The 144,179-nt window shown below is 38.6% G+C and overlaps 6 protein-coding genes and 1 long non-coding RNA gene across 12 annotated transcripts; 3 read left to right on the top strand and 4 right to left on the bottom strand.

The window, feature by feature from the left end:
* Positions 1-11,040: 11,040 nt before the first annotated feature.
* On the bottom strand, positions 11,041-12,219 carry LOC140855277 (uncharacterized). Its single transcript, XM_073251147.1, has 2 exons — positions 11,940-12,219; positions 11,041-11,297 (listed from the first exon to the last, which is right to left on the bottom strand). Exons 1-2 carry the CDS (start codon positions 12,217-12,219, stop codon positions 11,041-11,043), a joined length of 537 nt encoding a protein of 178 aa, XP_073107248.1.
* A 528-nt stretch (positions 12,220-12,747) lies between these two features.
* On the bottom strand, positions 12,748-14,812 carry LOC140855648 (uncharacterized). The gene is made up of 3 exons (XR_012138602.1): positions 14,708-14,812; positions 12,969-13,745; positions 12,748-12,861 (listed from the first exon to the last, which is right to left on the bottom strand). It is a non-coding gene; the product is annotated as an uncharacterized lncRNA (long non-coding RNA).
* Positions 14,813-15,208: 396 nt separating this feature from the next.
* Positions 15,209-30,505, top strand: LOC109504743 (putative disease resistance protein RGA3). Its single transcript, XM_073251898.1, is given in 4 exon segments — positions 15,209-18,594; positions 18,596-19,227; positions 30,020-30,067; positions 30,155-30,505. Coding segments are annotated over 2 exon segments (3,240 nt in total). The 5' UTR covers positions 15,209-15,936; the 3' UTR covers positions 19,178-19,227; positions 30,020-30,067; positions 30,155-30,505.
* A 32,859-nt stretch (positions 30,506-63,364) lies between these two features.
* LOC105058173 (microtubule-destabilizing protein 60) lies at positions 63,365-69,782 on the bottom strand. Its single transcript, XM_019850453.3, has 9 exons — positions 68,730-69,782; positions 68,568-68,619; positions 68,329-68,406; positions 66,625-66,744; positions 65,239-65,337; positions 65,089-65,148; positions 64,869-64,963; positions 64,664-64,726; positions 63,365-64,328 (listed from the first exon to the last, which is right to left on the bottom strand). The coding sequence occupies exons 1-9, from the start codon at positions 69,629-69,631 to the stop codon at positions 64,316-64,318; spliced, it is 1,482 nt and encodes a 493-aa protein (XP_019706012.1). The 5' UTR covers positions 69,632-69,782; the 3' UTR covers positions 63,365-64,315.
* Positions 69,783-84,521: 14,739 nt separating this feature from the next.
* Positions 84,522-97,103, top strand: LOC105058160 (diacylglycerol kinase 1). 4 transcript variants are annotated; one of them, XM_073251896.1, is made up of 8 exons: positions 84,522-84,786; positions 87,214-88,401; positions 89,700-90,066; positions 90,146-90,222; positions 95,586-95,705; positions 96,077-96,241; positions 96,416-96,553; positions 96,696-97,103. In XM_073251896.1, exons 2-8 carry the CDS (start codon positions 87,244-87,246, stop codon positions 96,843-96,845), a joined length of 2,175 nt encoding a protein of 724 aa, XP_073107997.1. In that variant the 5' UTR covers positions 84,522-84,786; positions 87,214-87,243; the 3' UTR covers positions 96,846-97,103. The 4 variants fall into 4 exon arrangements, with proteins under 4 accessions (XP_073107997.1, XP_010939300.1, XP_010939307.1 ...); XM_010940998.4 differs by having other exon boundaries at positions 84,561-84,786; positions 87,162-88,401; XM_010941005.4 differs by having other exon boundaries at positions 84,583-84,786; positions 87,162-88,401; positions 96,084-96,241.
* Positions 97,104-103,777: 6,674 nt separating this feature from the next.
* On the top strand, positions 103,778-106,937 carry LOC105058153 (UDP-glucose 6-dehydrogenase 5). Its single transcript, XM_010940985.3, has 2 exons — positions 103,778-103,932; positions 105,205-106,937. The coding sequence occupies exon 2, from the start codon at positions 105,226-105,228 to the stop codon at positions 106,666-106,668; it is 1,443 nt and encodes a 480-aa protein (XP_010939287.1). The 5' UTR covers positions 103,778-103,932; positions 105,205-105,225; the 3' UTR covers positions 106,669-106,937.
* A 1,498-nt stretch (positions 106,938-108,435) lies between these two features.
* LOC105058147 (pre-mRNA-splicing factor ATP-dependent RNA helicase DEAH1) lies at positions 108,436-126,747 on the bottom strand. 3 transcript variants are annotated; one of them, XM_010940973.4, is made up of 28 exons: positions 126,609-126,747; positions 125,585-125,713; positions 125,357-125,487; positions 124,274-124,468; positions 124,089-124,166; positions 121,123-121,209; positions 120,488-120,521; positions 120,352-120,406; positions 119,567-119,626; positions 119,353-119,424; positions 117,862-117,925; positions 115,607-115,686; positions 115,405-115,472; positions 115,203-115,260; positions 114,843-114,900; positions 114,669-114,737; positions 114,356-114,424; positions 113,903-113,992; positions 112,190-112,276; positions 111,902-112,017; positions 111,738-111,804; positions 110,554-111,594; positions 110,360-110,422; positions 109,642-109,765; positions 109,460-109,560; positions 109,099-109,161; positions 108,935-109,007; positions 108,436-108,855 (listed from the first exon to the last, which is right to left on the bottom strand). In XM_010940973.4, exons 2-28 carry the CDS (start codon positions 125,682-125,684, stop codon positions 108,806-108,808), a joined length of 3,153 nt encoding a protein of 1,050 aa, XP_010939275.1. In that variant the 5' UTR covers positions 125,685-125,713; positions 126,609-126,747; the 3' UTR covers positions 108,436-108,805. The 3 variants fall into 3 exon arrangements, with proteins under 3 accessions (XP_010939275.1, XP_019710845.1, XP_019710847.1); XM_019855286.3 differs by having other exon boundaries at positions 108,612-108,855; positions 125,585-125,709; positions 126,609-126,737; XM_019855288.2 differs by lacking the exons at positions 125,357-125,487; positions 125,585-125,713; positions 126,609-126,747 and having other exon boundaries at positions 108,612-108,855; positions 124,235-124,386.
* Between the last annotated feature and the right edge of the window lie 17,432 nt (positions 126,748-144,179).

Raw genomic sequence — 144,179 nt, 5'->3', positions numbered from 1 at the left:
TCCCCCAGGTTGGGAGCCCGACGGACGGAATCCCTCAGAGAACCCTAAGGGGGCAGGCCCAGTTCCAAGGTCGGGCAGTAGACGAAGAGGTATTTCTCCTTCCAATTGTGAATCGAAGAAGGGGCGCCTTTCAGCAACCCCTTCTTACCAAACTGGAGGGAGAAGTACCACTAGTCCTTCGCCGAAGGATGACGTTTGAAGGTATAAAAATGCCTAAACAAGGAGAGAGACGGCTGAACCTCGACTATGTGGCAGAGGGAGAGAAACCCTATCAAAAACCTAAAGGAATTCGGGGCCACGGAAGTGAGAGAGATGTCCAAGAAGCGGAAGAAGGCAGCGACAAAGGCAGGAAGCGAAAACCGGAGTCCGGCACGGAACGCTTCCTGATACAAACAAAAGCGACCGGGAGGAGGAGTGCTGGCCCGGTCAGAGGGGCCAGGTAGCTCCAGGTCATATTCCGGAGGAACCCCATACTGAACCCTTTTCAGAAGGAGTTTTTTCGAAGTCGAGGAACATGGAATAACGCCCGGTGCGAAAATCGGGCGAGGCCCAGCCCCGGATGCGGGTTCGTCCACAGAGACAGGGACCTGGGGGTTTGAAGCAGAAGAACTCTCGGAACTGCCGGAAGCAGAAGAGCCAGAGGACATTTTGAGTAGTTTCGAAGGGAGGATCTAAAGGACCCTAAAAAGACGGACCGAAAGGGGAACGAGAGGCCGAAGGCTAACTCGGAGGGACGCACAAAAGTAATGATGAGAGGAGAAGCCCCTAGGCGGTGAGAGGAAGGTTGGCACCAACCTATATTACTCTGAGGGACCTGGGGGACGAAAAATGGGAGGCGCCTACGGCTCGAGAAGACGCTCACTAAAGCAGGGCTCTCGAAGAGAAGACAGACACCAGCGAAAATTCAGGAATGAAGTAGGACGCCTAAAGGAGGGAGGACGGGTTTAAATAGACCCTGGGATCCGGCGCCATAATGATCGCGAATCCCCCAGGCCAGTCTGCATCCGACACGTGTCCCACTCTCCCTGGCAGACGGCTAAAAGCGGCTGACGGTTGGCAGGATCATAATTGCACCGTACCTAGGCCAGAGTACCTGCGGGAATTTCGAAGCGTCCCCTCGTACCGCTCCAATTCGAAAAGACTCCGGCACGCGCACATTTAATGCCAAAATATCCGGAGGCGGTAGTGCGCAGGATTCGAAGGGATGGTTTCGGCTGTGCCCATCTCTCTCTCTGTACTTCCTTCGTTTGAAATTCAAACTCGGAAGTAGGGGGACTGGTGTTGGGTATAAAATACCCACAGCCGAAGTCCTCAGTGGAATCGACTACACAACAACTTCACCCGGACTCCTACGGGAGCCGGGCTCCGTCACCAAGAACTCCAACAGCTTCAGCCGCAAGCAGACTCCGCCCGGACTCCTACGGGAGCCGGGCTCCACCGCCGACATCGACTACACGACAACTTCACCCGGACTCCTACGGGAGCCGGGCTCCGTCACCAAGAACTCCAACAGCTTCAGCCGCAAGCAGACTCCGCCCGGACTCCTACGGGAGCCGGGCTCCGCCGCCGACATCGACTACACGACAACTTCACCCGGACTCCTACGGGAGCCGGGCTCCATCACCAAGAACTCTAACAGCTTCAGCCGCAAGCAGACTCCGCCCGGACTCCTACGGGAGCCGGGCTCCGCCGCCGACATCGACTACACGACAACTTCACCTGGACTCCTACGGGAGCCGGGCTCCGTCACCAAGAACTCCAACAGCTTCAGCCGCAAGCAGACTCCGCCCGGACTCCTACGGGAGCCGGGCTCCGCCGCCGACATCGACTACACCACAACTTCACCCGGACTCCTACGGGAGCCGGGCTCCATCACCAAGAACTCCAACAGCTTCAGCCGCAAGCAGACTCCGCCCGGACTCCTACGGGAGCCGGGCTCCGCCGCCGACATCGACTACACGACAACTTCGCCCGGACTCCCACGGGAGCCGGGTTCCGTCCTCAACGTTAATTGCTGGTAAGCCCCGTCCGGACTCCTACGGGAGCCGGACTTCGCCTTTAACCTTGACTGCAGGAAAATTTCGCCCGGACTCCTACGGGAGCCGGGCTCCGTCCTCGACTCCAACGGCTGCAAGGCAGACTGCGACCGGACTCCTACGGGAGCCGGACGGACTCCTACGGGAGTCGGACTCCACCGATAACTTCAGCTGCGAGCAGACTCCGCCCGGGCTCCCACGGGAGCCGGGTTCCGTCCTCAACGTTAATTGCTGGTAAGCCCCGTCCGGACTCCTACGGGAGCCGGACTTCGCTTTTAACCTTGACTGCAGGAAAACTTCGCCCGGACTCCTACGGGAGCCGGGCTTCGTCCTCGATTCCAACGGCTGCAGACAGTCTTCATCCGGACCTCTACGGTGGCCGGACTATGACCACTGCCGAACTTCAGCCGACAGATCAGTATCAGCACTCCCAGGCCACGATCGCGGCCACGATTCTGCTACATTTCCTGCGGCGGATTCCGTGCAGCTCCACCACTCCCTGACAGGCCGCAGTAACGATCGCAGCACTGCTCCACTCCCCATAACGGATCCCGCGCGGCTCCATTACTACCTGACCAGCCACGATAAACGGCCACGATCCTGCTCCACCTCCTGCAATGGATACTGCGCGATTCTCTCATCCACTGGCAAGTCACGACGGCAAAACGCCGCCCCACTTCATGCGGCAGACTCCACGTGGCACGCCCCAGCGATAGCCACGGGTCCGTTCTACTACGCTTCGCAGCAAACTCCACCTGACCCTGGGCAGTCCACTGCCAGACGGTTACAAACGTCGCCATCAATTCGTTGCTTCCTCCGTCTATAAAAGGGGGACCCAGATACGCTATTCTCTAAGCTCATTTCTTATCTCAAAACTCTGCTAAATTCTCCGTTCGAGCACTCCATTCTTGTTGAGGCAGAGAACTGACTTGAGCGTCGGAGGGTCTTGTCGGAGCAACCCCACCTCCGGTTTAGACTTCCTTTGCAGGTCCCGGTGGCGACCGCGGCTTCCCCGACTCCAGCTTCTCCGGCGCAAGCAGATTTTTGCACCAACAAATAGGAAGTCACATAAACCATCAGAAAGTCATATATATTATTATAACCAATAGGAAGTCATATAAGGCATCAGAAAATCATATATATTATTCAGAATATCATATATATTAATAAAAAATTATATATATTATTCAGAATATCATATATATTGATAGGAAGACATATAAAGTATTAGGAAGCTATACATGTTGTTTAGGATATCATATATATTCACAGAAAGTCATATATATTGTTCAGGATGTCATATATATTCACAAAAAATCATACAAGGTATTAGAAAGCTATATATATTATTTAAAATATCATATATATTCATAATAATTATATATATTATTCAAGATGTCATATATATTTATAGAAAATCATACAAGGCATCAGAAAGCTATATATATTGTTCAGGATATCATAAATACATAGAAAGGAGGAAAGAATATTTTCGTCACTGAAAATTAGAGAAAGAAAAAACTGAATGATATTAGATGTCTGTCCTATCATTAAATATGCTACGTGCTCCAATGTGATTGGATGGTATGCTCATATTTCATTGCATGCGGTGCACAAAAAATTACTTTGAAATAGTATTTGGGAAAGTTGCTTGGATGTGGATCAACAAGTTCATCAGTCTACTCCTAAGGTGAGATCTTATCTTCTTGACTGTCCTATTTATATATATATATATATAGATAGATAATTAGAAATCTATGTATGTTTGTGCCCTGCTCGTAGATTGTCCTTTTCTAAAGCTATTTTTCCATTTGATTTTTTAATTCTATTTTATGCGGATTGTGGAAATTGTACCACGTCAAGATCTGATTCATCCAATTACATGTATCTCATATCTTGTAGAACTCGAAACTAATCCACTGGCGATGGATTCAAAGTTTGGCCCATTATCTGCCCATGAACATGGAGGAAAAGTAAGGAAATCTAATAAGCCACGTCGCCTATATAAATTTTTTCCCCACCATGGCACAATATATACAATGGCATAATACATATGTACTAACGGCATCTTTGCATGCATCCTTCTGTCTTTGAAGGCTGTTTGAGGGATGGCCTCCAGATGTCATATAAATTTGTCCAATCCATTGCAAGCAACCAGTGTACAATATCAAGAAATGTGAGAGGAAAATATGATGGAAATCCCATAGCATTCATCAGGACAAGACTATCTTGAATATACAGGCTTATTTGAGGAAATCATGTTTCAAGGAACAAGTTTATGCACTCGATAGTGTAGAAATTTGAATCTGGTGGCTGGAACAGTTAGCTTTCTTCTGTATCTGAATATCATGCATATGATAGATTGTAATTCAATCAAAATTTTTGTTGAAAAGTATTTCTTCTTTTTGCAGACATTACATGGAAATTCTTGCATCTCTTCCAGTTACTTGCCCAGATGAGCCTCTTTACCTGATTTATGATATCAATTAGGTAATACAAGTTAGGGCTGGATCTCTTGAGGTGAATATGAAAACCCTTGAGTTCTATCTCATAGCAGTGGGATTCTTTAAAGCTCCATAGCGAAAAAAAAAAAGTGGATGCTGAATCTGGTTTGCATCATTTATTTGAGGACCTACGTATAAAAGTTTCAGATGATAATATTTTCTATTTCTTTTCGGTTAGATAACAGTTTCAATGGTTTTGGCAGATGCTAAGCATGCAAATTTTCTGTTTTATTCTGTAACCTTTGTGTGATTGCCTATAAAAAGATGAGAATCAACTGCACAATTCACTATTGTCTCTATTTCCATCAATGGGCTATTTATGTTGAAACTTCCATTCTTATGTTGCTTTCATATTTTTCCTGTATATGATTTAATGTGTTTTTTTTTAATTTTCTTTTTTATTGAAGTCATGGATTTTCTATTTTGCCATAATAGTAGTGCTATGGTAATCATGTTATCTTAGTCTCATTTACAAATTATTTTCTACTAGTAGTTGATATTTTGTTTGCTTTTCAGGCTAACTCTCATGATGCAATGGCTCTGCAACTCCTAAAGCTACAAAGATATTTAAAATTGTGTCTGGTTTAATAATGCTCGGTACCAAGTTTGTTCTTTTCTTAACTCAGCTGTAAAGCATATACATTTAATTATCTCAAGCCAGTTAATGAAATCTCTGTTTCTTTCTAAATTAGGCACTTTCTCTGAAGGAACATCCAAAGCTTGGAGTGACGCTATCTAAGCAAAATATTCCCTTCAACATCCGAAGTTTGGAGAGTGGCTATCTAAGCAAAATATTCCCTTGAACATCCACGACGCTCCGACTAGTTTGCCTACTTTTTATGAAGATATGGTTCACAAATACCAAGTTTGCTACTGAAACTTTAGATTTCTTAATTTACACCCTGTATTTCTGCATTGCTAATATAATCTCATATTTTTCCTTTTTTTTTCTTTTTTTATGGAAGCGAGAGGTGAAACCACCCAGATTTTATTCAGAGATGATGTTTACAAAAAGCTGGTGATGGATTTGGTTGACCTAGACTAACAACAGCAACAAGGGGGGTTTTCTTTAGGAGAGTTGTGCAGTCATTACAGAGAATGACAGCAGAGTTCTAAAGAAAAATTACATTAGCTGTTTAATGATTTTTTTAATCCTTGTTTTTGACTTACCCTCCATAGTTGACGTCCCGCCTTGAATTGTTTGACAGATTTGCCAGAACAGGATAGTTACTATGAGTGCCTTGAATTGGAATAGTCTTCTGTTTCTTTCCTTCCAGATTAACCAGCAGGTGATTGACGCAATGACATCCCAGTCTTTCTTAATAATTTCTGAAGGGAGTTGTTCTCACCAGCTATCCCATAGATCTTCTATTGATGGGGGTGTACCTGTGATGTGAAGTTTAGAGGTGATTGTCTGCCAAATAAATGAAGCATAAGAGCAAGAAATGAATAGGTGATTTGTTGATTCAAGAGCAGCATAGCACATTGGGCAATCAAACATTTGCCGGACTTTTCTTCACTGGAGATTTTCAGCAGTTAAAATTCTGTTATGATATAGAAGCTAAGTGAAGACCTTCGTTTTCTCTAGAATGGGAACATACCAGATTTTTTGGCGAATGCTGACCAAATACCTCGTTGCTAAAAAAATGATAGCAATCTCTGATTGAGAACCACCCATTAACAGTCCATTTCTATTTTACTTTATCAGGTTCCTCTGTAAGAATTATATTTTTAGTACAGCATCTGAAACTTTGGATTTTGTCTTCCAAGATCATGATAGTCTCGTCACTAAAGATGCTTTTGATGTTCAGTTGATTTTTGAATTGTTGCACTGAAAGTTTTGGAAGAGATGTCAGGTGAAATAAAACGAGATAATTTTCTTTGAGAGACCTATCATCAATCCATTAGTCATGCTAAAGAGAGACTTCACACCCGTTTCCCAGCTCAAACTGAACACTTTGGTGAAAGAGCTTTCCCACTTTCACCATGCTTTTCCAGACTGCTGATGCGAATTTCAGGTGCTTTCCTTTCATTCAGCTTGGAATCTCATGATGATGGTACAGTTTTTTATTAGAATCCTCCACACCCTGTTTTGATCCTTATAGAAATTCCACTAGCATTTCTGAAGCAGGCATCTAGTTAGGACAAAAAAATTAAATTAATAATTCTTAATCCTCCCACTATTTTTGGGATACAAATCTGTTTTCAATTAACTAAACAGTGAATTCTTTTGCATTGTTTATCCCCCTTCCACAAAAAACTCCTATGTCTCTCGTCAATTCTATCTAAAACTTGTTGGGTATCAACAGTGAGAACATACGATAGATGGGTATCGAACTAAGCATCGAGTTTACAAGAGTTAGACAGCCACCAAGTGAGAGGATCTTACCTTTCCAACCTGACAGCTTCCTCTCTATCTTCTCCTTTAGAAATCTCCAATCATTCGCTATTGGTTTGTATGGTGTAGTACGAATCCTTGATAAGTTGTTGGCAATTTTGAAAGAGTGCAACCAATTATTTGTGCCAGAATTTTGCTCTCACTCTCTAAATTTCAAGAGTAAGAAGATTGCTTTTTTGATAGTTGATATTTAATCCTGAAGCCAGCTGGAATGCATGGAGGATGAACTTCAGAACTGAGGCATGGTGCCTGCTTGCATTGCTCATTAAAAGGGTGTCATCTGCATATTGAATGCTTAGAATTTTTCCTGTTGAATCCGAGGGCCCGATTTCTAAGATTAGGTGGTTTGAGGCAACTATTTTGAGCACTCGGGTAAGAGCATCTACTACTAACACCAATCTACTATGAACACAAAAAGCAATGGGGAGATAGGATACCTTATTTCAGTCCCCTCCTGTTTCAGATCCAATTTGAAGGTTTACCATTGATGAGGAGAGCCATCTTACTAGTAATCAGAATATCCTGAATCCAGGTCCTCTATTTTTAGCAAAGCCTCTGGTTTCTAGTAATCTCACATTTTTCACCATAAGGTGTTGGGAACTTCTGGACATTTGGTTGTCATTTTTGTATCTTATGTTGAAAATCTATTTTGTCGAACATAAATCTATCAACAATTTGGTCAGTCTTCAGCTTCACATTAAAGTACATATGCTTCCATTTTATTGACTAATTAGTCATATAATGTATGCTTCCATTTTATTCACTAATTAGCCACATAACTATAGAGCCACACTTGGCTGAAAACATTTCATGTTTTATTCCCTTTCGTTCACAACGATAGCCCTATAATTGACTGTTTTAGTGGTTTATATCAATTAGTGTTAGTGTTAAGCATTTCTCTTGTGCCCCTGACAATATAAAGTTTCTTGATTGCACTAATTCATAACATGATATGGTAATGCAGGAGTTCAAGAGGTTACTTGGGGAAGATAATATAGATTATGCTACATACATAGCTAATGTCAAGAGGAAACACTCCGCTCCAAGAAGTTTGAGAGGTGGGCAATCTCAGTTAGACAAAGGTGAAGTTGATGAGGATGGAGAAGATGATCATGATGGTTGGATAGGAGGGCCATGAAGGCTCGACTCTAGCAACCAAAAGAGCAATGGTGGCAGGTTACCAGACAACAGTTTAATTATAACTGCTGCAATATTGTACATTATGGGATTATATTGAACGGGAGGTGTTGGGGTTTTTAACCATAAAAAAAAAAAAGAGGAGGAGGATTGGGGTGGGGAATCGTTTAATAGCATCAATAGCAGTGACAAGAAAGCTTGATTGTAGTTAGGATCTCATTTAACCAAGGCACTTGTCAGTCATTGTTCCTTTTTTTTTTTTCCATGCGGTAGCAGGACTTTTCAAATTGCGCTCTAGTTTCAAAGTAATGGAAATCAATTTTTTTCCCACTATTTTCATGTGGTCCTCTGATCCCACTTGGTATGTTTGCAGCTCTTTTTTTAAATTGAATCCGGTGTACCGAATAACATGATGGTCACGAATTCTAAAGCCCTTATTTTGAGTGAATTTCTGCTTTTGCCTAACCGAGTAGTTTGGGATTCGGATGCTGTATACTGGCTGTTGAATAATTGATCAGCTAGTTTGTCTGGTTCTCTGAAGTATCAGAACATTTCAGCTCTTTGGTTTACATGCTGTCTATGTTGCTTTGCAAGTATATTAGCTTCAGCATGGTATGGCCATTGATGCATGTTTGGAAGAAGCAGTCTAGCCCAGTTTTATCAATCTCGTGTCAGTTGCCAAGTGAAACGTGTCAATTGCGCCTTGGGGATGTCATGATTGATTCTGTGATGAACAATAATTCTTTCATGGTAGGTTGTAATTTTTCACTTCCTACTTTCAGTGTTCCACAGCTGATCAGGCCTCTAGAATGTTCTGATGTGATAACCGCTAGCAAACAAGCAGATTCTGAAAGATCATTTGAACAGTAAATGTAGCTATGGAATGAAATAGAATATATGGAACTCTCTTCTAGCAACATCCAATGATGTAAAAGAAGTATAAAATACCAAAACATAATTGGATTATAAATACCTCCCATCATTGATAGCTGCAAATTGATATGGCTTGTGAAATACTGTTGCAATGTGTATCTTTTCTGCTTAATCCCAGTTACGTACCAAACGTCAGAACCTTAAATTACAAGAAAATAGTTTTATTTTGTATAAGAGTACTTCCAAGCTTTGAGATCTCTCACTAGATGGTGTGTGACCAGATAAAAATCTAAGCTTGGGGACCCTCCATTTTATACTTGAAGAACCACGTCTCCATCAAACTTGTTAACGTTATGGGTGATGGCCAATAACAACTTGGAGCAGAAACGAACCACTTAAGCCAAACGTGGATAACATGGGTAACTGCTCCGGATCGTGGATGATTCCACGTTTGAATTCCAACATTCTCCCACTTGGTTCGTATACTAATTTACATCAATGTCCAAATCCTCAAATTTGTTCTTAAAAGAAACAAAAAATGTATGAATTATGGCGACAAGTCCTCTAAGAACGAGTGTTATCTTCCATGCATCACGATGCACTTTATTTCTTTATCATCATCCCAAAATAACTTAATGAACAAACCTTATGTTTATTCTAGATCCAATATTCTCAAACCGAATGTATACAATAAAAATGAGAAAAAATTATTCTGAATAAGAGTTTCATTACAAAAATTATACAGACATTATATGATGGAACCAATTCCCATACTATCTACATGATCCTTATAACTCTTTAATGGCATGCCTTTTGTCAAAGGATCAGCAATCATCAATTCAGTACTAACGTGTTCAATGACCACTTTATTTTCCTTAATACGTTTCCTTATGGCTAAAAATTTGATATCGATGTGTTTGCTTCAACTGCTACTTCTATTATTTTTAGCCAAGAAAACAGTAGCTGAGTTGTCACAAAATATCCTCAATGGTCTAGCAATCGAATCCACAATCTTAAGGTCAGAAATGAAACTCTTCAACCACACACCGTGCGAGGTAGCCTCAAAACAAACGATGAACTCTGCCTCCATAGTAGATGTGGCAATCAATGTCTGCTTGGCACTCTTCCAAGAAATAGCTCCGCTGGCAAATATGAAAATATATCCTGAAGTCGATTTTTGTGAATCGATACATCCAGCGAAGTCTGAATCAGAGTAGCCAACTACTTCCAGTTCATCTGATCTCCTGTACATGAGCATGTAGTTTTTAGTCCCCTTAAGGTACCTCATCACCTTTTTCGTAGCACTCCAGTGGCCCATACCTAGATTACTCTGATATCTTCCTAACATTCCAACAGCAAATGCAATATCAGGCCTTGTACAAATATGAGCGTATATAAGGCTTCCAACAGCTGATGAATATGGAATATTTTGCATTTGTTCCCTTTCCAGATCATTCCTCGGGCACTGATTCAGACTAAACTTGTCACCCTTCACAATGGGTGCCACACTTGGTGAACAATCCTTCATATGAAATCTCTCCAATACTTTATTGATATAGGTTTCTTGAGATAGACCTAAAATACCACGAGGTCTGTCCCTATAAATTTTAATACCAATGACATAAGATGCCTCACCCATATCCTTCATATCAAAACTCTTAGAGAGAAATTGTTTCACCTCATATAGCAACCTCTTATCATTAATTGCAAGTAGAATATCATCCACATACAAAATGAGGAAACAAATTTTACTCCCACGGACCTTGTGGTATATATACTGATCCATGATGTTCTCTTCAAAATCGAATAAAGAGATAACATCATGAAATTTTAAATACCACTGACGGGAGGCTTGTTTCAATTCGTATATGGACTTCCTGAGCCTACAAACTAAATGCTCACCATCATTAGAGGAGAACCCTTCTGGTTGTTTCATGTAAACCTCCTCCTCTAATTCTCCATTAAGGAACGCTATTTTCACATCCATTTGATGCAATTCCAAGTCAAAATGGGCAGCCAATGCCATAATGATACGGAAAGAATCTTTCTTGGATACAGGAGAAAAAGTCTCCGAATTATCGATTCCCTCCTTCTAAGTAAATCCTTTGGCTACGAGTCTTGCCTTATATCTTTCGATGTTGCCTAGTGAATCCTTCTTAGTTTTAAAGACCCATTTGCATCCAATGGCCTTTACACCTTTAGGCAACTCAACAAGATCCCAAACTCTATTTGATGCCATTGAATTCATCTCATCCTTCATGGCATTGTACCACAGTACTGATTCACTGCAACTCATGGCTTGTGAAAATGTTTCTGGATCATTTTCGGCCCCCACATTGTAGTCAGACTCTTGTAGATACACAATATAGTCACTAGGAATTGCCGATTTCCTTATTCTAGTAGACCTCCTTAATGTTGTGTCATCATCCTCGGAGTAGTATTGTCCGTAATTGGATGTTCAATATTTTTTGATAATTGTTGAATAATTGGATCTACTTGATTATTATCGACAACTCGTGGAATCTCAATAATTGGTTGTACTACACCTGGCTGAGGTGCATTATGAACGACAACCAATCTTTCACTTGAAATAGGAGTTTGAACATTCGAATAATCATTCTCAGAAAATGAATCCTGAATTCGATCACTCCAACTAATCAAGTCATTCTCAAGAAATTTCGCATTTCTTGATTCCACAAACCTAGTGGATGAGATGGACAATAGAATCTGTACCCTTTGGACCTTTCAGCATATCCAACAAAATATCACTTATAGTTCTTGGATCTAGTTTCTTCTCTTGCGGATTATAAATTCTTATTTCAGACAGACATCCCCATACGCGCATATGTCGCAAACTTGGTTTCCAACCTTTCAATAACTCAAATGGTGTTTTAGGAACAGCCTAGGTTGGAATCCGATTTAATATATATGCTGCCGTCTTAAGAGCTTCAGTCTACAAAGATCTAAGAAGCTTGGAGCTGCTCAGCATACTCCGCATCATATCCAATAATGTTCGGTTTCTTCTTTCTGCAACACCATTCTGATCTGGAGATCCTGGCATGGTGTATTGAGCAACTATGCTATGCTCCTTAAGAAACCTCACAAATGGATCAGGTGCTTGTCCATCCTCAATGTATCTACCATAAAATTCACCTCCTCTATCTGATCTCACGATCTTTATTTGCTTTCCGTATTGTTTCTCTACTTCTTCCTTAAAAATCTTAAAAGCATCTAATGCTTCATTCTTATTATGAAGTAAGTAAAGATACATGTATCGTGAATAATTGTCTATGAAAGAGATGAAATATTTCTAACCACACGAGTCCATATCTGGACTACAAATATCTGTATGTATGATCTCTAATATTTTTGAACTCCTCTTAGCACCTTTCTTTGATATGTTAGTCTGCTTTCCCTTTATGCAGTCTACACATATTTCAAAATCAGCAAAATCCAAAGTACCAAGTACTCCTTCATTTACCAATCTTTTAATTCTGTCAAGAGATATATGTCTCAACCTTCGATGCCACAAATTAGAGGAATTTTCATCTATAACACTTCTTTTAATACCTACTTTATTTTGAACATGCAGTGCATTATAGTTGGAATTATCTTGCAAATCATTTCTGAAAAGACCATTAGATATTGTACCATTCCCAACAAGATTAGATTTGTAAAATATACTGCATAACAAATCTAAAAAATTAAAGAAATATCCAAAAGGTACAACCCTAGATACCGAAATTAAATTCCTAGAAAAGTTTGGAATATAAAAAGTCTTTTCTAAATACAAGATAAAATCAAAATTCCAAATAAGCTTGCACGTCCCAACGGCCTCCACAGGTGAGCATATTCTATTTTCCGTATAGATGTAGTGCTCATTGCCCACTAGCTTCCTGTGGTTTAGAAAGTCCTACAAGGTATTTGAAACATGGATTGTAGAACCAGAATCAATCCACCAAGTATTATAACAAACATCAGCCATATTAGATTCATAACAAACTAGAGATGTTGATTTACCTTTCTTATCCAGCCAAAGCTTGTACTTGAAACAATCCTTCTTCATGTGCCCTTTCTTTTTACAGAAGAAGCATTTGGACTCTTTCTTAATGACAGCATGAATGGGTGCTTTACCCTTTCCTTTATGCTTGGCTTGAATCTTCTTCATTCCTTGAGTGGCTAGATGTGCACTCTTACCCATCTCAGCAAGCAGCCTTGCTTCCTCTTGCATACATATGGTCAGGAGCTCATTGATTGACCATTTCTCTTTATGTGTATTGTAAGAGATTTTGAAGGCACTGTATTGCTGAGATAGGGAGTTTAGGATGAAATGCACAAGGATTCAGACATATCCACCTCTAGCTTCTTAAGTTGGGCCGCAATATCCCTCATGTGCATGATATGCTCACGAACACCTTTGATTCCGATGAGCCTCATGGATGATAACCTCATCATGAGAGTGCTGGCAAGGGCCTTATCTGAAGAATTGCTCATCTATGGCCTTCAGTAAATCCTTTATATTGTCACGCTCTCCTATGGAACCACAAATACTAGCAGATATGTGCGTCTTTATGAACATCATACTGAGGCGATTGGATCGCTCCCATTGTTCATAAAGAGCAACTTCAGCCGGAGTGCTAGTATCTGTAGGAGCATGTGGTTCCTCCTTCCTTATGGCGTAGTCAATGTCCATGCACCCCAATTGAAGGAGAATTCTCTCCCTCCATGTCTTATAGTTATCACCGCTCAATTCAGGAATATCAATCTTATAATCAGAGTAAGTCACAGATAGTATAGCTGCAAATTGAATAAAACATGTCAACATAAAATATAAATCAATACAATAAAAACTGCCTGTGGGCTAAGCTTTTTATTTTAGGATTCATATTTAACTTTATTTGATGAAACTAATAAATTGTATAACTTTCTCAATCCCTGTGGGCAAATTAAGAAATAAATTATTATTTCATCCTGATTAATCATATGACTATAATAAAAATTCCTATGGGATAAAATTTATTACATTAATTATGATTAACCACAATTTGATGTTATTTTTCTAGATGTGATCTAATAAAACTTAATGTACAATTTGATAAAATTAGAGAAGCTGTAGCTAATTTCTAATTAATCAACTTGTAATGATCACAAAACATCAAATCAAATATATATATATATATATATATATATATATATATATATATATATTTATACATATTTATATGTGCTTATAATAATCACACTGTTATATATTCAAGTTTGTAGGAGCATAAGTAGAAATTTATATGACATTTCATTTATCAGAATAAGTTACATAGACATGTTAGAACAGATCACCAAAAGATATTTCAATTTATCAAACAGTCTCAAAATTGGCTACCATCATGTTCAACGAAACGTGTGACATGCCAAACATAATGGCTTGCACATGTTACTTAAAATAGAGTGTGGTTGAAAAATGCAACCATCTATTAATGAAGAAAAGCAATACAGTAGTATTTTAAATATACTGAAACAGAGACCACATTCTATATGTAACTCAACAGTATTCTTAATATTTTCTTTTTTTTTAGTCCAAGCCGATATGGAATACAACTCAAATCAAGAGAGAGGTAATCTAACCATGGCTCTGATACCAAAATAAAAGATCATTTGAACAGTAAATGTAGCTATGGAATGAAACAGAATATATGGAACTCTCTTCTAACAACATCCAATGATGTAAAAGAAGTATCGGAACATAATTGGATTATAAATACCTCCCATCATTGATAGTTGCAAATTGATATGGCTTGTGAAATACTATTGCAATGTGTATCTTTTCTGCTTAATCCCAGTTACGTACCAAACGTTAGGACCTTAAATTACCAGAAAATAGCTTTATTTTGTATGGGAGTACTTCCAAGCTTTGAGATCTCTCACTAGATGGTGTGTGCCCAGATAAAAATCTAAGCTTGGGGACCCTCCATTTTATACTTGAAGAACCACGTCTCCATCAAACGTGATTAACATTGTGGGTGATGGCCAATAACAACTTGGAGCAGGAACGAACCACTTAAGCCAAACGTGGGTAACATGGGTAACTGCTCCGGATCGTGGATGATTCCACGTTTGAATTCCAAAAGATTCATCTTTGTAAGCTTCGCAAGAACAACAGGATGGGGAACATCGGCTGGTGGAGCTGGAATGATTCAAATTTCAAATCAGCACAAAATCGTTTAAGGTCCTCAACCCTGAAGATGATGAAATGCAAACAAAAGCTGATATTGTAATTTTCGTGCAATTTTTTTATCGTTTGCTGTGGTGATGAGCTGCAACCAGCTGAGATAAGTTAGCTTATTTCTCGTTAACGTATTATATGGATGGTCCCATGTAGCGGTCATGTGCTTGCGGCTTTAATAATGGAAGTGACGACAGCTTGCGAGATTCCTTCAAAGGTCGGTCATGGCCACTAGTTCTTGTCTTCCCCTTTTTTTTTTTATCATAAAAACAACGGACAACAGCTAGTTGGCGTGATAGTTGCTGCGTTCCTTTGTCCATCTGCCCTCACTTCCTATAATTTTTTGCGAGCTGGTGAGCTCAAATTAAGTTGGTGCTGTGTCTCTTCCCAACGACGTTGTGCCCACGGGGCTTTACTGAATGGTGGGAAAGGGTGGCCGGAAATTTCTTTTGGGATATCGAGTCGAGTTTGGATCCAGCCGTACGTTTTTTGGCACCGTCCAACCCTCCATCGCGAAGTTGCCGTTACATCAATTATCTGTCTCTGTGATGGATGATGTGGCGGTCATCGAGTGCTGAATAGCTCTGTGGTGCGAACATGCACCGTAGAGGATCCCGATTGGAGTCAATGTCATGGGTCAAGGCCTTTGCTCCCATCTTGCATTAGATTCCTGCACTGACCATGGTGCTGGTCACTGATAGCTTGTGAGAGAAATCAGATCTAGCTCTCTCTTCCTTTGCTCGCAGCCCCAACCATTCCAGGAAGAAGATGGCAATGATATTGGATGCCTTCGTCTCCAGATTTGCTGAACTACTGGTCGAGTTGGTGGAGAAAGAGGTTGACATGCTCTTGGGTGTGCCTGGCGAGATCAAAAAGCTTCAGAACAAGCTTCGTATGATCAGCAAAGTCCTTGCCGACGCCGAGAGGAGAAGGATCAATGATGGGGCCATTGATGACTGGCTCAAGCAGCTCAAGGATGTTATGTACGATGCCGATGACATCCTCGACCTCTGTCACATTGAGGCCAACAAGTGTAGTGAAGGTTCTTCATCCACTTCTTCGGCATGCTTCCCCTTCTCCCTTCTCTATTGCTTCCGAAAGCCTCTACTTGCTCATGAGATTGGCACAAAGATTAGAGAACTCAATCTAAAGCTTGAGGAGATCTCTATGGGGAGGTCTGAATTCAATCTCCAAATCAGTTCCCCTGACAAGCAGGAAGTGACATCTCAAAAAAGTCGCAAAACATCTCCTGTAGTTGAGATTGATATTGTAGGATCTGAAATTGAAGAGCACACTCGGAGCTTGGTTGATTCGCTAATTAAGGATGACGGACGGAGAAACGTTCTTATTTTCGCAATTGTGGGTGCAGGGGGGATTGGTAAGAGTACACTTGCTAAAAGGATATATAATGACCGGAGGATTGAGGAGGGGTTCTCAGTGAAGAAGTGGGTGTGTGTATCGCAAGACTTTGATGACATAAACTTGCTGAAAGATATCTACGACGGCACCAAGGATGATCTTGCCGGGGATCAGAGCAAGTCCTCGCTTGAGCCCAAAGTCGAGAGCAGTCTTGGGGGTAAGAAGTTGTTTCTTGTTCTTGACGACGTTTGGACTGCAAAAGTCTGGTGTGACTTGTTATGCAACACATTAAAAAGTTGTGCTGCTGGCAGTAGGATCCTTGTCACAACAAGAAATGAACAGATCGCGAAGCAGATGATGGCAGTGAACACCCATCACGTCAACAAACTGTCTTTAGAGGATAGTTGGTTATTGCTTTGCAAGAAGATGGTCTTGACAGGAGAGGAGGGAGAGATCCAGCATCTCAAGGACATAGGGATGGAGATTGTTAAGAAATGTGATGGCCTTCCTCTAGCCATTAAAGCGGTTGCAGGGGTGCTATGCACCAAGGAGAGGACCGGGAGAGCTTGGAATGGAGTTCTTGAAAGCACCGCATGGACCACATCTGGGCTCCCTGAGGAGGTCAAGGGAGCATTATATCTGAGTTATGAAGATCTACCGAGCTATCTGAAGCAATGTTTTATATATTGCTCATTATTTCCTGAAGACCATCGAATTTTGATGGGTACTATTACTGAACTTTGGATTGCTGAGGGATTCGTGAAAGCTGAGGGGAGTTCAACCATGGAAGAGACCGCAAATGAGTACTACAGAGAGTTGATTATGCGAAATCTTCTGCAGCCATATGATCAGTATATATGCCAGATGCGTGACCTCCTGCACTGTCTTGCTCGGTATCTGGCACAAGATGAGAGCTCGGTTGTCAGTAAGGTGCCCGAAGTAGGCAGCAGCAATGGGCCGATGAAGCTGCCTCGTGTATTTGTCAGCAACGTGCACGAAGTTGGCACTAATGGGCCAATGATGGAAATCGCTGATGCCTTGGTAAAAAAGGACACATTGAGGACTCTAATATGGAACATGAGGCTCATGTCTGAGACTCAGATGGATGTTGTTTGTGATAAACTTTCTCATTTAAGAGTGCTGGATATGTCTTCCTCAGGAATTCAAAGATTGCCAGATTCTTTAGGCAACCTCATGCACCTGAGGTACCTAAATATCTCATTTACCAAGATAAGTGTGATTCCGGAAACCATAGGGAATATCAGAAATCTACAGTTCTTGGATATCTATCAGTGTTGCTACCTTTCTCGCCTTCCTGATAGCATCGTGAATTTACACAACCTAAGAAGCCTCAGAGTTGATTTTACGGAGGTGGCTGGGATGCCGGTAGGGCTAGGAAGGCTTCAAAATCTTCATACAGAAAGAGGATTTACGCTGCAGAGGAACAGGTCAGAGAGATGGTGCACGGTGGAAGAATTGAGATCCCTCTCGTGTCTCATGGATCTTTCAATCGAAAAATTGGACTGCATATCCAGCAGCTCCGAGGCAAGAGTAGCCGAACTCAGAAACAAGCCCAAGCTTAGTATACTCGAGCTACGTTGCACGCCAGAACTTCAACCCAGTGAGGAGGAGATGAGGAGAATCGAGGAAGTGTTTGAAGAGCTCCACCCTCCACCTTCCCTGGAACGACTGCACATCTGCAATTACTTCGGTCGTGAATTCCCAAAATGGATGGCAGAGACATCTTCATCAACATCAATTCTTTTTCCAAGTTTGAGGCGGTTGGTTCTATATGGTACCAAGTACTGTGAGCGGCTTCCACCTTGCGGGCTGCTCCCTAATCTAGAGTATCTTGAGATCTGGAATGCTGATTCAGTCATAGACATTGGACCTGAATTTTCGGTTGGTACTAGTAGCACTAGTAGTCGCGGCGGCAGAGCAGCAGTAGATACCTCCAAGCATGTATTCCCCGAGCTGAAGACACTAGAGTTTCGTTTTTTGCCTAATTGGCAGGAATGGCATTGGGATAAAGGAACACAAGCAATGCCACGTCTGAAGTCCCCCGTGTCTTTGTGACTGCCCTAAGTTGATGTCTCTTCCCGAGGGTCTCCTGCTCCATGCAACCTCCCTGACAAAATTGGAGATCCGGCGTGCCGGCAGCCTAACAACGATCGAGAACCTCCTTTCGCTCAAAGAATTGCATATGGAGTACAATCCCAACCTGGAGAAAATTTCAGACCTCCCCGCACTCACAACCCTCGAGGTTGATAACTGCCCGAAATTGCAAGTGGTGGAGAATCTTCAATCCTGGAAAAGAATGAAACTGGTCGATTATAAAATGGGATCGCTCCCGCTACACTTAGTGAAAGGAGTAAATAGGCCTACAGGAGGAGGGACAGAAGTACACACAACTTACCTGGAGAAGCTGGAGATCCGGTGCAGCATGGAACTGATAAGAAATATTTGCCAAAGGAACAGCCGGGAGTGGGAAATAATCGAAGGCATCCAGCAGGTGCATGTATACTCAGAGGATGCATCAGTGCACGCCTTCTATAACAAGTCCCCCTTCAGCTTCACTACAAATCTCAACACCACCACCTGCAACAGCAGTTCCAAAATGCCCTCAAGTAGCAGTGGCGTTGCTCTCTGATCCATGCCTCCTCCATACTCCCTTTGAACCATGGTTTCGGTTCTTTCCAGGTATATACCTTGCCTTGACCTGTCTTCATTTTTATGTTTCTTTTCTTTCTTTCCTTCCGAGATGGGATATTCATCAATCCTAGCAACACCTTATGAGATCTTTGCATTGCAGTAGCAGCCAGCTGAACCCTATTTTCCCTTGATACATGTTTTAAAGTTCATTTCGATTGATTCTAAGAATGGAAAAAGTTTGCTAGAATTATTTTTCTAAGGAAAACTTTGATACAATTGTTTAGCAGAGCACCTAAATGATCCAGAAGAACAGAGACTCTATGTTGGGCTCCCGTGATGCAACGGAATATAATTTTAATTTTTTTTTTATATATTTAATAATTAAAAATAAATTTAACATTTAAACTATACTACCGTAACACAAAAATCCTAAAAACACCTTGATGATTACAATCAAATAATAAAAGTATGCATAACAAGAGAAGATCAGAAGTCATATACCAACACGAAGATTACGAATTGGTAATCTTGAGATCTCCATGATACTCTAAAGTAGAAGCTCTCCAACGGTGATCCACACAAGATTGATCAGGGCCCTTCCCAATTCGATGTGGTGCTGCAGCCTTCTTCCTAAGTGCGCTATCGATCGTCCTTCGTAAGAACGGATTGTACCATCATTTGTATGCCTTCATGACCTCCACTAAGACCTCTTTAGAAACTCTTTCCCAAAAAATCGTATCACACAAAAATCAAATCAGATGTTCAATACTTGAACAATATGATTTTAGGACAAGCATTTCATGCTTTCCTTTTTCTCCTCTCTTCCTTTCCATTTTTCTCTCCCTCTTTTTCTTGTCTTTATCTAGATTTTTTTCATCATTTTCCTCTCTATTTCCATTACTATTCTCATCCCAAATTGGGTGTAGAATTAGGTTAAAGTGCCCCCTATTTATAGAACATAAGAGGCGATACCATGGGACGCCAACTCTTGGCATCTCTTAACTCTTACACGCACCAATTTAATTTTTGCATGGAAACTGAGATGTATGGCATGGAATATAAAGTAGTTTACTAGCAGAAGGACTCTTCCTCTACCTAGAAAAAATATAACGCCAACTCTTGGTGAGTAGAAAAGGAATTAGCATGAGAAAACAAAGAGTCCATGCCATTAAGGATTCTTCCATAAACTCAATGCATATATGAAAGGGTGTCCCAATTTATTTGGCGTTCAAACTCCTTGCCAGAGAAGGACTCTTCCTTCTCTTCTACATCCCACATCCCATGAATCATCACATGACACAAGGAAATAAGAAACGCGTGGAAGAAATGGTAGGAATTTAAAAGAAGTAAAAGAGAATGACTTCTCTTCTCCAATGCCAAAATAAATGTGGTGTCCCAAAAAATATGGCGTATGGCTTGGCGTGAAGGAGGTTAATCTGACATAAAACTCTTTCATAAAAAATAGAGCAGCCACCTATTTAAATATAGGTTCAAACTCAATCACATTAAATTAAGGCAACAAGCTTAGGTTAGCACAAATACCTTTGCATTGAACTCAATTGGGACCTTGGATTAATTCATGTGTTAGCAATTCAATTAACCCATTGGATTTACAATAAATCCAAATAAATTAGATCAAGATCAAATTTCTATTGTGTGTGACCCATTGGATTTCAAATCTAGCTAGTAGTAGATCAAGACTCATGACATAATCCTAATCCGATTAGATTAGGTCAGCCCAAGAGTTCCAATCAACTATGACTCTTCCTAATTGATTTTCGAATTAAACTCTTTTAATTTTGATGAGTCCACAAGTCAAAATTGATGTCTAGCAATATGTCATGACTACCCAGAAGATTTAAAATTTGATGAAAATATCAAAATTATCCTTCCATGATGAGTTATCGTGTAATTCAATCTTTCGATCACACAACATTCTGGAAAGATCATGGGCATGAAAATATGTCAAACCCAAATATCTATCTACATGTATCTCGATCCGATAATGATGACTTGATTAATGAACCAGTAGAAATTATTTCTACTGTTCATCCCTACTCTGACTAGAGACTCTCAGAATCATCATCCTATGAGATCATATAGGATATTCTCTCCTCCTACAAGGAGTGACCAATTTCTTATTGACCACTCACTACCTCTATGCATACTTCACCATATCCAGAATATTTCACACACATCTTAAAGTGGTGTGTTAGGAAATAAACTAAAGTAAAGATCCATATATACAAGATACCATAGTGATCTCAGATCAAAGGATCACAAGCACCACTCTCACTGGAGAACCATCTGTCGACATGCTGTAAGGCTCTATCAGATATTCTTTCTATAGGTCAGTTCAGTGAACTCATTCTCTAATGAGCACCTACATCTTTGTATTAGTGTCATCACACAAGTGATTGTGAGATCAACCATCCTCTTCATCGAGCATACATAGGATGTATCAGTCTTACCGGTGTCATCGATCTCCGGCTCGATGATCCAATGACTGAAAATATTTTAGATTGGGGCTATCCATATTTTAGATCTCACTAGCATGATCTCATCATGACCCTAAAATCATTGTCCTAATCTATGGAGTTTATCATAATCATAAAAAAATGATGCAGCGAATGATAAAACACAATATCTCATGAATAAAATAACTAATGTCATGCAAATGAGTAGGAAGATATTATAGAAAAAAAATTTTGCATCTCCATGCGATTGGTTTGTAGGATACTATTCTTTCAATCTCTCACTTGCACTAAACCCAATCACCCCTGTACCTGATGCCCATACAATCAGGATGGTGAATACACTACTGCTGTGTTAAGGCTTAGTGAACTACTCCATTATGATGTTCTCATTTTATGATCAAATCATAAATAAGGTAAAAGTGTCTAGGACGTGCGTGGGTTCCTAGTGAGACCACACCCAACTCAGTGATGAACCTTTTATCAGGCAACTTTTCTTAGCAACTTGCACTAATAACATTTAACTGAAATAAACACATTTTGCTATTTGAAACTCTTTTAATTCACTACTCCTCTAGTACTTCTCAAGTACTGTGAGAATACTTTTCTCAATTTTTATAAGATTCTATCATGGATCTAACTGAAATCAATGATTATGCACAAGGTATAAATCACATTAGGCTTGGTACATTGAATATATGGGTAAGTAAACTCTTTTACACCCATTCATGTTGAACCCCTTCAACATAAAATCTATGTATCTAGACGGGATAAGCCAAACATCCACTTACATCTATCACTATAGATGCCAAGTATATTGGATGCTAAACCCAAATCTTTTTCATGAAAATTTTTATGATAAGCATATTATTGATCGAGTACAATATCGAAACTACTTTCTCAATATGCTGTATATTATCCACATACATCATCAAGAAGTTAGTGGTACTTGTACTTATCTTCTTGCTCACACACATGGTTCATCTATATTTTGATAAAGTCAAATATTTTGACTATCTCATCAAAAATAGAAGTACCTTCTCCTCAATACCTGCTTGAATCCATAAATACATTTGCTCTCCCACTAAAGACAAACTCTCTAGATGGTGTGTGGCAATAGTAAAAATTGGGATTGACATTCCTGATAGCAACCTGTTGGATCACACCCATAGGTACTTCAACCATAGTCCATACTTGATTGATGTACAGAAAGTTCATTTCGGATGTCATGATTTCAAGCCATTTGTCAGAGTCTCTACTCATGACAATCTCCAAATAGATTAAGAAAATATTATTCACAATAATATATAATGTATAGTCATTCTCAATGACAAACCCATATTTAAGTGGTACATTACTCACTCAGATTGACCTTCGGTGAGGAGATATGTTTCATAATTATGCCTCATCAATGAGCACATCTGGTTGAGAATCAACTTGTGGACACTCCATAGGTTATTATGGTATTATGGTATAGTTCATAGGTCTTGAGCTTCTCAAGTTCAATTATCCTCCCACTAATCTCTGTTTAGAAAAAAAAAATTTTCTAAAAGGTGGCATATATACCGACAAAATATTTTATCCAATAAGGTAGTAGAAATAGTATCACATACTACTATTTAGGATAACCTATAAATATATATATAAATCTATTTTAGTACAAACTTATGTGCATCAACTCTTTTCACATAAGCTGTGCAACATGTCTCTGGCCTTTTCCATATCTTATATAAATTGCTAGTAACAGATTTTGATGGTATCTGATTCAAAACACATATATCAATTTCTAGGACATATCCTCAGAATAAGACAATAAGATTTGTGAAGCAGATTAAGAAACATACTATATCTCATATGTGGTATCCATCTCTGGGTCAAGATATTATTAGTCTTCGAACATCTATATGTTCAAGACCTAATACTTTGCTCGTCTTTTTTCATGTCTAATAAATGGGATCTTGATCATTTTATTTATGAGACAAGATTTACAAGTTTTATATGATTCAAAATCATATTGACAAAGAACTCTTCTTTGTATTACTTATTTTCTTTGGCTCACAAAAATGACTAAGTTGGTAATACCAAAGATATGTGACCATCACATATTCATTTCTTATTCTCATCAATATGAAGAACAACATCATTGAGTGACAGAAACATAAGATTATAGCCTTAAAATTTATCAGAAGGAGAGTAACTTTTACTTTTTACATTAATTTCAAAACCATACTTTAATAGCAAAAGATTTAAAATAATATTTCTGATAAATTCAGACATATAACAATGGTCTACTAATTTCTAAATAAGTAGATTTCTACAATCTTAGCATGAATGGACCATCCATCAGTGCCAAACAGGTAAGTAGTCACATCACTTTAATCACCTTACTTCAGTTTTATAGGTCTAGCAATACTTTGTATAAGTAAAATCTATATAAGATTTTACATACCCAAATTTTGAAACTGAAACATTCAATGATAATTAGTTTGTATCATATATAAATCATTAGCAGGTGCAACTTTTGTATCCTGCTACTGCTTCACACTTACAAGACAACTTTTGTAATTTATCTCTAATGCTCATAATTACTGTAATGATAATAGACACCTATGGTGAAGACAATCTTCACCTTTCTTCTCCTAGGAGATACTAAAAAAAAAAAATTCAAGAGAGTTAGAAGGATTAAATCTTAAATTAACTCACTATTCATGATATCGACTTAATCACATGATTAAGTTAATCAGGATATATTTGACAGTCATACTGTCATCCCATCATATCTTATATGCGGTATTTCTTTCAATATAATATCAACTCCGATCAAATTGGAATAAGGAGAATATGAGACTATCTCTTATATGAGAACTATTCTCAAGTTTCTCAACCATTTTGTGATGTTTGATCAATTTTTAAAAATATACCAAGTAGTGAAAGTAAAGATGCAGATATATATAAGAACATAAAAGGACTACTCATGATAACATGCATAATTTAGATGAGATTTTTTTCTAATTGTGTCTCTCACTATTTTAACGAATTTCATAACCCTCAAATATGAAAATGAAAAATCTATCATGAAGTTTCTTAGTGGGGTTGAGATCCCAATTCCTCATAAAAAGCTTTGTGGATAGCACAACAAGCTCCTATGAGTTCAAGGATAGGTAACTCTTTATCAATTGCATCTCATGCAACTCTCAACATAATTTTTACCTCTAAAATACTTATAGCCTTATCAATAGCATAACAAACTATAGTATTTTAGTTAAGTCAAACTCTTATATGGTCATATCTGAATAATACTATCTTTGTAGATAGTACAAGACAGTACTACCAGAATATGCCATAAGCATTATTAAGTCAACATCATACCAATCACTATAGCAAGCCTTGTGGATAGCACAACAAACTCACTACAGTTTATGATACACTCCATTGATTTAGTATGAGCTAAATATCATTAGCTTCATTATGCACTAAGATAGTACCAAGTCAGTCCCTACAGTAAGCCTTATAGATAGCACAATAAGTCTACTATAGTTCTTGACATAATACAAGCTTAGCAAGAAGGAAGGCATGAGTAGTGTTCTTAATACTTTACTATTATGACTTAATATAATTTATATGAGGGACTTAGGTCTTATACACATCCTCAACATATATTCATGCATTATATGCAATCTAAACTTTAATTTAAACTACCAGCATATAAGAGGAAATAAAGGAAAACTAATGGTTATGAACTTCAAAAAAATCATCCGAGCCACAAGATGATCTATGGCTTAAATCCTAGGTGTATCATAGATTGAACCATCTTATTGTCAATCTTAATGTGCCTCTGTTCTCCAATTGCTTAGTAGTCTAGTCTTCATCTCTATGAAGTCTATCATGAATACTTGATCTATATTTAAAAATAGAGAGAAATAATTTTTATCTAGTCTCAAATAATTTTTTTCTGTTATTTTACATCAATATGTAAAAATTTCAATCAATAGTTGGGAACATACAAAAGAAAGGTATAGCTGATAATACAATGCATCAGGGACATCCAGCCCCTATTGTAACTCTTATAGAAGCATTTATATAATCAGCCGATAGAGAAGCATTCAAGCATACATCCATCATATGGATGTACTATAGTCCATAACCAATCAATATGCATTTTATAACAAGTATAAAACATGATAACTAACTACTCATATTATTTAAATTGCGACATCATTCATAAGCATGTCAATGAAGATGTTTAAATATATGGACATAGAACTCATTTAGGATTTTTTATTCGAGTTCAACACTTGACCCAATTTTAATTTTAAGTCAATTATTTATCATCCTTTTGAGTTGAGTTGACCAATTCTAGGTTAACACTAATCCAGTTAGGTTAGCATAGATTCAGTCAACCATGACTCAAATCCTAATCGAATTAGGTAAATGATAATTTGATCAACCTAAATTAAATATGATTTTTAATCAAATTAGAACTATAAATTTGATTTAATCTATAATCATTAATTTTAATTACATTAGAATAATGAATTATAGTTAAACAAATCTATCGGCAAAAATTCTAATCTATATCTAAAGCTTCCTTTTCATGATCAAATCTTTTCAGCTCCACAAATACCTCGAGCAACAACTAAGATGGTTGACCCATAAAGGTGAGTAACCAATAACATGGTGGTTGGCCCTTGGATCTTAGGTAGATGCATCAAATGCAAGAACCCTATATCTTGGTAATGTACATCGATATGCATCATTCCAAGGCCCCGTGCATCACATGCACTGGATTTAAAATTCCATTAAAAATTAGATCACAAGATCTAATCTTAAACTTGTCTTACAGGTATAAAATTATGGAATTTACATATCTAAGGTTCGAACATGGAATGATAACATTTATCACTAACATAATATGCATCATAAACATCAATAAAACATCAATCAGAAAATCTAATTTTAACATAGTTTGAACTGGATCTAATCCATATCACAAAAATAACATGAAATTTGATTGAATCAATCAAGAGTGGCTCTGGTACCACTGTTGGACTCTGGTGATGCAGCAAAATATAATTTAAAAAAAATTATATATTCAATAATTAAAAATAAGTTTAACATTTAAACTAGACTACCGAAACACAAAAGTCCTAAGAACATCTTGATGATTGCAATCAAATAACAAAAGCATGTATAATAAGAGAAGATCAAAAATCATATACCAACACGAAGACCACAAACTAGTAATCTTGAGATTTCCATGAGACTCTAAAGTAGAACCCTCCAATAGTGATCCACATAGAATTGATCAGGGCCCTTTTCAATTTAATATGGTGCTGCAGCCTTCTTTTTAAGTGCACTGCTGATCGTCCTTCACAAGAATGGGTTGTACCATCACTTATATGTCTTCATAACCTCGACTAGTACCTCTTTAGGGACCCTTTTTCAAAAGATCTGACCACACAAAAATCAAATCAGATGTTTAACACTTGAACAATCTGATTTTAGGACAAGCATCTCATGCTTTCCTTTTTCTCCTCTCTTTCTTTCCATTTTTCTCTCCCTCTTTTTCTTGTGTTTATCTAGATTTTTTTTATCATTTTTCCCTCCATTTCCATGCCTATTCTCATCCCAAATTGGGCATAGAACCCGGTTGTAGCGCCCCTATTTATAGGAAATAAGGGGCGATACCATGGGACGCCAACTCTTGGCGTCCCTTAACTCTTACACGCACCAATTTAATTTTTGCATGGAAACTAAGATGTATGGCATGGATTATGAAGTAGTTTACCAGCAGAAGAAATCTTCCCCTGCCTAGAAAAAATATAATGCCAACTCTTGGTGTGTGGAAAAGGAATTAGCATGAGAAAATAAAGAGTCCGTACCATTAAGGACTCTTTCATAAACTCAACGCATATATAAAAAGGTGTCTGAATTTATTTGACGTTCAAACTCCTTGCCATAGAAGGACTCTTCCTTCTCTTCTGTGTCTCACATCCCAAGTATCATCACATGACACAAGGAAATAAGAAACACGTGGAATAAATAGTAAGGAATTTAAGAGAAGTAAAAGAGAAGGACTTCTCTTCTCCAACGCCAAAATAAATGTGGCATCCCAAAAAATATGGCACGTGGCTAAGCGTGGAGGAGGTTAATCTGACATGAAACTCTTTCATAAAACTTAGATCAGCCACCTATTTAAATATAGGTTCAAACCCAATCACATTAGATCAAGACAACAAGCTTAGGTTAGCACAAACATCTTTGCACTGAACCCAATTGAAAACTTAGGTTAATTCATGTACTAGCAATTCAATTAACGCATTGGATTTACAATAAATCCAAATAGATTGGATCAAGACCAAATTTTTATTATGTGTGATCCATTGGGTTCCAAATCTAGCTAGCAGTGGATTAAGACTCATGACATAATCCTAATCAAATTAGATTAGGTCAGCCGAAGAATCCCAATCAACTAGGATTCTTCCTAATTGATTCTCAAATTAAACTCTTTTAATTTTGATGAGTTCATAAGTCAAGATTGAAGTCTAACAACGTGTCATGACTATCTAAAAGATTTAGAATTTAGTATAAATACCAAAATTATCCTTCCACGATGAGTTACTGTGCAATTCAATCCTTCGATCACACAACATCTCAGAAAGACCATAGGTATGGAAATATATCAAACCCAAAAACCTATCCATATGTATCTCAATTCGATGATGATGACTCGGTTGATGAACTAGTAGAAATTATTTCTACTGTTCATCCCTGCTCTGATCAGAGACTCTCAGAGTCATCATCCTATGAGATCACATAGGATGTTCTTTCTTTCTACAAGAAGTGATCGATTCTTTATTGACTACTTACTACCTCCATGCATATTTTATCATACTCAGAATATTCCACACACATCTGAAAGTGATGTGTTAGGGAATAAACCGAAGTAAGGATCCATATACACAAGGTACTATGGTGATCTCAGGTCAAAAGATCACAAACACCACTCCCACTAGAGAATCATCTATCGACATGCTGTAAGGCTCCATCAGATGTTCTTCCTTCAGGTCAGTTCAGTGAACTCATTTTCTAATGAGCACCTACATCCTTATATTAGTGTCACCTCATAAGTGATTGTGAGATCAACCACCCTCTCCATCGAGCATACATAGGATGTACTAGTCTTATCGATATCATCGATCCCCAACTCAATGATCCAATGACTGAAAATATTTTAAATTAGGGCTATCAAGATTTTAGGTCTCACTGGTATGATCTCATTATGGCCCTAAAATCATTGCCCTAATCTATGAGGTTTATCATAATTATAAAAATATGATGCAGCGAATGATAAAACACAATATCTCATGAATAAAATAACTAATATCATACAAATGAGTAGGAAGATATCATAGAAAGATTCCTTTGCATCCCCATGTGATTGGCTTATAAGATACTATTCTTTCACTCTAAGCTTCTTTTTAGCCAATGATCTTAGCAGTTGGATCTTTAATTTTCTTTAGCTACTAATGACAACAGCTATTCTTGTGGATTTGGTTTCTAATGACAAGCGGCACGTGGAAACTGCAAATTCTTATCAATATCAGATAACCTATAATCAGTTAAAGAAGAATTCCATGTGGCAGACATTAAAGACCTCAAACACTTGGCAGCTATTTTGTGGATTTGTTTCTAGCTTTAGAGATCATCATACTAAAACCCCAACTTGTCACAACGAAGATATAAATGTAGCGAGAATCCATCACTTGCATCCAGAAGCACAATATTCTATCCTAAGGTGTGATCAATGACTTTAATGGGCATGGATTCGACAAACTAGAGCTGCCAAATCATCTACTTTATCCACATTATAGGTTTTAAGTTTCTAAGAATAAGATTTCTAAATCGATCTAAAAGGCATGTTGCTTGACCAAAGAAAAGAGGTGCAAGCATTTTAAATCAACATCAAATTCTCAATCTTTAAAATTTATGCTTACCGAACGATAAGTTATAATTTTCAGCAATATCTAGGATTTGAAGCCTACACCTCCGACAGGGAAAGCATTTAGGGTAAGGCCAACCAACTGCATCAACAACTTCTGGCCAAAAAAATAATAAAAATTTATAAAAAATAATATAATAACTAAATAAACAAAAATGGTCTTCTTATTCCTGTTTCAGCTAAAATGTTTCATTTTAATAATTGCCATGTATGATTGACATTTTTGTTCCACATCTTAACTTTGCAGCATTTGCCACCATTCCTGTTGGATTCACTTGCAACATGCACCTTTGTTTCAGATATAGCGAATACTTAATTTCATTTGATCCACTTATCTCTGTATATCTCTTGCCCAATGTTGCAGAACCTTAGAAGAACGATGGCCGTTTATGTTGCTATCAACAAGTCCAGAGTAATAAAGAACTATCACTTATTGTGCCATTTTGATGCTTAATCCTGAAGCTTATATATATGATCTTGTTTCTTTGCCTGTGACCAGGTTCTGGAAAATGAAAAGCAGGAATGGCATCTCGTTAAAGCTATATAGGAATTCAACTTTCTAAAGAAGTTTATGGGATGCACAGAATGGGAATTGGGAAGCGATGAACCATGACTTACTCGAAAGCTTAAATTGTCATAGCTCGTTTTTCTTAGGACTAAATAGTATTCATGGAATAACATTTTGTGAGCTCTTATATTTTATGGTCTGCAATGCCTTTGTTGCTCTTCTAATGTATGTATTGACAATAGATGACAGTTCTAAAATTTTGACTATGTCTTAATTGATTGATAGACGATTGATATTTAATCTTATCTAAATGTACTAATTTGCTGCAATGAGAAACAGTGGAATTCATCAAAGCTGGGGATGACCAGTACATGGTTTTGAAAATGGCTGCCATGGATGGACTCTCCAAACTTCGAGGGACTCTAGAGAAGTTCTCTACTTTTTGGGCAAAACAGTTATCTATACTTACTCTTTCCTCAAGCAGCACAAGTATTAAAAATTGTCTTCCTTATGCAATGCGTACCATTTTGGAATTATGAGAAGAAATGCAGCCATAAGCCTGTGGAGGCCTTATTCTGTGTAGAGAGTTAGAGAAACCTAAACTGAAATATTTTATTTTGGATTACAAAACTAGAGTTAGAGATAGAATTGTGATTTTGGAAGTTCAGATTTTTCTTTTTTTCAAAAAAAAAAAAAATTCCAACATGTGCCCCAACAATTGCAAAATCTGCCTGTTTGTGGCAGATTGGAAAGAGACAGTCTAGGAAGTGTTCCAAAAATCAAGTACAATAATCCATCAGAGAATTAGTTTCTGATACTAATACATCATTTTAGACTCATCAAGTCTTGCTGCAACTTCGTAATACTCAGATGTACAAATGTTAGATACAGATTCTCAACAAGTGCAATTTAACAAGAACAGGTCAGTAGTAGATACTTCCATCATAAGATGTAAATTATTATGCTTATTATCTTTCCCTCACTAGACATATAGGGTTGCTCTTGAGCTCTGATGGCCTTGTGGTGTACTCTGATGGTGAGACATGTACTGTCCTGTATTTGATGCATTGAGGTACTATAATATGGATTATCTCAGGTCTTACCTATCAAAACAGTAATATGCAAAGAAAATATATGTGAACTACTTCATTCATTTTGTTTTCTTTTTGTTCCAAATTTTGCAATGCATCATGAGACTACCTCAGATGAGGTTTCAGAGAGAGAAAGGTCAGTGTAGAGTCAACTTAAGATGCTTGACCTGTATCCAAACTAATCAGTGAGCGAACTGATGCTTTCCCCCGAGGCAATCCTTTGGGAAATTGGAAAGTGATAACAATAATAACTTTTGTTTCGTTTTTTTTCTGAATGGAAGATGTAGATTATCTATGGTAACTAAGAGGAAAAAAGAAGTTTTTCATCTGTTGTTCTATTTTCCGTAAAAATGCTCCACTAGCAAGTTCCCATCAATGGCTGAAAACATCACCTGTCTCTAGCAAATCATATGTATCCAAAGATAGTGTTAATGCAAGTAATGGGTAGGACATATCTATTTGTTGTTGCTACTTCAGATTTAGCATAGTAGGTGTACTGGTTGGCTGGTTTTCCAGCCAACCTAATCCCTTAAAAAAATAGCATAGCAGGTGTTTTTTTTTTTTTTTTTTGAACCACTAGGAGGTGTTTCTCCTCTCTCCGATTTGTTTATTTCAGTCAACATCATTGTTGAAACAAGTTGCCTCTGTTGAAGTAATCGAAAACATTGGTGACAATCCTTCAGTTGGTAGGATCAAGAGCCTTCACTTTGCCACTCCTTTTTTGTGCCAGAAACAAGAGAATTGTTGTTAAAGTAGTGTTCCTAGCTTTTAAAAGTGTTTCAAGTTAAGGATTAATTTATATAAGTTAAAGTTTGATTATGTCTCTTAAATTAATTAAGATTGAAGCTTCTAAGATGGAAGCAATGCCAAATTGTAAAAGAGATGCATTCTGCGATCTATTACATTGCTTAATGGCCTCTACAAGATCATCATAAAAACTCTGGCTACTCAATGGCAAAGTTTCTTCTCATGATGGTGGGCAGATCACACTCTACATTCATAAAAAGTCACTCAATTATAGAAAATTTTTTGAGTGCAAATGAGATTTTGGCTTGTTACAATAGAATTACAAGCAAAGGAGTTTTCTGCGAGCTTGACTTTAAAAAGGCATTTCATAAGGCTAATTGCTAATTCCTTTTTTTGGTGATGCAAGCTAGAGGCTTTCCAAAAAACAAAAAGATCTCTTGATTAATGATCTCCCATCTTCAAAATTGATGGCAATTCTCATTAGTGGCTCATTTGGGAAATAGTTAAAATATAAGCAAGGTTTGAGATAAGTAGACCCACTATCACTAGCTCTTTTCATTATGATAACAAATGTGTTGGGTAGACTTCTTAAGCTAGTTGGGGCCATTGGGCTTGTTGAAAGGCTTCGCGATAATCAAACTTTGGCCAATCTTACATGTCCCTGCTATATGGATGACACTCTCCTTTATTATGTGGGGAAAAGGGATACTACTTTGGCGATCAAAATAGTCCTTCTTGACATTGTATCTGGTTTGAAGATTAATTTCAACAAAAATTCAGTAATTTGCATCAACACGAAGGAGAAGCTGATTATATGGCTACTATGACGAACTACAATAAAGACAAACTCTTTGGGCCTTGCACTATGTGACATGAAAATTTCCGATCCATCTTAGGTGCCTCCTCTACAAAAATTTGCTTCAAGGCTTGCATCATGGATAGGAAGGCTTCTTTTTATTAGAGGTAGATTTACACTGATTAATGCAGTCTATTTTCACTGATTGCATCATAGATTTACATTGATTTACACTCAACCCCTACATCATATCATATGTCTATTTACAGATTGCCTAAATATGTGACTAATAGAATGACTAAATAAGGCAAGCACTCCTTTGGAATGCGATAGAGTCAATCAGTGGATTCTATTGTTAAGTGGAATAATATTTGCGGAAAGAAGGAAGGAGGTTTGGGCCTAAAGAGTATCAAGAGTATCGATCTTTCTCTACTTGCCTAGTGGGCTTGGAAACAAATCAAAGGGTTGTATGCACCATCGTGGAAAAAAATAAAAACTTCTTATTACACAAAAAAGAAGCTTGGGATGCATGTCTGGAGGTCTTCTTCTAAAATTTTACAATCATAGAGGGATATTTCTAAGGAGCTTGATGCATTTTAGAACTATATAGCTTTCAAATTAGGCAATGACAAAAATATCAAGTTTTGATAGGATATCTGGATTGGATCCACATAATTTGTTGTTACTATTTGAGGGATTGTACTGATAAGCTGTCCGGAGGAACACTATACATGCATCGTAATGGAGCTGGTGCCATTTGAAATGGAAGATTAAACTCAAGAGTCCTCTTTCTCTAGTTGAGAAGAGATAGTTGGAGCTATTGATTGACCTCTTATCACCCATTAGACTTTCTGAAATTGCTGATGTGTGACCAAAAGTGGTGTCTTCATTGTTGAGTCATGCTATAAATTCACCAACAATGGTGAAACCCTCTACCCATTCTACAATTCAAATTGCAAAGTAGCAATGCTAGAGAAGGCAAAGGTCTTTATTTGGTTGCCTTTGAAGAATAGACTTCGTATTCTTGCAAAAAAAAAAAAATAATAAGTTGGGTAGTTAGTATTGAATGCACTTTGTGAGGTGCAAAAATGGCCTCCAAATCTTTAGATCCTTTCAACCAATTGGACAGGAAAGAAAATTTATACATCTACCAAACGAGTGCGGAATAGGGGTGAAAGTGGATAGAATAAAATTCATCGAGATCTATTTTTGTATCCAAATTTATCCAGATACAAATAAAAATTTGAGCATCTGACTAATATCCGTATCCATATCCATATCTGTTAAAATAAATAAATAAATATAGATATGGATAGACAACTATCCGATCTGTATCTAAATATCCTATTCCATTGTGATTCTATTTAATTTTATATAGCATTTAACTTTTTATAAAAAATAAATGGCCACATTAACTTCATTTATCGCCCACTTAATAATATCTTTGATTCTATGGTCATAAAATTTTATTATCCAACTTATATTCATATTTATATCTATATTTTTGGTATCTGATTTATATAACCTTGTCCATTTAAATAAATATGGGCATAAATTCTTCATTCGATTAATATCCGTATCCATATTTGTATTAGATAAATAAAATAAATATGGATATGGATATGGATATATTAGTATCTGATCTATTTTCGGCCCTAATGTGGAATCAATAGGTGATTGCATTTTGTTGGCAAAGTGGCACCAAAAAAGCTCTTGTATTTTCCTTAAAAGAAAATATCCATGCATATAATGCTATGTAAAACTCTTCACACCTTCAAACTCTTGGAAAATCTATGCTTAGGAAAACACTAGAAAGCCATAGGAAACTCATAAATACAATTTTCCCCTTCATACTCTCTTCTCATTCATTCTACCTATACCTTCTCTCTTTATCGATGTAACTACTGAAAGAATAGTGCTTTACAAGTCAATCGCATATACGATGTGATGAAATATTTTCTATATTTTATTTTTCTAACTCATATATTTGATATTAATTATTAATAAAATTAGATTTTTTTTCATTATTTGCTATATTTTAATGCTTGTTTAAGATTATAATAAACTTCATAGATTAGAACAAATATTTTAAAGCCATGATGGGATCATGTCAGTGAGATCTAAATCTTTGATAGTCCTAATCTAAAATATTTTTAGTCATAGGATCATTGAGTTGGAGATCAATGATACTAATAAGACTGGCACATCCTATCTATGTTCGATGAAGAGGATGATTGATCTCACAATCATTTGTGTAGTGACGTTAATACAAGAATGTGAGTACTCATTTGAGAATAAGTTCACTGAATTGACCAAATAAGAGAACATCTGATGGAGCCTTATATGCATATTAACTGATTGTTCTCTAATGAGAACAGTGCAAATGTCAGCTTTTGCCATCGCTAATAATCACATTTCGTTGCTAATAATATATATTAGAAACGGTAAAAATTCTGTCGCTAAAAGCCATCACTAATAACTTTAATATTTTAAAAAATTATTAATTTTAAAATTTAAAGCTCATATTTATTATTCATTATCTAAATAATTATTGTTAGAATATTGTCACAAAAGACCATCTCGATCTGATAGCCCTGGATATATCGATCATTAAAATTCAATTTCGATAGCCATGAATGACCGCATAATAATCTAATAGATAAGGAATACTGATGGATTTAAAAATTTACAATAATGATCTTCATAATATTTATAGTATACTATCAAAATTTTACTTCAATCAGACATCATTATCATGATCAATTTAATACGGGATGATTTGAGCCGTTAAATAAAAAATGAGTGATCAAAAAGTCAAACGATATCCAATTATAAGATAATTTTTTAGATAAATGATCTTTGCTACTACTTTCATCATTTATTCAGCGGTGATTGTAAAATTTAAATCGCATGTATATGAACGATGCAAAACTATATGTCTCTTGATACTCATTCTTAAAGTCCTTAAATAATTATACTTATGCTTTTATAAGATTTACTTAATGTGGATGGCTCATGTACGTGCAGTTTAAATTATACAATCATTATTTTATAAATGATTAAGATAGTAACAAAGATCATTATCTAAAAAATCATCTTAATCGGATATCGTTTGACCTTTTGATCGCACATTTTTCATTTAATGATAGAAATCATTCTGTGCTAAATTAACCATGATAATAATGTCTGATTGAAGTAAAATTTTGATAGTATACTATAAATATCATCGAAATTATCATTACAAATTTTTAGATCCATCGATGGTCTCTATCTATCAGATCATCATGCGATCGTTCGTGATCATCAAAATCGAATTTTATTGATTGACATAGCTAGAGCTACCAGATCGAGATGATTTTTTATGATGATACTCTAATGATAATTATTTAGATAATAAATGATGAAGATAATTATTTACCATCATTAATAAGTTTAATAAATAATTTTTTTAAATTTTTTATGATGATAATTTATCTCTAATAGTGTCATCGCTAATGATTATTAGCGACGACTCTTTTTGTCACTAATACTCTTTTTGTCATGGCTAATAAGTTTAATAAATAAATTTTTTTTCTTTTTTTTCAGATAGCTAAATCCATCACTAATAGTGCTGTCTCTAATATAGTTTCCACCATCGCTAATAAGTTTAATAAATAATTTTTTTATGATGGCTTATTTTTTATCATTATTTGTTGTTGATAAAACTGTTATTAGAGACGGTAAAAATATCATCGCTAATAGCCATCAATAAAAAATTTATTAGCGATAAAATTATTACCATCGATAATGCCGTCGCTAATATCCTTTATTAGTGACAGCTAAAACATCGTCGCCAATGGTCGTCGCTAATATCTTAATTTTTTATAGTGATAAAAATTCAAATAAAAAAAAGATGAATACTAAGGTCGTCGCAAATATTTTAATTTTTTATAATGATAAAGATTCAAATTAAAAAAAAAAAAGATGAACCCTAAGGCTAGCATCTCTAAGAAGAAAGTAAAGAATGTCTCTACCAAAGGCACCTATTTTCACTACGGGAAGGATGGGTACTGAAAAAAAATTGCAAGTATTATCTGACAAGTTTGAAGCAAAAGAAAGCAAACGTTGCTAAAGATTTGTATATAATATAAATAAATTTATCATTAGATACTTCAACTTCAGATTCTTGGATATTAGATACCACATGTAGTTCACACCTATGCAAATAGTTGCAGGATCTATAGGAAATAAAAAATTTGAATGAAGATGATTTTGTACTGTTTGGTGCTAGTGATGAGTCCATCAAGACTGAAACTGTAGGAACCTTATTGTTAAAGTCATCTTTGGATAAATTTTTTGAATTAAAAGACTGTTATTACATGCTTAATGTTGTTAGAAATATTGTTTCAGTTCCTTTGTTACTAGAACATGGTTTTAAAATAAGAGAAAAGGACAAGAGTTACTCTATTTATCATTATAACAAATTTTATGGCAATACATTTGTTGATAACGATCGTTTATTCTTGTCACTTAAAGATAATATTTTTATATTGATCAAATAAAAAAAAAGAGAGAAGATGTGAATGTTACATACCTTTGGTACTGCCGACTTGATTATATAAATTAATCAATGATTAGCAAGTTATATAAAAAAAAATTATTTGAACCTTATAATTTTGAATCATATGAAACTTGTAAATCTTGTCTCATAGATAAGATGATCAAGACTCCATTTATTGGATATGGAGAAAGGATGAGTGACTTATTGGATGTAGTATATGTGGATGTTTATGATCCATGACAACTCAGGCCAGAGGTGATTACTCATGCTCATTATATTTACTGATGATTTATCAAAGTTTAGATATATGTATTTAATGATATATAAATTCGAAGTATTTGATAAGTTTAAGAAGTATCAAAAAATGATTGAGAAACAAACTGACAAAAATATTAAGCCTCTTCAATAAGATCGAGGAGGAGAATACTTAACTAGCAAGTTTCTTGATCATCTTAAAAATAATATAATTCTCTCTAAATAAACTTCTCTTTGCACTCCACAATTAAATGGTATTGCAAAAAAGAAGAATCGTACCTTATTAGATATAGTACGGTCCATGATGTACTTCACAAATCTTCTAATCTTTTTTTAGGATATGCTTTTGAGACCGCAACATATATTTTAAATAAAGTACCAACTAAATCTGTTACTAGTATTCCATATGAGATATAAAAAGGAAAGTAGCCTAGCCTTAAACATCTGAAGATATGGGTTGGCCAGCTTATATCAAGAATATTGAAGGATATAAGCTCAGTATTAGATCAGATAAGTGTAGTTTTGTAGGTTATCTTAAGGAGAGTAGAGGATACTACTTCTACCATCCTACTCAATAAAAGATGTTTATCGGTGGGCATGTCATCTTCTTGAAAAAAAAATTTATCCAAGAAGAGAGCAGTGGGAGGACAATTGAACTTAAGAAAGTTCATGATCTACAATCTATCCAGAAGCAATATGTGGATAGTCCATAAGTTGATCCTCAACATGAAGTACCCATTGATGAGGCACAACCACTGCGCATATCTCCTCTTCAAAGGTCAACTAGAGTGTGTAATATACCACTTAGGTATAGGTTTGTCATTAAAAATGAGAATATACCATATATCATTGAGAATGATGATTTTAGGATCTATTCGGAAGCAGTCATGAGTAGTAACTCTGATAAAAAGCTTGAAGCTATAAAATCCAAAATGAACTCCATGCATACTGTTAGTATTTGATACCTCAAGATTCGATCCATATTGAGCCCACAGAGTCCAACGAGATCAAGATCACCTCAAACGGAGTTTGGATGGCCGAGATATGTACGAGAGAAGTCAGCATGGAACTTAAAGCGGCGGAGGACGGCCGTCGGTCGACGGTGGGCTGGCAGAGCGGCGGCAGCACAGCCGCGCATGGTGGGACACGGCCCAGGCGTGGCTGCACGTGGCTCAGGTGCGTAGGGCATGGCCCAGGCGCATGAGCGTGCTGCCCAGACCCAGGCGCACGAGCATGCAGGCCGGCCCAGGCCCAGGCGCGCGGGCGTGTGGGCTGGCCTAGGCTCAAGCACTCGGGTTGCGGCCCAAGCCTAGGCACGCAGGTGCGAGCACAGCCCAGGCCCACACGCACCCGCTGGGAGCCCGCAGCCCAATCCACAATGGACCAGGCGGTGCACAGGGATGTCCGTGGACCGCATAGGTATTTCTCACATGTCTCTTATGGTCCGCGGCACTGTTTCGTGGACCAACATGCGATCAGAAGATGTAGGTTGATTCCGATCATGATCCAATGGTTTGAGGAGTTGTTTGGACTTGATTATGAGTCCTAATCAACATCTAACATGGATTTAAGGCCTATAAAAGGCCCTGATCATGGACAGTGGCTTGTGTGATGGCCTGGTGGTCTCGCGATGTGGTTTCTTCAGTGGGAACAGAGAACTCGTGAAGAGAGAGACATGCACAGAGCTAAAAAGAGAAGGAGCATGACTCCTGAACAACTGACAGCGGTTACTTTAGGGGTTCAGGAGATTTTTTTAGAGAGAGAGCTCTTGTAAGGGAGAACTTTCTGTGAGGAAGAAATTGGATGTACGAAGGTTGAGGGTGAGATCTCCTCTTGTAATATTTTTTTTTCTCATAGTGAAGTTTGCATGCCCTGTGGAGGTGAGCTCTTTTTTAACTGATCCACGTATTTGATTATTTTCTGTTTATTTCTTCTTCTTGCTGCATCGTGCAGAATCGAAAAGATCCTAAGAGGTGCTATCCTGACCAGACATCTACCAACAAGTAGTATCAGAGTGAGGCGGTACGAAGATGCAGATTGCAGTAGTGGTGAGCAAGACTGAAGATGGAGAAGACAGGATCAATCAAGATGGAGATCAACAAGTTTGATGGAAAGAGTAATTTCTCCTTATGGCAGGCAAGGGTGAAGGATGTACTCATCCAGCAAGAGTTGATCGATGCTCTCTTGTGTGAGGAGAAGCTGACCACCATGGAGGTGCCGGATTAGAGACAATTATAGATGTAGATGGTGAATACCATCCGCATGTACCAAGTAGATGAGGTGGTGATCTATGTGCTTAACGAGACTTTTCCGACGATGCTGTGGTCAAAGCTCGAGGAGTTGTACATGGTGAAATCTCTCACCAACACTCTTTTTTTCTTGAGACAGTTTTATCAGCTGCAGATGACTGAGAGATAGAGCGTGCAGGAGCATCTAAGCCACTTTCAGAAGATCTTCACCGACCTCCTCAGTGTTGGCGAGAATGCTGAGGAGAAGACCAGGATGTTGGTCTTGCTAGTGTCACTTCTCCCTTCGTATGAGTTCTTGGTAATTGCTCTTCTAGTGGGGAAGAGCACCATCAAGATGGACAAGGTTACCACGGCAATACTCCAGAATAAGATTCTCAAAAGGAAGAATCTGGCTTCGAGCTCAGATGACAGTAGCTTAGCTTTAGTGGTTTCTGAAGGAGCAAGAAGCAGTAAACAAAGCGACAGGAGATCACGACGAGGACAGTCCAAGTTCAGAAGGGATTTAAGCAAGATCAGGTATTACCGATGTGATGAGTTGGGATATCTAGCCAGAGATTGCTCTCAACTCAAAGATTGGACGATGGCTGCTGTGGCGACGACCAATAGTGATCCAGAGAGAGATATCCTGAAGATATCTGATGAAGTATCTACTTCTTTCCAGTAGTAGATTTTAGATTCTGCATGTACCTATCATGTATGTTGTAAAGAGGAGTAGTTTGACTTTCTAAAGAATAGTAAGAGCACTGTTTATCTACCGAATGGATCATGCTGTGCGATCAGAGGTATCGAGACAGTCAGTTGGAGGACACATGATGGTGCAGTGAGGAGATTGGGGGAGGTCTGATACATATCCGATCTCAGACGAAATCTTATCTCACTGAGCAGACTAGATTCGAGAGGCTATAGGATGGTAGCTGATGGAGAAATCTTGAAGTACTTTGCGGTGATAGGAATATTCTGAAGGAGAAGAAAAGAAGGAGAGGATATTACTATCTGATGGAGAGCCCAGTGCGAGGTAGAGCTTCAAGAGCCAGATGGAGCCCAGAGTGAGGTGGAGCTCCAGATGGAGGTGGATCGGGCACGAGATAGGAGACTCGAAAGTATGATAAGCGACGTCACAAGATAAGATTCCTATTGCCGTAGGATAATAATCCGAGTAGATCTCAGGTTACCAAAAGTGGTATCATTAGACTTTCTGAAATTGCTGATGTGTCACCAAAAGTGGTATCTTCATTGTTGAGTCATGCTATAAATTCACCAAAAATGGTGAAACCCTCTACCCATTCTACAATTCAAATTGCAAAGTAGCAATACTAGGGAAGGCAAAGGTGTTTATTTGGTTGCCTCTGAAGAATAGACTTCATATTCTTGCAAAAAAATAAAAGTTGGGTAGTTAGTATTAAATGCACTTTGTGAGGTGCAAAAATTAAAACATCATCCAGTGTTGCTTCACAAGAGCCATTTGGTTCTCTACCTCCAGCTGAAAAGGTGGCCTCCAAATCTTTAGATCCTTTCAACCAATTGGACAGGAAAGAAAATTTATACATCTACCAAACGAGTGTGGAATAGGGGTGAAAGTGGATAGGATAATTTTCGTCCGGATCTATTTTCATATCCAAATTTATCCAGATATAGATAGAAATTTGAGCATCTGACTAATATCCATATCCATATCCGTATCCATATCTGTTAATATATATATATATATGGATACACAACTATCTGATCTATATCTAAATATCCTATTCCATTGTGATTCTATTTAATTTTATATAGCACATAAATTTTTAAGAAAAATAAATGGCCACATTAACTTCATTTATCATCCACTTAAGAATATCTTTGATTCTATGATCATAAAATTTTATTATCCGACTTATATTCATATTTATATCCATATTTTTGGTATCCAATCTGTATATCCGTGTCCATTTTAAATAAATATGGGCATGAATTCTTCATTTGCTTAATATCTGTATCCATATTTGTATTTGATAAATAAAATAAATATGGATACGGATATGGATATGGATATATTAATATCTGATCCATTTTTAGCCCTAATGTGGAATCAATAGGTGATTGCATTTTGTTGGCAAAGTGGCACCAAAGTAGCTCTTGTATTTTCCTTTAAAGAAAATATCCATGCATACAATGCCATGTAAAACTCTTCGCACCTTCAAACTCTTGGAAAATCTACGCTTAGGAAAAGACTAAAAAGTCATAGGAAACTCATAAATACAACTTTTCCCTTCATATTCTCTTCTAATTCATTCTACTTAAACATTCTCTCTTTACTGATATAACTACTGAAAGAATAGTGCCCTACAAGTCAATCGTATATGCAATGTAATGGAATATTTTCTGTATTCTATCTTCCTGACTCATATATTTGATATTAATTATTGATAAAATTAGATATTTTTTTATTATTTACTGTATCTTAATGTTTGTTTAAGATTATAATGAACTCTATAGAATAAGATAAATATTTTAGAGCCATGATGAGATCATATCAGTGAGACATAAATCTTTGATAGTCCTAATTAAAAATATTCTCAGTCGTAGAATCATTGAGTCGGAGATCAATGATATTGATAAGACTGGCACATCCTACGTATACTCGACGAAGAGGATGATTGATCTCACAATCATTTGTGTAGTAACATTAATACGAGAATGTGGGTATTCATTTGAGAATAAGTTTACTGAATTGATCAAATGAGAGAACATCTGATGGAGCTTTATATGCATGTCAGCTGATTGTTCTCTAGTGGGAGCAGTGCAAGTGTTAGCTTTTGCCATCGCTAATAATCACATTCCGTCGCTAATAATATATATTAAAGATGACAGAAATGTTGTCGCTAAAAGCCATCACTATTAACTTTAACATTTTAAAAAATTATTAATTTTGAAATTTAAAGCTCATATTCACTGTTCATTATCTAAATAATTATTGTTAGAATATCATTATAAAAGATCACCTCGATCTGGTAGTTTTAGATATATCGATCATTAAAATTCGATTTCGATAGCCATGAACGACCACGTAATGATCAGATAGATAAAGATTACTGATAGATCTAAAAATTTATAATAATAATTTTGATGATATTTATAATACACTATCAAAATTTTACTTCAATTAGACATCATTATCATGGTCAATTTAGTACAGGATGATTTGAGCCGTTAAATAAAAAATGAGTGGTCAAAAGATCAAACGGCATCTGATTATGAGATAATTTTTTAGATAAATAATCTTTGCTACTACTTCGATCATTTATTTGATAGTGATTGTAAAATTTAAATCATACATATATGAATAATCCAAAACTATATGTCTCTGAATAGTCATTTTTAAAGTCCTTAAATAATTATACTTGTACTTTTATAAGATCTGCTTAATATGGATGATTCATGTACATGCAGTTTGAATTTTACGATCATCACTATATAAATAGTTAAGATGGTAACAAAGATCATTATCTAAAAAATTATCTTAATCAGATGCCATTTGGCCTTTTGATCGTTCATTTTTCATTTAATAGTCAAAATTATTTCATGCTAAATTAACCATGATAATAATATTTAATTGAAGTAAAATTTTAAAAGTATGCTATAAATATCACCATGATCATCGTTATAAAATTTTAGATCCATCGATGGTTTCTATCTATCAGATCATTATACGATCATTTGTGATCATCGAAATCGAATTTTATTAATCGACATAACTAGAGCTACTAGATCGAGACGGTCTTTTGTGATGATACTCTAACGATAATTATTTAGATAATAAATGATGAAGATAATTATTCACCATCATTAATGAGTTTAATAAATAATTTTTTTAAAATTTTTTGCATTGATGATTTTCGTCTGTAATAGTGCCGTCGCTAATGATTATTAGCGATGTCTCTTTTTGTCACTAATACTCTTTTCATCGTGGCTAATAAGTTTAATAAATAAAAACTTTTTTTTCAGATAGCTCAATCCATCACTAATAGTGCCATCTCTAATACAGTTTCCACCATCGCTAATAAGTTTAATAAATAATATTTTTTGCGATGGCTTATTTTTTATCATTATTTGTTATTGATAAAAATTATTATTAGAGACGGCAAAAATACCATCGCTAATAGCCATCGATAAAAAATTTATTAGTGACAGAATTATTACCACCGGTAATGCCATCGCTAATACCCTTTATTAGTGACAGCTAAAATACCGTCACTAATGGCCATCGCTAATATCTTAATTTTTTATAGTGATAAAGATTTAAATAAAAAAAAAAGATAAACCCTAAGGCTAGCATCTCCAAGAAGAAAATGAAGAATATCTCTACCAAAGGCATCTATTTTCACTACGGGAAGGATGGTTACTAGAAGAGAAACTACAAGCATTACCTGACAAGTTTGAAGCAAAAGGAAGCAAATCTTGCTAAAAATTTATATATGATGCAAACAAATTTATCATTAAGTACTTCAACTTTAGATTCTTAGATATTAGATACCGCATGTCGTTCATACCTATGCAAATCGTTACAAGATTTATAAGGAATAAGAAAACTAAATGAAGATGATTTTGTGATGTTCGGTGCTAGTAAAGAGTCCATCAGACTGAAGTTGTAGGAACTTTATTGTTAAAATTATCTTCGGATAAATTTTTTGAATTAAAAGATTGTTATTACATGCCTAATATTGTTAGAAATATTATTTCAGTTCTTTTGTTACCAGAATATGATTTTAAAATAAGAGAAAAGGACAAGAGTTACTTTATTTATCATTATAACGAATTTTATGGTAATACATTTGTTGATAATGATCTTTTATTCTTATCACTTAAAGATAATATTTTTTATATTAATCAAATAATGAAAAAGAAGAGAGAAGATGTGAATGTTATATACCTCTGGCACTGCCAACTTGGTCATATTAATGAGTCAATGATTAGCAAGTTATACAAAGAAAAAATTTTTGAACCTTATGATTTTGAATCATATAAAACTTGTAAATCTTGTCTCATGAAGAAGATGATCAAGACTCCATTTATTGGATATGAAGAAAGGATGAGTGACTTATTGGACGTAGTATATATGAATGTTTGTGGTCCAATGACAACTCAGGCCAGAGGTGATTACTCATGCTTCATCATATTTATTGATGATTTATCAAAGTTTAGATATATGTATTTAATAATATACAAATCTGAAGCTTTTGATAAGTTTAAGAAGTATCAAAAATGGTTAAGAAACAAACTGACAAAAATATTAAGGCTCTTTGATTAGATCAAGGAAGGAAATACTTAACTAATGAGTTTTTTGATTATCTTAAAAATAATATAATTCTCTCTAAATAAACTCCTCTTTATACTCCATAATTAAATGATATTGCAAAAAGAAGGAATCGCATCTTATTAGATAAGGTGCGGTCTATTATATGCTTCACAGATCTTTTGATCTTCTTTTAGGATATACTCTTGAGATTGCAGCATATATTTTAAACAAAGTATCAACTAAATCTGTTACAAGTATTTCATATGAGATATGAAAAGAAAAATAGCCTAGCCTTAAACATCTGAAGATATGGGGTTGGCCAGCTTATGTCAAGAATATTGAAGGATATAAGCTCAGTATTAGATCAAATAAGTGTAGTTTTATAGGTTATCCTAAGGAGAATATAAGATACTACTTCTATCACCCTACTTAATCAAAGATGTTTATCGATAGATATATCATCTTCTTGAAAAAATGATTTATCCAAGAAGAGAGCAGTGGGAGGACTATTAAACTTGAGAAAGTTCATGATCTACAATCTATCTAGAAGCAACATGTGGATGGTCCACAAGTTGATCCTCAACATGAAGTATCCATTGATGAGGTACAACCACTACACAAATCTCCTCTTCGAAGGTCAACTAGAGTGCGTAATATGCCACTTAGGTATGGATTTGTCATTGAGAATGAAAATATACCATATATCATTGAGAATGATAATCCTAGGATCTATTCAGAAGTAGTCATGAGTAACAACTCTGATAAATAGCTTGAAGCCATGAAATTCGAAATGAACTCCATGCATACCAATCAAATTTGGACTTTGGTTGATGCGCTTGAGGGTGTGACTCCAATAGGCTACAAATGGATCTTCAAAAAAAAAAATTGGAGTAGATAGCTAGCTAGAGACCTATAAGATCAGGCTAGTGAAAAAAGTTTCAGACAAAGGTAAAGTGTTGACTATAAAAAAATTTTTTCATCTGTCGTCATGCTCAAGTCTATTCAGATTATGCTTGCTATAACTACATATCATGACTATGAGATCGGACAGATGGATGTCAAGACTATTTTTGTCAATAAAAATCTAAAGGAAGAAGTCTATATGTCTCAGCCAGAGAGATATATTTCTGATGGCAGGACAAATCAAGTATACAAGCTAAAAAAATTCATATATGGATTAAAACAAGCATCGAGGAGTTGGAACATCTATTTTGATGAGACAGTCAAATCGTTTGGCTTTATGAAAAATATGGATAAACCATATATGTATAAGAAGACTAGTGGAAGTGCCATTATCTTCTTAGTATTGTATGTGGATAACATACTGCTCATTGAGAAGATATCCTAAGGTCTCATCACAAATCCAAGCACATCCTAAGGCAGTTCTACCTCATTTTGGAGATTGTCAAAAGATAAGATGTGATCGTAGAGTGAGTTGACACCAAGAATAATATAGTAGATCCATTCACTAAGACCTTATCACAGTAGCTGTTTGACCACCACTTTGATTACATAAGCATTTAGTATAGGGGCAATTGGTATTAGTGTAAGTGAAAGATTGAAAGAATAGTATCTTATAAGCCAATTGCACATGATGCGATGGGATGTTTTCTATATTCTATGTTTCTAACTCATATATTTGATATTAATTATTAATAAAATTAGATATTTTATTTCATTATTTACTATATCTTAATACTTATTTAAGATTATAATGAATCTCATAGATTAGAGCAATGATTTTAAGACCATGATAAGATCATACCAATGAGACCTAAATTTTTGATAGCCCTAATATAAAATATTTTCAATCATAGGATCATTGTATTGAGGATCAATGATACCGGTAAGACTGACACATCTTATATATGCTTGACAGAGAGGATGATTGATCTTACAATCACTTGTGTAGTGACACTAATATGAGGATGAGGGTACTCATTAGAGAATGAGTTTATTAAATTGATCAAAGAAGAGAATATCTGATGGAGCCTTATATACGTGTCAGCTGATTGTTCTCTAGTAAGAGTAGTGCAAGTGATCCTTAAACCTGAGATCACCATGATACCTTGTATATATGAATCTATATTTTGGTTCATTCCCTAGCTTAACTCTCTGAGCCTTGTGTGGGATGTTTTGGATATGGTGAAGTATGCATAGAGATTGTGAGTGGTCAACAAAGAATCAATCACTCCTTATAAGGAGAGAGAATATTTTATGTGATCTCATAGATTAATAATTTAAGAAGTCTTTAGCCAAAGCAGAATAACAATTAGAAGAGTTTCTAATGTATCATCTACTGAGTCATCATCTTCTAATCAAGATGCATATAGATAAGTATTTGAGCTTGACATGATTCTATGTCCATAGGTCATCTGGAATATTATATGATCGAAAGATTCAATTGCATAGTAACTCACCACTAAAGGATATTTTTGATATTTTATCAAATTTCATATCTTTTGCATAGTCATGACATGTTGCTAGACATCAATCTTGACTTGTAGACTCGTAAAGAATTAAAAAATTTAATTCAGCAGTTAATTAGAAAGAGTTCTGATTAATTAGTATATTTGGGCTGATATATTCTAATTAGATTAGTTTGGTCATCATAAGCCCGAGTCTACTGCTGGCTAAATATAGAATCTAGTGGATCACATACTTAGGGATTTGATCATAGTCTAATCTAATTAGATTTATTGAAAATTCTATAGGTTTAATTGATATACTAGCATATGAATTAACCTAAGTATCCAATCAGATTTAGTCTAAAGTTGTTTGAGCTAATCCTAACCCTAATGCCTTGACCTAATCAGATTATATTCAAACCTATTGGTTTTCTAGGTGGCTTAACCTATTAACATGAAAGTGTTTCATGTTAATCCAAACTCTCCCATGCCAAAAGTCACGCCATTTATAAATCACTCGCCCCATATTAATTAGCACCCAGAAGGAAGAGTCCTTCTAGGCTACTTCTCTTAAAATCCCATGCCTACACTTCATTTCTCATGCCATCAGATGGTGCCTAAGTTCTTGTGCATAGAAGAGGAAGACTTGTCTTCTGCTTAAAGGCTCTTCCATGCCCATTAAGAGTCACATGGTCCATTTATTTCACATCGAAACTAAGGTGTTGGTCTCGCGTAAGAAACTCTAGCGCCAAGAAGTATTTTAGCGCCTCTTGGTTTGTTATAAAAAGGGGGAGCTATATTGGATGTGTGTGCCAAAAAATTGGTAAGTCTTAGGCATGGGTTTGAAGGGAGAAAAAAAAAGAGGCAAAGAAAAAGAGAGAAAAATAGAAAGAAAATCAAGAAAGGAAGAAGAAGCAAATTGTTTGCTTATCGTAGGGTTTAGATTATCCAAGAGTTGGATATCTAAATCAGATCAGAGTATACAAATCTTTTGAGAAAAGAATTTTGGTATGGTTCTTGTGGAGTTTTGAAGGCAATCAGGTTGTTATGTGATTTGTCCTTGAGAAGAAAGATTGACAGGATACTTGTCAAGCTATCTTCAGCACTACATCAAGTTGGAAAAGACCATGATTGATCCTATGTAGATCATCATTGGAGGACATCCACATGGGTATCCTGTGGAGACCATCTTAGCATCGGATCATCATCTTCTAGAAGGTATAATTTCTACCTTATATATAATTTCTACCATCTTAGCATCGGATCATCATCACTTCCTCTTTGGTCCTTCCAAAAAAAAATAAAGAAAAATCTTGGATTGCCTTAGTGACAAGAAGATCCCCAAAAACTTTGGATTCCATTATTCAAAAAAATTGAAGCCAAATTTGCAGCTTGGAAAGATTAACTATTATCCTTGGGAGGAAGATTGACTCTTATCAAAGAGGCTTTAACTACCTTACCTTTATACTTAATGTCAATTCTATGTACCAACTTGGGTGGCTAAGAGAATTGACAAATTGAGGACTTTTTTGTTGGTATAATGTCATCTGTTAGCTCTGGGTTCATGTGGTGGTGGCATCCAAGTTAAAACAAGTGAAGAGTAAGACATCAAAGGTGAGGGGAAGAGGGGAACAATTGTTGATGAAGCCCCATGACTAAAATTAGCTGAGAGTACTAATTTCTTAATTGATAACATTGCACTACACTTGCCAAGCTTGCTATAGCACAAAATGGTGTTTGTTGGTCAAAGTTTCTCTCCATTAGCATCATCTCAATCCGAGTTTGGATCCTCTATGATGCGTATTTTACATAGTAGAGCATTATACAACATTGCCACATCATTTGCCTCAAGGATGATAGTTGTTGCGACTCTCAAGTACATAGAGGGCTATGTTGAAAGCCATACATGGTATGTTAGATAGATATTTGCCTCTGAGAAGGATGATGTGGCATCTAGGGTTGCATATTCCTCTATAGTGCAAAGTATGCATCACAGAGGATCCCAACTCCATCTGAATGACCAACACTTGCACCACCCAAAAATATTATACAAACCCTAAGAAGAATAGGTGCTGTTGCTACTCGATTTGGTTGAGGTTGGAGAGAAGATGACCAAGCCTTATGCAAAGATGCTGACGCTGGAGTGATTTGCAAAATAAATCTAAATCGAAGATTTTCGCTCCGATGAGGATCCTCCGATGCTCAAGTCAGATTCAGAGAACAACAGAAATAGCAACGAGTTCTCTGAGAGGGATTGATTGACATACTTTGATCCTTGGGGCTTTGGTTGCTTATATAGAAGGCTGTCGAACAGTTGGTCGAACAGCTGTGAGGTCATGCGATCCTGAGATTGTAGGGCCGTTGAATATGTCATTGCAGATGAGATAATTTAGCCCTCAATCGCTCTCACGAGATCAAAAAAGTTGATTATACCTGAGTCCATCTACTCAGGGTGGACAGCTGTCATGCACATCATGAAGTGAGTCAGCTGTGAAAACAAAGATATCCCACACGCTAAGGCATTGGCCTGTCGATGCAACGGAATGTGCTGAGCAAACCATATGACAGACCAGACGCAAGCTCCTCTGCGCTGATATGGCCCTGCTCTTAAGTCAATGATCTCGATAATAGCTTTAAGACTCGAGACATCCCATGGTTGGCACGCCAATCCGAGGTACTCACGGTAATCATTGTAATACTATCCTCCTACTCCTGAGTCTGATAATCAGGTGAAAAGAGTATTCTAGAAGTCGCACCTTAGATCTGAGGATGCGTGCTTTCATGCCTTCACGAATGTTCGACATTTAAAGCTGCTAACATCATTTTGGCATGATCGTTACAAATGATCGTAATTGATGGACCCCACAATTAGCAGTCTTCTCAAAAATTTAATTTCTTAGATGGTGATTTTTTGTCTTCATTTTCATTCTCCTTTTAAATCAGGCTTCTGGGTATTTAGTCAGAGAAAAATAATTGTGAAACCTTCCTGCTCCAAACCCTTGTTGTGACCCTCGGAGGCAAGATGAGCTCAGAACTCGTGAAGAAGCTTAAACTGACGTTGGCCCGAAAGAAACAGGCCAAGGCCCTATCCGTCAGTCTTTTAGCTCTAGTGGGTGATTATGCCCAAGCTCCGACCATCGGATTGACTCCAGTGGTAGTGGGGGATGCAAATCCCCCCCAGTGGTTGAACCGATGATTACTCCATCGAAGGATGTGATGAAAAGGCCACTGAAAGGAGTTTTGGTAAGAGAGAAGACGCGGACCGAGAGGGCGCAGGCAGCGGGAATAGCTAGTAGCCCTGCAAAAGTTTCGACTGTGGTGATACAAGCGAAGGACACAACTATTCATCCTGAGGGGGCTCCGACAATAGTGACAGAAATCGAGGAGCCCTCGAAGCTGGTGCCTCTTGTTCCTTTCATGACAGAAGACCCTCAAGCCGCGGCCAGACTTCTGAAGGATTTTCTTCCTCCATTCGAGGGGCAGCTTTTGGATGAACAAGGAGCACAGCAGTAGATGTTGGGTGCCCTCAAATCTCTCATCCAGGTGGGATGTCCTTGGGCATCTTCTATTAATCTTCTACAACCCGCAATATTTTGATGTTTACTTACAATATTTTGCACATGTGGAGCATTACCTAGCTAGCTTCATCAGTCCCCCCTTGGTGCTTTGGCATTGGAGCTTATGGATACGAGGAGAGAAATAGACTTGCTGAGGTATCAGTTGGAGTAGGAGGAGAGCAAGAATGGCGAGCTGGCGAAGGAGCTCAGCTCTTCTGAAGAAGCCCTCCAAGAAGTCCGAAAGATGATCAATCGTCGGGATGACAAGCTGAGGAGGGATGAAAGGAGGATTGAGGACCTAAAGAGACAAAGGTTTGAAGCTGAAAGAGATGGACGTCATGCCTGATGACCTGGAGTGCTTGAGGAGGACACTTGGAGGGAAGAAAAGTCGGGATCATACTCCCTCCGAGGCCCATGATTCTCCTAGAAGCTCCCGTAGAGGTTCACTTAAGAGAGTTAGGACTTCAAGCGGAGCAAGCCGTAGTAGAGAGAGGATGCCTCGGAGGAGTGAGGGCTCTGCCTCTAAGGGAATTCAAGTAACTTCAAAGCCGATCATGCCTCAAGCTAGCCCTCAGGAGGCTTTATCAATAGTGAAGTGCTTGAAGGAGAGATTGAAGGAGGAGGAAAAGAACAATCGCCACCTCCGATGCGGGCTCATGGATCAGGAACTCTTAACCAAGAATGCTGAGAGAAGGAAAGGGCATCTGGCAAAGAAAGGGATTGGAGTTATAAACCAAACCTACAAGATGGCATTTTTTGCAGGCTTTGAAAGATGTAAAGCAATGGTTCGAATGTATCTTCCTGCGGACATTATCGAGCTCTTTCAGATCGATTGTGTAGACGAGAGATTGTTAACCATAATGGTAGATAGCGTGGAGAAATTTTCAAGGGCAGCCCACTACTCCACTGAACCAAACAAGGTCTATGCTGCCGTCCAGACTGAAGAAGCTGCCAACACTGAGGAAGATTGTTTCAGAGCAAACCATCCTGGTGCTGCTTGGATGAAAATTTATTTTTTAAGCGATGTAATCGAATTCTGCATAGAAATTAATAAAATTCATCCCTCACTGTTAAAATTTGACTTGACGCGAACAATGTTGATTGAATCACAAGTTAAGCCGAATATGATCCGAGCCACAATTTAGGTTGCGATCTGAGGTAAATGGCATACCAAAAGTCTTCATCACCTGCTGCGAGGGTTTTTTGAAAAGATTGAAATTTTAATCACCCATGAATAGTAAATACCATCGCACATCTCCCACATCTCTCCGATAGTGGTGCAGTGCATGATTTGCCTGCCTCTGGTATTAACTATCAAATCGATGGTAGGAGTTGTAGTCGCCATGTGTCAGATATCTGATCAAACTTCGGCAATCCACACTTCGAGTAATTAATGCTCTGAAAAGAAATATCATTTGGAGATCTCCTTGATCTCGGGTCTATTTAATGTCCAGACAGCACAGGCCCTTAAAGTTTTTGACTATCCATTTTTTGTTGCTACAAATTCTCTCCCTCTCCCCTTTGTTTAACACTTTTGCAACTTTCTTTTCGAGTGAGAGGAATGGCTTCCAGAGACCCTAGCTTTGCGTCGCTAGGATTCCGATCAAAGCAGATAGAGAGGGATATAGTACTACTCCATGAGCAATTTCAAATCCTTCCAGCATTTCAGTTGGAGGTTTCGAGGCTGAATGATCAGGTCTATCAACCATCTCCAGGTCGGATGAGTCTCTATGATGAGTGCTTCTGGGCCAGATTGCGGCTTCCTCTTCATCCTTTCTTCATAGCTCTCTTCTAATACTTCAGGATGTCACCATGTGTGGTGGTCCCGAACTCATGACGGTATATCTATGGCTTCACTATAGTATGCATGCTGGTGGGGGTCGATCTTAGCATCGTGCTCTTTTATTTTCTCCTCAGTCTCAAAAGGCATTCGGAGTCCCGCGGCTGGTGGTATGTGATGCTGTGGAGGAAGAAGGACGTCCACCCACTATCTGTTTCGGGGATCCCCACCATCGTTCATGGCTTAAAACCATGATTCCTCTTTATCTCCCAGATGTCCGACGAGGATTGAGGGTTCATTGCTTGGGAGAACCTCAAGAGGCTTTACTAAAAGAGCCTTCTATAAATGAATGTTTGAGAGAGAAGTTGGCAACCATGCGCATCTTTAAGATCCCTGAGCTGAAGAAGCTGCTATCAGTCCAGACACCATTTCATGTCGACATCAACCGGATTGCCCCTTGAGGTGCATATCTCCCGCCCCTAGGGTTTTATATTCTTTGATTCCCATCGTGCTTTTGTCGATGACTTACTTGCCCTAGTTGTAGAGATGGTCGCAGAGAAGGATGCTAGCTCACTAGATAAACTAGATAAGAAGGCCCATCAAAAAAGAGCAGTTGAGCCTGTGGATGGTCGGAGCATCCACATCAGAATCGAAAGTCTCCCAGCACCACCAGCTTCTGGATTAGGAGGTCTGAACTTTTCCATGCCAGTGACCTCAGAATGGTAATGGTCGGCTCGACTTCTTCAGTCTCCGATGGAGATCGAAGGAGCCAAACAAGTTGGACCTTTGAGAACATAGTTTTGAGCTTGCTGGCTCCTCCTGTTATTGCATTCTCCCTAGAAGATGAGCCAGCCAAGGAGGTTGGGACTTCTGGGGTGGCACTTGGGGTTTTTGAAGCTGCATCGATCGATTTGAGGCTCGAGGCCTTGACCTTGAGGGACTATAAGCTAGCATGCAAGCTTTTCTCTAGGATGCTCCTTCTGATCGATGCAAACGAATTATTGAGTATACCATGGAAGGTGGTGAGGAAAGCAGTCGTAGAGTGCATCATCCAGGTAAGGGCCCCTGCAATTTTATTTATCTTGCATATATATTTATGGCACTTACTGATAAGAACTACCTCTTACCATCTTTTTCATTATTTAAATAGATATATTGAGAGCTGTCGCGACCTCTCGACTAAGGCAAAAAGATACCAACTCGAGGTCGAGATGCTCAAGAATGCCCAGGACAAGGTGGTAAGAGAGGCTGGAAAGGCCTTTCTGAGAGTCGACGCCATCGAGAGAAGAGTCGAAGATGCTGAGGTGGTGTTGAGAGGGGTCGTTGAGGGAACTCCCAGTTGTTAGGGAGAATTGAGGGGCTTGAGGCTCAGCTCAAAAGGACCACAACCGTAGTCGAAGAGAACTCTTGACTGTAAAAATTAATAAAGAAGCTCGAAGCTCAATCAAAGACAGCTGAAAAGAAGGCGACGAAAGCCATTTTTAAGACTATTGCAGACTTTCAAGCATCAGCAGAGTATCAAGACGAGAAGGTCGAATTTGCTATTGATGCTTATGACCTTGGGAGGTAGTCGATCCGGGATAGGGTCGTCATCAAATATCCGAAACTAAATCTAGAGTTTTTAGATGAAGTCTGGGACCCTACTACAGCCGACGAACCTACGACAAGTGCCTCAACTCTAGATGCAATCTTTTAGATTTTTTTTTCTTTTTGTACCTTGGATCCCTTGGGGTTATTGTAAAAGCTTTTGAAGGAATGAATAAAATTTATTTTCTTTCATACCTTATCTTTACTTGCGGTGTGCAAATTGATCCGAGATAACTTTCTATGCCTGCCGATTTGGGATAATTATTTGAGTGCACCAATCTTAAGTGAATATCCAGCGGCACTTTCATTCTACCCCTTTTTAATGCTAGCAGTCACGAGAATGACAGTTGTTGACTCTTCCACTAGGATAACGCCTAGGGAAAGATGTGGGGCCAGTAGGCATATGCCACATGGCTGTGTTCTAATTCTCAAAGCATCGTCGGAATTTATTTCTGACAGTGAAAAGATATGCCATTTATTAGCTGGTGGACAGCTATATCCCCTCAAGCCATCGATTGGCAGTTAGGCTCTAGTGCTTATAAATGGAGGCCAATGGGTGGAGAAACTCGATCTCCTATCTTTTTCCTTCACAGAAACTTCTCCCTTCTGTCGTGATGGCGTCACCCCCGCATTCTCCTTTGCATCCTCCTTTGCCATTGGTGAAGGTCAGGGTAAAGGAGAGGTGGAGCTTTATAAGAGAGACCTGAAGAAGGACGAGAGCCAGGGGTGCTGGTCCATCTTCTTCTCGATGGGCATCTTCCACCTCATGGTCTCCATCAAGGCTCAGGGATCATCACACCCCCTATTTCGAGCGGATTCCTCCTAACATCCGAGCCCGCTACATTTGGGAGTACCGAAACTCTGTAGAATTTAGGAGAGAGATCATCAACATTGCCATCGACATATTTATTGATGGTTTCGAAAATTGCAAGGTCCACCCACTGTGGATAATACCATATTTGGAGCTCCAATCCCTCCAGCCCGAAAATGATGACGAGGAGGCTTCCTCATCGGATGAGGACTGAGCTTCCTCATTCTTGAGCTGGGAACCAAGGAGAGTGTCCACCATCCGATCATTGCTATCACCTACAACGATGAAAGCTTCGAACCAGGTTCACTGGCTGGCGGGGATCTGCTTCTGGATCAACATGATCTTTTCTTTTTTGTAATGTAGGACTGAGGATGCCATCCTTTTCCTTGTATTTTTTTTTGTAAGGTGGTGCTGAAAATGCCGTCCTTCTTCTTGTAAATATCTTTTTATGAGACGGCACTGAAAACACCATTCTTCTTCTTGTAAATACAAAATGAATGAAAATTTATTTTATATAAGCTTGTGTATTTTAACTTAACACATAGAGGCTGACCTCAACCTAAGACCTTTAGAATTATTTCGATCCAGGTCAATCCAGACTTTAGAAATTTAAACGAGCTCGTTCCGATTTGAGATAACATTATCCCGAATGAATCTCGTTGAAGGTGGCTCAGTCTAGAGGACCGCTGGTTCTACTCAGTCAGCAAAATCTTGGCCCTGTTCTGCAAATAGCAACTTAGCTCTACTCTGTGGGTTGTGGCTTGGCTCTGTCCTGTGGGGCAGAGGTTATGTGTGCTCGGCTTATCTGATGAGTAGAGCAGCATGTGCACTTCTTATCTTTATGCGAGAGGCAGCATGTGTCCGTAGGCAACGTGTGCACTTCTCATCTTCACATAAGAGGCAGTGTGTGTCCGTAGGCAGCATGTGCATATCTTATCTTCACGCTGCACATGTCTTCACGTGAGAGGTAGCATGTATCCATAGGCAACGTGTGCATATCTCATCTTCATACAAGAGACAGCGTGTGCCCTTAGGCAGCATGTATACATCTCATCTTCTTGCGAGAGACAGTATGTGTTCGTAGGTAGCATGTGCACTTCTCACGATCGCAGACTGAAGGTCCTATAAGTTAACCCTCCAGAGGTCTCTTAGGATCTCCCTCTACTTCCTGTGCAACTCAAACTCTAATGGGGTCTTGTAAGTTAGCCCCACCTTCAAGTCATCGAGGTTTGCTCGCCAAGTTATGGATCGAGGGTCTTATAAGTTAGCTCTCCAGAGGTCAGGGTCTCTCTCTGCTTTCCATGTGACTCGAGCTCTGATGGGATTTTGTAAGTTAGCCCCACCTTTAAGTCATCGAGGATTGGTCGTTGATCATCGAGGGTCCTTATGGTTGGCCCTCATCTGTTAGACATAGTTCCGGACAGAAAAATTCTTCACAGCGAAAGAAGTTCAGATCATTCATGATGCTTAAACAAGCAAGGATTAGTAAATCTGAGCATTTGTATTAGTATACAATGACATAAAATTACAACATCACTGATGATATATGCATAGGTTGGCAGAGTTCTAAGGTCTAGGGAGTGGAGTCCTCTCAAGTTGCTTGAGTCGATAGGCTCCCGGATGTACTACCTCGTCCACCTGATAAGGATCTCCTCAGTTAGGCGATAGCTTTCTCTACTCAGTGGGCTGTGAAACTTTGGCTCACTGCATACCAGATCACCGACTCGAAATTTCTTTGTTTTGAGCTAGATGTTGTAGTCCCTAGCCACCCTCTTACGATAGGCAGCTATTCTGATAATGGCATGCGTCCAACTTTTTTTGATCAAGTTGAGGTTGGCTCGGAGCCATACAAAATTGGTATCTTCATTGTACTCCTCGACTCTAAGAGATGGGAGCCCAAATTTTATAGGGATGACTGCTTCGATGCCGAATGCAAGGTTCAAAAGAGTCTCACCCATTGGAAGCCTCTGAGTAGTTCGATAGGTCCAGAGTACATGATGAAGCTCGTCTACCCAGGACCCCTCCAGTTTGATCTATTATGGCCTTCAAACCCTACAGGAGAGTTCTATTGATCACCTCTATCTCTCCATTCACCTGTAGATGGCCCACCAAGGTAAAATAGTGATTTATTCTATATTCTTTGCAGAATTCACGAAGTCAGGAACTACTAAACTACCTGTCGCTATCTGTGATCAATACTCGAGAAAGACCATAATGGCGATGATTGATTTCTAAATAAAATTCTTGACTTTCACCTCAGATATACGAGCCAGGGGCTCGATCTCGATCCATTTCATGAAATAGTCGACGGCCACCAGTAGAAACTTACGCTGATCAGACACTAGGGGAAAAGGACCAAGGATATCCATCTCCCATGAGCGAATGGCCATGGGGCGCTGATGGAAGTTAGAAGTACTGTCGGTTGATGCTGAATATTGGAGATCCACTGGCATCGATCGTATTTTCTGACGAAGGCACCTACATCCTACTGCATAGTGGGCCAGTAGTAGCCCTGTCGAAGGATTTTGTATGAGAGGGACCTACCCCCCAAGTGACTTTCACAGATTTCTTCGTGGACCTCTCCTAGTGCATAATCCATCTCAAATGGGTGTAGACATTTTAGGAGAGGCAGGGAGAACAATCGCTTGTATAGCTTGTTATTGTGCAAAACATAGCGGGTGGCTTGTTTCCTTATCTTTCGGACCTTACGGTCAGTGGGTAGCTCACCTGACCTAAGGTACTTAAAGAGGGAATCGATCCAGCAGGATTCTTCATCAACTTGCTGGATGACGAGAGGCTCATCTAAGGCCAAGGCTTCAAGCACCTCGAAGTAGATCCCGTTCTCCAAATCAGCAAGTAATGAGACTGGTAGCTTTGATAGCACATTTGTCTTAGCATTTTCTGCTCTGGGGATCTATTGAATGTTAAAGCTCAGAAAGACTGAGGTTAAATCTTTTACCTTCTAGAGGTACTTCTTCATATTCTCCTCTCATACCTCATATCTGCCCTTTATGTGCCCCATCACCAGTTGGAAGTCATCGAAGACCTTCAGGTGCTGGACTCCGACTTCTTTCGCCATCTTAAGACCGACAAGCATAGCTTCATATTCTGCCCTATTATTGATGGCTAAAAATTTAAAGTGTAGTGCGTATCCTGCAACATCATCTTCAGGACTAATTAAGATCAATCCGGCCCCAGCTCCAAAAGCATTCAATGAGCCGTCGACATGCAGCATCCATAACTCCTCAGGGTCAGATCCTATGTTTGCCTCCTCACTCCTTGAGTTTTCACTAGCTTTTGAGCACTCCCCAGCTCTTGAGCCTTCTCCATCTTATAAGCTCTGCCCATTCGGGATGATACATTCAAGAATAAAGTCCGCCAGCACCTGGGCCTTGATAGCAGGCTTTGGATGGTACTGCACGTCCAGCTCGATAAGTTATAGCACCTACTTTGCAATCTGCCTTGAGGTATCCAAGCGACGGAGAACGATCTTGATCGATTGATCTGTGAGTGGAAATAAGGCCGTAGTTTCCTCTCCATGACAACTAGTGCAAAAATCAATTTCTCCAGTTTGGAGTATCTGGTCTCCACATCATGAAGAACTTTACTGGTGTAATATATGGATCTCTAAATTCATCCTTCTTCCTGAATGAGAACTGTGCTGATCGCCACTGGAGAGACAGCGAGGTAAGTAGCAGTTTCTCACCAGACTGAGACTTTATGAGTAGCGGTGGAGAACTGAGATATTGCTTTAACTCCTCAAATGCTTTTTGACATTCAATGGTCTATTGAAAATCTTTTGGCTGCTTGAGGGTCTAAAAAAATGAGAGACACCTCTCGGTCGATCTAAAAAGTTGGGAGATACCTTTCAGTCGATCTGGAGACGAAGCAGTTGAGCAAGACGATCCTGCCAGTGAGATGCTGCATCTCCCCAACTGTCTTCGATAGAATCATCTCAAGAATTATCCTGATTTTTTTGAAATTCATCTCGATGCCCCTTTGTGAGATCATGAATCTCAGAAACTTTTCGATGGTAAGTCCGAAGACACATTTCACTGGGTTCAGCCTCATCTGGAATCGACGGAGGATGCTGAAGGTCTCCTGGAGGTCTGCAATGTGGTCTGAGATTGCATGACTCTTGATCAATATATTATCTACATATACCTCCATATTACAATCGAGTTGATATTTAAAGATCATGTCCACCAACCATTGATAGGTAGCTCCGATATTTTTCAAGCCAAAAAGCATCATCCTGTAACAATAAAGCCCACGATCAGTAACAAAGACTATTTTCTCCTCGTCTTTAGGTGCCATCTGAATTTGGTTATAGCTGAAAAAGACATTCATAAGGTTGAGGAGGTCATGTCCGGAAGTAGCATCCACCATCTAGTCTATATAAGGCAATGGATAGCTATCTTTTGGGCAGGTCTTGTTCAGATTGGTGAAGTCGATATACATGCGTCACTTTTTGTTCATCTTTTTGACCAGGACGACATTCGCCAGCCAATCCAGGTACGTTGCTTCTCTGATAAAGCCAGCTTTGAGCAACTTATCCACTTCCTCAGATATAGCCTTCTGGCGCTCTGGGGCAAAGCTTTGCTTCTTCTATTTAACCGGATGGCATATTGGATCCATCTTCAAGTGATGAGACATCATCTGAAGGTCATGTCCATAGCTGACCAGGCAAAGAGATCTGTATTTTTCTATAAAAGTGCAGTTAGCCAATCCTTCGTTACCTCATCTAAGTGTAAGCCGATCTTCACAGTTTGTTGGAGATTCTCTTTTCTCAGTGAAATCTCCAGGAGGTCTTTGGATGGCTAGGCTCGCTTCTCGGATAGATCGTCTCGGGCATCCAACCTAATAGAAAGTTCGAATTGGGCTTTTGCCTGGGATGGTTAGCCTTCTACTTGAAGTTTGGCAGCAAAATATTATCGAGCCAAGGCCTGATTGCCCCTGATCTATCCCACTCCATTCAGGGTTGGAAACATCACCATCAAGTGGTAGCTCGACACCACGGCCTTAAGAGTCCATAAGCTCGGACGATCAAGGATTACATTGTAAACTGAAGAGAACTTGACCACCAAAAAGTTGACTTGGATCATCATCCACTTTGGTGCAGTACCCACGGTAAGAGGGAGCTTAATCATTTCCTTCGAAATCACCAAACTTCTGGAGAAATCCTGAATCAGAGTGTTAAACCTAGTTAGCTGGTCTGGAGTAAACCCCATTTGATAAATATAGAAAAATATAAAATATCGATCGAACATTCATTATCAATGAATACATGATGCATATTAAAATCGACAATATTTGCCGTTACAACCACCGCATCATTGTGCGGGGCAAGTACACCCTCAGCATCTCACTCGATGAAGACAATCGCATCCACACCCTCATTTTCAAGTCTCAACCTCTTTGCCTCTGGAGGCTCTGCCGATTCAGATGACCCTTCAGTTATCATATGGATTTCACCTTGGATGGGTCGGTCTTTAACTGCCGCTGGTCCCCCTGCTTCCTGTCTCGCCGGCTGCACTGGTGTTGGCTGTGACTGAGATAAAGAAAATGGTTACTGAGGTAGAGGAGGTGGCCACTGAGCTCCTGGAGGAGGCCATCATGGAGGTACTCTCCCTCGGATGAAGTGATTCAATCTCCCCTGTCCGACGAGCCTCTTAATCTCATCACAGAGCTGCAGGCAATCTTTAGTATCGTAACCGTGGTCATGATGATAGAGGTAATATTTATTTAGATTGCAGCGGTGCTCTGGCTTCATCCGCATCTGAGGAGGTTCAGGTAGCTCGATCCAGATTTTCATTAACACCTCCCCCATGAAAATATTATTATAATGTCTAGGGTGTGAGGGTCGTCGATCCCTTCTCTTAGGACTTCGAGATCGATGGTTTCGACCTTCGTTTTTCCACCGCTGGAATGAGAATTGGGAGTGCTAACGGTTTCCCTCCTCCTATCTTAGGGAGTGCTCCTTATTTTATCCTGTCGTAATAGAACTAGCAGGGGTCTCTCCTGCAAAGGCCTCCTCTGTGCATGCATACTTCTCCGCATGGACAAGCATATCCAAAAAAAATTTGGGGATAAGACTTGGTTAATAACTTCTTCAAGTCATTCTTCAGCAGGCCGCCCATTATCATGGCCATCGCGATCGACTGATCTAGATCTCAGACTTCCAAAGTCACTGCATTGAAATGGTTGATGAAAGCATGGATTGACTCACCCTCTTTCTGCTTGATGGTATGGAGGTAGTCAGACCGCTTCTGCTGCATGCCGTCGGCTGCTGATAAAGTGACCGATGAAGGACCAGCATAGATCTTCGAAGGAGTGGATGGAAGTCGGCTTCAAACTGAAGTACCACTATCAAACCATCCTTTTGAGAGTCGGAGGGAATACTCGACAGAGGATCGCATCAGATGCTCCTTAGAGGAGCATGGCTGCCTCGAAGGTTTTTAAGTGGTCGACAAGATCGACGGTCCCGTCATAGACTTCTAGCTGAGGCAGCTTGAAGTGTCAAAGGAGTGGCTCCTACACTATCCTCAGGATGAAGGGTGGCTCACAACCCCTTTTAGGATTGCAAAGAGGAGTGATTGTTATTGAATGCATTTTTAATTTTTTTTTTCATTTGTTTGCCAAGAGTCTGGAACCACCTTTCGATATCGAGATCTCGAATAGTGTAGGCCTCGAAATACTACGGAGAATGGCGATCGGGGGTTGAATCATACCCTGATCACAAACTGGGAGATCTCCGTCTGGCCGATTAATGGCTCTGATAAATGTATCTCCTCTTCGGACTTTGAGGAGGCACGTGCAGCTCTGACTATGGTGGCGGCTGAGGAGCCAAGTGTGGAACCAAATTTGGTAGGGGCATCACCGTGGGAGGCACTGATGGTGCCGTCGAGGGGGCCATCGGTTGCATCACTGAAGGAGGTGCAGGGGCAGCTTGAGCAGGTTGCGGTGCGTTAAGGGAGGTGCCAGAATAGTCTGGACCATTTGAACGGCGGCCGTCAAGTTTTGAACCTACTGAAAGAGTAAGCTGAATTGATCCACTGTGACCAGCGCCGGCTGGGCTGGCGGGAGAGTCTCAATCACCGGTTGCTACGCCCGGCTGTTGGCTTTGCTCTCCATCTGATGAGAGGTGGCGGCATTAGAGAGTCGAGACGATATTCGCTTCAGAGGCATAATGAAGATTACCCCCTTCCTTTATCTGTTGCTGTTCGATTTGGTTGAGGTCGGAGAGAAGGCGATCAAGCCTCACACAGAGATGTTGGTGCTGGAGTGACCTACAAAACAAGTCTAAATCGAAGATTTTTGCTTCGATGAGAATCCTCTGATACTCAAATCAAATTCAAAGAACAACAAAAACAGCAACGAGTTCTCTGAGAGGGATTGATTGACATACATTGATCCTTGGGGTTTTGATTGCTTATATAGAAGGCTGTCGAACAGCTGGTCGAACAGCTATGAGGTCATGCAATTTTGAGATTGTAGAACCGTTAAACATGCCATTACGGGCGAGATAATTCAGCCCTCAATCACTCTCGTGAGATCAGAAGGGTCGGTTATGCCTGAGTCCATTCACTCAAAGTGGACAGCTGTCGCATACATCATGAAGTAAGTCAGCTGTGAAAATATAGACAGCCCACGCGCTAAGGTATTGGCCTGCCGAGATAACGAAGTACGTCGAGCAGACCATATGACAGACCAGATGCAAGCTGCTCTGTGCTATATATGATCCTGCTCTTAAGTCAGCAGTTCCGATAATAGCTTGAAGACTCGAGACATCCTATGATTGGCACGTCGATCCAGGGTACTAACGGTAACCATCATAATAGTTGCAAAAGCTAAAATATAGTTGATTGTAAGGATTTACTTCCCTGCCCCACCCCGCTCCCCTCCCCCCCTCCCCCGCCCAAAAAAAAAACAAAAAAAATTGAAGAAGTAGAAGAAGATTTGTAAGGTTTTGCTATGACTCTAACCATTCCATACCCACAAAAAATATGGATTGAGAAGACAAAATACATACATGCATACATACATACATACATATATGTGTGTGTGTATATATATAGAGACACACACAATACCGCATGAAAACACTAAAGCGTTAAAGTATAGCAAACCGTTGTCTGTCAATATTCTTTTATAACCTCTCTTTAGAAACGGTTCTTTTTGGATATTGCAAGCCATGGAAAAGAGGGTCTACATACTCCAGCATGTATCTTTGCTAATTGACCAAAGAAGTTCACGGTTTGGAGATCGGCGGGTAAGCCATCTCCAGGAGGCACCAGACTGAGAAAATAGAGTAAATTATATCATTAGGTACGTCCCATCTGAGGACAGGACGTGCAATTGAAGCTGATCAAGTGGTCCAAATAGTCCAAGACGCGTGTCGGACCATGGATCTATGATTGTACCAAGTATTCATGGGTGGAGAACGGGGATTCACCTAACCAAAGTTTTGCTTTTTTAGCTCCATGTTGAGCCGGTGGTGAAAAAGGCTATACTTCTCTAATCCATCATAGAAGCTGTTAAAAAAGACTACTCGAATCCATCTTCGGCATGCCAGACTTTGCCATAGGTGGCCGTGGCAGCATAAATCTCCTTCCATAGAGTTTGATCCTGCTTCTTGGATAATTTGTTCACAGTTCACTTTCCATGAGAATAGCTACTTCCATCTCCATTTGTTGATCATAGGAATAAACTTTGACAAAACCTAACAGAGACGAAAGGATGAACTCTCTTTTGCAAACATCATCATATATGGACAAAATCTTTCCACCTGAAAAGTATAGTAAGAGATTTGGAAGGACAAATCCAACATAAAAAGCATCCCCGGTAACACAAGGACATCATGGGTGCCAGCGGAGAGAAATGGAATGCATGAACAATAACTCAAACAAATACACCATGCCAAATGTTAAGAAATTGATGACAGATAATGCCTCTGAGGAGAACAGCGTTCCCATGACGAGATCGCGGACAGTCTGAACATCAGAAACTAGCCTTCCAATAGTCATTTGGAAGTCTGACATATTAACATTTCTTCAAGTCATTTCCCTGACATTGAAACACTGACTCGTCAACAAGAAGATGATGTTAGGCATATATATGCACTAAGTTCACTAATAATGGACTAAAATTAGTATGACTTTGTCACAGAATACTCTTTTTCCCCACAATACATCCTCTACAGTGCATCCATGTACCACAGGGTGTGGTACATCCATGGATAGCCACCATCATAGGATAGATGGCCATCAAATAATATGCGCAGCATGCGTACGAATGTTGGAGTTATAAACCATTGGTAAAAGATAACGTCAATATTGGAGTTAGTGTTTCATTCTGCCCAAAGATTTGACTTCAGGTGGAAAAAAAAAAATTAGGCTTACCATGATCTGAGAGGGCGAGTGTGAAACTTTGGCTCCTTAGGGACTGTCTTGGGCTTTGTTGACCTTCATCATGCAAACAGAATGGTCTAGTGAAGTCAGAGTCAGCCTTTTTCTGGAATTGGACTAGGGTTCGCCCTCCAAGAGGTAGGCAGAGTGAGCAAAATATATAGATTGTACGTACGGTATAACAGCATAAACTACTTACCTTTTCGGGATGAAAGGCCGATCGTAGTAGGGCATGGGCTGAGCTCTCGGTATGAGCTCTTTTCTGAGTCTCCGTATTTCCTCTTCTTCTTCCAACTGCGAGACCAGGTTTACCATCATTCGTGAGGGAGAAGAGTTAGCTAGACAGGACATATGAATCCAAGGGTCTGACATTATCTACTATATACCTAATGCATTCTGACATTATGTATATCTTATACCTTTCGCTGCCTTTCCTTCTCCACATTAATTTGCTCAAGAAAATTCAGACGCTCAGCAATCTGGCAAATTGGTTTCAGGTATAGCAGCATTAACAAAAAGTTTCGAAAAAGAATGCATCACCAAGCATCATTGACGAACTTCATAATTACCTGAAGATCGAACTCAGCACGCTCTACTGCGCGCACATCGCTGTGAAGAATGAGATCGATTGGCTCAGTGGGTTCCTTTATGGGAGCCTTCAGTAAGCACTAGGAAAATAGGATCAAAGACTAAGATCAGGTACAGTATTAAAAATTTATCCCTGTATACAGAACGCTAATGATTGAAAGTAATGGAAAGAAAAAAAGTAGATGTTACAATCAAATAGAGACCTATAAAGAATGCAAAGTTATCCTGATTTATTGTTTGATTGCAAAAAGAACAAATTGTTTGATCAGTTGCAGATGAACAAATCAAGGAATGTTTCCTGGAATTTTCAAGAAATTTCTCATGAACATCTTAAGTGTCCTTTGGCATGAAACAAAAAAAGAAAAAGCTGAGTAAAAATGTTGTGTGGAATTACGTATTGAAGGATCACTTATCTGTCATCGTTCTCACAAAAATAAAAAATAGAAAAAAAAAATGTCCCAGTTAGACTCATTGACTGGTTTACTTTGGGTATCTCTGCGGTTTCCACACTCACATGAATGAGAAACACACGTTCTGATAGATAGGTCACAGTCCCTCTTGCCATTTTGGTTGCTATAATTACATGGTTCAGACAAACACCACCTAGTCGTGTCAAACTATGAGAATATTTTACTTATATCAACACAGTATATCATCACATAGCATTCATAACAACACCAACCCTGTCAAGCCACAATGAGTATTGTGGAAGAAAATATTGCTTTTGTTTCATCTTTCCCAAATGCCATGCTTCTTTTGTGTCATCTTCTTTTGTGACCAAATAATGTCCAGATAATACTCAGCAACAAAAAGAATAAGATGATGGACTTCACAATTTCAGAACTTAAAAAATACTTGATGATTGCTTATAATCTTATGGTGCAGTTACAATGGATGCATGGATCTGCTAGGAGGCTAGCATATGTCGTATTTCTTGTATATTCTTGTGCGTGTATATTAGTAATGAGAGGTTTTGGACGTATTGAGTAATATTACATACATTACTGATAAACCAACCTACCTCAGTGATTTAGTTCAACAGCAACTAACTCATCCTCAAGCACAAAAATGCTCAACTTTCTAAGATGATTGCATAAAAATGAAATGTTACAATCCATTCCAGCGGTGCACAAGCCCATGTCATTAGACCGGTTTTCAAACTTATAATTTGCCTGAATGAAAGAACATCACATGACAAAGGAAATGATCTAATGCATAGAATGTAGCTTCTGAGATAAGAAAGAAGAGGATGATAAGTAAAGCAACAATCATGCAACATGTTTTTTTTTTTTTTTTTAAAAAAAAAAGAAAACATTTTTGGGTTTTAGGATATGCGATCAATTATCTCAAAATATGTAAGGAGACACCTCAGGTTCATCTGTGGTCCATGGGAGTCCTTGAGCAATTGGTATGCGCTGTTTCTCCTCCTCCAAAAGCATTTCCTTCAGTTTCTTTAGGAAATGCTCTTCTTTGAGCCTTCCTCTTTGCTATAAAAAAAATAAATAAAATATGATTAAATTCGTTGAATAGCAACTAAGTCATCAATCAGTACAAAATCTATTAGATATTCATTGATGATAAGAATTTGATCAAGAAAGGACCCTAAAATAAGAGAACAAGGAGCTTGTAAATGATATTAGCCAAATAAAAAATAAGGTCATCTGTCTTCAACAAAACAAAATGGCATATCCATACGTACTATACCAAGTAGCTATCTTGATAAGGTAGATGGTAATAGTAATATAGCATCTCTGCATACTTCTTACTGGCAGAGTGAATCTAACAGTGGAGCTATTAACACATTTTTGTCCAGCCTAACTGTTGCATTTATAAGAGTGCTTTGCAACAAAGACAGTGTAGGCATATGAGATGAATATATGACAGGTACATCAAAGTGGGTTATGATAAAATTGGAGCAATTATGTGCAAAGTGGTAAATTGTGCCTATATATCTAAACACCATGGCGCAGACCACCCCACCCCCCAAATCACCACTCACCACTACTCCCCTCGTCCAACACCCCCCCCAACCCACTTTCACCCCCTACAAGTTCACTCCAAACTGCCCTGAATCCTTGGTCTGAGATGCTGATAAATTCATCATGAAGCAGGTAATGTATCTAGAAACCAACCTCTTCTGTTGATGTAACAAATGCGACATAATAAATCATCTTTCATTCATTTCATCATTTATTAAGGAATTTAATTCGCAAGAATATCAGAGGAAATCACCCAAGAGAACACCACTAAATAAAAAATACTGTTCAGAAAATGCCTTGAGTAAAATCTTCTGTTCATTTCTGTTTGACTAAATTGCTTCCTTCAATTTCTTCCTCTCCTTGATATATCCTTTTCTCAAGCTCTAACTGTAGCGTAACAAACTATGAATCGATGGCTACTTTAAAGATTATATTGTTAATCTAAGTGTTAGATGACTCCTAGAGAGTGCTGAATCTTCATATCTACTTCAGAGCTTCCTCATGTGATGAAAAGATCTATGGCATCGTCTACAGTAAGGAGATGGCCATACCAAACTAACATGGTTGTGATCAATTTCTAACTATCTATTTACACTGCACGGGTACATTCTTAAAACACTGTTAATGCAATCTCAACCTCAGTAAGAATTTCCATCAGCCACATGGAAATCCTTTGGAAATGCCAGCATTCTCCCTGAGGGACTCTGAACAAAGCTTGCTAAGTTTAATGCTGCAAGGTGATTGCATTGTATCTGGTCATGTCTAATTATATCTTACGTATCATTTGGAATTTCTGCCTGATATGCACAGTTATGGCCGAGTCCCAAATTTAAAATCAATGATTCTCAACCTCTAGATTTCACTATTATTAAATAAATAAATAAATAAATAAAAACAGTTCTAGTCCTGAGAAATACGCATCTTCACAGTTTCATGTAAAAATTTACTTGCAGGGTAATTTGTAGATCTCATTGGCTATCTAAAATTGCAATTCATTGACAAAAGAGGGTCTGTGCCTCTGTTAGTTCTAACTCCATTGGGTTCTATCCTCTTAAACGGAAAAATAGAGATCAATGATGCATATATCAATACCTCAGTCCTCAACTTGAATGGCTGCTGGCTTGTCACTTTCAGCTTCTTATTCCAGCTCCTTCCTGAAGAACCAGTGCTCTACCATGCAGAAATATCTTGCAGTGTCAAATATAATAGAGCCCAAGCTAGCAAATATCATCAAAATAAAACTAAAGCAAGCTTCACTAATTACTATCAGACAAGATATTAAAGAGGAAAGAATGAACATAACAACGAAAAAGAAACATGAACAGTCATACATTTCGTCTACTCCTTCGTCCATCATCTGATGAACTGCTCCCCCAGCTCAATCTACACAAGGATAGAGACAGCAGCTTTCTTGAACACAACAATAACTGACAAAAATGTAAGAGAATGGAGATATTTCAAGGTATTAGAAGATTGTTGAGCGCATAACTGACCTATCATCATTGCTGTCCACTGAAGAGTGGTCGCTGCAGTCTGTTTCAAAGCCCCTTCCAGGGATGAACTCTGATGAAGAGGACACAGGGGAAGAGGAAACCTCAGTTTCCTTGGCCTTTGGAGGTTGCTGCAAGCCTGGCAACGCCCAATTCATCACCGTCTTCTTGTTCTCTATTTTTTCTCTGCCTTCTGTGTCCTTCGAGATGGAGAGAAGCCTCTCGAACGTCTTTACCAAATACATCACCCGCCCAGCCCCAGGCTCTGGCATGGTGCTCATGGCTTCTTCAAGAATCGTACTCCTTATCTTCCTCACCTTTGAACTACCTCTCGAATCCTGACCACCTAAATCTTCCACGACTGAACGCCTGCTTCCCGCCAACGGCTCCTTGCTCTCAGTAACCCAATTCTTCTTCTGTATGACTTTTTTAGACCCATCATCTTCAACTGGGGATGCCTCTACGACCACACCAGCTCTGATCATATGATCTTTTGCGATGAACACTTCTTCAGGTGCACAGGGAGACTCACAGAGTACTCGACAACCCTTCTTGGGCTCCAAATCCTTCCCCCCCTTAATTGAGTTCTTCTTGGCATTGACAGGTTTCCTATCTTGGGCCGGGGAAGCAGACGACAAGGTCCGACCGGGGGTTTGGGGGTTCGGCTTCTTCTTTGAATTCAGCGGCTTCGTTGCGGGCGACTTCATGACTTTCCGAGGAGTGGAAACAGGAAGATTGGGATCACAATTCTCCGAAAACTTGCGTGCTTCCGAGGTTGGGGTCGATGTCACGGGCTTCCGAGAAGGAGTGGAGCAGAGAACACTGGCGTCAGAATTCTCAGGGAACTTCCAATTTTCCGAGGTCTGAGGTCGCCGGCCACGAGGTTTCTTCACAGGAGTCGTCATTCTGGCGTCTCCAAACCCAAAATTTGATCTCAAAGACGTTCGACACGGAAGAAATGACTCCACGAAGAAGGATTTTTAGACTGATTATGATCTTAAGACGGATCTAAATACTTTGTAATTTTATAGGAAGGAAGAGTGGACATTAGGGTTTGAAGGGGGAGAAATTCGAACGTTAGGCTTGGTGGCTCCTCGTAACGGCTAGTTTTCTAGAGGGGACGCATGTATTTCAAAATAATCTTAGCCGTTGGATGAAGCCGAGGATATCTCAAAACGGTTCGAACGACCTTTGATGATATCTGGCAGATCGCCCGCGATATTATTGCGGTGGTGATTAATTGGAAGGGATTATTATAACTTCAGATACGGATGTCGCATAATTGAAGTTTCTATGAGGCTGTGGCAACTCGAGGGGCCAAAAGGGTCATGGAATTGAGTGGATGTCATGTTGGGGATCTCATAAATGCTAGCGAGAAATAGGAGGCAGGTTGGTTTTAATTGTTTCCTTTTTTTCTCAAAAGCATGCATAACTGTGCTTCATTGAGGATGCATATTCATCTGCTTCAGTGTTTGTTAAATGGGAAGGATCAAATTGGGTACATTTTATAGGATTATGGGTTGATCCATGTGACTAGCCAAAATAGCTAGCTTTCCTAAGCCCATGGACGCTGCACAACCTGCCTTAAAATCCATTTTAGGGTTTCGCAGGATAGTAGCAATTTTTGTCTCAATTAATCATGATACATGGAGCGTGTTGGATTTCCTTCGTCCCTCTTATCTCTATCCAATGAATCATTGTGATTGTATTGAACTACAACTCTAATCCGTAATTCCACTCTCTCAAGATATGTCTTAAAAAACATATCTTAAGGCCTTTTCAGGCAAGAAAAATTCTTTGTGCACCGCGGATGGTGCAAAATTATATGCACCATCCACGATGATTGGCTCACATGAAAAAAAAAAAAAATTTATTATATGACTCTAAAATTATGAGCTAAGTTTCCTATTTTATCGTATAGTATATTTGTCATGGTATCAATTTGACAGAATAATCCAAATCATATTGATATTATAGAATCAAGTCAAAAAAGAAAGAAATGATAGAATTAATCCAAGATTTCAATAATCAAGGGTCAACTATGATCTCAGCAATTAAGAAAGAGAATCAGTCATAATCATCAGTACGATTTTGGTAATTAAAGAAATCTGTCAAGAACATCGATCATAACCGACAGTACTATTTTTTAAATATTTTTTTTTAATTTTTTTTTATTATATATATTTCCATTCTACACCATCATCTGTAAGAAAATAAGAGAGTGAGAGCTTTTCTTTTGTGTGAGATTTGGATGTATTAGGATTTTGGATTTGAGAAATAACTATTATTTTTTGTACTCCATTTTATTATAGTGAAATTCTTTTGCTCTGTCCTCACCTGTGAAGTAGGCACACTACCGAACTACGTAAATTACTGTGTCAGTATGATTTTTCTTCTCTATTTACTTCTCATATCTTTCATAATAAACTGGTATCAGAGCCAGTTTTATAAGATCAATCGCTATGGCTTCTTCATCATTTGATATTAAGAAGTTTGATGGTACTAGTAGTTTTAATTTATGACAAATTAAGATGCGTGCAGTCCTAACACAGAAGGGCTTAAAAAAGGCACTGCTAGGAAAAGAGAAGATGCCCAATAATTTGACAGAAGAGCAGAAAGAGGAGATGGATGATAAAGCTTTGACAGTGATCCACTTGTGTCTGTTTGATGGAGTTTTGTGAGAGGTGCTTTTAGAGAAGACAGCTACTAGCTTGTGGTTGAAATTAAAATCTTTGTACATGACAAAGTCTCTTACCAACAAATTATATTTGAAGCACCATTTATAGATACTATGCATGGCTGAAGGTACACCCATGAAAATTAATGTTGATGAATTTAATTCCATTATTACAGATTTAAAGTCTATTGATGTTAAAATTGAAGAGGAAGATGAGGTCCTATTATTATTGTGTTCTTTACCTCCCTCTTATAAGTATTTTAGAGAAACCTTTCTTTTTAGTAGAGAAACTATATCCTTAGAAAATGTTAAAACTACATTATTGTCTAAGAAGCTACTTGAAAAGTATATGGCTGGGAGTATTACCGAAGGACAAGGTGATGCTTTAGTTGCTAGGGAAAGGTCTAATGATAGAGGTTCAGGTAATAGTAGCCAGAAGCATAGATCTAAATCAAGAAATAAAAACTTGACTTATCATTACTGTAAGAAAAAGGGGCATATTAAATATGAATGTTATAAATTAAAAAATAAGGAATAGAATAACAAACAGGATCAGGATCAAAAAAAAATTGAAAAATAGGTAGAAGCTAATGTTGGGGGAGAAGATTCTGATGGTGCGGACTATATTCTTGCTGCAACCAGTGATGCTTATTTTAGAAATAACTGGCTTATGGATTTGGTTTCTTCTTTCTATATGTGTCCCAATAGGGACTGATTCTCTATCTATAAGATTGTGAGCAGTGGAGTTATCCTAATGGGCAATAATGCAGTTTGTAAAATTATATGGATAGGAACCGTTCGAATTAGGATGCATGATGGTGTAGTGAGGACTTTGACAGATGTTCGACATGTCCCTGAGATGAAAAAAAATTAATTTCTTTAGGTACTCTTGATGCTAAAGAGTACAAGTATTCATCTAAAGGTTGAGTCATGAAGGTCAGTAGAGGTGCCTTGGTTGCTATGAAAGCAAAGAGACTGTTTTCAAATTTATATGTCTTCCAGAGTGCTACTGTTATAGGTTTAGTTGCAGTTTCTACATCTTCCATGTCTGACTCAGAGCTTACCAAGCTATGGCACATGAGACTTGATCATATGGGTGAGAGAGGACTACTCCTTTTAAGTAAGAGAGATCTTCTTTGTGGTCAAAGTGTAGGAAAGATGGATTTCTGTGAGTATTGTGTTCTTGAAAAGTAAAAGAGAGTTAGCTTCAGTGTAGGAGTTCACAGAACAAATGCTACTTTAGACTATATTCATTCTGACCTCTTGGGGCCTTCACATGTTCCTTCCATAGGTGGTGCTCAGTATATACTGACTTTTATTGATGATTACTCCATAAAGACTTGGGTATTTATACTAAAGCACAAGGATGAAGTATTCAAGAACTTCAAGCAGTGGAAGGAGATGATAGAGAAGCAGACTGGTAAGAAGATTAAGCGACTCAAAACTGATAATGGGCTAGAATTCTATTCTTCTGAATTTGATGAATACTGTAAGAATGAAGGTATTATTAGATACAAGACTATGAGGCACACACCATAGCAGAATGAGGTACCTAAGCATATGAATAGAATTTTATTGAAGAAAGTACGATGCATATTTTTGAATGCTGGCTTGTCTAGGCAGTTTTGGGCAGAAGCAGCCTCCACTACATGTTATTTGGTGAATAGATCTCCTGCTTCAGCTATCGAGTTCATGACTCCTAAAGAGATATGGTCCAGTAATCCTCCTAATTATTCTAATTTGAGAGTGTTTGGTTGTCCTGCATATGCTCATGTTAATGAAAAAAAGCTAGAGCCTAGAGCTAAAAAATATATTTTTCTTGGCTATGCATCTGGGGTGAAAGGGTTTAGATTATGATGTTCTGATCCCAAATCATCAAAATTTATCATTAGTAGAGATGTTAGTTTTGATGAATAAGCTATGATTAATTCTAGACAGAAAAATACTATTAGCTCTGAATTTACACAGATTAAAGGTAACATCAAACAAGTGGAGCTAGGAGCAGTTGATTCTAATCCTTTGCAGGATTTTACCCTTGAGTTTCATTCAGAACAGATACTCGAAGTTAATTCAGAGCAAACTTCACAACAAGATGAGCCTTACTGTATTGTCAAGCATAGACAAAAGAGGGAGATAAAGCCACCTGTCAAGTATAGCTATGTTGCACAGTCTAGTCATGTTGATTTTGTTGCTTATGCTTTGTCTGTAGCTCAAGAGACAGGTGATACTTGCGAGCCCTCTACATATTCAAAAGCAATTTCTGATATTGATTCTGCTAAGTGGTTAGTGGCCATGCATGAAAAGATTGAGTCTCTGTATAAGAAGAATACATGGGACTTGGTTAAACTACCTGAAGAAAAGAAGATTGTCGGTTACGAGTGGATTTTCAAGAAAAAAGAAAGCATCCCAGGAGTAGAAGATGCTAGATATAAAGCACGTTTGGTAGCTAAAGGCTACAGTTAGGTTGCTGGTATTGATTTTAATAATGTCTTCTCTTCAGTAGTCAAGCATAGCTCTATTCATGTGTTTCTCTCCTTAGTTGCCATGCATAATTTGAAGTTAAAGCAACTTGATGTTAAGATAGCATTTTTACATGAAAAACTTGAAGAAACCATTTACATGCATCAACCTGAAGTTTTTGTTATTAAAGGCATGGAGGATCATATATGCTTGCTCAAGAAATCGCTATACGGATAAAAACAGTTTTCTCGACAATAGTATAAGTGATTTGATTCTTTTATGGTAGGTTGTGGTTATTTCAAAAGCAAATACAATAATTGTATGTACTTTAAAGAGCTTGTTGATGGATCTTTTATTTATTTACTATTGTATGTAGATGATATGCTTATTGCTGCTAAGAATATGTCTGAGATTGACAGATTAAAATCACAGCTTAGTAGTGAGTTTGAGATGAAAGATTTGAGAGCAACCAGAAAATTTCTTGGTATGGAGATTCAGCGAGATCAAAAGGCAGGATTGCTTCATTTAACTCAAAAAAAGTATATCGAGAAAATATTGGAGCATTTCAATATGAAGGATGCCAAACCGGTTAATACTCCACTTGCTGCCCACTTTAGGCTTTCAACTAGTTTACCTCCTCGATCAGATAATGAGAAAGATCAAATGCATGGCATTCGTTACTCTAGTGCTGTTGGTAGTCTTATGTATGTCATGGTTTGTACTCATTCAGATATTTCACATGCAGTCAGTGTTGTTAGCAGGTATATGTCTAATCCTGGTAAAGAGCATTAGCAAGCAGTAAATGGATATTTAGATATTTGCGAGGTACTTCTGATATTTACTTAGAGTTCGGAAGACATGGCAGCAATATGGTTGGTTTTGTTGATTCTGATTTTATAGGAGATCTTGATAGGAGGAGATCCATTACAGGTTATATATTTGCCCTTGGTGGATGTACTATTAGTTGAAAAGCTTCTTTACAGCCTATTGTTGCTTTATCGACAACAGAGGCTGAATACATTGCAGTGATAAAAGCTATTAAAGAAGCTATTTGGTTGAGATGTTTGTTTTGTGAACTTAGTTTGGTACATGATGTGACTGTTGTTCATTGTGATAGTCAGAACGCTATCATCTGACTAGAGATCAAATATTTCATAAGAGGACAAAGCATATTGACGTGAGGTATCACTTTATTCGTGATATTATTTCACAGGATGATGTTACTATGACTAAGATTGATACTGCAGATAATCCAAATGATATATTAACAAAGTCTCTTTCAATTGTCAAGTTCAAGCATTACTTGGATTTGGTTAGTGTTTGCAGTATTTGAGTTTTTTTTTCTTTCTTTTTAGAAAGTAGTGGACAAGATGGAGAAGATTTCTACTATATTTGGAGTAGCTTGATCTAATTTTAAGCCAAGATAGAGATTTGTTATGTGGCTCTAAACTTATGAGCTAAGTTTTCTATTTTATCGTATGGTATATTTGTCATGATATCAATCTGATAGAATAATCCAAATCATATTGATCTTATAAAATCAAGTCAAAAAAGAAAGAAATGATAGAATCAATTCAAACTTTCAATAATCAAGGGTCAACTATGATCTCAGCAATTAAAAAAATCTGTCAAGAGAATCAGTCATAACCAGCAGTACGATTTTGACAATTAAAAAAAATTATCAAGAGAATCGATCATAACCGATAGTACTATTTTTTGAATATTCTCTTCTGATTTTTTTTTCCTTATTATATATATTCTCATTCTACACCAACATCTGCAAGCCATCATCTACAAGAAAGCAAGAGAGTGAGAGTTTTAGATTTGAGAGCTTCTCTTTTGTGTGAGATTTGAGTGTATTGATATTTTGGATTTGAGAGATAACTATTATTTTTTGTACTCCATTTTATTATAATGAAATTCCTTTGCTCTGTCCTCGCTCGTAGAGTAGGCATACTGTCGAACTACGTTAATTACTGTATTAGTATGATTTTTCTTCTCTCTTTACTTTTCATTTTTTTCATAATTTTTTTCATATGCCGTGCTCCAGTTCTGCATGTGAGCCAATCACCGCAGGTGGTGCACACGTTCTGCACCGCCCACAGTGCACAAAGAATTTCTCTTTGAGGCAATTAGTGTACTGGAGCAAAAACTGCTATTCTAACTAGCCAATTTCATTAATCTGCTTTGTTTTGCTATGGGATTTCAAGAAGCTTCCTTTTACGGTATACATGCTTGTCTAGATACTGCATGGTGGGGGCATACTTTATCACAAATATATTTGCAATACTAGGGTTAATGTAGCTAGAGTATGTGCAACATCTCGTTGCAAGGTGACCGGAGAATTATTATCATTTGATCTAGATAGGGTGAGTTATCAAACCACCAGTTATATTAGTTTATCTTTAATTACAGAGAAATTACTTATGTTTCTAATGCACAAATCTACATTGCTTTTTTTTGAGGGGTATAAGCACAAACTCTTGTTTATGATAATGAAAAACAACATGAATTGCTTCACAAACAAAAGAAAGAATAATGTGAATTAATCATACTTGCAGGGCAATATTGATGATGCTTATGCCTCATTCCTCAAAACACCAAGATGTGTAATACATACAATCTACTAACCCCTCGCATACCAAGTTTGATGGAAATTTTATATATAGCATATGAGTCAAGGTCTAGACATTTGTTTAAATAAAAAATTTCATGGTTCTTCAAACTCATCAAGAATTTTGACTAGGTTCAACATAAGATATATTTGGCCTAATGCATTGTTTTTTCAGAGAAAAAAAAAAGAAGACAGATAGAAAAACCAAGTGGCATATTGAGAGCTAGTTTTGTTATACGTGCAACTTTGTTTGTCTAACCTTATCATGGACCTTGATTATGTAAACTCCAGAAAATTGATGGTTGGGATTGAATTAGACCAGCTGAATGAATTGAATTAAATAAGACACTATCACTAACATCTAATTGAAACATGTCAAGCCTGACGCATATTTCTACGGTAATTTTCTACAATTTGGATTGTAGAGAATCTGCTGCCCTAGATCATCTATGACCCAAGCCTAAAACTTGAATCAAGTGTGGGCTTCAATAAGCACAGTTTGGATGCACTGCACAATTTATATTTTCAGTACAAAGAGAGCATTGTACTTGATGAATGGATGTCAGTCTTTTTTGTACTAGAGATTGTAATGTGCAACAGACATTGAGATTGGAGTTCAGTCATCAATAGGAAACCCTTCATTGCATGCATGAGAGTATGATTTTTATACTGCGGCATGGATTGCGTTTCAACTCTAAGCCAAACTTGAGATAATGCTGCTTTTTCATTCCCGCAGTTGCATATGGGAGATGGATGATCTACCACGGATCCGAATAACTCAACATCTCGAGAGTCAATGCCTAGGTTGCACGGTGTTCATCTCAATACACTATGCCATCTGACCTAAATGCACCGAGACCAAGTGGCTTTGCACGAGAATGCTTACCCAAATAAGGCTGAGCTGCTACGTATTGGACTTAACCGATGTTTTATTTGTTTGGACCCAAACAAATTTGAGGAGTGCTGCAAGATCCGGACATGGTAAAAAGAACAATAAAAATAATTAAAATTTAAAAAAAATCTAAACCATGCATGTGGCATAAAGAGATTGGTCCAATGGGCACTACTAATCTTTTTATCAGCTGTCACAAGTTCAATATCAGCTAACAAAAGAAATTATATCTGTTAGGATAATTCAGTCTGCTTCTCCAATTCATAATCAGCCGATCGGATATCTATTGATTATGGATGATAAACCATCAAAGCTGCATCCCAGAACGAGTTCCGCCTCAATTACAGCACATCATCCGACTTTCAATCGATCTGATAGACACAGACCACCGACTATCAATCAGTAAGCTGATCAACAATCGGCTATTCTTAATTTTTCTGACAATATTATTCAACCATGGCGACTTAACCGACTTCATGACCGATGATCATCTGTATATCAGAATTATCGATCGATGGTCATTCGGATTTCTACAATTGCCGACATATAGTCGACACACTCAGACTACCGACATAGAGTCGGTATACCAAAAACCATCAGTGCAGAAAATACATAATGACCACATATCATAATCAATAGTAGATATAACCGTCCATCCCACGATCACATAGTGTCGAAATAAATAGAACCCACATGTCTAATCGTTACAAATAGTTACCAACAACTCATCTATAAAAAGGAGGTAAATGAACAGCATTAGTAAGATACTTCTAGGCTAATACTCTATCTCTTTGAAAATTTTATCTGTTGTTCACTACTTCCCACTGACTTAAGTATCGGAGAGTCTCCGCCAGATATAATTTCGATCAGCATAGATTTCTTTTGTAGGTGTTCTTTTTCGACAATGGGCGTAATAGGGGATTGACCGTAATAGATTGACGCACCATGTAGGAAGAGATAACAAGAAATCATGACAAAAATCAGAGCTCAAAATAACTCCACAGGATCTGCAAGATAATCTTCCCAAAAGAAAGATCACCCTCCTCCACCTCCAATGGTAGAGCCCTGCTCTTCCCGCCCTGTAGTTACTACGGATGTTCAAGTTACTGTTTTAATACAGTAAATAAAAATATTGACGGAGGCCGTACATAGCCTCCAACAACAACAAACATAGTAGTAGCAGCAGCAACCACTGGTAGAGGAATCGATGGTGCATTCAGTGCCATCCAAGCACAGCCGCCATCCTCCACGACGGTCTCCTTCTCCATCCTTAGAACGATGACCGATTATGCACTCCGAAAAGTTTATGAAGGGATTTATAAAAATCACTTGGGGGGTAAATCATTGGCTTATAAAGTCTTACGACAAGGATATTATTGGTCCATCATGAAGAAAGATGTAGCTGAACTTGTTCGAAAATATGAACTATGTCAGAAGTATGCTAACATACAATATCAATCGGTCAGCTAGCTGACATCAATTATTGTACCATAACCTTTTGTACAATGGAGAATTGACATACTCGATCTATTGCTCTTAATGTTTGGTCAAAAAAAATTCATAGTAGTTGCCATAGATTACTTCACCAAATGGATGGAAGCTGAATCCTTGGTACAAATCACTAAAAGTAAGATGAAAGATTTCATCCAAAAATCAATCATACATAGATTCGATTTATCACATATTATTATCACAGACAATGATCGATAATTTGACAATCAGAACTTCAAAAAGTTTTGTGCGAAATTTCATATTACATACAAGCTCACTTCAGTCGGCCATCCACAATCTAACAGTAAAGTGAAAGTGACAAATTGAATAATTCTACATAGTCTTAAGATCAGATTAAATGAAGCTAAAGATCTCAGGGTGGAAGAATTATATCCGATCTTGTGGGCATGTTGGACAACTCTACGTATACCAACAGGAGAATCACCATTCAACTTGGCCTACAGAACAGAAGCAGTAATCTCGCTTGAGATTGGATTGCCATCAGTGAGAATCGAATAGTATAATAAGTCGAGTAATTCTAAATATCGGAGAGCCGACCTAGATTTACTCCCAGAAGTTCGACAACAAGCTCAAGTTCAGATGGCAGTATATCAACAGAGAATAGTCCGATACTATAATGTGAAGGTCAAACTGAAGGTCTTCCATCCAGGAGATTTGGTCTTGAGAAAGGCAAAAGTTTTAAAACTTTTGGATCAAAAAAAATTATCTCCAAACTAAGAAGGATCTTAAAGGTGACTGAAACACTTCATCCGGATGCATATCGACTAGAAACTCTTAATGGAATGACTATTTCTCAAACTTGGAATGCCGTTAATCTGAAAGTATACTATCAGTAAAGTTATTTACACATATACAAATTTGAAATGAAATATTAGGATTCTAAATCTTTTGAAATATTCAGTTATCTGTAAAAATGACATCAGTTGATAAATAATTGGCCAACATGTACCGACCATATCTCGGTCAAACCATTGTAGAAACCGACTCAAGTCGAATGACTACTCATGCCGACTCAGCTATGGTAGAATGAAATATTATGCCAGCTTGACTCCGATCGAGTAGAAAGTATACCGACTTGACTCTGATCAGTCGAAGGATATTCGGCTTGCAACCATCTATCAAGTACTAAAAAAAATTTATCTAAAAGCTAAGTCGGCTGATACCCAACTAGCAGGCAAACTATTCTACTATGACTACAGATCGACATTCGACACACTGATTGATAATCGGCAATCCAACTAATATTCAACAACATCAACAACAACGTACATCAAGATTGAAAAGGAGCCCAACACTTAGAAAAAATTTTTCTTTTCATTCATTGAAAAAAGGATTACAAAATTGGACTATTGTCTGATTATAAAAAAAAGATATCTACATCAGTCACCGATCAATTTTTTCTTCAATTGTGTCGGTAACCGCTGTGGCTCCAATTTCATAGCCTTCGACAACAACTGACTTTGGTACAGCTTCACTAATGACGGGAGCAGACTCTGGTGCAGCCGGTGTAACTTCAGTCGGTGCAATCTCCTCGGCAGTCTCTTCTCCTGAACCAGGGGCAACGATGCTGCTCTGGTTCAAATTCGGATACAGTCTTTTGACGCATCCCTACCATCTTCGTAACTGACACATAAGAGATGTATCCACCCTCGAAGATTTTATTTTTGAAGTCTTGTGATTCTTTGAAATTCTCGATGGCCCAACTCAAAGCGTCTTTTGCCGACTGTGCTTCCTCCTTAGCAGAAGCCGACTCTGCATCGATCAGTGCCAATCTCTCCTCGATGGCCCGATGCCGTCCCTGTTCATTCTCTAGCTCCTCGATACAACCATCACACTCCCTCTAGAGTCAGTTAATCGAATGCTTCTTGCTCTTGATCTGGGACTCTAGGGACTTGATGTTTTGTTGAGTCGACTCCAATTCGGCTCTGGTCGACTCCAACTTGACCTTAGCATGAGAGATTTCCTTTTGAAGCTCTTTCTCCTACTCAATCGCTGCCTTCTCCCGTTCACTTGCCGCCTGGAGCTGTTCCATGGTAACAGCTCTCTCGACATTTGCAGTCGAAACCTTATCGCTCCACATTCAACGGAAGTCTGCGATCTTTTGATAATCAGTCTCCAACACCGACATGTCATGTGCCAACTGAAAAAAAGAGAAAATAGTTAGAAAAACAAGTTAAAAGATAATTGAAAAATAAAATACCGACTTACACTGAGGATCGTCGGGTAGAAGGATGAGAATATTTCGGACACCATCTAACTCTTCCTGCTCTCCTTATCGGTCGGAAGAAGCATAGCCTCAATGACTCGCTTGGCCAACTTTGGGTTCGCCAAAGCCGACTCACCGACAGAAATTCGAATGTCGAAAAGCTTTATGAAGCCCGTCAATGACCCATTGTCGGCCGAAGTAGCTAGCGCTTTCCCTCGCTCTCTAGTAGGTGGTCGATTGCTGGATCCCACCATCCATTCGAGTGTTGAAGGTACCAGGATAGTGTCGGTCTCGTCTCGACCGATCCTGGTTCGGGTGTAGAAATTTTTCAAGACTCCATCAGCTCTGCATTGGTCGGTGTAGTTCTAGCTGGTGGTGCTTCGACGACTATGGCATCGCCACGGTCGCTCGGCTCCTCAGATGCAGAAGGCGCTTCAACCAACAGAAGCACCGTCGGGGCTGACAATGCGATGACCGACTTAGCCCGAACCTCCATGAAGACTACCAATGGAATGTCGGTTTGGCTCATCGCTGCCGAAAGATTATCAGTCCGACCCTTCTTCGGAGCCTGGGAAGGACCAGCACTTGTAGTATGCCTGTTCTTGGCAGCAAATCGTCGGACTTCATCCACCGACAGTCATGCTGTACGTCGCATAGCTACAAGTAAAAGACAACTTAATTATAAATCCAAAGCCAAATAAAAATGATGATGAAAATGAAAGATCAACTATATTATACTTATGGCAAGTGCCAAACTAAGTTCGGTGTCGTAAAGAGACTACTCTGTCAATAGCTCCCGTTGCAAGGGGACTTCCATGTCCTTCAGTCGCTGGAAGTCTTCCCGATCGATCTCATCAATCCGATTGTTTTTGTTCGAGCTTGTCCTCGGATTCCCCAAGTGGAAGGAATATTCCAAGGTGAAGAAGAGGAAACAAAGAAAAATTATATCTTTCAATCATTGATGGAGGATGGAAGGTCGATAATCAAGGAAAGACCCTTCCTCGGGTCGAAGAACCACCAGCCCTCAGCCTTCGGATGAGGGTGAAAAACAAAGAAAGTATGAAAGAGGGAAGGTCTAGATTCGGTCGGGATCATACGACACAATAAAGCAAAAGTAATAAGAAGCTGAATGGAATTCGGCACAAGTTAGGCCAGGCAGAGTCGGTAATAATCAAGAATATTCTGAATGAACTCCAGAATTGGGAACCGGAGCCCAGCCCCTGGATCCGGCATGAACAACTGAAACTGCTCCAGGATGCAGTACTACTCCCAAAGATGAATGACTGTAGGCTTGATCAGAGAGGAAACCTCTACCGTCGGGCTCAGAAGAGAGTCGCCAACCGAACCAATTGATCATCGACTCTGAGAAGGCTGAAGGATGAGTGCTCTACCTGAAGGTCTATTATCCTCACCCTAGTCTTATCCTTCTTATTGCTACTAGCCATCAGAAATGGTGGAAAATCCGAAAAGCAAGAGAAGAAAGAAGGAAGAAGGAAGGAGAAGTCTAACATGAAGGCTAAAGAAAGATCTAAAAACCCTGGCTCTCGATTTGGAACTCAACAAGAACTTCAGCACCTACAAAAAGAACCTTTGGACTCTCAGAATGCAGCAGAAAATCTAAATGAAAGCGATATTGTATATATAGAACCCGTCAACAGTCGAGATGAAATTATTCAAATTAAGACTGCTTCAGATTTCGATATGTGGCTACATCAAAACTGACCATCAATCGGACGGTTCGATGCACCTACCATCACATCATGCCACCTCACCTCTATCTACGCGAATGGCTCAGAGCCAATGGCACCCTGACACATGGTCGAAATTGACTAGTCAGAATTAAATCGACTGGATTCTCTGATGCCAAACCATCTTCTCGAATCGACATCCCAATAATGATCTCATGATTATTGAAGCGATAAAATGGCTGGAGACTCTTTATTTTTTGAAGAAATCATTAATGTCTGTAGTCAAATCGGGGCTCGAGATAGCACGTGACAACTCCCTTCGTCCAACATGTCAAGTTACGTGCCAATCCATATATCAGGCCATCTTGGACTTGAGAGTGGGGGGCAACTGTTGGGATAATTCAGTCTGCTTCTCCAATTCACAGTTGGCCGATTGGATATCTATCGATTATGGACGATAAACCATCAAAGCTACATCGCAAAACGAGTTCCACCTCAATTACAATACATCATCTGACTTTCAATCGACCTGATAGATACAGACCACTGACTATTAATCAGTAAGCCGACCAACAGTCGGCTATTCTCAACTTTTCTGGTAAATACAATTCAACCATGACAAGTTAACTGACTTCATGATAGATGACCATCAGCATATCAGAATTATCAACTGATGATCATTCGAATTTCTACAGTTGCTGATATATAGTCGACACACTCAGACTACCGGCATAGAGTCGGTATATTGAAAACCGCCAGTGCAAAATGCATATAATGACCATATACCATGATCAGTAGTAGGTATAACCATTCATCCCACGATCACATAGTGCCGAAATAAGCAAAACCCACATGCCTAACCATTATAAATGGTTACCAATAACTTGTCTATAAAACAGAGGTAAATGAATAGCATTGGTAAGATACTTCTACACTAATACTCTGTCTCTCTGAAAACTTTATCTGCGGTTCATCACTCTCCACCAACTTAAACATCGAAGGATCTTCGCTGGATATAATTTCGATTAGCGTGAATTTTTTTTGTAGGTATTTATTTTTTCAACAACAGATACAATAGAAGATTGACCGTAACAATATCCTATATAGTAAATGCCATGTAGTTGTATATGCCATCAATTATAATTTTTTGTTTATGCAATGATACATCAAAAATAATATTTAATGAATAAGATTCACAAAAATAAATAATTATGATTGACGGCAGCCATACGGTGTATGCCATGTAGAATATAATTTTTCTAGCAACAGATTTTTTTTTTTTTTTTTTTTTTTTGAATCTAAAATTTTAGCAATGGAGCAGCTGAGCAGCTATCCCTCGTGCAAAACTTTCCAACCCATTTAGGTTGCTGGGATTCCGGCGAGGTGGCGCATGGAAGCTCTTGTCTAGCTCACACGTGTCTTTCAACGGCGACACTCTCCGGTTTGGATACGATCCCTACACTGATCAGAGTAAAACCCGAACCCGACGGTCGTGGAAACCGGTCCATCCGGTGGTGGTACCGGAGCCTAACCACGGTCTCCTACCTACAGGCTACAGAGTATTGCAGCTAGAATCTTTCTAGAGCCTTCATCAACTCCCCCGAAGAGTCCATCAATCAGACGGTCAGGAGCATCCAAACAACGATGACTATCGAAGTATTCTCTCCGTCGATCAATTCATCAACAGTCCTGATCTCAAGAAAACAAAGGTCCCATATTTATTTATCTTATACTAAAGTATCCTCGGCACCGTTTAATTGAGGGTTGCATCGTAAACTAACGCTTTTTTCTGAAAAGCGTCTACCACCGAGTGGTATTCGAATCATCGAATTAGTATAAGAGCGAGAGGGAGGGGGGAAGGGGGATGGGGAAAAGCTTGGGATGTTTTATTTCCAACGATTTTGATGTCGATTTCGATTTCGATTTCGGGGACATTTCCGTTGAATCAATCTCCTCCAACAGCCTTTCGGGATTTTCTACTATAGCTTTTGTAAGATCTCTCCCCTTTTTGGTAAGATCTCTCCCCTTTTTGTCTCTGTACCTTTTTTTTTTTTTCCTTCAGTGAATCCGTTGATTTTTGCTGTTTTTTAGGTAGAAATTAGTGAGAATGATTGGATTTAGTGATGGATTGAACGGGATTGTTTTTGCTTTCCTCGACCCTTTTTTTTAAAAAAAATCCCATAGCTATTCCTTTATATGTGTTGTAGTCGAACTTACTAATTAATAGTTTGGTTCCAGAACCAATCAAATTACTGAAGTTTTACAAATGTGACGATTATGGGCGTTAGCTGCGGTATGGTTAATATCTTGATATACTAGTGGAAATTGTCTATAATGATTTATAGGAGGAGTTATCATTCTCTTGGCTGTTAGATGGTTATATCTTCAGTTAATGGAATCTGGTAAAGGTTCTAGCTAAGAAAGAAGACATAGGTGTATGTCAGTCACTGTTCAAAGAAAGAGAGCTGTGGAGGTGGACGCTCGAATGCTGGAAGGATGACTGAGTATTATGAACATATTTTAATAGAGAGGACATGAGAGGCTTAGAGAAGGTATATTTCTTTGTTTTTGTGTGTTCTGTGGAAACCTTGTGTGTTTCACTGAGTTTTTAGATAATCTCTCATACACAAGGGTCCTAGTGAATATAATCTTGGTGAAAACCTACATGATAAAAAATAATAGTGAGAGGGATACTGGAGCATGTAGAATACATTGTTTCAAAAACTGCTAGCTTGGTCACCAAGGTGAGGTAGCCTAAAAAGTGTGGGTGCATGCGTTAAGGTACTGCCGTTAACTCCATGCATCATTTGACATTCATTTTTTGGTGCATCCCTTTTTGGGATTTCCAGGATATTTATTACTTTTCAAATGTATTATTTTTGGTTACGTTGACCTTTAGGTGCCTGCCAGCAACTAGACTCTAGGCAGCCCCCTGGCAGCCTGGCCACTTGTCTATCACCTACAGCATCTTAGAATATTGGTATCATAGAGATGAAAGAATGTCTTAAGGATCCCCCTGATCCACCATCCTGGATGTTGGAATCATATTTGGAGAGCCAATTGTTCTCTGGGACAATACAACCATTTTAACTTACAATGTTAAGTTGTTAACCAAACTTTTCTTGAACCTGTACAAACCACTTAATGCCTCTTCGACATGTTCTGGAGTTTTGCCTTTTCAAAATTCCGAAATTGAAACTAAAACATCATGATTTTGATTTTCTCTGAAACCAATCTAAAACTAATGCACTTTTCAAAAGTTGTGACCAGAACTAACTTATAGGGCAAAATTTATTCATTATGTCAGTTGTTTATACTAATCATTGCCATTTTTCTAGATGCCAAGATGCATTTTCTCTACATTAATTTTGAATTTTGCATATTTTAACTAGATTTGGAAGCAATGACATTAGAACCTAAAGAGATTTGGTAGGGAATGTAAGATTTTGATAAATATAAGATTTCTGATATATGTTTGGCCATTTTGGATCTCAATGTCATATTTGAATCATCATAGACTAGATTGCTGTTAGACTAAAACAATATATTCTTTCTGAACATGGTCTTTTAAACATTTAAAATTGAATTTATAATTGTTTTAGTGCAATACAAGGAAATGATGCATTCACAGATATTAAACTATAATATGTACTTTATAATGGTGTCAAGTTATCCTTTTTTGACTCATTTAATTTCTTTATTTTTGATTTTTTTTCCCCTACTTCTAATTAAAATTTTTCGATTTTGAAACTGCCAAACTGTAATATATCATTTGGTCCAGTCAAAATCAAAACTAAGGCCCTTAGGCTCCCAAAAATGGTTCTTTAGGAATTCATAACAACTTTGCTAATAATTACCTTATTATGGAATACAATTTGGTGAGTGGAATTGTTAGTCCATATATTTATTTAAAATGTAGATAGCTTCCATCCATCATGTTGATTTTGATGCTAATTGGAGATATAAAGGAAGTACCCTGCATAATGGCTTAGTGATTCTCTTCTTATTTCTCTTTTTTCTATCCCAAGTACTTTTTAGTTTCCTGGGAATGAAAATGATATGCCAAATTGAATGATTTTTTAAAAGTGACTATTGGACTTGGAATAGCTTTCGTGTTGGTACACCAACTTTAGAAAAAAAAAAAACCTTTCTTTAAATTCTACAGATTTAACCAACTAATGTGTATATGGTGGATGAAAAAAAAAAGGAGGATAAATGGGAATTGATGGTTGATTAACTGTAATTTTATCAAAGCTGTTAATTTTGATTAAGATGGTTTTTGTATTATGCTTATATCTATAACACATAAAAGAATTTGGCAATGATAGTTCTTGTTTCATCTTCATCCTGATTTGCTATGAATATGATCGTCATCCTTTGATTCAGAAATTCTTCACCGTTTCTCAAGCAAAATTACTTTCTATATCATTTCGGTCAGTGAATGTCTCACCTCTGAGTTCTCTGAGGAATGGATGACCATGGAGAAAAAAATAGGATGTCGCATCATAAATGGAACATCATCTCATCTGATGCAGCAGAATCTTGGATCTTCTTTTCTGCTTGCCTTATTGCTGCCTTAGTTGGAATTTTAACAATTCTCTACACTATCAATCAACTGAAGCAAAATTTTACTTTAAGCTTGATGAAAGCTATTAAAGCAAGGTCTAGAAGGAATCGGAAATCAAAACATAAAGCTCTTATTGCTGTCCATGTTTGGAAAATAGAGTCTGCTGCTCATGTAAAAGGTCTAAAGTGCTGTGCCTGTCTAGAGACCATTTCACCATCACCATCGCCTGGGCAGAGCGTTCATCTCTGTGATGTTTGTGGTGCAGCTGCGCACTTGAATTGCTCTTCAAAGGCACATAAAGATTGTAAATGTGTATCTATGGCTGGTCTTGAACATGTCATCCATCAATGGGCTGTGCAGTGGATAGAAATAGCTGACCGACCTGAAGAAATATCTTTTTGTAGTTATTGCGAAGAACCTTGTACTGGATCTTTCCTTGGTAGCTCTCCAATTTGGTACTGTATGTGGTGTCAACAGCTAGTGCATGTTGATTGCCATGCCAGCTTTGCAAAAGAAACAGGCGACATTTGTGATTTGGGTCCATTTAAACGGCTTATCTTATCACCTCTTTTTGTAAAGGACTTGAACAGAACTGGAACTGGTGGGCTTTTGAGCTCTATAACACATGGTGCAAATGAGTTGGCATCAACAGTACGGGAACGCATCAGGAGTCATGGTAAAAAGTATAAGCAAAGCCCTGAATTGCCTATTGACTCAGCTCACAGCACTGGTGCCACAGACTCATCCATGGAGAGCAAAGGAGATGGTCACGAAACACCAAAGAGCTCTCATGAACATGATGAGCACTATGATGATGTAACAGAATCTATACATCAAAGTGGCGAAAGTGATGGCAATACACATGTAAAATCAATTACAGGGAAAAACACATCATTCACTCAATGCGATGACTCTCAGATAGGAAGCAATCAGAGGTATGAACTGAGTGAGTTGCCTCCTGATGCTAGGCCATTATTAGTTTTCATCAACAAGAGAAGCGGTGCCCAACATGGAGATTCACTAAGGCTCCGTTTAAACATTCTTCTAAATCCAGTACAGGTTGGTATTCCTAACAATCTTCTTCATCTACTTGTAGAGTCGTGACATTTTCTTTCAACATTGGGACATTCATGAGTCTATAGATGTAAATTACTTTCTTTTACATATGTTCCAGTGTTGAGTTGATTTCCAGCTCTCTAATCTGCTACTTGCATTTTTTGGATGGAATTCTGGAACCGATTGTGTATAATTGCCTCTTTGAGGTATATAAGTTTTTTTTTCCTCATAATTCATGGGTGATTTTGTCCTTTGGTTTAGATTAACTGTTTGATTGCATGCTTATTGACTTTCCAAGCAAAAATAATTAATCGAATTTAAGTTCAATTCATGAAAAAGATTTACTTTGTAAAACTTTTGTTGCTACTTGTTAATGTCTATTTTCTTCCCTATGTATCTATATGTTTTTATGCATTTAGAATTTAGCTAGAACATACCAGTATAATTTAGATTGAATTCTGAAATGCAAACTAAATGATGTCAAATTAAAGAAAAAATTGACACCATGGCATGATCTCCAACATATATAATGCTTAGAAAAATCAAATATTCAAAATTACTTCCTTTGCGGGTTTTCTACATAGGCATTGATTGCTCATAAAAAAGACAAGGCTTTTAGGTTTAGATACAATATTTGATGTGATTTTTGGTGTAGGAGCATACTTACCTGTTCAGGTTTTTTATGGATGAGTTTGTTTATTGGATCATGATCAGTTGTTTGGATGCTTGATTCTTTTTTTTACCTACTATTTAGTTTTTAGCCTAACTCAAAAATTGTTATCCATTTTATGATCATTCGTTGCATGCTCAAGAAACTCCAACAATTTATCATTCTTAGTTCATGGATATTTTTAAATATTGTAGAGGATGATCAAAGGAGCAGATTCTCAGTCTAATCAAAACATTGTATGCCATACATATTTTCACTTTCTGAAAGATTCTCAGTCTGGGTGTCTTTTTCTCTCTATATGTATTATTATTATTATTATTATTATTATTATTATTATTATTATTATTATTATTATTATTTGTTTTGGTGGTTGAGGGGGTGGTAGAAAAAGGTAATTCATTTGCTTTTCAGTGGCTTTGTAAAGCATTTATTAAGGTATCCTCTTACCTATGCTCAAAACAACTCAGCCTAGATATTGGAGTTTTAACTTTTCATGGGCTCGTATTAGCAGATACATGGGAACCTCGCTTATCTAATAAAAATCTGAGATAGGAGTTTGATAGTGTGAAACTCAGCCAGCCTAAGCTGGCTCAGTCAAGTCTTTCTGTCATTGACTTTTTTTCTCTGTCAGGTATTTGAGTTGAGTAGGGATCAGGGACCAGAGATGGGTCTGTTTTTCTTCAGAAGGGTACCTCGTTTCAGAGTTCTTGTGTGTGGTGGAGATGGCACGGTGCGTTGGGTTCTAGATGCGATTGACAAGCAAAAATTTGAATCCCCACCCCCTGTTGCCATTCTTCCAGCTGGTACAGGCAATGATCTTGCAAGAGTGTTATCTTGGGGTGGTGGTCTTGGTTCTATTGAGAGGCAGGGAGGTTTGTACACAGCTTTGAACAATATAGAACATGCTGTGGTCACCATTCTTGATAGGTGGAAGATAACAATTGAAAGTATCCAATCCAAGCTTTCCCAACCTCCAAAGTTTATGAACAATTATCTTGGTAATGCAAATATTCACCTGTCCACATAGAATATACAATAAAAATACAGAAAAAAAAATTTACCTGCCTACATTGACAGGAATTGGGTGTGATGCGAAGGTTGCTCTAGACATTCATAATCTGCGGGAAGAAAACCCTGAAAAGTTCTGCAATCAGGTAATGCTTCTTGCCTTTAACACTTAATGGACATTAATTTCTCACTTAATTGGAGATGCTGTTTTTGGAATTTTGATTGTCATCTATTTAGCATCTGTCTGAGTGGGTAAAGCTTGTTTCAAATGGATTTGGTCTGTTGAATTTTTGGAAAACTTATTGGCATATTCAGAAACATGTACTGCTTTTTGTTTTTTTTAATTTTTCAGGTGCTAGATATATTCATGGTTTCTTTTCTAAACAGGAATGGCAGTGTTGCACTTAATTTTTATCTCAGATCATTTAATTCTAGGTAAGATGCATGCCATATGCCTTATCCTTCTCCTAACTGGAAAATTGTTCCCAATAAGGAAAAAAGCAGAAAAAACTCTGAGATTGCATAAAAGGATGCAAACAATTTTTTTTCTTTTCCTGTAATCTGTATTCGTAACTTTTGTTTCATATAATGAAATGGAACAGCTTCAAATCTGATGGTGTTCAAAGAGACATGCCTTTGTCATGCTTTTTCGATTTAATGCTCAACATCTTACTAGTTGGTTGCTGAAAACTGGAACAGTTACAGGGGTTGGTACTCTTGAATAAACTGAGATAGAATTGAGTAGAACTACCTTCCAAGTTTTTATGGAACCAGGTTAAGTGGTTTAAATCTACCACAAAAGTCCCCATCAATGGAAGCAAGAACCTAGTAGGTATGATTGTTATAGGCCATGGCCAATCTTTGGTGTCATGTAAATAAAATACTCATACAATTGTAGCGTCGGGAGTATACAGATGTCCCTAGTGCCATACTTTAAATTCAAGAGTTCACCAACCAGCCCCTAAAAGTGCATTATGACTTGAATCTTCATTATGAAGCTAGAGTGTTGCTTAATGAGCCAAACATGAGGTAGTGGTTCGGTGGCTAGACTAAAAAAATATAGTTGATCTCAATGTGCTTCGTTTTCTTCTGAAAACTGGATTGCCATCAATTGGAATAGCACTTTCAGTTATCCTAGTTTTGGTAGTAAATTTGATGCCCATATTGAAGAGAAAGTGACACTGTCAATGACTTCATTGCAATTCTAGTCTTTAACCATGCTCACCTTAATTTACAGTAAGATACAATATCATGCCCTTCGATCTGCAGGTTTGATGAAACCTATATGTGACTTGTATAACACCAGTTGGCATGATATTCATTTGAACTAAAGTTTGCCGTATTGTATCAGACCGGACGGTATGGGGCATACTGTGTTATACTAGGGGATGGTAATCGATCAGGTATGGATCGAGTTGGCTCATATCCATATCTGCCCTGCAATTAAAAATCCCATACCTATACCCATATCCATACCCACCCGTACCCACCCACCTCGAGTCGAGTCAAGTAGAGATGTGGATCGGGTTAGGTTGGATTGATAAGAGGGGTTGGGTCGGATCGGGTCAGGTCAGGTACGTATAAATAATATAAAATCATTATAATTTTGAAAGGGGGATATGTATTAAGGTTATATCGAGTTAAGTTCGGAGCAGGGCATACTATTATCCATGGCTGATGTGAACCCACTTTGGATATTTTTTTTCTAGAACCCATACCCATCCTAGATTCTAATTAGATCGGATAAAATCCACCCCATTCGGCTTGGGTCGGGCACTCTGCTGGTTGGCTAAAATTGCCATCCTTATACCACGTACCGGTTCAATACCAGTATGCGGGATGGGAGGCGTACCGATATTTAGTGCGCCGAACCGATCCCGTATCGATATAGTAGTAGGTTGGCACCAGTATGAGACCTGGTACTAAAATAGCGAACCTTGATCTAAACTAACATTACTCATGGATTCAAAGCTCTACTTTAGAAGTGGAAAAGAAAAATAATGAAGAATAGATTGATGTGTGAAATTATGCCAAGATGGCAATACATAGATCAAGGGTCACTGGGAAATTGGCTAACTACCGGCATTGCATGCACTATAACTGGTTCAGGGATCATCAGATAGAGAAGAGTACTAAAAAAATTGAGCATATTTATTGGATTTGAATATGACTTGCCCTGTTAGTAGAATGATGCTTCTAAAGAATTTTGTCAGTTTAACTACAGTGCAGATATTGGTCAACTGATTAGGTCAGAGGTACAATCCGCTGAGATAAATACCATTTTTGGGAGGGAGGGCAACCTCAAGATTGAAAAATTAGTAGAAATCATGTCAAATTGACATTACAAATGTAGGTTTAAATGACTGATGCTGGAAATGTTATTGGTAACGGAAACCATGTTAATTGTTGTCATTTCAGGAGTGTCATGCCATTACAGCTAGATATTTGTTGCTATTGATGAAGCTTACATGATGGACAATCATGTTGGAAAAGTGCAAGCTACAGACGAGAGGCCTGTCTGGCCTAGGCACAGCATGGTTGAAGTGACAAGTTTTGGTCATTGATATGTCAAGTTCTTGTAATGCAACTGAGGGTATGTCATGATGTGGTCCTTAACATGTATGTAAGAGTCTCTTTCCAAGATTGTTGGAAACTGAATCTAGTTAAAGCAATATTCTCTTTCTATACCATGGATGGCAAAAACCCTTTTTGTCCCCTAGAGTTATATGACAATATCATGCTTCTTTATGGTCTGGTGGTTTTACGTTTTTCCATATAACATATTAGACATTTGTGGAGAGCACTTCCCTGAATGAATAATTAGCCATATGGGAGATGTGGCTTTGATGCTAAATGTTGAAGAAGCTTGTCTTGCATGGTGGCTGTGATCAAGGTTTTAAATCCCATGAGACACGGGTATCCTAGTTTCTCCATAGAACGGGATGCCCCACCGTCCTACCTCATCCCAGTCAAGAGTTCTGTAGGTACCCTCTATCTCTCTCCCCTTTCTCTTTCCTTTCTTTTCTTTTTCTTTTTTTCTTTACTTTCTTCCTTTCCTCTCTTTTTCCTTACCTTCCTTGCTTTCATTTTTTGTCTTCTTTCTTTCTCTTATTCCTTCCTATGCCTATTTCTTTCCTTTTTTTCTTCCTTCTTTTCTTCCTTTCATCCTTTTTTTTGGTCCTTTCTTTCTTTCCTTCCTTTTTCGTCTTTCCTTTTATATTTCTTTTTTTTCCATCTTTCCTTTCATTCGTTCTTTCATTTTGTCTTCTTCTTACCCCACATGGATGAGTTTTGGAGTCCTGACTCCATCCTGGTCCTGTTTGCTTATAGAAACGAGACAGGATGGCTGAAACGCCTCTCATCCCACTCGAACGTAAAACCTTGGTTATGATAGTAATGAAATATCAAAGAGTACTATGATTAGGACATGACAACAGCTTGCTGATCTGATTCATTTTATCAAACATTTTGACTTTGAAAATAACAGGAGAACTTACAGTGAGTCTACGTGTTCAGCAATATGTAGTATACAAAGATGTCTCTTGTGGTGACAAGAATCTTAAAGGTGGCGAAACCTAAAACTAGGGAATTGAGAAATGAAATTTGCAAGCTTGGCATTTCTAGCAATGGAGGATAAGGTGTTAGATTCTGAGATGCAAAGTGCATGTATAATGGAGATCAAAGGAAGCCCATGTAAGAGAACTTTTGCTGCATCAAATGGTATGCTTGTTGGGAGAAAGAAAAGCTTGGTAGTCAAGGTTGTGAAACTTGGTTTCAGTTTCAGTTTCAATTTCAATATCCTGAGTAGATTTTTTGTTTTGCCAGTTTGGTAGTTCCATTCTGGGCCTTGGAGTTTCAGCCAAAAGAAGTGGAAAAAAAATCCAAAAAATAAGAAATTAGGAAAAAAGAAATCAGGAAAAGTCCTTTTACATGATTCAGCTGTGTTTTGGGTTACTAGGATCATAATCCATGTATGTCTGATAGTTTTAATTTGAAATTGAATTGTATCAAAGTTTAATGCATTAAACAGATTGCAGTAGTGCACTGTTGATTAGAAGTATCTGCATCACTCAATCAAGCGAAGCGTAAAATAAGAAGACAAGTACATAAGATATGGAATTAATTACATGCATCTATTCAATACCACAAAAATCTAAACTAATAACCTATGTAAACAAGAAAAATTTCTAAGCATATATTATTCTGTTTTATTTAATTACCTTTCTAAGCAAGAAAAAACCAATGTGTGCACATGTTCCATCAAAACATATTCCACTCAATTTCATTTAAATAACCTTAGTTAAGAAAAACCAATCTAATTATGTTTGCTTCTATTTCATTTTGGTAACCTATTACCTATCCATGCAAGGAAAACCCATCTAAATAAGAAACCATGATATTTCATTAATCCATTTTAATATTTCATTTGTTCCTAAAAAAGAGAAAAAAATTATGCTAGAAAAAGAGAATCATATCAATATGCAATGCTTTCTAATTAGTAAGGAAATTGGTTTTTTTTTTTAAAGTGAATCAAAGAAAGCATACCACCTATGGACTTGTCTTTTGTTTCTGAAAAATGGATCAATTTTGACAGAAACTGACACTGAAGCAAAACTTAGAACCTTGTTGGTGATACTAAAAAAATGGTTGGTGAATATGGCTCATGATGCAAGCCCCATAGAGTTAGTATTTTGCTGGTTAGATATGGTTTTGTTTTGGATCTTGTTTTTCTCATATTGGTTTTTCCATTACCATTTAGCTTACCATAATAATTGTGAAAGCTTTTATCAATGACTTTGATACAAAGGTTTGCTTTCGAAAATATATTATCGTTCATGTTGCTTTTTGATCTTTCTAGACCTGTCCATTTAAACTCGCAATTGCTTTAGTGTGAAATGTACTTGAGGAGCTGGACACTGACAAGTCTTTGAGGAATTCGTAGTCTTGTTTGCTGATTCGAATATTGGTAGTTTGGGGGGGCAACAAAGCTTTTTGTGTTTTTGGCTGGTTTGCTGCTATTTCCAACTAAAAAATGCAAACTTTGTTTATTCTTAGCTTTTTTTTTCCTGAAGAAAAATGTCTCTTATTTGTATTAAACCTTCTTTACCATTTAAAATACAAAAACATTCGTAGCAAGCTTTGACTTTCTACTGTTTGATAACAGTCAAGTTTGCTAAAGAATCCCATTTATTATTTTCTGGTCAGATTTGTTTATTTTATTTTACTTGATGTGTCTACATAGTAAAATTTGAAAATTTTATTATGTAGAAAATATTAAATAGCAACTGATTCCTCATCAAATTACTTTTTAATATTTTTTTTTTAAATAGTAAAATTTTTAAATTTGTTTTGTTGAAATATGTATCATGTGGTTTCTTGTTTTTTTCTGAATTTTGCACAATACTAATTACTCTCAGTTTTTAGCCACCTTGTTTTCAGATGAGCTTTGTGCTCCTGCCCTTAGCTAGAATTATTCTCAAGAGCTAAAATTCTGGTTATTTCTGTGCAGTTTATGAATAAGGTGCTTTACGCAAAAGAAGGGGCAAAGTGCATTATGGATAGGACATTTGCAGACTTTCCCTGGCAAATCAGATTAGAGGTAGATGGAGTCGAGATTGAAATTCCTGAGGTGTGTCCTTGTGATCTTTAAGCATGTTATTGGCTGGAATCATCATCATCATCGTTATCTTATTATTATTCTTAGTATTATTCTTGAGCAGGCCTATCCTATATGTTTGCAAATGATCAACTTCTCATTTTCTGGTATCTACAATTAAAGGCCAGTTTGCATCTCATGCTCTTGATCTTCCCCTTGAACATTTCTATGTTATTATGAGACCTATTTGATTCTTATTCAGTAGCATCGGTGTAGATATGGCACTTTCTTTTGCACAACTAGGTTAAGAAATACTGGTGTTTAATTGCTACGTCCCCTCACTGCTACAACACCTCAACAAGAGTTACCCTACATTCTACTTCTAAGAAGTTCAAGCTTTCTAGGATGCAGAAGGTGTACTTGTTGCCAACATTGGAAGCTACATGGGAGGGGTTGATTTGTGGCAAAGTGAGGATGACAATTATGATGGTTTTCAGCCACAACTCATGCATGACAAGATGCTCGAAATTGTCAGTTTTACTGGAACCTGGCATCTTGGGAAACTTCAGGTAACTAATAAAGGTGCTTATGTATCAGTTAGGTAAATCGTTCGATGTCTTTTTCGGTGTTTAGTCAGTTGGGAACTCTTGGCGTGGGTGGTGATTGCAGATTTGTGATCAGGATATTTGAATATCAGAGTAACTATTCACATTTTTAAATTGAGAGTGATTTGGTTTCAATAGGTCGGGCTTTCTCGAGCTCAGAAGCTGGCTCAAGGGCATCGCATCAATATCCAAATCTTTTCTCCCATGCCTATTCAAGTGGATGGAGAACCTTGGTTTCAACAACCATGTAAAATAGAAATATCTCATCATAGCCAGGTTCTCTCTCTCTCTCTCTCTCTCTCTCTCTCTCTCTCTGTGTGAGATTGTTTGCATTTGCATTCAACATTGCGTATGTGCTGCTTGAGCTTATAAAGTGGATGCTAACTAAATTTTCACTAGCAAAAATTTGATAATGCAGGCCTTTATGTTAAAGAGAGTGACTGAGGAACCTTTAGGTCATGCAGTTTCTGTAATCACTGATGTGCTTGAAAATGCTGAATCTAGTGGTGTCATCAGCGCTGCACAGAAGAGGGCACTCCTTCAACAGATGGCAGTGAGGCTTTCCTAGGATCCTCCCTGTAGGGTCAGGTATATGTTTCCCAGTTGTGTATTAGCCTTCTGAGGTTTGTTCATTTCTTTCTGGTAAACATTTGCTTCCTTGATGTCAGAAAGGTAGAAATACAAACTTTGGCAGGCATTTTGTAAATAGTGCAGTACTCTTTATGTAAAACACTGGAAAAGTACAGCTTACAAGATTTTACCAGCGACCAGCTTACCATTTGTATCTGTGATCGATATAATGCACCTTCATGATTCATTTTTCTTTTGACCTTGCCAATTTGGGAGGTACTCTTCCACCATATCTTAATGCAGCTGGAGCATGGAAAGACCAAAACAAAAGCTGGCTATGTTTCAAATTGTCTGGATCCTCCAAATCTAACCAAGAAACTTATAGCATTTCTAAATCTTTCCTCAGTGTTTAAGAGATCTGGTGGGAACTGTACTTTGTTGTTGTTAAATACTCTCTTTACTGATTAAAAGCCTAGTACTTTTGTCTCTGCCAAACTGAACTTTGATTTAGCGCATCATTTTGTATGTTGGGCCTGATTGTTGGGTAAGTGCTGCTGAAGTCGTGTAATAATTTCCCCTAGATGTATTTAAGAAAGGTGCTTCTGTCAAATGGATGCAGAGAAGTTACAAGAGAGGCGCAAATGATCGGTCTTTTCCTCTTCAGTGCCATATGGTGGACAGTTCATCTTCTTTTTTTTTTTTTTTTTTTTTTTAGTTCTCCTCTTATCATGTTATAAAAAGAAAATCTTTGCTTTTTCTGGCAATCTAACTTTCCATATATTGTTATCCTGGCTAGACCAAACTCCTCCATTGCTTAGAAAAAAGTAATAACTTTTGATTGAAAATATTGTCTTTAAGTCCATTTGCATGCCACTTTATCCTGCTCTATTGTAGGGGTTATGTTGCGAGGGTTATTTCTTTGAGACGTGAGAGCATTGATTCAACAGGTTCCTCACAGTTCCGATGCATTACTTCTCTAAAGTGATATTTGCATTCTGAGTACTGAAAAATTCAGCTATAGAAAGCTTTGATTTGAAAATGAGGACAAATAGTTGTGGATAAATTTTTCTAAGGGGTGCTACATAAAAAAGTTATGCTACTCTAAAACAGTGACCAAGCCAGGTTGGTACCTGATGTCCATTTCTTATAATGAAAAGCATATTTTGTCTAAAAAATTGTAGAGAATTGCACTATGCTTTTCCATGCCTCTGAAACAAGTTTGAGACTTCTCGGTTCCTCCTGACGAGGCAGCATTTTGCAAATTAACAACTAATTCTCTCTACGGCTTGTGAATTTTCTTGTAAAATCTTTACCACCATTTTAACAATAGGCATTGGTTAAAGAGCCTTAAACTGATGATACTCGGCCTGCCTAACTTTTTCGGTCAGTATACTTTTTCCCAGCTCATTAAGCAATGACTTCCAAAGCAAATGTTCTCTCCTCTCCATGAGAATCACCAGCGTTTCTCTCGATTCTTGCAATGATTTTTTGAGGAATAAGAAAAGTAGACATCCAGTATTGCGTTGATCACAGTTATCAAGGTTAGCCTTTCGACTATGGATAGAAGCCTATCTTTCTAAGCCGCCAACCTCTTGTATATTTTCACTCCCAAGAAGGATCATTGTAACTCTTAGCTTTGAGGAAAGGATAGGAAATCCAAATACTTGGTAGGTTAGAGTGGAGTAATACATTAGACATGCAAATATCTTGCAAGAGTTTTTAGAAATACCAATGCCAAATAGATTGCTCTTTTCAAAATTATTCTTCAAGCTTGTAAGAAGCTCCAAGGACTATAAAACGTCAAATTTGTGGCCTACAAGTGTTTGGCATCACAAAATATGAGTGTGTCACCGGCGTATTAGATGCAATAGATATTTGTTTTGGCTCTTGAGAATCCTATTCCAACCATTACCCCATTCGGGTTACCAACTTGAGTATTCTATCCAAAAAATCAGCTGCCAGCTTGACAAGAAGAGATGATAGAAGATTGCTTTGCTTTAAACCTTTTTTTATCTGGATCCAGTTACATGGTTCGCCATTCACAAGTGGTGTAACTTTGCCTATCCTTAGGTTTTGTGAGATCTAGAGGCACCATTTTGGTCCAAATCTTTTGACCTTTAGGAGGGAGAGGAGGAAGTTCCAATCTATATTATTGAAGGCTTTCTTAAAATCCAACTGGTATAACAATATTTTTCTTTGATTTATGACGATAAGAGATGATCTCCAATGCCATTAAATAGCTATCCAATATTTGTCCTCCTTTGATGAATGAAAATTGAGAGTCACGGGTAAGATGATCCATGTGCTTGCATTGTCTTAAAGCAAGAATTTTGCTAATAACTTTCTGGATTCCATCTAACAAACTTATCGGCCTGATATTTTTAGACTTCTTTGGAATTAAAGCAAGATAGGAGTAATTTATTCTTGCAATATTAGTCTTGCCCAAGTAGAAATCTTTCATTAGTTTGCAGATCTCATCTTTAATTATCCCTCAGAAGTGTTGATAGAAGGGAAAGGGAAATCTTTCTGGCCCAGCTCCTTGTCTCTAAATATTGCTTGTTTGATTTCATCCTCGATAAATGGGGCGTCGAGATCTATCAGTTCTTTATGCCTGTTATGGAAGATAGCATGCCAGTCAGCTGAGATGTTGTTTTCTCTGGCTGTTCCAAAAAGATCAGTAAGATAGTTGCCAAAGGCTTTTTTTTTTTTATTTTTGTAGTTTGCTCCACTGTCACTCCTTGGTGTTCAATTTGGTTGATACTATTTTGCCGTCTTCTTGTGCTTGCCATTATATGAAAGGACTTGGTGTTTTTATCATCATGTTTTAGCCGGTTTGCTCAAGTCGCTGTTTCCAATGAAGTGCATGTTGAAAGAGTGATAGGAGTGTCCCAACTAACTTTATTTTCCCTCCCTATGTGACACTGGATCTTTTACTTTTTGTCAAAGAACCCCTCCTCTCCGTTCTAATTGGCCAGCGGGTTGCCAGTTGCACAATTTAAATTGGTCACTTGGACTAAGAATCAACATGCTTCTGAGCCCGCTTGCTTGGACCAGGACTCTGGAGCCGGTAAGGGTCAAGTACGTTTTGGAAACAGCTAAGCCGAGCCCCATTTGGTCAATCTAAACCAAATAAAAGTGGAAATAAACATGGGTCACCATAATCTTTTGTCAAAGACACTGATTTAACTGAATGACTGGCCACCACAATCACGTTTGACTCAGTCCTGGGCTTTTACTTGACCCAGTTAGGCATATTACCATAATATGGCTTTTTTGGGTAACATGAAGGGCTACCCTCCTTCCACCATATGGGCACCCAATGTAGACCGGAGCTCAGGATCTCTATGGCAGGCAGTCTGAGCCATTGCCCGTGTGACTGGGATTATGATGTAATCAGAGTAAACATAAGGCTTGCTTAGCTGGGGGAGTTAGGTTATGGGATGAGAATGGGAATGAATGATTCTTACTCGAGCCATTTGGTTGGACGGAATCCGATTCCCATTCCGATTCTAGAGGTGAGGAGGAAATAAGAATATCCCAATCTTCTAAAATTCAATTCTGACTCTTTTAATATTCAAATTTCGTTCCAATTCCAATTCTAACATCAACAAACCAAAGAGATATAACCAATTCGATTCCCATTCCAATTCATTCCGATTCCGATCTCGATTCTGATTCTGGTTCCGATTCCGATCGCCAACCAAATGCCATGGGATCCTAATTAATACAAATTATTTATTTAAAATACCTCATGGATTGTACAATTAGAATTCAACTTTAAAAATTTAACCACAAAGGCCCTACTAGGAACTCTAATTGTATAAGACCTTGCACATAGACTGTATAAAAGAACTAGACCGTACAATATTAGCCACAAAAGGCCTCGTGCTGGAACTATAGTTGTGTAAGACTTTACATAGTTAGGCAGTATAATAGAACCAGATGAATGAAGACAATGCAAGGAATAAAATAATAACAATAACATGAGATACCAAGTGCCATGGGACGGCTTCCAAATTAGGCACGACGTTGACCTAAGAACAACCGGCACCCGACCTGGAGCGAACGTTCTCCTAAGCCATGGCCCTCCAACGGCCGCAGGGTCAGACCAATTGCCCTCAGATTTGGAAGAAGATATATGCGACAGCTCTGGTGCCAACTTCTCATGGAAACATGTAAGGAAGAATACGATGCAGGTCAACTCAATAAATTTCTAGTCCATTTGAGCGAAACCACTGGGAGGCAGGCTGGCATCCTTGCATTTGGACGGGGCTTAGTTTGGTCCAAAGGTTCAGTTGTTGCACATGGGGTTAGGTGCACATTTGCTAGTTTCTGAAGGCGACTACGAGTCCTCATCATGCTTTGTATTTTTGTCCGTTCCTTCCGGTTAAACTACTGGTTAATTTTTTGACTAAATAAATAAATTGGTTTCTTGTCAAATTGGACATGTGTTCGTTCAGGTGGGTCCATCAATCAAAGGTTGGTGACTAAAAACAACAGACATATGAAATGAGTGAATAACACCATCATTTTAATCAACTACCAATTGATTAGTGGATGCCTAAGTGCTTGACTTAATTTTATTGACTAGATGGAAAGTTTGAACTAAAGAGAACCAAATAGGTTAAAAGAAATGATGTCAGTAATAAAAAAAAATTTTCCTTCCTGCTCGTTAGTGGTATATCAATTTCATATGGAAATGTGGGGGAAGAACCACTCAACGCCAAATATGAAATTTATAAAAAAATACCAATAATATATAAATTTCTTTTTTTTGCTAATTAAGAATATATCAATTAACATAGTATTGTTGTTAATGCTGTATTTGGAGGAAGTACCATTCTAAGGTATCTGAATTGATTTGAGATGCAAACTTAGAATTTCTGTAAAAATTTTATCAAATAAATTATTTGGGATTGAAATCATAGTTTTGTAACACTAAGCTGATGCTTAAACCATACAAGTAGTGTGAAATTTAAAAAAAATCGCACATCAGTTACATGATAACATTTTTGTAAATCTCATAGCAGCATAATATGTAAATTTCACATCATTCCTCGCTCCAGTAGCTTTATTGACACCAAATGTCATCAAAAAAAAAATTACATATCAAACACGTTATTTGTTGCCGAGCAAAACTTAAAATACTAACTCAATTAATTTTAATCAGACAGTTCTGATACTCTCATGCGTATATTAAATGATTCTAAAACTGTTGAACAACAGTACTTTTAAACTCTCTGATTAATTAAAAATGTCACAATTAATAATAAGACGTTTTATATAAAGTTACATGCTCATGAGGCCGTTCCACGATAAATTGCATGTCGTAAATGACTCATTTCAGGCACGCATGATTAGTGACATGCTACCATGTGTCCTTGTGCGATTCTAAGCATAGGAATCCTCAATGTTGCCACGTCTTTGTGAGAGACTGGGTGGAGATGGGCATGGCGAAAGTTCTACATGTCCACCACCACTTTGTGCCACATCACACGGCTACAAGGTTGGGGTACCCAACTGGCGAACCATAAACACTGAGTAACCAAAGAATATCTAGCATATATTTAATCCATTTAAGTATATGCTACATATACTCGCTTTCTCGAGTTAGATAGACTCGAGATGAACTTGAGATTTTTCCTTTTACCATGGAGATAAACTCGGTTTCTCAGTGTCTGAACCCAAGCTCTGACCCCAGCCCCACCGCCATTAGAATGAATTAAGAAATTAAAAATGGTATTACCGTGTACACTCTCACCCTTCTTCGCTTTTCGATTCGATCTTTTCTAGATTTCATCTTGCAGTGTTGTTCACGTTTCGGTCGAAGAGGAACCGATTTGGTGGCAGTTCCCCACCCCTCCACTACGCCCACGCTTAATTTCGCCCACTTCACTGCTTTTTATTTAATAATATTGGCGTTAGGTTTTCCGACAGCTCGCCCCATGTCTCGCTTCGATCTCACTCAAAGCGCGCCCTTTTCTTAATCCCTCGTTCGCTCTCGTTCCTGGGATCTGAAGCTTCCTCTCGTTTTCTCTAATGGACGTGGTAAAAATCTCATCTTTCTGTAAAAATAAATAAAAAAAACTAATTCACTTAAATAACACGTTCTAGGCTTTTTGATTTGTTTTTTTGGATTTTTTCGTTTTTATACCTTAAAGATTGGATTTTATTGCATCTTGTTTTTCGTGGTCTTGTCCTCTTTGAATTTTTCTATGGACGAAGTGGGCATTTTGGAATACCTTTCACATAAACGACCACCTTTGGAAATCAATGTACACACGGCTTGGTGTCGGTGTCTAATGTTGTAGCGTCGGTGGGCTTTCTTTAATGCTCCTGGTCTTGGTTGGTGTGAATAGTATGGGAACAAAATATTTTTTTTTTATTGATGCAGTGAATTTTTGGGTATTGTAAATACTTAATCCTCCAAAAATTTTTGAACTGTGGACTGCATTATTATTGCAAGAACTGACCTTTGTTTTTTAAACAAAATTTAATCATATGAATTGTTATATTATGATTTCTTATGATGAGTCCACTGGTTTGACCGTGGATTAGAATATAAGGCCTGATTCCTTGCTATTATGGCAAACCATGTTGCTGGATTTTGAGGACAGATGTGTTAGGATTAAAGCATCCCAGCTTATATTTTAATAAAAAAAATTATGCCATTACACTGAGTATTGTTGGAATGTGGAATAACAATATATCCGCCTACTGGATTTTTTTTTCCCATTTAGTTGGGTATGATGGGGATATCTTAGGGATACAGTTGGGTATGATGGGGATACAGATACAGACTACAGTGTCAACTTTTTTTAACATCTGTTTGGTAGCTCACAGCATGCTGAGAAAACGTGTTGGATAATCCAGCCGAGTTCTTGCATCTGACTTTTTGCATGGTTAGTTTTTTTTGGTATGGTAATTGCATGGTTAATTATTGAGAGGGGAGGGGGTAGATCTTGGATGACTTTGGGTATTTAAGGAAGGGAAGGTCACACTTCTTCCCTGTCCCAAAGACCCACAGCTCTTTCCCTTCTCTTCTCCCCCATCTGCATAGAACTAGAGTGGAAGCAGTTTAGAAGGTAGTTTTCTTATCTGGTCTCTGAAATTAGCCTTGTGATCTGATCTGTTGTTTGTAGAACTCGATCTTTTGCAGTTACAATTTGTGTACTCTGGATTGTGAGGTTTTGTTTTGGTAGCTTCTAATCTGGAGGACTTGCAAAATCTGATCTTTTTGTCTCTTTGACCTTTGTTGTTCAGGATCCGTCTTTTGATGAACTTGTCCATATTTCTTTTGTGCGGTTGATCTCTCTCTTTTGTTGCTTGTTTCATTTGGATCAGAATTTTGGTTGAAGAAACAAACCAGAAATGCATAGATTTGTTGGTTTCAAGTAATTTTTTTTAAGATCTGATTGCATGATTGTTATTTTGGAAAGATGTTGCTAAATTTTTCTTTGCTGAAAGGTTTGGGTGAGAACGCAAGTTCAATGCTGTACATCTCAGATGCAAAGCCTTTTTTCCTTTTCTTTTCCTTTTGTTTCTCGAACTCTGAAGATGATACCAGAAATTGATAAGTTGATCTGAAAAATGTAGAAATCTTTTTATTCTTTTCAACTTTCACCTTCTTGATTATGTTTTCAGCTGTAAATATATGCTGCTTTATGTGATACTTTCATGAGTCCACAGATCTTTCTACTAATTAGTTGCTCTCAACAAGTTGCAATATGACGCGCATGTTACTTTCCCCCTCCTTTTCTTGTTTAAGATTTTTGGTTGGGATATGACATGTGTGTTACTTTCCTTAAGATATGACCGGTGTGTCACTTTCCCCTTTCTTAATATTAGATGTATTTCCCAGTTATGCTGCTTTTAATTTGATTGTATATGAGGCTGGCTTTGTATGCATTTTGCCTCTGTTTTCTTCCAGGCTTTAATACTTTTATTCCTGGATTCTTTTTGTTATGATGGTCTTTGCATTCTCTAATCATATTTGGCAAACGTAGTGAAGCATACTTGGAAATAATTGGTTGAGTTCCAAATATAATTTAAGATTATTGCTTTATTTTGTTCTGAACTGTCGAGGTTTTTTTACTGAGAAAAAAAAAAAAGTCCTGATGTGTTTGCCAATTCTGTCATGATGACTTAGAAAGCTTTGCTCTTTGGTGCTAAAATAAAAGGCCGATCTTAGAATTATTTTTCTTTCTGAAGTTTTTGATATGCTGACCATATATATTACCCCGTCCCTGATTGATAGACGAGGATTGTAGATCAATGAAACTTGTTGGTATTTCTTCAGCGAACTGCATATTGATGCTCTTTTCCCACTCTTTCTTGAACTTTTTGTGAACTCACAGGTTACGGCATTAGCAGAAAAAATGGTGAAGATTTGCTGCATTGGAGCTGGCTATGTTGGTGGCCCAACTATGGCCGTCATTGCCCACAAGTGTCCATCCATTGAGGTAGTTGTCGTCGATATCTCTGTCGCCCGAATCACTGCATGGAACAGCGATCAACTTCCGATCTACGAGCCTGGCCTCGAGGATGTGGTCAAGCAGTGCAGGGGAAAAAACCTCTTCTTCAGCACTGACGTTGAGAAACATGTCTGCGAGGCTGACATCATCTTCGTGTCAGTGAACACACCTACCAAAACCCGTGGCCTTGGGGCAGGCAAGGCCGCCGACCTCACCTACTGGGAAAGCGCTGCTCGCATGATTGCCAACGTCTCCAAGTCTGACAAGATTGTGGTCGAGAAATCCACTGTCCCAGTGAAGACTGCTGAGGCCATTGAGAAGATCCTAACCCACAACAGCAAAGGAATCAACTACCAGATCCTCTCCAACCCAGAGTTCCTTGCAGAGGGTACGGCAATCCAGGACTTGTTAAAACCTGATCGGGTACTAATCGGCGGCCGGGAGACTCCGGAGGGCTGCAAGGCTGTTCAGGCACTGAAAGCTGTGTATGCCCATTGGGTGCCTGAGGATCGGATCCTAACAACCAACCTGTGGTCTGCAGAGCTGTCCAAGCTCGCAGCCAATGCCTTCTTGGCACAGAGGATCTCCTCTGTCAACGCCATTTCGGCACTCTGCGAGGCCACTGGGGCCAATGCGTCTGAGGTGGCCTATGCCGTGGGGAAGGACTCGAGGATTGGTCCTAAATTCTTAAATGCCAGTGTTGGGTTTGGAGGGTCCTGCTTCCAGAAGGACATCCTTAATCTGGTCTACATCTGTGAGTGCAATGGTCTGCCTGAGGTGGCTAACTACTGGAAGCAGGTCATCAAGATCAATGACTACCAGAAGAGCCGGTTTGTGAACCGGGTTGTGTCCTCCATGTTCAATACCGTTTCTGGCAAGAAGATTGCGGTGCTCGGGTTTGCTTTTAAGAAAGACACCGGTGACACGAGGGAGACCCCGGCAATTGATGTTTGCAAGGGTCTCTTGGGGGACAAGGCCACAATTAGCATCTATGATCCGCAGGTGACCGAGGACCAGATCCAACGTGACCTTGCGATGAACAAGTTCGACTGGGACCACCCGATCCACCTGCAGCCGATGAGTCCGACAGCCGTCAAGCAGGTGTCGGTGACATGGGATGCTTATGAGGCTACCAAGGGGGCCCATGGTGTCTGCATCCTGACCGAGTGGGATGAGTTTAAGACCCTGGACTATCAGCGGATCTATGACAACATGAAGAAGCCAGCTTTCATATTTGATGGGCGCAATGTGGTGGATCCAGAGAAGCTTAGGGAGATTGGATTCATTGTGTACTCAATTGGGAAGCCACTGGACCCATGGCTCAAGGATATGCCCGCTGTTGCCTAATGGAGGACTGCTGTAGAAGGGGGATAGGAATAAGGAATATCTCATGGAACCCAGTTGGAGCCTCATGTTGTAGTCCCAGTTCAAATTGATGATTCTTTATAGCTTATTGTTTGCAGGGCAGAGTTGATATTCTTATGGTTTATTGTTTTTGGGTTATGGTTAACTAGGATATGGTGGTCATTTTCATGTTTATCTGCAGCTTCTATACTTAATTGGCATTATTGTTACTTCAAAAGAACTTTTAAGTCGAAATGTTATCTGTTAGTATACATCTTTTCTGCCTCTAATATTCCTACTATTCAAGAAATATGATTGCAAGGGCTTAGTCCTATATCATTTATGGCATCTGTAACCAAATTTTGTGTCTTGGCATGCATTTCCGAATGTGAGCTTCAAGTTTTATTTCAAGCAGAGAGTAGCATTGAGGCAGCAACCTCTGCCCATGAAAGAGGTTGGAAATACTCTATGAAGTGAGTTTTCAATTGTTTGTGAATTCCATGATGCCATCTGACAGGTGCTCACTCGAAAATTGTTTACCAGTATCCGAAGGATGTTGTAATGGAGCAAAATGGCAAGCGTGAACCAAAAATGTTTAGGTTTGTTGTGAAGGAGCTTGTTGCATAGAGCCACTGTATTCTTCTCTGACAATATACAAGCCAATAATATGTAGTTGAGCTGTTGGAATGAAAATAACTTGGTTCATATATTCTTCTTCCTTGAATGCCACCGTAAACTGATGAGAAACCAACATTTCCGTGTCATCACTAATCTTTACCTCAAAAAATTCTTCACTTACGATGTAGCTAGGGTGAATATTTTGATGCAATCTCAGCATATAGAAGGTTCGGCGACAATCCAGAGCTAAACGATAGAAACATAAATCACCATTGAATGGATCACAATGGTCAACGGTGCATGAGCAACACTACAAAATTGAATCAACTGATGAGTACCTTGTACCAAGCCCAAGCTCCCCTAATCTCCCACGTCCCTTGTCATGCTTCTGGGGAATTAGCATTGGAAACATCTTCAACACAATTTGAAAAATTATCTGCTACAACTAGTGAAATGAAGACTCAATGGAGGAAGAAGGTTAAATAGAAATTAATAATAGATCTTTCAAAATAAAAATCTATACAATTGAACATAATATACGATGCATAAAATGTCCCAAAACAAAAAATCATGTGATTTCAAAATTTTTTACCGATAAATCAAATTGATGGGAAAAGGACAATTTTAATTATATTATAATATGGCTCCATCCATAGTCTACAACATCCGAATTATCCAAAATTTGATCTATGTATATTTAGAAGAACATATTAAAATCAACATTTTAAATTTGCATATTGCATGGCGTACGACATACTTTAGCACACTAGCCATAAAACTAAGATTTGTTTCTACTTATTCTGTGCATAAATAAAAGATCTCTAAAATATATAATTATAAGATTTTCTAGATCTTTATACACCATAATTCACGATCACCAATGTTGACTTTTATTTTGAGAGAGATACCATAGATTTCCACTAAGAAATATTCACGATCAAATGTACTCGAGTGCTTCCCACCGTCTGAAACGGAGTCATGGAAGCTCTTTTGCAATCAACATCTACCATTTCTAAAACGACCCTTGGGTCTCATCATTTGATCTGGTTTAGACCGTGAGTGACATCATACGACAATTTGGTTGTTCAAAACTAGCAAAGCCAAGAAATCACAACGGACAGTTAATTTTGATTTAATTCATGAGCTCCAAACTTTTACCCATCAAAACAGCCATCAAAAAGTTGGTGGCTTGTCAGCTATCACTCTGCTTAAGATTGAGACCACCTGTATTTCTTATATTACAATGAATTGTTACGGGGTAGAAGTAAAACTTGACGGGAGAAGAGGCAACATTCCTCTCTCTAATGATACAGAAAATGACTATATACAGTTTCTTTGGCAACCAAAGACACCACGCCAAAAGCATGCTCCACCAGCCAAGGATTCCTCCAACAGTTGGTCAGCAACTATAATGCCGCCTGCTGTCCCTCATGAGATAATTTTCTTGATCCAGCTGCCACGGTTAAATATTCCACTGCAGCACACCCTTTCCAGCAAGGTCATCTCTTTGATCCAGAACTAGCTATTGCAATGCAGCCCGCCCTTTCCCACGAGGTAATTTCTTCGATCCAGCTGCCAGGGGTTTGGCTTAGCAAATTGTCTAGAAAAACTTACATGAGAAAAAAGACTTAGAAAACCAGAGCATGCTTACATTCTTCAACATCCTTCAATTGGTAATAGTGAGGTGCAATTTCTACCAGCCATTCAGGCTTTAATTCTGTAACCTGCATTAATTGCAAGATATGAGTTCATGAGTATTTCCCTATGAACTCAAAACAGAAGAAAACAATCAATCATCACAAAAGCATGGATTACCTGTCTCATATATTCTTTCGTGGTAAGCACAAGCTCATGGTATATAACCCATCGAGGAAGCACCTAGATCAGAGAGACAAGCAAGGGAAGGAACTAGTCAATACAACTGAAAACACAAAGCATGCAAGCTGTTTGTTTGCATGCGTGTCTTTGGCATTAAGAGCAAACGATTTCCTCCCTCTCCTTGGTAGCAATACTTGTATGTTACACAATGGAAGTACAAATATGGAGTACCAAACATCCTTATAGTTACCATGACAAGTAGTTAAAAATGGCACTGACTTGTGTTGCATTTTGGCCACTATTTACAACCCAATACAAAAGCTTAAATTTATTAATCAGGTGTATAAAGATGACTCACCTGGGCCAGACCAGAACTTGGGTGTATATAGACAGTTTGAGGATTTTTAACAGTTCTGTATGCACCAGTCTTTTGCAGCTTTGCAGAATGGTGGAAAAAACCTGAAAGAGAACTTTACATCAAGAAAAAATCCACTTGCAATTATCAAAAACAGTGATAAAAAACAAGAAATTGCCCTAGACCTGATGTTATAGCCTTTTTTATTGCATCCAACTCATTCATATTTGAGGTAAGTTCAATCTCAACTCTTTCCAAGAGCCCCTCCAACTGGTCTCTAATATCCCTAGCACGTTTCATACTCCGAACCTGCATGGTAAAAAAAAAACTGTTCATACAAGCTCTTCTGAAATGGGCTGATATGCAAACAACAATAAGATAATGAAAATATAACCCGAAAGCGAGTGAACATAATGCCTTCAGAACACTTTTATATACTTCAGTGCCATCAGTATGCCCTGGGTACCATATCTAAGGGCTAATCATACAAAAATACATGAAAATAAATTATTGAATGAAATTTGTGAGACATTAATAACATGTGAGATCTTATTAATCAGAATAAACATACAAACAGAAAACAGAACGCTACGTAAATATTTTGTTCTAAAAAAAAATTGTCCTATATCGCCCTTGGTCCATATCCAGGATACAGACTGAGACAATGACAGGAGAACTTGGCAGTGTTGGCTTATGTTTCAACCAATTCAACCCTAATCCAACCATGAATGTGCAATAATGGAATATAGTCCTAGATTAGGCCCTGGTTAGAAGTGATACCGATGGGCTCAATATCACTGAGAAACTATCTAAAGTTTGACTACATTAGCAGTTTATACATATTCATGTCATAAATTTATTATCTAACAACAAGAGAAACCAATTGAGTTAATTTGATCAAACCTGAATAAAATTTTCATAGCACCACTGAGTTGAGTAGTTAGTTTCCTTCCAGGAATTGTATACCTGAAACAACATAAGCAAGCGTGGTGAATGTCAACCACTCCACACACAAACTAGAAGGAAATGAAGCTAAGACTCGTGTTCTTCATAATGAGAATTTGTACAATAAAAATAGATAAGAATTAAGAGAATACTGTGAGCAGTGCGATATGGTCTCCCACATTCCCAGTGTGAAAATTCATTCTTGCATTGTCTGCATGAACTTGCTTATCCTTTGGACGATAAAATATTGAATTACCAACAGACAGCATTGCAGCAACAGATATAATCTCTTCAGCACACTTATATTTGTCTGAAGCAACTATCATCTTGGAAAGCATGGGATCAAGTGGAAACTCTGCCATCCTTCTTCCAGTCTTGGTCAACTCTCCACGGCTGTTCAATGCATTAAGAGCAAAAAGTTGTTCAAGGGCCTTGAGTAATGCCTCTGATGGTGGTGGATCCATGAAATCAAAATTCACCAAGTCATGAATACCCAAGCTTTTAAGAGTGAGCACAACATTCGCAAGATTAGTCCTTTGAATCTCTGGTACAGTATTATCATCAAGATCATGGTGATAATTATATGCAGTATACAGACGGAAGCATTTTCCAGGTCCAGTACGTCCAGATCTTCCAGCCCTTTGCATTGCAGATGCTTTTGAGATTGGATTAATTAGCAAAGACTCCATCCCAGTCCTGGGATTATATGACTTAATCTTACAAAATCCAGGATCAACAACATATTTAATCCCATCAATTGTTAGTGAAGTTTCTGCTATGTTTGTTGCCAAGACAACCTTGCGAGCACCTTCTGGGGTAGGTTCAAAGATCTTCGCTTGGAGCTCAGTTGGAAGGTTAGCATAGATAGGGCATATTATGAGTTCTGCTATCTTTGTTCCTAAACCACGTGTCCGGTGCTTAAGGATCTCATCAACTGTTTCAATTTCTTCCTGCCCTGTAAGGAACACAAGAATATCACCAGGTGGTTGAGTCACATGTATTTGAAGAACAGTGACGATGGCAGCATCAATATAATCTGCTTCAGGTGCTGTAGTAAAATGTATTTCAACAGGATATCGCCTCCCCGGTATTTTGAAAATTGGCGCAGAGTCAAAGTAATCACTAAACTTCTCAGCATCTAGTGTGGCACTTGAGATAAGCAACTTGAGATCTTTCCGGAAGCGAGTAATATCCTATCAAGATAATATATTACAAAGTGAAAAATATCTTCTAGCTTCAATTAGAGTCCCAGACTCCCAAGTAAAATATATGGTGAACATAAATATCTACCACAGACTGCCAAAAAATAAAAGAATTTCAAGAGTGACCAGTTTACCTTCACCAAACCAAATAAGATATCTGTTGAAAGTGTTCTCTCATGTGCTTCATCTACCATCACAACACTAACATATCCGACAAAAAAAAGACAAAAAAGGACATCACCAATCAAACTTAATATGATGATATACAGTTAAATGGACCGTTTTCCTTGTAACCTGCCTGTAGCTTGCTAAGTCAGGTTCACCAAGAAACTCACGCAAAAGCATACCATCCGTCATATATTTAAGAAAAGTCTTGTCTGAAGTGCAATCTTCAAAACGAATAGAGTAACCAACCTGCACATTTTAACCAACCAATAAACAAGAATTAGGAGCAAACAATCAGAAAGCTGTTTGAGTAAATACTAGGTCAGTTCATTGCAAGGTTAGAAGTTTTTTTTTGAGACAATAGCAGGTCTAAATTGTAAGTCTGAAAGTTCAGCAAGGAAACAGGTACAAGGGGACAAACCTCATGACCAAGCTTAACACCCATCTCTTCAGACACTCGTGCAGCAACACTCATTGCTGCAACACGGCGCGGCTGTGTGCATCCAATCTATAATAAATACAGAAGGTCACTAAAATATCATTAATCAGATACTATCAAGGTAATTCTCTAAGCATATGAACATGTTCCTACGAATTGAAAGTTTTCGATCTTTTGAAGCCAAGGACTGCAAAAATAAAAATAAGCCAACATCAAATCATGATTATACAATTGATATGTGTTTAACGTAGAAAATAATTGATATGAGCATATTACAATACATGAAACCCACACTCAAATGTACAGCATAAGCCATGGTCTGTAAAGCATATTGTATCCCACACATCTGGGTGGCAGTTTTGAATTTGGAAAGATCCACCAAAACCAGGGAACAGTAGACCAAGTACCGGTTGATTCTTCATGACTTAAAGATAACCAGACAGGGATTATGTGGTGTTGCACACACTAGAATCAAATTAAGAGACATGTCCAAGTGTCAGCCTCAGCTAGGAAGGAAAAAAAGGTGAAATACAGGAATACAAAGAAAAGTTAATATTAACTAAAATGTGTGTTTATATTGTATAAAATAGATGGTTAAAAGATATAATTTGTTAAGATCTTCTGATAATGCATGTTTCTCATTCAAACTTCCTAATCTTTTAAAAAGTACATCTTAACATCATTATAGACCACTAAGCACTTGCTCAAATGGCATCAATGCTTGCCACTGGGGCAAGGGGGCAGGGATACGATTCTGGTTGGTATTGGCACTTGAGTGGTGGGTGCATATAGGATGGTAGGTGGGTACAAATACAAAAATCTGATAGATATCCAAGAGTCTAATGCATATCTAATTCAGATACGCATCCAATGGATTCCGAGCACTGGTGTGACTGTCAAGGTAACATAGGGATTACATATATTCTTCTGTGTTCATTTTGCTCAAAGAGTCATTCTATGCCAATGATCTGCAAGTGTTTCAGTAATCACCCATCAGCTAAAACAAGAAAAGGACTCCTTTTTCTTGAACCAATGATAAGTAAAACATGGATTTCTGTTTTTTTTCATTAAAGAAGGCTGTGTCATGTCAAATGGACAACAAATTTGTGCGGCAGATCCTGTTAATATCTCAGAATTTCTTATAGGAGCATATCAGTGTTTAAGTGCCCAGTGCTGGTGCTCTATGCAAAACTAGGATTGAGATAACATAGCAGCTACAGCAGCAAGTGGTAAGTGGTGAACAGCATCAACAGCTTGCATCAAGTAGCATCAACCACAGGGCAACAAGTTATGAGGGGCCCCAAGGACCTATGATTTCCAACATCTTAGAAGTTACAACATCAACCTTCTATGAGTATGCAAGGATCAGCAATGATTTGACCTCGAAAAGGACCACTTTTCCACAAAAAAAGGATAAAAGAAAAAAGAAAAAAAACAATGTGATAAATTGTTGACAATGCCTAATGCTGTATAAATTTATAAGATGCTGTTTCATATGCGGATGAAGAGTAACTCTTAATATGACAAGAAAATCATCTTCTTCACCCAAAAAAAAAAAAAAAGGCATCTGTATCACCAGAATCAACTGTAAGGACATTTAACTGGTGAAGGACGCCGGCAGACAAAAACTGGGCAGTTTCCTTTTAAGACTAAAAAAGGTGCAATATAACATTTTAATCTGACTTATTGATGTACCTTCCCATTTTTTGAATATCCTGCTTCATGAAGATACTGTGGTATCTGAGTAGTCTTCCCAGAGCCAGTCTCTCCAACAATAACGAGGACCTACTAAGAATAAAGAGAACATACAACAACATTCATACCACAGGAATTGATGATCAGACAGTTTATTTACAAAATACTATATGATGAATTTTATGAAAAAATAGCATGTACAAGAAAGTAAAAAAATGCAAATATTACTTCAAATAAAGAAAAAAGAAGTAAACACATTGGTTTGGCATATGAAAGCACTGTGCAAATAACAAACGTATGAACATAAGCCCTTAGACATAAAAAGGTAATTAGAATAATTTCTTAACAAACATATCCATGACTTTTCCTAAGTAATTATTGACTTTATTTTGTATCCAGAAAATGTTTAAAAATTAGTAAGTATATACAAGTTACTAAAATATACTCACAAACCTGATGGTCATGAACAGCCTGTAGTAGCTCCTCTCGATATGGATATATAGGCAGAGTTTTTCTCTCTTCCTGGAAAGGAAAAGAAATGTTAACATATCACATTTTGCAATTGATGAAATTTGATATGTAAGGCATAAATTTGATGTGAATTTTAACATATAAAGCCTAAGTTTGACAATTAAAAGCTCTAAGGAATGTGCGCTGCAATATCAAACGCACAACCATGAAATGTAAGATATATATTTATCTGAAATACTTTCTAAATTAACAATTAAATCCTCATATTTGTCATAAGTAAAGTAAAATATCTTACTTGCAGTTTCTCAAGCTTAGATTTTGCAGATGAAACGTCAGGTTCCTCAGAAGGCAACTCATCTTCAGCCTGTCCAAGTAAAAACATATCCACAGTTAGAAAACTCCTCACAATGTGTCACCATAATCAAATTTTATATGCCATAAAGCTGATCGTATTTTTTCTTTGACATGCCTGGACGCCATCCATAACAGATGCCTTGATGAAATCAATCCCATCTTCAAAAACATACCTAAGATAAAAGTGATATGTATATCTAATTAAAATTAACATAGAAGGATGACTACAATGTCAGAAAGACAATAATATGACACCTACTTGAAAACTAATATCCATAATAGTTCAATATGGTATTTTCATCACTAGTTGAAACATAAATCGAAAAAATAATGTGGATATATAGCAAATTCAAGTGACATACCAATCTAGAGATCAAAAGAACCTAAAGAGAAGACAAAAAGAAAATGGAAATTTTTTTTTTTAAAAAAAGAAGAAGAAGAAGAAGAAGAAGAAGAAGAAGATAAAATAGCTTACTGATAATCATCAGCTGCTTGCTTTCCATTTTTTGAGCCAAACTTTAGAGTTGCCTTTCCTGCAATGAGTGCATAATTAAATTAGAATTCCATTCTATGGAGCTTAAATATCATGTTCATTTGGAGTTTACATTTTATCATTGGCATTACCTACCAGATATAAAGATTAAAAGCATTTAACCCAAAAAAGAAAAAAGCAGTACCAATTTGATGTTCTTCCCATGCTTCTTGTTCTGCAAATGGGTTCATTTTATCTCCGGCATCAGGATCCCTGGCAAGACAAAAAAAAAAAAAAGTTAACATAATGCGCATAACAAAGTCTAGCATCTCCCTGATAACATAGAAAACATGATGTTTCTTGTCAGTGATGATGGCAACTGAATTAGTTGCCGTAAGTGAACTAACCTGTAACGCTGCATAGCTGCAGCAAACCTTTTCTCTTGATTTACGCCCCCTTCTTGATCATATGCCTCAGGCATCCGATACTGCAGTTGAGAGGAGTTAGTGCTTTTGAGACAGTTGACGATTATAGATAGTTGCATGCAAATAGGCCATTTAGATCTCAAAATAGCAGCTCATAGAAACAAAGTTTAGCAGATTAACATGCATAAACTTATTGATGGCTTGACTCACAGCATTAATATGTAAAGCAGAAAAATGAAGACGTATTGCAACTCAGAACTAGAGATTATATACCAAAATATGCTAGAATGTTGCCTCTAATCAGCCAAGCCTTACATGGAATTCAAAATGTGCATCCTTAACACCAGTAAAGGTAAATAGTCAAGTCACTGTTTGTACATGTTTGGTGCACTTGGTGAATCATGCACAACTATTACAAACAACATAATCCAACATGCGCACTTGCAAATAAATAAGGTCCAAGAAAATTCACTGGAAGTGAAAACTAGTAGGAAGTGAAATCTCATAGCGGAAGTAATGAATGGCACTGTTTAAGTTCCTGAAAGTATTTCTTACTATGGAACAAATTTATGTTGTTTCCTCTACATAACTACTTATTTGGGTATAATTATTATCATTGAAAAAAAAAAATGCACTAAAACATTGAATGTCATAATTGAGTATGAGATATTCGATTTGAGATGATGAGAAAAATGTGCAAGGAACTTGAATTGTCTTCAAAGGACTGTATTGTGCAAAGTAGCCATCATCATAGACTATAGCAGCCAAGACATGCTGACAATATGATAATAATATAACATAATGAAACAAGATAAGCATGACCAGACATAATTTCACATATCATATACCATAAACTTTTCAAATTAAAATCATAAACAGTTGATACTTGACCAGATAATGACTTCCTAATGACAGGAAAATTAACTTCTTATGATTATGGTGCTCAGTTCCAGGATAATGTCTTACATAACTGAGCAAGTCGAAGGCTAGAAACAAACCATGTAATGCAACCATATCCGATCCTGCATATGGAATCAGTTGTTGCATGCAAGTGTGCATAAATTCATGTAGACGAGAGCACTGCAAAAATGCTCACACATCTGCCTAACATAAAATATGGATATAGGTATGTTTTAATCTCTCTCCCCCTCCTAGTTCTGATTTTAGGGGTGAAGGTGTGATTTACTGATATGATGCTGTTGCATCATTCAGACATGGATACAAACACCCAGATATCTTCACATAAATACAAATAGTAGGACACAGATATGGTCCTGATGTATCAGATCCAGATATCTGAATATCTAGATACAAATACAGATATTAAGTTAAAGATATGGATGATGTTGTTGATCATTCTAAAGGCTAACCATATTGACTCAATTTTTTTAATTATAATGTTAAATCTGTTATATATATATATATAAATATATATATATATATATATATATATATATATATATATATATATATATGAACATATTTGAAACTGATATAGACATTGTGAAATAGTTGTCATCACTCAAGTTGTAGAGGGACTTGAGGTCCATTAGTTCTCCAATTTGCTAGTTATTGAACTCCAACTTAAGTTTTGAAAAGATCCTCTGAGCCTACCTATTTAGCTCTGAGAAAAGATTTTCTTCCTTAATTTTTCATATAGCAATGAAATGAGTTTTCTTTGGGCCCTTATCTGATCTATCTAACTTCACATTAGCATTCATGTGTCATTTTTATAAAAGAAAACAGAAAAAAAATTATTATATATTAGCATTGCATATGAATACCATGTGAAAGACTAAATCCTACATAAAACCAGATTGCATTTTAGGTGCAATGTATATATGTTACTATTATTTATTTGGATGTGCATTATAGTGTATATATTTGTATGATAAAAAAGACAATTTCCTGGTAAATAATTGGTAACCATCAATAAAACCTTAGATGGCAACCGAAGCATAGGCAGCCACTCACATCATGGGGATCTAGTGTCCATGCAGTCATTGCCTATGCAATATGATTTCCAGCTACCACCTTGGTAATCAATCACGAACCAAAGTGGCAATGAATAGTAACAATAGCTGAAGTCTTTCCTATTTATGGAGTTCTCATACTAGATAAAGAAATTGAAGAAAGACATAGAAGACAGAAGAAGAAAAAAGAAGAAGAAGATGATGATGATGATGAAAGAATAAACATGTGCCATGGCTTATAATCAAAAAGGAAAGATTAACTACCTCACTAATATCGTCAAAATCCTCCAAATGCTCCTTTGCAAGCTCATAAATTTTCTTTTTGTACCTGCAAATAGACTTTGATTATGCATCATCAAAGACTCAGATGATTGTGTAAATGTTATGCTAACAAAGTAACCATATGTGAAAATAGATGTACAATTCTCTGTAAGGCTTTTCTATCTGTAAAGTCATCATACATTTTTTTCCAAATTGGCCAATTACAAAGGGAAGCCTCAAGAACTCATTTAACACTACTGTATTATGTTTAGCTTTCTGGAAATAAGCACCATATACAGTTTTAAACATAGTACATACTTCTTTGACATTCACAAAGATTCTCTTAAGTTGTTTAACAACAAAATGTCCATTAATGAATTCATCATTCCATGGTCATGAATGCAGCAAGTCTTTGTGTACATAAAGGCTAGTAACGAATGAAAATGCTAAAACAGAGAAATATAAACACATGCTCATATATTTTAATAAAATAGAAATGTCCTTTAAGCAAGCTAAGTTCACTTCAGAAGCACCTCTATATATATTTAACATTGTTTTGGTGAGATTGAAAAGAGAGATTTAAATCAAGAATTTCTAACGCAAATGACTTGAAAACATTTGAAAAATGTGGTGCATGTTGAAGCCTATGACTGTGACAAGAAAGCAATTTTTTTGATATTTATGCGGTGCATTTTGAAGCCTATGTCAAGAGTACACACAGCCTATGCCTTTACCAATAAGCAAATACCAAGAATCGTATTTGTCCAGGTATGCATCACATTCATATTCCTCCATGAACATAACAGTTGATGTAATCAACGGTAGTGAACAGAAGTTTTGCAAGAATATGTAGCACATGGCTTTTGCTTATAACATGGTTATACCATCTACAATTGTGCCGCTGTTAAATCTAACAAAGGGTTCTTATCTAAAAAGGGCAACGAAATGTCATATAAAATATGAATAACAAAGAAAACAGTTTTGCATTTGGACCTCAAGTTTCACTTCTAGCAATGCTAGTCAAAATGCAACTTTCAGCCATATGGAAACCACTGGTATTTTCCATTCATCTCCTGTCTGCAATTTAATATTGACCATTAAGAAATTTGTAGAAAGAAATTAAAGAACTATCTCATGGTTTTATTTTGACTTTTTATGTATTGTGGATCTTATGCATTCAAGATTCCACTGTTTTCCATCTGCCAGGTATTAGAGGTTCTCATAGTTCATTCTCTTTAGCTGAATACTTCAGCTTAGTGCTCGAGCTGTCTGAAGGCTGCGGGAAGGGAAGGGAAAAGAACTGATAAAGCAAATTGCAGCAATTTATAAACTGCTAGAATTGCATTCACAAAACATGCCACCAAGCTGCCATGACTAAAACATTAAAAAAATATTAAATTATATTTTAACAAAAAAATAGAATCACCTAAAAGAAATATCATTATAATAATGCCTTAGTTTAAATAAGAAAGACAAACTGTACATATGATTTACCTTAGTTCACGTTCTTCTGCATCCGTTAACTTTACACCCTCAAAGAGATACTCATGATCAATAATATCATCCCTAAGATCAGCAAGTGTCAACACATTGTACAGAGTCAGAATTAGTTAAATCAGCATGGAACTAAAAGAATGCGTGAACATAATCTTGTTCACGAAATTAAGTGGAATTAAATGGGCAATCATAAAGGCATTTTCAGGCATACCGCAACTCCAAGAGCTTCTGGTCCCTCCTCTTCTGCAGATATACTTGCCTTGAAACTTTTCTGATACACAAGGACAGCAAACAAACAAAAAAAAAAGAACAATTATGAGACAATTTTCTAAATCAGAATTGTGCAGACCAATAACTGTGTAACAAGGAGCTATGTAAAATTGATGCCTCTTTAATAAATGCAAAATCAAAATTAAACATCAAGCTGATACCAAATGTATCGCCATGTGAAGGGCTTACTTGGAGAAATAGAAGGAAGTTAAAAGTTTGTGAATCTACAATATTTGACATAGAACTTTCAATTCTAATATATAAATTTGTGACACATATGTGCCTAAAAATTTTAAGCAGACCTCCAATACTCATCCAAGTCAGTATACACGTAGTGAAAATGACAAGATACTATTTACCATTCTCTAGGTCCTCAAAATGTATTACAGGTCAATAAACTTTTTTGTGGCTCTTTGCTTCTTCTTCTTTGTTTTTGGCAATGGTCTTTCCTGGATCAAACTTTCCTACCATTAAATGAAATAAAAAACTTAAATGATCTGTTGAGCCCTTCATCCACCCAAGATTTTCCCAGACGATTATATATGTTGCAACAGAAATGCACTCAACCTCATCTACTACCACCACAACAATTGATTATTTATATTTTTATAATTACATTAGCCTGACCAAACTAGAATTCCCTGGTATGAATGATGATATCAAGCATCTTGCGTTACAAAAGAAAAATACAATAAAGATCAAAAAAATGGATTTGAAGATACAAACCTTAGTTCTAAAGTGTCATTTTGCTCCAATGCTTGAGACCTCCGAATGATCTCCTCTATTAGAGAACAACAAATAAAAATAAGAAGAGCTTATTAAAAAAGAAACATAATAACAAACACAACTGAACGAACTATACCTTCTTCCTTCTTTGTTAACTTTGGCTCCATCAACTATTACAAACAAAAAACAACAAGAAACATAATTTCATTAGAAGTTTTTTAAAAGTTAAAAAAAGAGGAACTAATAGATAATTCAAGTTGAGCAGACAGTATGCAGTTGGACAGGGCAGACTAGAGAGTCCAAAGTAGAGGAATGTCCCAGCGATTATTCATTGTTATCAAAATAGTTTTCAAAAGAATTACAGCTGTGATAGAATGAATGAATCCAGAGAACAGGTTGCATTGATGATTAATTTCTTTTACATACATTTGGTAAATACAAATTCTAAAGTACATTCAAGACCAAATTAAGTGATACAGCCATCTCTTCTTCCTGTTAATTCTATTTCTGAAAAGCACTATATAAAATTCAATGCAAACGTTACATGACAGTGACTTCACTTCCTCAACATGATAATCAGGAAAAGTGAAGATCAATGGATCCTGCATTTTCTTTAAACTGTAAAACACTACTATTTTTCATAGCATTACTCATTAGTGCAATAAATGTTTGTGTATGACAAGAAAGCCCTTTCCATAAATACTAAACATATCAATTTCATCAAACAGGTAAATGGAAGCATGATGATTATCATGTAATGAAATTTCTTGCCTTTCGAGTAGTGGCTGCATCCCTTTCTCTGATATTCCTTTCCAGCTGTTCTCGTTCTTCTTGGTCACGTATCCTGGCTTCTTCCGACTGCAAAGGAGCAATGAGATCACACATCATTACATTGGAAAAATGACAAGATTAAGAAGTACTTTTAACACAACAATTGACCAAGAGTTAATAGACATTTTGGAAAATTTAACAAGAAGACATCTGAAAAGTTACAAACCTAATGTGGTACTAACTATCAAATAATACCAACTCCAAGATAGCCTCGGTGGCTCCACCCCAAAATGCGTACCAGCATTGCAGGCAGCTGAGGTGCTAGATGAACCTCATAAAAAGTTTATCCTATGAAATCTATCACTTATCTAACTTCTAGAAATGCGCTTGCTCAACCAACATGACAACCTTCAAAATAGCTACATCTTGAAATTACATTTTCATAGGTTATAACGTATCCTAAAAGCAACAAATAGGAGACTGTACTGAAACGAATGATGGTAGTCAACTAGTATCACATGAGTTAATACCCTATGAAACAAAGGTGTAACCATGGTTTTCATCTGAGCAGAAATCTCAACTGAGATATCAATTTGTATTTGTATCCATATTCACCAATACAAAATATAAAAAATAGAAGCCCTTACATCTCACCCAGCATATCCCAAGACATCAACTAGCACAATATCAACAAATTGACTGACATTCCTTTGCTCTCTCTCTCTCTCTCTCTATATATATATATATATATAAATATATAAATATATATATATATATATATATATATATATATATATATATATATATATTAAAGTGGGTCTTCTTTAAATCATTAATTTTTAAAGTCAATGCCCTAAAGTGGGCCTTTATTAAATCATTAACTTTTAAAAAGTCAATGCCCTAAACAGTAGTCAACCTTTTCTGACTTATAAGTTGATATTTTGATAACATGGTCATTTTATAACACGTAGGTATTGTGATATCCCTTCAATTTTAAACTTTCTCTAGCCTTCCATCTTGGCCTAAGTTAAAACAGTATCTCAATTCAACTCAACATCTGTCACCCATCAAGTTAGCTGATTTATCAGCATTAGAAACCCTGGGTGTGGCAAGAACCCATCCCAACCCCATCCCCACCCCCACCCCCACCAAAAAAACGGACATGAGAGAAGAGGAAAATAGAAGAACTTAAAAAGAAGAAATAAAACGAAAACATGTGGCATACAGATTAGCCTAATTCAAGCCAAGCATTTGGACAAGGTTGGAGATGTACCTCTAAAGATCTAGATATTGGTAACAACCTAATACTGAAGGGACATGAATTATAGGAAAACAGAGGAAGTATTATCTAAGGCTTTCATTTGGAAGAAAGTATATTATAAAAGCCAAAATATATCAAGATAGACAGGAAAATAAGGAGATCACAAGTTCCCCAAATAGATCCATCATTAATCTAAAATTATGAATGCACACTAACTTAAAAAAAGGGAGAGAAAAAAAGGGGGTAACCAAAAGGCAAATTTTCTTGTAGATTTCTTGCACTTCGCCATGAAAATTTTCTCCTTTTCTAGCCAGAACCAATTTCAATGTTCCAATTTGTCAATGATCAAGAATCTTGTTTATCAAGCTCAAAATCTAGACTATAATTTAAGTTCACAGAACAGCCCCACAAGAATGATTTGGAATCCATATGCAATGGAATCCAGGAAGAATCATTCCATCTGCTCAAGTACTTGTTGACACTGAAATTATGGGCCCAACTTCTTATGGGCTTTGGCTACCGCTAGAGAGCATGGTTGCTCATCTGACTCATAAATTGCAATGCAACTAGACAAAGTCAACTATAGGCAAGAATGTGTACAAACAAAGATGTCAGGAGGGACACTCAGTGATCCATGAGGTATCAATCTCATGGATTTTTTTCTTTGAATGGAAGGAATACTTTGAGATGTAAAATATGAGATCATCTGAAAGCGATGCATGTTTAAAGAAATATTTTGTGTTGCTGGACCTTGGACATAAAGCAGTTTTTAGACTATGTATAACACAAAGATATATGAACATCATATTCTCTACTTACTGACAATCCTTAAATGCAAGTCCAAAGAAATCAGATCAACTATGTTTAATAACTTAAGAAAGTAGAAAACAACTCCCTCCCTCCCTTCTCTCTACAGAGATGCAACTTCGTAGCATCCCTTTCAAGAACTTAATAAAGATATTTAAAACAACTTTTGACACTATGTGCCTTGACTTCTCTTCTCTTATATTTAATCACGATAGTTCAAAGACATCTTTCCTCATGAATAGTCAATGCTCTTCACAAAACCCTCTTAGAACTCACATATAATGACTGAATTTATTCATCAAAGAACCTAACCCCCCACTTAATTATTTTCTCTCTCAAATGGCATTACAGCAGTAAAGCAAATCCTTTCTCTCTCTATCATTCTCTTTAATTTAATCCCTCTCCCCTCGTCTTAAATCATAGTCCCTCCCTTGGATCCTGATACATTAACAATACATGCATGGCATTAGTCAAGCCATGCAACTCTGACCATGCAACTGATCCAAATTTTACATAAATGAGGTTCCATATTGTCAGATTTTATAATCTATCCATAGAATGCAATAAAGTATATGATCAATCAGCATTTCAAGCTTCCATCATTACCCATAGAATTTCTCTTTAAAAAAAGAAAATATTTTGAGAGCGCATTAATGAACATATTCTGCTAGCAAGTTTCTTGGATGATGTACTATCTTCTAATACTTAGCCAATGACAGGTTATTATTTAAACCATACATAAGTATCTGACAAAGGGATCAACTTCTCAATCCAGATGATTTATAATAATAATAATAACAACAACAACAATAATAATAAAACTCTTTCCCTAAATAAAGTTGCATAATCTAATGTTATTGATAGTTACCAGTTCAAGCCTCCTACTAAAAAAGCATACCTCAATATCATCATCATCGTCATCCACCCCTGATGTACGCCTTCGAACATGTCGGCCATTTTCTCCAACTGTGGTTGGCTGCAATACAGCACACAGTCAAAACAACGTAAGGAACCATTAGGAGAAGTGTCAGCCTGACAGCTTACCATATGAAATAAAAAGTGAAAAAAGGTGTAGCATTATGCCTCATCATCTTCACTCTCTTGAGTTTCGCTCTTCTTTCTAAAACGCTTTTGATGAGAACCCATTTTTCCTGGCTGAGAAGTTGCACTGGTACTTGGTAGTCGGTCATCCCCTTCATCGTCATCAGCATCCAGCAACTTGTAACTCCTCTGCTTCTTTGCAAACTGAGCTGCTTCTTTTTCCTCTTTCTGGTAATTCTGGAATAAATAAAGAACAGTGAACATAAACATCTCAGATTATAGGCCATTCTCAACAGAAGCATTTTGTTATCACTTCTCACTATAAGTGAAAATGATAAAATGATAAAAATAACTTTAAAAAAAAATAATTGCATTGAGAATTGTTTCAAATATCCAGAAAAATAACTTAAAAATTAATACTTGCATTGAAAAATGTTTCGGATGTCCAGACTTTATCATTCAATCATTTTTACCAGTTTGACAGTGTCAAGCTTTGCAATATCATTTTCGGTACCAATACTGATACCATATGCTGGTACAATGTCAGTAAGGGTCGGTTTGGCATATCAACACTTGCTATGCCCCCCATATCGAGCATCCGTTCAATACCAATATGGAATGTCCGATATGGTGCAGTATGCACCGGTACAGGGAATCTAGATAAGTGCCAACACAAGCATGAGGTTAACATGATAGCAAGCATAAGATACAATTTGAAGACAAGCACGGCTGCAGGAGAAAAGGAATACACTTGAGAAAATCAAGCTGCCAAATTGATTCAATGAAATTGTGTGGAAGGAAGCAGTAACTGGGTGACTCAAACAGTGCAAGTGTAGTGCAAAAACACCTTGTTTTAGAATCTGGTACTGAAACAAACCTTTTTTTTTTAATTTGACTATTCATGTTCTATGAGCAATCTCGCATTCATTACAAGACATGTACGTCCAAAAGATTGAGAGTTTAAGTTGTTTTTTTCTAAATAAGTATGCTATCAACTTATATTCTCCAAGCTTAATAGTCTTCTTTGTGTATCTCTTGGAGTGGGAACATAAAAGGCAGTAACAATAACATGACAAAAAGAGTCAGGTCTTCCCTCTATTCCATGAGAATTAAGTGAAAACTTACACTCAACCCAGACTGCTTATGTGGGACTTTAGCAAACATCTCTGCAGCAAATGAGCGTGTATCTATTGATGAAGAGAGCCCAAACTCTACAAGCTTACTCATAAGAGTGTCAGGTGAAGAAGATTCCTTGGCTGCATATGAAGTGAAGTTTTTTGTTAAAGAAATGTAAATTTATATATCACAATATAGAAGACAAGTTTCATAAGTAATCTAGAATTTGATGTTTACCCAAGCGAATCACATATTGAACAACTACACTCTTGGAATACCCCATCAACGACATCAACTTGTCCTCAACCCATGTCTTCAAGTGGCTTTCGTTTGACATCTCTGCTTACTTCTCTGGATGCAATCTGACTAATCACGACAAAATAATTTGGGGAATAAATAGGTGATGTAACTAACGTAAACTGATGTGCAGTAATCGGATTTTCTAAGAAAATAACATATGCATCAAGAAAGAATTGAAACTGGAAAGGTAAACGAGAAATTCATAAATATCCAGATATAACTATCAGAGAAATATCTCCTAATCTCAGAAAAACGAACAACAAAAATTAATCCAGAAACAAATATCGTTGATGGCTGCTTAAAAGGGGTTATATGACATTGTTATGTGCTTAAATTTTCATAAATGACCCCTAAGAAGAAGGGGGAAAAGAATGTGCAAGCAAATACCCTCTCAGAACTACAATAAATTACAAGAAAGAAACAAAAGAAATATTTTTTTGAGGCATGTATATCCCCTTTCCATGAGGAACTTTCCCTTCACTGTCGAAAGAAGCATTCTTTGCAGAAATCAATTTTTTGTAAAGAGGAGTCCACCTAAATTAGCTAAACATGAACCAAAAAAATGCATGCAAGCACATAAAGCAACGGTCTTCAGGAAACAAATCTGACCAATATACGTTAATTTAACCATGAACAGAACTTTCTTACAAGTCAACCAAGACCAGTAATAACCTAGCAATGCATCAATCAGGTAAAGAACTAAGGGTTGACAGAAAAAAAGCAATAGGGAAATAAAAAGACGGGACACAGAGAGATGGAGACGGACTGGGGAGAGATGAGAAGGATGTGTGAGCGGAGTAAAACCAAGAACTATCGTACCAAGCGCCGCCATCGGGAAGGAAAAGACGGCGAAGGACGGCAGAGAGAACGAAATGGAGAAAGGAGAAAGGGGGTGACTGCGGAAGACGAGACGTAAGGAGAGGTGAGAGACAAATAGAAAGACGGGGGAAGAGAGATTCACCTGGGGCGTCGGCCTCCGACGAAGAAGACAGCCGGCAGTGGAGGGACGACGGCAGGCGGGTTCGACTTCGAGGGAAGGAAAGAGGGATCGAAAGCCGGGGTGGGGGTTCTTTTCTTCCTCCGAATAAATGAAGGCTTTGTATTAAGTCGGCAATTATGCAGAATATAATTTACTTGACTTGGACGGCCCAGCGGACCGGACATTGAATGGGGCAAGATCGCACCAGGTTTAACCCGACACGGACCTGGAATTCCTTTGTCGGTGTTTTTATTTTTATTTTTTTGCCTCCATACATATACCCCTAGAAGTATACGTATATCTACCCCTGTAAAATGGCTATTTATTATAATTTATCCTTTCAAAACAGTATCTATATATTTATCTTTCATTTTATCGCACATTTACAACTGAGTTCTTCTGACCAGTGACCAGAATTTTTACCCTAAAAATTCAATATATAAATTAAAATAAATAAATAAATAAAAATAAATATAATAATATTATATTAATTAAAAGTGAGAGAAAAAAAAGTGAGAGAAAGAATTCAAAGATTTAAATCACTGGGCTAATCAAGATTTTTTGTTACGTGGAGATTCAAAAATATATATATAATTTTTTGGATAATATTTACATATCCACGAGGATATTGCACCAAAATTTGGGGGTCCAATTAGCCCCTAAGAATATTGCACCCTTGCTTCTAACTAGATTTTTAATCCCCAAGGCTGATGAAAAGTATTTTATTATCCTTTCAATAAGGCTTTCCGATTTCAATAATCAAATTGAAAGTTATCTATAGAGTTATTAATACAAAAATAATAGTGTTATTTTGTATGATACAAATAGTCCTTAGGGTTGCATTTGGTACATCGCCAGACAATCTTGAAAGATAATGTGGATTACTTTTAGAATAGATTGCTATCATTAAATTGTCAATAATATTGATTACTGTGTCTGATACACACAGATAATGTTGTAGTAAAATTATTGAAAATCTTGATTAACATATTTGGTATGACAATCAGATTACTGATAATATGAAATTAAAATTTTAAAATACTCTCAATAATTTTGCTCTGGTGCTCTTCTTTTTTTCTAGTGAGAAATAAGGAGAGTGATGTGGTATGGTGGTGGCGCAGAAAAGTGGTGGGCCAAGAGGTATGGAGGAGGGAGCAAGCACGTATGGAGCCGTGGGGGTGATGGGAATAGGCATGGAGGAGGTAGGAGGTAGTGGGGGATAAAAGCGGAGGAGTTGAGGGCAGGCAAAAGGAGATAGAGGAATCGGAGCCGGGGGCACATGTGGAGGTGGAAAGGGGTGGGGGGAGGGGGGAGGGTTGGGCAATAGATTTTGTATGATTTTTTTAAGGGATAATTTTATCTAAAATTTTTATTGTAACATTACCAAAAAAATAATAATCTGGATGGCCACCACTTCCTAAGGTAATCTGGATTACCATCCAAAAAGCATATCAAATACAGTAATCCAGATTACCACATTAAATTACTAACAATTTGGATAAATTGCCAGCTATCAAATGCAACCTAGGGTGCTGTTTGGTATATCACTGTGATGTAATCAATGGAGTGATATGATCACTGGGGCGATATGAATACGGGTGATATGCAAATACTGAGATGATATATGATCACCGTGTCTGGTATATCGTTGAAAATAAAACTTCACTGTATTTGGTATATCACCAAATAGTGATAGTGATAATGTATAAAATATCATAAATAGCCTTATATATTAGTACATAATAATTACTCTACAATTTGATTAAACATTCTTCATTCATAACTCCTCACAAAAATATATAGCAGTAGTAATAATATTATTTATTTATTTATTATTATTATTATTATAGATATTTATTTGATGAAGCTATTAAAATGATATTATGATAATATTATATATAATCGGACTTGACTAGGTTCAACCAATTTTGACCATCAATATCAAGACTGCCCATTAGGAATGATTTAGTCTACCAAAATAAAATGAGAAAAAAAAAGTATAAAGGATTTAGCATTATCTGTCCATGCCAATTAACCATATCTATCTATAAAAATAAAATAAGAATCTAATAAATAAATAAAAGATATCCATGTCATTTAACTAAATATGTCGATAAAAATAAAATTGATATCTAATAGATAGGCATCTATAAAAAAATATGATGAGATTTTTTATTTTTTCTTCAATTTACTGACTAAGGATATTTTTGTTCCAAAATAATTTCAGTACAATATCAATATTCGTTGATGTGCTATCACTTGGGATATGTGTGGTGATAACATCACTGCATTGTACAGTGATGCTATCATTGAATTTATCATCAAATCCTTCATCACTGATGCAATCTTATAACATCAAACAAGGTGATCACATCACCTAGCTCACATCAATGGGATGATATAAATATTATCCCCTACCAAACAGCCCCTAGGGATAATGACGAAGCTTACGAATTTATCTATGAGCATGCAAGACAAGCGGATCATGATAATTATAGCTTGCATAAGGGAGCTAGGCCCGTCTTTAAGCAACCCTAGGCATGTTCGAAAAATTTTTTCCTAAGGCTGAGTTTAGTCTAAAGCCTAAAGGAGAATTTTGGGCACCAGCTTGAATTCAAGACAAGCCCAAGCACAAGCCCGACTTAAAAGTTGATCAAGTTAATCCAAGTAGACCTGATCTAAATTAGATATAGCCCAATTGGCCCAAATTTATTGGCCTAACAAGAGCAAAGGACTCGTTTGGTTGACGGAAAGTAGAGGAAAAAAAGTAGAGAAAGAGCCTCTTATTTGATTGGAGTTTTAAGAGGAGAGAGAGTGAAAAAAGCTCTTTCTATGAGAAGTTACTTCCCATATTTCATGAAAAGTAAAAATCCATAGTGGAGATGGATTTTGGCACTTCCTATAAGATAGAAAATTGTGATACTTTTTTTTTCAAAATATCTTTTTAAGATCCATAGTTAAGATTTTGCAAAATATCAATGGATAGTTACGATAAAATATTGAATAGTGATATGATATTATATTAATATTATCTTAATATTTATATAAATATAATATTAATATTAATATTAGAATACTTATTATATTTTAATATTTATACTAATATAATATTTTTATTAATATTAATTTAATATAAATATTAATATACTAATATATATATATATTAATATTATATTATATTATATATATATTAATAAATTTATTATATTAAAATATTAATATTATATTAATATAATATTAGTATTATATTAATGCAATAAATTATTATGGTCTAATGTTATATATTATAGTATATTAATATTAAAATTTATTAAAGTTTAGAAGTAAAATGGTATGGTCTCATATCTACTCAGGGTAAAATAGGTATTTTACATAGTTTTTTCAAAAAATAAATTCTCAACCAAACATAAGCTACTCTACAATTAGCCACTTTTTTATAATCAACTAAACATAATAAAATTCTATTCTCAAAAAATAACTTTTCAGAAAGTAACTCTTGGGAAGTTATGTTTTGGGAAGAAAAGTTCTTCCTGTGAACCAGCAAGTCCAAAATCTTTGTATTTTGGGTTAGTAAAACTTTTTTGAGATTGTTCATCTAATAATCCATACATGTTCAAAAAAAAAACTAATTCATTAAATAAATATATTTAGATGTGACTTGAAACTCAATTTGATAAAAACAACTATATATCATGATATAAAACTAGAATATTTGATACAAAATATGCAAATATCAATGGAAATGGTTGAGCCGAGCCTAGTTCAAATTGAGTTCAGGCTTAGGTTTTGAGTCTCAGCAAGGCCTAGAATTGATCTACACTTGGTAGTAAATTGGACCAAAGCCCATCTCTTATATTCTGGAATGGGCTCAAAACCTGATCCGATGTCGACAAGACCCAACTTGCTTAAGCCCACTTCTAGCCCTGGTCAACTTTCTTCATTCTTAGAAGTCCATTGCAAGAGCACTTTGAAAAGACCACCACCTCCTTTAGAAAATCATAGCTATACCTGTTCTTGGAAAATTAAGTTGTTCGATTACTTAGAATTGAGGTAAGCTTTTCTCTAAGAAAGAAGAAGCTAATAATTAGCTTATATTGAATCCAAGTGTTGCTATATTGTTTTTTCTTGTAACAACCTAAGACTTTACCCAAAAAAAATTAACCAAAAAGAATTATTTGAGCTCTTTGATCCTATATAAATATCCAAGATCTACGCAATATATAGTTGATATGGAACTAAACAGATGCCGACATAAGTCCTCACATACTCCCTCGTTCGGACCCTAATGTCTTAGCTAAGTTAAGGATCTAAATCCATTCAAATAATAAATACCATGATCAACTCATTATCAACCTAAATAGGCTTATGCTATAATATCTCCAAATTCACATGCACTATGAACCACCTCCACCTTAATATCATTTGTAACAATCCAAGACCCTATCTGAAAAAGATTAGCCGAAAAGTGTTATTTGAGCTCCGTTTTCCTGTGTAAGTATCCAAGATCTATCCCAATGCATAGCCAATGTAGGGTTATATATATACATGCCAGTACGGATCGCTATAGTTTTTAGAATCTTGAATGCCTAAGCTAGAAATTCAACTTGTTGCTAGTCACTAACCACACAAGTGAAGAAGATGATGAATTAGGACCATTTATATTGGTGTTGGGTATAAAATACCCCCCCGACCGAAGTTTGTAAAAGATCAACCCTTCTAGGGCTTTTCTGGCTTCTGACCTCGTGTGGCGTCTCTCTAAACCCCCTCGACCGTCCGAACTTTCGAGCTTCTCCATCGATGAGCTTCTCCATCTATCTACCGGACCGCTCCAAAGGCTCTCTAGGCCTCTTCATTAGCCGACCTTCTACAGTGTTCAACTATTCTTCGAACTCCTTCTGGACTTCATCAATATCCGAGCTTCTTCGACAACGAGATTTCTACAGTAATCAGATCCCATCCAAGTTTCTACGGCAGTCGACCGCCTTCAGGATTTCAGTCGAGCTCCTGTGATAGCCGAACTCCTGCTACGAGCAGTCTACTCCGAGCCCCTACAGTAGGTAGACTTCAGCCGAGCTTCTACCATGGGACGAGATCCACCGGCCAAGTCGCTACTCCGAGCTTCCACGACAACCGATCTTCGACCGAGCTTCTACGGTAAGCAATTTTCTTTCAGCCTTCTACAAGAACCAGACTTCGACCGAACTTCCATAGCAGATGGATATCGGGCGAGCTTCTACGACAGACGGACTCCGACAGCTAGATTCCTACAACAACCAATCACCTCCGATGTCTGCCGAACCTCCCCAATGCCATCCGAAGTCCACCGTCGATCGACCCTCCACCAGATCCTTCATGAAACCAGACTTCTCCAACGGATCATCTTCAGACGAGCTTCCACGTCAGGTGAATCCCAGACGGATTTCTCTAGCAATCGGACTCCTACCGAACTTCACCAACAGAAAGTCTCCATCCAAGCTTCTACAGCAGATGACTCCCACCCTAGTATCAGTGCCTAAGGTATCCGACAACAGTGGACTTGTCAGAAGCTTCAGAGATATCCGAGCCTCTCTCAGACCAACAATAGAAAGCCATTCCGCTCCATCAGATGTCCCAACCGAGCTCCAGCCGACAAGTCCAAACTCTCTGGCAAGCCACGACGAAGGCCGCTACCCTGCAACAGATTTCACGTGGTTCCACCACTCTCTGGCAAGCCACGATGAAGGCCGCTACCCTGCTCCACTCCCTGCAACGGATTCCACGCGGTTCTACCACTCTCTGGCAAGCCACGATGAAGGCCACTACCCTGCTCCACTCCCTGCGATGGATTTCGTGCGGCTCCACTACACTCTGGCAAGTCGCGACAACGGCCACTACTCCACTCTCCGTAACCAACTCCACGTGGCCCTGAACGACCCCTGGCGCCACTACTCTCCGTAACAAACTCCAGGCAGCTCTGAACAGCCCACTGCCAGGCGGTTACAGGCGTCGCTGTCAACCGGTTGCCTTCTCCGTCTATAAATAAAGATCCTCAGATACATTTTTCTCTAAGCTCTAAACTCTATCTCGAAACTCTGCCAAAATTTTCGCTCGAGCACTCCATTTCTGTTGAAGCAGAGTACTGACTTGAGCGTCGGAGGGTCTTGCCGGAGCACCCCCAACTTTGATTTAGACTTTCTTTGCAGGTCCCGACGGCGGCCGCGATCATCCCAGCTCCAGCTTCTCCGACTTCGATAAAATTCTGCACCAATAGAATTGGCGCTAGAGGAAGGGCAACTATGTTTTCGCAGTACCCTTGTTCTTAAAGGAGTGCTCAACGGGACTGATTCCGATCATCTTCTCCGACATCCTCTTTTCGTTCTCCTACTAGATCTTCACCCGATGCCTCCCCGCAAAGCATCCACCAGGCGATCCACGGCCTCCGCGGCCAGATCTCAGGCCCCGGCCTCACCTCCAGTTTCTCAGGCTCCTCCTCCTCCTCTTCTGGCAACGACGGTCGGTGTGGAGCAATTCGACCTGCTGGTTCAGCAGGTCAGAGGCCTCACTGAAGCGGTGCAGGCCATGCAACAGCAACAACAGCCACAGATGTCAGTGCGGTTAGAGAGAGCATCGCTGGAATTCCAAAATCCGACAGTAGGGTGGGCCACTTGGGCCAGTCGCCCCGTCTTTCCCGAAAAGATAAATCCGAGGGTGGAGAGCCCTCAGTCTGATCACGATTCTACTCCCGAAGGATCTCTACCTCTATTCTATCCAAAGACCCTCGAGACCCGCAGTCGAGAGGACTTCCTGGATCGAAGACTCCAGGAGATGAATCGATGGATCGAAGAACTCCGCCACGCTCTCCCTGCTTATGGTGAGGACATCTGTACTGACCCTCCCAAATGATCATGCAGGAACCGATCCTGTCAAACTTCAAGCTCCCCCAATTCGAAAGCTATGACAGGATCTCAGACCCGGTCGACCATCTAGAGGCCTTCCAGATAATGATGCTGCTCCATGGTGCGCCAGACGCCATTCTGTGCCGAGCTTTTCCATCCACCCTGAAGTGAGCAGCAAGGAACTGGTACTCGACGTTGAAGCTGGGTACCATCTTTTCCTTTGATCAGATGAGCCACCAGTTCATGGCTCATTTTGTTAGCAGCCGGCGTCTCCGAAAAGGTTCAGAGTCCCTCATCAACATCAAGTAAAGGGAGGAGAAATCCATCCGGACTTACGTTAACCATTTCAACGTCGCTGCATTGGAGGTCCGGAATTTGGACCAATCGATCGTGATGGCCGCTCTGAAAGACGGCCTTCAGAAGAACGACCTTCTGTTCTCCTTAGAAAAGAAGTACCCCAGGGATTTTGTCGATTTGCTGACTCGGATCGAAGGATATGCCCGAGCAGAAGAAGCCTTCAAGATGAAGGACGAGGAGACCACGAGAGAGCGGCAGGCGGGAGACTCAAGCAAGCCCGCAGTTGAAAAAGGATCGAGTGAAGCTCGGCCACGCTCTCGAACTCCTCCCAGGCACAAGCACGCCCGGACTCCTCCTCGAGCTCGTAAACAAAGAAGCCCGGACCATCGAGTTCGGCGAGGCTCTCCTCCCGAGAGATTCCACAGCTACGCCCCTCTCAACGTATCAAAAACTCAAGTGCTGATGGAGGTTAGGGAGCAGCTCCCAAGGTCAGAGAGGATACGTTCGCACCCCAGAAAGCGCAACCCGAACAAATTCTGCCTCTATCATCGTGACCACGGCCACGATATGGAGGAGTGTATTCAGCTCTGAGATGAGATCGAGAAGCTCATCAGACGAGGTCGGCTCGACAGATTCATTCGACGCCAACCTGAAAGAAGGAAAGATCGGCCTAGGGCCCTGCCGCAGTCGGAACTGCCAAGGAGGGAGGAGCAGCTAGAAGATCGACCTCCAATTAGGATTATCAACTCTGTCTCGGGGGGACCTCGATGGGGAGCAGACCTTCCGTGGTTATAGGGTTCGAAAAATCTATGAATGTATTACCAACAACTTTGTCCTGAATAAAAATTCTCTTCATATTTGTGCATTCTTTCTTTTGGTATGAGCTTATAATGATGGAAGATAACTCCCCCATACAAACGAAATTAAACGTGTTAGGAACAGGAGAAGAATCTCGTCCTAACATGAGTAAAGCCAAAGGCCTAATTTCTCAAAGATCGGATGGGGGGAGAGGCCCTTACAATGGCCCTTATGTGCCCCCACAGCCTTGTTAGGAACAGGAGGAGAACCTCATCCTAACATGAGCAAAGCTGAAGGCCCGATTTCTCAAAGACTGGATGGGAGGAGAGGTCCTTACAACGGCCTTTATGTGCCCCCACAGCCTTGTTAGGAACAGGAGGAGAACCTTGTCCTAACATGAGCAAAGCCGAAGGCCCGATTTCTTAAAAACCGAATGGGGGGAGAGACCCTTACAATGACCTTTATGTGCCCCCACAGCCTTGTTAGGAACAGGAGAAGAATCTTGTCCTAACATGAGCAGAGCCGAAGGCCCGATTTCTTAAAGATCGGATGGAGGGAGAGGCCCTTACAACGATCCTTATGTGCCCCCACAGTCTTGTTAGGAACAGGAGAAGAACTTCGTCCTAACATGAGCAAAGTCGAAGGTCCGATTTTTTAAAGATCGGATGGAGGGAGAGGCCCTCACAACGGTCCTTATGTGCCCCCACAGCCTTGTCAGGAACAGGAGGAGAACCTCATCCTGACACGAGCTGAAACCGACTGTCGGGAACAAGGGGAGGACCTCATCCTGACGCAAACAAAGACTCGGTTGATCGACAAGGAGGAAAGCCTCCTCAATAACTCCTCTACACTCTCATGACCCCGTCAAGAGTAGAGGGAAGACCCTCACTCAAACACAGAAGAAAAGGGGAGACGAAAAGAGAAAGTGACGAACTACACCGGCGATAGGTGAAAAACAAACTACATCAAAGGCACAAGGGACCTCATCTCGATGAGAGAGAAAACCCTTGTTGAAAATCTCTAGTCCCTAAGAGCAAATCGACACGGCGATGATTAGGAACCTTCAAATTACGTCGGCAACGAACAAGACGAAAGACAAAAGAAGTTCGGTGAACGACGACTCAAAGTAAGAGTCGATAAGGGATTACAAACTACGTCGACGCCAAATAAGACGGAAGATAATTGGAGTTTGGTAAACAACCATTTAATACCAGAATGGACAAGGTAATAGACAATTTTATTTTTATTTTGTTGGTGAAGTACACATTACAAAGCTTTAAAGGCCAAAAAACAAAAAAAGAAAGAAGAAAAAGAGGCTCTAAGGAAGCCCAGTTTCTTCTGACTTCGAGCTCTCGGTTCCGACCCTTGCTATGGATTGCCTTAAATTTTTGACTTCCTCTTCTAGTTCTATCTTTTTCAGCAGCATATCCTGGAACATCTGGTGGAACCGCTGGTGCTCGTCCTCTGACTCTCGAAGCCTCTTCCTCAAGACCTCGGACTCCGCCTCAGCATCCTTGACTGCCTGCTGCTCGTGGACCAGCTGAACTTTCAGTCACCGTAATTCGACTTCCTCCCGCCCAAGGGCTACAGACAGTTCCGCCATAGTCCCCCTCAAGGAGCAAAGCTCGTCAGAACCTTGTACAGAGATGGGCTGGACTCTCTCGGATAGCCGCCTCTGAAGGCGGGCAACTTCGTCAGTCGCCGACTGGAGCCTCCTTCGGTAGTCCTCTACTTGCCTGCTCCAGCCGACTCGGTAGGCGTCGTAATTCGCCTCAGTGTCCTGCAGCTGCTTTTGAAGGTCGAAAAACTTCTTCGATCAGTCTTGATCGCGGTCAGTCTGGACTGTAAGTCAGGATGAGCTCCCTTCCAGCCGGCTGATCTTCTCCCGTGTGGCCGCCAGCTCGACTTTAAGGGAGCTGATCTTGAAAGCCTGGGACCAAGACCAGTCGCTGGCACGTTTCTAGAGTTCCTCAAGCTCCATAATGAAGTCAGTTTTCCTTTTGGTGTATTCCATGAAACTTTTCTTGTGGATGTCCTGAAAGCGAGTAGCCTTCGTGATGGCCTCTGAATGGCTCTCCTTCAGCCAGCGAAGTTTGTCTTCCAGCTTCTTGAATTTTCTTGTCAACTGACGAACTTCCTTTTGGAGGTCTCATACCATCAACTTCAAGGGAATACCCTCCGACAGGGGAAGAGCTTCGACAGGACAATGTCGTTGGAGGACAAGAACGCCACGACTCAAATTAATGCAAGAAGACAAAAAGAAGGAAAATAATACAAAAAAAAGGGGGACCCTCCGTGAAGACGAACCCGGCTTCATTGATCAAATAAATCTCAAGTACAGGAGAATGAGAAAAAAATTACCACAAAGAAAAAATACAAAACTAGAGGTTCCGGACCTCTGGGGCAGAAGTAGAGGGGGTTGGCATTCCCGGAAGATCGTCAGCGACGGCCACGGCAGTCGACGAGGTCCCGATTGGAAGAGGACTGGCAGCGACTTCGGATGGTCTGGCTTCATCATCGGACATCTCGTTCAGAAAGCCGAGATCCAATTCGGGGAACCTCCCCACCATCTTCTCTTGACAGAGCTTAAACCCCTTGATGAAGGCGTCCTGGCCGAACTGGACCTTTAGATCCTCCATCTCAGAGGAGGCTTTGAACTCCTCCACCGCCCGAGCCCTCACCTCCGAGACCAGAGATGGAATCTGCACTCTCAGCTCAGAAGCCTACTCCTTCCACTCAAAAACCTGCACCCTCAATGCGGAGACCTCGGCCTCAGCCTTCCCTCTCTCCTCCTCCAAGATGGTCCTCAGGTCGGACGAGGTTTGTCCCTCCTTTTCCAGCGCTTCCTGGAGACTTAGGACCTCGACGATTTTCTCCTCAAGATGGGCGGCCTCGGCTAGGCGACCTTCTTCTGCCCGAGTTGCCTCCCTCTTGGTGATCTTCACCGTCTCGACATTGGCGACGAGCTGGTGCCTAATCTGTAAGAAAGGTCGGAGAGTCGAATAAGGACTGAAGAATAAATTAAAGAAATGGAAAGAAGGAAAAGGATGAGTTAACCTACTTCGAGGAAAGATCCCAGAGAGTCCCAGATCCGCAGCTCTGGATCAGCGAGGGCGATCCTCTCGACTACCTCAGGCAAAATGCACCCTTCGACCAGCCTCTTTATTAAGTCTCTGTTGTTGAAGGGATTTTCCCTCAGGTCTTCCTCAGAGCCGCCGGCCCCCTCAGCGGCAACTCTGTGACTCCTCCGGGCCAGGGTCTTCTTTCTCCTCCTCTTTTCGGCCCCGGGTGCCCCCTCGGGATGAACCTCCAAAATCGGACCCTCAGTCGGGGGGCTCTGTGAAGGGGCTCGGGGGACTTCAGGTTCGGCGTCGGAAGGGACTTCGACGACGACGGACATCGGAGCAGGCACGGTCGAGCTTGTCCCGTCTGTCTTGGCTTTCTTCACCGACCCCGAAGTTGAGGCATCTTTTCTCTTGTGGGTCTTGAGATCCTGGGTTAACCTCCGAGCCACGCTTGCATCCATGTCTGCGATAAAAGAAAATCAGCATGGCTCCGAAATGGAATAAGAAGAAGGGGAAGCAAAAAAAAAAAAGAAGAAAAAAAAAAGAGGGAGAGATACCAGCAGGGTTAAGGGGGCTCAAGCCAATATTGAACAAAAGTTGTTCCCTCAGAAGGTCGGAGAGGAGAGGGGCTTGATAGGCCTTGAGCTTTTTGGAGGCTTCGAGATCGTCCCTTTTTAAGTTAGAGGCCCGGCGGACGGAATCCCTCAGAGAACTCCAAGGGGGTAATCCTAGCTCTAAGGTTGGGCATCGGACGAAGAAGAACCTCTCCTTCCAGTTATGGACAGAAGAGGGGGCGCCTTTCAGCAACCCCTTTCTACCGAACTGGGGGAAGAAGTACCACCAATCCTTTGTCGAGGGATGGCGCTTGAAGGTGTAGAAGTTTCTAAATAAAGAAAGAGTCGGCCGAACTTCGGCTAAACTACAAAGAGAAAGAAACCCTATCAAAAACCTAAAGGAGTTCGGCACGACGGAAACTAGAGAAATGTTCAGAAAATGAAAGAGAGTAACGATAAAGGATGGCAGTGGAAGCTGAAGTCCGGCACGGAAGGCCTCCTGGTACAGACAGAAGCAGCCGGGAGGAGGGGTGCTAGCCCAATCAGATGGCCCGGGAAGCTCCAGCTCATACTCTGGAGGAACTCCATACTGGATCCTTATCAGTGAGAGTTCATCTGGAGTCAAGGAGCTGGAGATGGTGCCCGGTGCAAAGGCCAAACAGAGTTCGGTCCTAGCTACGGGTTCGCCTACGGTACCAGTACTATGGGAAACTGGGGCTGACGAACTCCTAGAATTGCTAAAAGAGGAGATATCAGAGGATATTTTGGATCAAATGGAAGCCACAAAAATCCCAAAAAATTAGGAAAAATAGCAAATAGGTCCCCGAGAAAGCTAAATAAATAGAATACGAAGAAGAAAAGATGGGAAAACGATAGGAAGTTTCGGAACTAACCTAGATTGACCTCAGGAGTATAAGGAGACGGCAAGGATGATGGAGGTCAACCCGGAGGATGCCTAAGGTCGGAAAGGATGCTAGCGGAAGCTAGAGCTCTCGGGGAAGAAGAGGGAAACCGAGGGATTCTCTCAAGCAAGGTGGAACCCCTGAAGGAGGAGAACGTGTTTAAATAGACCCCGGGATCCGGTGCAATAATGATTGCGGATCTCCTCTGACCGGTCTGCATTCGTCGTGTGTCCCGTCCACCTTGACAGGCTGTTAAAAATAGCAGGCAGCTGATAAAGTCATTATCACACCGTACCTAGAGCCACGCCCTGACGGAAATTCCAAAAAGAAGAAATCTTTTTCGAAAAGGCTCCAGTACCAGCGTGCCGAACGTCAAAATATCTGACAACCATCGAGTACGAAAATCAGGGGGAGCAGCTTCGGCTGAGAGAATTTCTCTGTACTTCCTTCATTCGGAATCCGAACTCGGAAGTAGGAGGACTGGTGTTGGGTATAAAATACCCCCCGATCGAAGTTTGTAAAAGACCAACCCTAATAGGGCTTTTTTGGCTTCCGACCTCGTGTGGCGTCTCTCTGAACCCCCTCGACCGTCCGAACTTCCGGGCTTCTCCATCGATGAGCTTCTCCATCTATCTATCGGATCGCTCCAAAGGCTCTCTAGGTCTCTTCATTAGCCGATCTTCTACAGTGTTCAACTATTCTCCAAACTCCTTCCGGACTTCATCAATATTCGAACTTCTTCGACAATGAGATTTCTATAGTAATCAGATCCCATCCAAGTTTCTACGACGGTCGACCGCCTTCAGGATTTCAGTCGAGCTCCTGCGATAGCCAAACTCCTGCTACGAGCAGTCTACTCCGAGCCTCTACAGCAGGTAGACTTCAGCCGAGCTTCTACCATGGGATGGGATCCACCGACCAGGTCACTACTCCGAGCTCCCACGACAACCGATCTTCGACCGAGCTTCTACGGTAAGCGATTTTTTTTCAGCCTTCTACAAGAACCAGACTTTGATCGAACTTCCATAGCAGATGGATATCGGGCGAGCTTCTACGACGGACGGACTCCGACAGCTAGATTCCTACAACAACCAATCGCCTCCGATGTCTGCCGAACCTCCCCAACGCTATCCGAAGTCCACCGTCGGTCGACCCTCCACCAGATCCTTCATAAAATCAGACTTCTCCAATGGATCATCTTCAGACGAGCTTCCACGTCAGGCGAATCCCAGACGGACTTCTCTAGCAATCAGACTCCTACCGGGCTTCGCCAACGGAAAGTCTCCATCCGAGCTTCTACAGTAGATGACTCCCACCCGTAGTATTGGTGCCTAAGGTACCCGACAACAGTGGACTCGTCAGAAGCTTCGGAGACATCTGAGCCTCTCCCAGACCAACAATAGAAAGCCATTCCACTCCATCAGATGTCCCAACCGAGCTCCAGCCAACAAGTCCGAACTCTCTGGCAAGCCATGATGAAGGCCGCTACTCTGCTCCACTCCCTGCAACAGATTCCACGCAGTTCCACCGCTCTCTGGCAAGCCACGATGAAGGTCGCTACCCTGCTCCACTCCCTGCAACGGATTCTACGCGGTTCCACCACTCTCTGGCAAGCCACGATGAAGGCCACTACCCTGCTCCACTCCCTGCGATGGATTCCGTGCGGCTCTACTACACTCTGGCAAGTCGCGACAACAGCCACCACTCCACTCTTCGTAACCAACTCCACGTGGCTCTGAAAGACCCCTGGCGCCACTACTCTCCATAACAAACTCTAGGCGGCTCTGAACAGCCCACTGTCAGGCAGTTACAGGTGTCGCTGTCAACCGATTGCCTTCTCCGTCTATAAATAAGGACCCTCAGATACGTTTTTCTCTAAGCTCTAAACTCTATCTTGAAATTCTGTCAAAATTTTCACTCGAGCACTTCATTTCTGTTGAAGCAGAGTACTGACTTGAGCGTCGGAGGGTCTTGCCGGAGCACCCCCAACTCCGGTTTAGACTTTCTTTGCAGATCCCAATGGCGGCCGCAGTCATCCCAACTCCAGCTTCTCCGACTTCGATGGAATTCTGCACCAACAACTGGTAACTTCATCCTCTGGATATATTGTGCTTAGGTTCATGTGTGAAATTTATTCCCACATGGAATAATGATTAAGAGGGATAAGAATTGAAATCAATGATTTGGCCCCAACATAACAGGCTTGAACTCTAGGTTGAATTGGATTCCTATATATGTATCAAGTCTGCTTGGCACGAGGATTTCTTGTTCCTCAATAAGTATCAAAGCTGATGGTTGATTATATGGACAATTCTTTAAGTTACAAAGCTTAGATATACATGTTGGAACTCTATTCAACTTAAAAGCTAACTCATTGAGTTTTGAATCTAGTTATCTATATTAATTCATCTACATTTCAATTATCTATATTATTCCATCTACCTACCATTAATTATTCCATGTTATCGAAACTTATAGGTCATCCTCAAGATTCTCTCCTTTCTCATGTTTGCTAACTTAACCCGCTCTTAGGTACAATCCACTACTACTATTTGATTGAGTTCCAGGCCCAATTACTCTTGTATGCATCATGTGTCACCACTCTAGCCCAAGATCCTGCTTTTAAGAGTCACACCACACTTTATCCAATGTGTCTCCAATCTAAGAAACTCGCTCTTCAAGAGCCACATTCTACAGTATCTTTACAAGAGTCTGCTCTTACAAGGATTGTTAACCATCGGCTCTAATACCTTTTGTTAAAGAGATACAAGGAGTTTGATTCCAATCAAAAACTAATTCAGTTGAAAAGCTTAGATTGCGAAGTTTTGAGCCCAATCATCTATATGAATCTATCTACCTTTTATTAATTATTCTATATGGAACGCTCTTGGCTTTGGCCTATATTTTATACCATTTGCAATGAAATTTTGAGGTCAGTTCCAAAAGTACGATTAAATGTGGTCTTTGGAGAGCATATGACTCTTGGACTTGAGTGAGGGGTTTGATTTCTACTTTCTATCACACCCTTCATGACTCATAGCCATGGGAATTAAGCATCAAGAAGACATTCTATGGTAGAGTTTGTGGGATTCGAGGAGCAGGATGTTTGTGTTTCTTCTCTGCTTACACATGCTTGTGTTCAGCATCAACTATCCATCTTCTGGTTGATGAAGACAAGAATGAGAGATGGATAGGAAGTTGTGTCATGTCGATGTCCAAACCTACAGCATGTTGGAGTTGGATGCTGTAGAGTTGCTTGTAACCTCAGGAGCCAGAAGTTTGTTTTTCTTCTCTACTTACGGATGAAATATGTTCAACTTCAACTACTCATCTTTTGGTGGATAAACAACTATGACAAGTGGATAGGTAGTTGTCTCATGCCAATGCCTGATCCTGATTATTTTTGGCCTGGAGCATGTTGGAGTTCGACATTGTAGTAAAAGCACTTGTAACTACTTGAATGAGGCTCCCACATTTAAGATGCATGAGACAAAATGTGATGGAAGCCAAATATAACCTCAAGATATTTTCATTAATTTATGAATAGGATCTATGTAGATACATAGAGCCATGGATCTATACATCATGATCGAAAAAGAATCAATAGAAAATAGAAGAATAGGAAGATACCTTTCATGAGAGAAACTGAAGGACAAGTTCATGGCATCGGGATACCATGACATGGAAGAGGATAATGATTGGTGATGGGGAAGTCATGATGGTGAGTTTGTGGTGACAGAAGAAGGAGTCCGCACAAGGGGGGCATGCAACATCACAGATAATATGGTCAAGGAACAGATGATGATCTCAGTGGGATGATAGATTCAGCATATGTTGTAGACCATCAAAACCTAAAAACTTGGGATATAACTAATTTCCATGAAACCAAGAAAGACACATTTTTTTACCTACTAGTAATGTAATTGATCAGGGGTGTGTGAGAAGGAAGCTTGAAAGGCTAAGAGCTACTAACCTTCCATGAGATTGTCCAATATGCATCCATGTAATGATATATCTGCGAGTTGTATTATTCTCTAAATCTTTCCTGGGGGGCCCTTCCATATGGAAACTTCAAATCACAGGGGGTTTTCTTGCTTAGGACCCAGAATCAATTTGGAATTGTTTTTAATGTAATTGATCAGAGGAGTGTGAGAAGGAAGCTTGAAAGGTTGAGAGCTGCTGAGCTTCTGTGAGATTGTACAATATGTATCCATGTAATGGTATATCTGCAAGTTGTATTATTTTCTAAATCTTTCCTGGGGGACCCTTCCATATGGAAACTTCAAATCACAAGGGGGGTTTCTTGCTTAGGACCCAGAATCAATTTGGAATTATTTTTAATGTTACTGATATAACCAGAATTCTTCATCCACCATGGCACTGGCGACCCAGTAACAGCTCTACACGTGTCCCCGCTGAGGAGTGGCAGCGCAATTACCAAATGACTGTCACTTATACTTCCACGGCTGCACTGAGGGAGCTCTAGAACCTTTCACTCACTAGACGATAAATTATTGGCAGCTGATCTGCTCCACTCATCTAGAATCCCAACAAACTTCAGGACATGCAAATCATTATGTACTAACAACTCGAGCATGCCCCTAGGGCCCTCGAGGAAGAAAATGGCACATGTCCTCCCAGGCAATGGGTATCCATCCTTGACTATAAATCCAAACTCTTTGGGACCCTCCAGATAAGTGGAGACTTACTTCGCATACCCTCCTTCAGAGACAAGTTCCACATGAACTAAATTCATCTCTTTCATAGAACTTCGAATGATTTTGACTCCATCAGAGCAACTCTCCTACTCCATATGGCATCTATCGGACCTCTGCATTCCATCTCTCCATCTCAAACTCCATCCCACCTCCTACTCAACTCTATATCACCACTAATTTCTTTTTGAAAGCTTGGACCTCTACTATTTGCTTTCATAGAAAACTGACGTAGGCATTGGAGGGTCAATCACTGAGGAACCCCCTAGTGCAAGGACTTCTTTTGTTTTTGATCGTTTTGCAGGGCTCGACAGATCAATCGAGGATCAAGTGCCCACTCGTGCCTC

Source organism: Elaeis guineensis, chromosome 2 (genome assembly GCF_000442705.2).
Source record: "Elaeis guineensis isolate ETL-2024a chromosome 2, EG11, whole genome shotgun sequence".
Lineage (NCBI taxonomy): Eukaryota > Viridiplantae > Streptophyta > Magnoliopsida > Arecales > Arecaceae > Elaeis > Elaeis guineensis.
Note: the sequence above shows the minus strand (reverse complement) of the source record. Positions and strands in the feature narration are given on the sequence as shown.

Excerpts from the sequence above, each read along its gene's own strand:
- LOC140855277 (XM_073251147.1), bottom strand. The coding sequence starts at position 12,219 with ATGTATCTTTACTTACTTCATAATAAGAATGAAGCATTAGATGCTTTT. Across the intron at positions 11,298-11,939 it reads ATTATTGGATATGATGCGGA|AGTCTGACTACAATGTGGGG; the intron begins GTATGCTGAGCA and ends TGTATCTACAAG.
- LOC105058173 (XM_019850453.3), bottom strand. The coding sequence starts at position 69,631 with ATGACGACTCCTGTGAAGAAACCTCGTGGCCGGCGACCTCAGACCTCG. Across the intron at positions 66,745-68,328 it reads CATTCAAGTTGAGGACTGAG|CAAAGAGGAAGGCTCAAAGA; the intron begins GTATTGATATAT and ends TTTTTTTTATAG. Across the intron at positions 64,727-64,868 it reads CGGCCTTTCATCCCGAAAAG|GTCAACAAAGCCCAAGACAG; the intron begins GTAAGTAGTTTA and ends TGCATGATGAAG.
- LOC105058160 (XM_073251896.1), top strand. The coding sequence starts at position 87,244 with ATGGATGACCATGGAGAAAAAAATAGGATGTCGCATCATAAATGGAAC. Across the intron at positions 96,242-96,415 it reads GGCATCTTGGGAAACTTCAG|GTCGGGCTTTCTCGAGCTCA; the intron begins GTAACTAATAAA and ends TGGTTTCAATAG. Across the intron at positions 96,554-96,695 it reads AAATATCTCATCATAGCCAG|GCCTTTATGTTAAAGAGAGT; the intron begins GTTCTCTCTCTC and ends TTGATAATGCAG.
- LOC105058153 (XM_010940985.3), top strand. The coding sequence starts at position 105,226 with ATGGTGAAGATTTGCTGCATTGGAGCTGGCTATGTTGGTGGCCCAACT.
- LOC105058147 (XM_010940973.4), bottom strand. The coding sequence starts at position 125,684 with ATGTCAAACGAAAGCCACTTGAAGACATGGGTTGAGGACAAGTTGATG. Across the intron at positions 114,901-115,202 it reads CAAGCAGCTGATGATTATCA|GTATGTTTTTGAAGATGGGA; the intron begins GTAAGCTATTTT and ends CTTTTATCTTAG. Across the intron at positions 109,162-109,459 it reads CAAGTTCTGGTCTGGCCCAG|GTGCTTCCTCGATGGGTTAT; the intron begins GTGAGTCATCTT and ends TCTCTGATCTAG.